The sequence below is a fragment of the Cupressus sempervirens genome, chromosome 1, assembly GCF_028749045.1.
Source record: "Cupressus sempervirens isolate cs-2001-9-10 chromosome 1, ASM2874904v1, whole genome shotgun sequence".
Lineage (NCBI taxonomy): Eukaryota > Viridiplantae > Streptophyta > Pinopsida > Cupressales > Cupressaceae > Cupressus > Cupressus sempervirens.
In genome coordinates, this window is record NC_143118.1 from 292831403 (window position 1) to 292975581 (window position 144179).

At 33.3% G+C, this 144179-nt stretch overlaps 1 protein-coding gene and 4 pseudogenes across 1 annotated transcript; all 5 read right to left on the reverse strand.

The window, feature by feature from the left end:
- Window positions 1-11651: 11651 nt before the first annotated feature.
- LOC149577256 (uncharacterized) lies at window positions 11652-15069 on the reverse strand. Its single transcript, XM_089822909.1, has 5 exons — window positions 14773-15069; window positions 13826-14008; window positions 12204-12273; window positions 12029-12100; window positions 11652-11882 (listed from the first exon to the last, which is right to left on the reverse strand). The coding sequence occupies exons 1-5, from the start codon at window positions 15034-15036 to the stop codon at window positions 11830-11832; spliced, it is 642 nt and encodes a 213-aa protein (XP_089679035.1). The 5' UTR covers window positions 15037-15069; the 3' UTR covers window positions 11652-11829.
- Window positions 15070-51494: 36425 nt separating this feature from the next.
- LOC149577257 (syntaxin-124 pseudogene) lies at window positions 51495-52694 on the reverse strand (annotated as a pseudogene).
- A 3263-nt stretch (window positions 52695-55957) lies between these two features.
- LOC149577258 (ARM REPEAT PROTEIN INTERACTING WITH ABF2 pseudogene) lies at window positions 55958-63338 on the reverse strand (annotated as a pseudogene).
- A 2-nt stretch (window positions 63339-63340) lies between these two features.
- LOC149577259 (ultraviolet-B receptor UVR8-like) lies at window positions 63341-102221 on the reverse strand (annotated as a pseudogene).
- Window positions 102222-112045: 9824 nt separating this feature from the next.
- On the reverse strand, window positions 112046-112484 carry LOC149577260 (enoyl-CoA delta isomerase 1, peroxisomal-like; annotated as a pseudogene).
- Between the last annotated feature and the right edge of the window lie 31695 nt (window positions 112485-144179).

Below are 144179 nucleotides of genomic sequence, written 5' to 3' on the forward strand. Positions count from 1 at the left end.
ACATGATCCACAATAAATTGAACAATACTATACTAAATTAATATGTATATCATTGTACACATAAATGATAAAAATATATATCAAAATAAATGTATCCATAGAAAAATTACACAAATATATATCAAAGTTCATGTATCCATAGACAAATTACACAAATATACATCCAAATACATAGATCCATATACAAAATGTGACTGATCATGCCATCTAAATGTGTATAATATCAATGTTTCTATATAAAATGTGGCATATTCCATCTCAAAATGTCTCATGATGCATCCTATGACAACTATACTATCCTATGCTATTGGTGGATGATCAAAATACAACTTCTTCACTACACTAGGTGGATTGGATGCCTCCTACATAAACAAAAAAGGAATACCCAAAGTTAGACTACTAAATTTATATGATTCTATTTATCTAACATTAAATTACTCAAATGCATAATGATCCTTTTTTTAATGAATATTTATAGTATTAAAATTTCATCATAACTATCTCTCTCATCAACCTCTTGCACCAGTCAGGAGTCCTCTCATATGTCCTCGACAATGCGTGAACCTCAATGACTGTGGCCTATATATGTTCAAGTATGTTTGTCAAATGAATCTACAACTTAAAATATAACATTATAATTCATATCATACTAAATTTATAACATATAATTAATAATTCAAACTACAACTTACCTCTTTTGACTCCTCCTCTAGATATAATTGTTGCATGAGAAAAGTTACAAAACTCTGACATCCAACCTCCTGTGCACTAGGTGTTTTGTATGAGATACAAAAGACTAATTGTTAATATCATGGAAATAAGTTTTATATTTTTTTATGAAAATAAGGAAAATAAAAAATAAATGATACTTATACATATGATGGAGCTCTTGCTACGAATGGAAATGCCAGAGGGTTTGTGACACTGAATCTACCTGGACTCATCACCAATAGCCATGCCCTGTACAATAAAGAATGTAATTAAATTTCATTACCACAAAAATTTTACAAGAATGCATAAATATTTAATCACTTTAAAAGAACCTAATTACCTTTCCCTTGTCAATGGGCTATGCCTCACCCCCTACACTTTTCTCCCCACCGATTGGTGATACTTGCAAGAGAAAAGAAAGATTAGAAACCACATATGCTCCAATACCAAATAGAAAAAAAATGAGAATACAACGTAATGTAGCATAGATGTCTCAAAGCCAAATGAAATAGCTGAGAACATGACATTATCAACCCTTCTAAGCTCCTCCTCAGTCATCAACTAAACATGAATGAAGGTCACATACATGTATAAGTCATTATCGGTTAAAATTACTCTATTATAAAGATTAACTTATAATTACATATATGCCTTAACAAAATAATGTACACACATACCAACATAGAATTAATTCCATGCCTCTGCATGCCCCTCATCTCTCACATCAAGTGTGTAGCCTTTGTACATGCATCTAGTGTATCCTCCTCCTCAAATATAAACTGATACTTAGAAAGATCACCTTTGGGACCTCAACAAATATTCTTGCACATTATGCAAGTATCGGGCACACAAACATGTGATGAGCTCACCAATGATGAACTCATGCCAGCATCATCAACATGGGGAGGCAACACTAGCATATCTTAGGATATAAATAGGCTGTTCAATATATGGATGACTCTAATAGTCTAAGAGCTAGCCTCTACAATGATATTAGGATGTTACACTAGAGGAGGGGGGAGACATCAATAGGGAGGAAAAAAGTGCTAGCTTTCTTCTACTAAGAAAAGTGTCTATTCTAAGGAGCTCCTCCTCCTACACCCATGTTAAGCCTCATGCTCTAATAGTTCATCTTGAGGTGCAACAAAAATTTGACATACAATTTTTTAATGAAATAGAATGGCAACTCTAAATTGTTGTGTGGAGGGTTATCAAAAACCATCGACTAATGATCCCAAAAGTTTGCACGCATAGGCTCATTTGTGCAACATTTAATTGATAATTTGGTCTTTTTATGTTCTACTAGTTTACCAATTTTTGGGTCTACAAAAAGGCTAACTATATCATCTTTTGTTATAGTTAGGGTCGCAACCTCATCATAGTCCAACACATCATCAAACATGGCATGTATTTACTCATGTCAGTGAAGAGTAGCATTTTTTTCATTGGTAAGTGTTTCAGTATTATCCACTATGGTGTTTAACATGGATAACATGGGAGCCAATGCAGTATATTATTATATGTGGTTTGCAAAATCCTCAATTTGGTGAGATTTTCAAATATCAAATCTTCATTCAAGGAGGGTTTTGAGGGGGTAGGGCATCATTTGGTGGACAATTTTGAGGGGCATAGGATCATTTGGTGGAGGGTTATGAGGAACATTGTTTCTTGGCTTAGTATCATCATTTGGGTTAGCCATACCTATTAATTTACAAAACATTTAATTTATATTAAAAAAACCTAAATTTCAACAATTTCTACTAAAAAACTTTTTTTTTTAAAATTCTATTTAAAATAACTAATTTATATTAATATTCATTGAAATCATAAACAAATATTTTTTTAAAAAATTACTTGCATTTGATACCTATTCTGAAATTTGATACTTGAAATGGAGCACAACCAAACAAACCAAAAAATGCAATGCAAAAATAGCTCTCTCTTTTTTAAATCTATGTTGTAGGTTTTGGGTATCCAATTTCATATTAGATACCTGATATGATATCAGTTACGTGATTTACCTAATAACCGATCGAATACCCGAAAAGGCTAGGCCCAAAAATTTTAGCCTTGGTATTAGGATGGGTGGAAAAAAGTCAAAGTGAATTTTGAAATGATTTTAGACATTTTGAAACTCCACTTTTTTCACATCACCACTTTTTGGCACACCAGGGGGGGAGAGAAAGAGAGAGAGAGAGAGAGAGAGAGAGAGAGAGAGAGAGAGAGAGAGAGAGAGAGAGAGAGAGAGAGAGAGAGAGAGAGAGAGAGAGAGAGAGGAGCACCTATTCCTCCACTCTCCAGAGCATCCAATACAACAAGCTCTTCATGAGTTTCACTCAAGGGCATTCATGCCTAAGAATCTTTGTTATTTTATAAACCATGGGTTTTTTACTATGGTCATTAGGCACACCCTAGTCCTAGGATAGGGTAAGTTTGTTCTTAGGCTTCTAACCCTATGCAATACTCGGTTAACATAGAGGATCCCTTTGTTAACCAACCCAACTCAGTTAGTATAGAGTTTATGTTGGTGTTCCTTCATTAACTAATCTAACTCGGTCAATACTATCTCTAAACTCGATTACCACTGAATGCTCAACACATATGGGAAATTGTCTTTGATTCTTGAGTGATCTTAGTTATCATTGACTACTCGGTAAAGGCTTGACAGTTTCCAATACATTTAACAACTTTCACTTAATCACTCCCCAATGGTCATAACCTTTGAAAATTCACTACATTAGTTGGGAAAAGTCCTCAAATAGCCCTTTCATGTGGGTGGAAGATAGAGAGAACATGTACTTTTGCAATTTGAAATCAATAAAATCTCCCATTTCTCCATATAATTTTCTATAACATGTGAGTGTATAGTGTTGGAGTTCTTTCTAGTAAGGAACATATCAGGTGGGTTTAAACCTGATACCAGGAACAAAAGACAAGGAAAAGCCTAAGGATGAGCTAAATCCTATATTCAGTAGGGCTAAATCTTTAGTCTTGGGCCAACATTAATAGATTCATTAGGACTCACTTCACTTTAGAATCTGCAAGGCCAAGGTGGACAAACCTAAGGAATTAATCCAGTTAACTTGATACTTTCTCTTTCAAGATTCTTCCCTAAAGCATAAATGGTCAATAGTCTTCTATAATTTGCTAATAAACTCTCTAAGCATAGTAGCTAACTACAACCAAAAAGAAGATGCAAATAAGTAATGACCAACACTTAATTTATTGATACATTAAATGGTAAATTGATTATGTTGTTGTGAATGTTCTATAATTAAGTGAATCATCAATGTATTCTTGAACTCTTAAAGGGATCAGTGTCTTATCCAATGGGATATAGAGTCAAAGATTAGTAGATTTGGACCTTTTTAATCAACTTGTGATTAGAATTGTCAACATTAAACTCTAAGTTTCATTCTAATTCTCATTATTTTCACAAATCTTAAACCTTTTCCATTACAAAAAGCAATTACCTAATTCTTTAAATTAGCAGCAATCAATAAGAGATATACAACCATGTAAATTGCATTAAACTGAATGAAACTTGTTCATTCAATCCCAAGATCATGGATATATGAAAAAGGAGATAAAACTCAAAGATAATGATAATTAAGGGAAAATCCTTCTTATTTAGATCTTAATACTACTAATAGAAACTCATGATATAACATAGAGACAAACCATAGGTACCAAATATTCACCTTTTTGTATTCAAGTATGCAAATAACTGAATCATTCATATAACTACTAAACAAATGGATAGACTGCAAAACTGTACATAACACATGAGAAAATTATACAAACAACTGACCTCTACTCTTCATCTTGGAAATCGATATATAGGATTGCAACAAGCTATAGATGAGAGGACACATGTCAAAATGTTAATGGATACAAAAACTTTAGAAAATGGGAACAAAAAGGTATATAGAACATTCTTCCAAAATATCAATAAGAAACAGATAAGTAGTTGAGGCAGTAAGAGAACATTTATATCGAGCCTTTGATTTTTCTCCTCTTTGTCCTTCATTGACTTGTATGCAAAATATCTCAACTACTTCTTGCTAGCAAAGCTTTAATCTCTCCTACTACCTCCCAGACATACATTTACCTTTTTGTGGGCCACTCTATAGTTTTTGCCTCTTGCAAATCCTGACTAGCCTTGGTCCACCTAGCATCCATGACTACTTTTGATTCAAGAATAAAATTATTTAAATCTATTTTTTCCTTAAACAGGGAATCAATTAATTTATTATATGGAATATTAGAAGTGTCTTCAAATATGGATATTGTAGCCTCTTGAGTCAAAATATTATCAAAAGAAGTAGACCACTCTTGCCAGTCTATTGTTGTGCTAGCAGTATCCAAAATTGATGGTATGCAGGGTTGTATTCCCGGAGATAAAACCTTCAACTTCCCTTGTATATTTTGTAATTTCACAATGAAGAAACCCATCAATTCTTTTACTATTTCCAGGTCTTCGTTCACTATGATTATTTTAACAAGAAAATTTGGCTTTTTAACCATGAGCACAATTAGCCTCTCTAGAAATTGAATATATGGCCCCCAGAGATTAAAGGTAGGTGATAGCCATGAAAGTTCCTCATTGAAAAATTGCTCAACACTTTTTAAAGCAACATCAAAACTATGAGCCTGTTGTGACATGTTTTTCAACACTTCAATTCTATGGCTCATCATATTCCTAAGGACAATTGTCCTTATATCACCTCCTTGCTGAGTAGACTGAGCATCAATGCTCATCCTTCTAGGTTCTGATGCCTCCTCTTCTCCCAAATCCTCTGTTTGTATCATGGCCTCAACTATATCCCTAGCTGGTTGTTGTTGATCTTCATGCTCTTCCCTCTGTTTTGTATTAACTACCTACTCTACCTATGTAAGTTGCTCCTTGAGAGATACAACTTCATTTTCTAATGCTTGGATCTTGGCCTCAAGCTCCACAATCTTTTCTTTATACACATGGCTGCTTCTAAGCTCATCTTCATAGAGCTTCCTCACATCTATGTAATCATGTATGGATTTTGACAATCTAGTCTTAATCTCCTCTACCTTGCTTCAATCATAAATGAAAAGTGTTTCAATGCCTTGGAAATCTTTGTGCTAGAGGTGAACTATAGAGTCCATACAATCATGTTACCTTGTTTAGTGCTCTCTACATCCATTAATTTTTGCTTATTAGAGGAAGGAGCCATTCTCTAGACTACTAGAGATTTGTTGTCAATGTTGAAACCAGTTCCTCTCTACAATCCATCTACACCAAATGCCTCATATGAAATGGCATTTTCCTACCTCCTTATTTGATCAAGCATAAATGCTTGTTCCAAGTCCCATCCAGGCACCAAAAGCATGCCACTCCTCTATACAAGATCCCTGGCCTCCTCTAGAGTCAATACTTCACTCTCAAGATTATAGGCCTGTAGCTTCTCCACCAATTCCAGCTTTTGCTCATCAGATTCTCTTGGTTTCATCTTCAATACTAGCTCACTCTATTTTATTTTGTACAAGAAGCTCTTGAATTCAATGCATTTTATGAATTTATCATCGTCAAGGAACAGTTGGGTTTGGATGGTCCTATCATTTAGCCTTGTTGCTACTAATTCCAAGTCTATGAGCATACTCTCAGCTGCATTTACTCTCTTTTGGAGGTAATTTTGTCTTAAGTTAGAAAAATACTGACTATTCCCAAGTAAAATCTATAGTGTCCTCTATTTCACCTCAGTAGGGATGTGGACAACCTTTTGTCTCTTATTTCCTTTTTTCACCTGTGATGCTTTACGGACATCATCTTCTTCTACCTCAAGGGTTACATTAGGTTCAAGGCTATCAAGGCATACCCTATGTTCTTCTCCTAATGGTCCCTCAGGCATCCTAGCCATGATCTTAGCATGGTCAATGACCATCTTCCTAATCCTCTAAGGATAGGGAATATCCATGTAGAATCCCAAAAATTGGGGATCTATTCTTTTCAACTCTCTCTCCGCCCTCAAAAAATCATCTAGCTTAGCTAGCTTGTCAGCTACCTCACCCTCTGCAACAATGTTTGGAATGACATCCTTATGGGGCAATTCCTTGGTGTTGGGTTGTACATAATTTCTCGTTTCTTTAAGGGTAACCCTCATCCAATTGTCAAGGTCATACATTTTGTAGGAGCTAGTAGACAAATTATAGTGGTGGAGATAAGAATGGATCTAAACCAAGGCCTCTTTCCCAATTATAAAATCCCCAACCATAAAAAATCTACATAAAAATGTTCCCCTATGCACTTTGGGTCCTAGTTATTCCCTATTGACCATAAATAATTTCCATATAAATTCAATTATACCTAACCTAGGAGGGATAAACTTTGGTAGTAAATGGGGTGGTTGAGGACAACCATAGATCTCATTAAAGAAAAGTTGGAAATAAGAAAATGTCCCCCCAGTTGTGGTCAAGTCTTTTTCCTTCAGGAAGCAAGGCTGGTCTCAAAAGGCCTTTTAAGATATCGAGTGCCCTAAAGTATCCTGGATCTAACATCTTCATAATTACAAAACTAAAATTATTTATAAATGAGACAGAATTTTAAAAAAAAGATAATTGCTATCCCATATCCATGTCCACAACTGCATTGGTAGGTCTCCATTTGCATTAGAAGTGTGATCAATAAAGTTAGAGCTTATATATCCTACATCCTTGTAGAGGATCAGATGCACTAGCAGTGAATAATGATGGAAAGTGAAATCTTTTAGTTCTCCACTTTGAGCTCTAGCAATGTTTTCTTTCATCACCTCTAGAGTATAATTGACATAATCACACTCCCCACCATGGTAGGAGTCATATACATCTCTAGAAATTATAAATTATGCTCCATAGACCATATCAGTTCCATCCTTGCCAACCACCTTATGGACACCATATAATGTCTTTACAAAATAATTCTTAAATTTTTCCACTAGCATCAGTTTTTCCACCTTCTTAGGGTAATCACCCACTTCCTTCAAATCCATGGGAATATGCTATAGCCTAGATTTCCCAGTATAGGCCTTGATATTCAATTCAAATTTCGTCTATAAATTCTTTAAATCTACAAGTTGACCCATAGCTCCATCCAATCCAAAGGCCTCAATGAATGATTCTTGGTCTAGAGTGTAGAGGATGGTTACATCTTTCCTATGGAAGGATTCAGTGGCCAAATTATAGCATCAAAAAAGGGCCTTCATCAAGTTTACATCTATAAAGACTTCTAGAAATATCAACTTGGCAAGATTCTTCTTCCACGGGTTACACACAAGAATTTTTTTCTCCCTATTATAATAGAAATACTTAAAAATCTTTGAACCAGTACTACCAGGACACACAACATCTCTACAAATGGCATACAGATTGAGGAAGGCTTGATCATCTTCAACATTGGCATTTGAAGAACTAGGGAAAAGTTTCATCCATTCTTCAGCAAACCTATTTGGTTTCTTCTGCCTAGTTTTCCCTCCCTTAGAGATTGAAGGCTTTGTAGCTCCCATGTATGATGCTTGAATTTCTTCCACTTCTTTGTCAGACATCTTGACACTTATGCTAGTAAACACAAGATGTGGAAACTATTATTTTCTTAAAGCTCTAAAAGTGACAATCTATATCAAGCTGAAAATTCTAAAACTACTCAAATTCTCCCTCTCTACAAATGGCGAATTGTAATTGTAAAGTAGAAAAATCTTTACAAATTAATATATGCAAATCAACGTTCACTTTGCATTGATTTTTAACATGCTTGAAACACAATATCAACTTAGGAGAGCATCGCCATTATTATCCAATAGTGCACTTTTTGTACTATACTTAAATCTTATTGGTCAAGAAGTTCATTGTCATTTCTAGCTCAGAAAAGTGACTTAACATTTTAATGTCAAAATAGGGCCTATGATGTTATGACCATGACTAATGAAAAGACTTTTCATATTATCTTATAGCTAAATAAATAGTCTCCTGATGTTACAAAAACCCTTGTTGACTAGTTGGAAACCATAGAAAAACCCTTCTACGATCTTACAATTCCTTCCTTATCGTGGCATTGGCACTAACCTCTTCTTTCTTTATGATCTCTTAGCAAACAAATTTGTAGCATCTTAGCTTGACCTTTCTTGCCATATGATCTTATGATTGTGGTTACTTTTATTACTTAGTAATACCTCTGATTATATTTCAAGCTTCTATGATACTCCGATAAACAACTAACTCTTTGCACCATAGCATCGTGGACTTTGCAATTTTCATTTGCGATCTTACAACCATGACTTTCTCATAACATTGAAACACATCCTTTATTATCTTGAGATCTTACGGTGAATCATTTATTGTAAGGTCGGAGACACCACATGCCACACAAAAACAATATAAACTTCCTTCTCGGTCACATTGATCCTAACTAAGCATAGATTTGGTATTTGTACCTCAACTTTGACCAATCAAAAACTAGACACTTGTCTAATAGCACACCTTCACCTTTGCTTGTCATTAATATCTTTATGATCTTACGACTGTAGGTACCTCGTAGCATCGCAGCATCCCAATATTTCCTTCACAATCCTACAATGTCCGCTACTTCATAATATCGTAGCACCTTAATTCATTATTTTCAATGCCACGATGACCTCCCTTGTCATAATATCAAAGATAGCCAAAAAAAAAATATTCAAATTGCCACATGATCATACAGTATAAAGGAAATCATATGATCGGAAAGACAAACTTTATAATTCATGATACCATGACAACACCTTTGTCTTAACATTGTAACATCAAAAACACTTCCTCCCGATACTCCACTAACCCACTTATCCTAACATTATAGAAGACAAAATGCAAACCTTCTTAGTTTTAAAACCTACTATTAGGGCTTAGACTAATTTCATGAAGATTTTGCAATGTGGGATAAAATTAAAACCCTAGGGCACTAAACCTCACACTTGAGACAACAATTAAAAATGATTAGATCAAGGTAAAACATGATAGGGTTTCCTCTGCAGATGAAAACAAGAAATATACAACCCTTAACAATTACAACCTCAATTCAATATTTTCACCTTAAAATTTTTAAAATTAAGCTTAGTGAAAATAGAAGCTATCGTACAGACTAGTATGGATTGGAAAAATAAAATAATTTTAATTTTAATCTTGAATGTCTTAAGAGAAGAATGCAAGTGGTTTGAAGGATTGAAGTGGTAAGCATCTAAAGATACTTAACATTCTTCTTGGGGTGCACCAAAACCCTCGTCTCATTGACAAGTTTTTGCAAGAATGGCCTAACTTGTATTTCCACCATGGAAATCTCATGCCACTTAGGAAAATGCAAGTTAGGAGAGTGTACTATAAGACCCCATAAGCATGGGAGATGGAGAGAAAGTTATCTAATTTTGGAGCCTAGCCCTAGACCAAAAATCTATGTGTTTGGTTCAAGACAACATGTATTGAAGTGCCAAAATCACTTAGGCGATGGCTAAAACATTTCTAATAGTATAATGTTATCTCTAATATATCCCTCTTAGTTTCTTAGTTGGTGGCTAAGTCTGATCAATAGCCCAATTTGTATTTCCTTCAAAAACCCAATCAATTAGGCCTAACAAGGCTAATTGTTGCATTTTTGGTTTGGTGGTCATTTGATTAGTTGGAAGTCTGAAATATTGTCCAAGTCATAAGCATCTTCCAAAAGGGTGTTTGGATATCAAACTTTTTTGCTAGGTCTTTTGGCGTAATTTCAAACTAAGTTCTAGTTTTCTCTTTGATAGGGCTAATTGGGACTCCTAGGCCTAAAAGCCAGTTTTACTATTTGAGGCCTTTGGGTATAAGTTAGGTTGTTCTAACCCATCAAGATGAGTTTTTTGAATGTTCAGGAACCTTTCCATTCCCCTCTGAATATATAGGTTCCCATTTCAAGCATATCCCTAGTATTTATTGGTTTTGTGCTTAGAGTCCTAGTTGTGCTCTTTCGAGTACTTAGTTCATGTTTGTGAGTAAAGTTTATACAAAGGTGTAGAGCCCTCTCTTGACTCCATATTGGGGTAATTGAAGAAACCATAAGGCCACACCTCAACCTAGTTTCCTATATAAGGGAGAGCTTTGCATCAGAGAGAGAGAGAGAGAGAGGGAGAGAGGAAGTAGGGGATGGGGGTTCAAAGAGCACATTGGATTGGATCCATAGAAAGAGAGAGAAGGACACAAACTAGGGGATGTGTGTGTGTGTGTGTGTGTGTGTGTGTGTGAGAGAGAGAGAGAGAGAAGGGAATATATGTCGAGAGAGGGAGAGATTGATAGGGAGTAGGCAATGGGGATTCAAAGAGTACATGGGATGAGATGCATAGAAAGAGAGAAAGGGACACAAAGGAGGGGAGGGAGAGAGAGAGAGAGAGAGTAGGGGATGGCAGTTCAAAGAGTACATTGGATGGGATACATGTTTTTTAATGTGATTTCCCATAGTGTGTACATGCTATAGCACGCACACTATATGGCCTAGGCTCCACATGCCTAAGCCCAGGCCATAGTGCATTCACGCTATTGGATATTTTGAAAAATGAAGAAAGGTGTCATCTTTTTGGCACCACAACTTGGTGCAATCACCATGTTGGCACTTAGCTTTGGTTATCAAACATATTTGCTAGTTCTAAAACTTCTTGGAATGTGTTCCTTATACACACATTTCTAAGCAATGGAATGGTGTTGCAAATTGTTTGGCCAAATAAGCAAGATTGAAATATAATGGATAAGAATGGATAAAGGACAATCACCTCATAATATACCTATCTAATATGTTAGATCAATTCATAGATAACAACAAAGTTAAGTTGTGCTTTCTCTATTAAACACTCTACTTGTTTAGTATCTCTTTTGTGTTTAAATAAATCTCATCCCTTTATTAATTGAGAATAAGTAATTAAATTGATTATAACTAGTCATAATTTCAAAAACTCTTTGTTACCATTTCAACTTCATATGTGGCTTTTTTGTGGGGCCATATGTTACCATATACACAACTTTGAACATTAGGAATCAAATGGATTCCTTGGAAACAAAGAAATAAAAAACCAGCAGGGCACAACTTTGCTGGATATTGCAGAATGCAACAATTATTACGCTTTAGACATAGACCCCCTCCAAGGCATTGAAAATGTCAGTCCTTGTCACAATTCCTGCACATAATTTTAAACAATCAGTTTTTTTTTTAAAGCCAAATATGTTATGTATTTAAAAGTAAATAGGCAAATTCCCCCTTTCAAATGAACAAATTCACAGTACTCTAATGCTAAACATAATCTTGATGAGTCTACACACTCACCAACAACATGTTCATCTTCATTTACAATAGGGATTCGATTAATCTTGTTCTTGAGCATAAGTATAGCAGCATCTGTAGAACATAAGCCATAATATATCAAACTCAATTCTGAATAATTTTATCTGATAAAATCGAAAATTGTTTTATCAAGTAAGTTTAAGGATTCGATGTGCACCTAGGACAGTCTTGTCGACAGATAGGGTGATAACTGGTGAGCTCATAACCTCACCAACTCTTGATTTCAGCTGGAGTAGAAAAACCAACTTGCCAAGTTAAGTATTCGAAGCATAGAATTCCAAAATGACAAGCTAATTATTTCAGTTTTGCTTCGGAACCAATAATTGAAATCACTTTTCTCACAAGCTATAACTTTTTAAATATGTATAACTCTGAAGTTTGAATGTGAAAATAACAGAATTCAAATGGAGATGGTGATTTAAGCTTAAGGTTTGATTTTTAAGTAAAAGTATTAAATAATCAAAATTGATTGACATATGATATTTATAAATGACCTTCATGTTCTTCATCTTAAGTTTCGTCATAAATAATACCAGATAATAAAGTACTCTAAGCCCAACTCATCACACAAACTACAGACAATTAACAGAGATAAAGAAAGCAAATGCATATAGCAGTTCAAATATTGGATAGTGGTCAGAGAGTGGGTAAGATTTATATTTTTATTAATATTAAAAGGTAATAAAATTAAAATCAAGATTTTATAGAGAAGATAATCTGCCTTAATCATAATATTGAAAATTCCAATCACAAAGAGAGGTCATAATTCAATAGTGGAACTATAGATCACTCATTTAGATATTTTAAAGTTTCTAAATTTTAATTCTTGTCGATCTATAGAAAATAGAATATTGGTAGAATTTCTAAATTTCAATTCTAATGTATGACTAAAAGAAAGGTCACAAGTTCAAATCTCACTGAGACTAGGATTTGTATGTCTTGTTTATAACACAGTTAGATATCTCCTGCAAAGAATAGCAATCTTATACCAAGCTTCAGAAATCCAGCACATTAGAAAGGAAAATTTACAGGTATGGAGTTTAACAAAGGGTTGCTATATAAATATAGAATTAAGAAAAAGGAACCAAGAGACTGCTAAGGATGAAACTATGAAGAGGAAAATGGTTTGGCCACGGCTAGAGAAGAGATATTGATGTTGTTAATATGCTATGCAGATAGAAAACAAAGAAAAGCTGGTTTCTCATACTACTCAGTTTTTTTCTTTCTTTTCTTTTTTTCCTTTTTGTCAAAGAGGGTACTTATATCTCTTCCTTTTTGGGTGGCTCTATCAATAGCATGCTTTATTATAGGCTATTATGATCTGCTGGAATAGGGCTAGATCTTTCATTAAAATAAAATAAAATGATTGATAAATTTTTTTTTGATTCAACAATAATTACATCATAAATGTATTGTATTGGAATTATTTGTCCTTGTATCAAAAGTTCCAACTATCAATATTTTATACAAATGTCAGATTTTATCCTACCCATAAAAGATGGTTAAGTCATATCACTAAACTCCAAAGAAGTGCTGACCACCAAGTCAACATTCTGATCTCTGCATAAACAATTTCATATTATCTTTTATAATTATGACCTTTTGTACTTATAATATTGTTAACTTGAATTTATAAATTTCCAGATTCTCATCTACTTAGAATTCTAAATTTGTAAGAGACAAATACTTCCATTTTAGCTTTAGGGTTACTCAGTCCACCAATAATAATCATATAGATTTTTGAGGCTATAAAAACATATCAAAGATAAATCTACTAACCCCATTGGAGGCTTTTCTTTTATCTTTTTTGGACAGCACTCCAATGCATTTCATCTCTTTGTTAATAATGGGAAGCCCTGATATTTTGGCAAAGTGATGATCAATTTCGTCGAGTGACTGTTCTGGCGTGGCAGTGTACACATGTTCTGACATTACTTCTGCCAAGAGGGTTGAAGGTTGTGCCTGGATTAATCAAAATTGAATGAGCATTAGTAACAAAGATAATGATTTCACAACATATCAAATATTTCATAAATAAACCAGATGATAAAAATATTAATGCAGAGGCTTGAACTACAGACTCTTTTGACATATAAATATGCTGCACTTTGCTCTTTGTCCCAGGATGAGAAAGTATGACATTTAACTGAAAACTAACAATCCTGTTATATTTTATTGTGAGATAGAAATGTTGAAATTTATGTTCTCTAGCCGTCCTATTCAATCTCCCAATATCATTTTTTTAAGATTTTATAAAATTTCAGTTAAGGAGACATTACAGAGCACTATTCTGATTGTAATTAAAAATAAAAAATCAGATATAATAGTCATAAACTTATACAAAATGTCAAAAACCTGTGACTGTCAAATACAGGGCCTTTGATCATTTCTGCCGTAAAAATTCAATAGAAAAATCTCTCCATTAGTTTTGGCTTCCTTACACTTACAGACACCTCAATTCTGATTTATATATCTGTATTGATAAAGATTCATGAAAATTAATTATAGTTCATAAATTTTTTCTACTTTCTGATATCTATATAATTCTCTGATGATGTGTGTGATTTCAAAAATTCATAAAAGCAATTTGAGACAATTAAATTCAGAAAAACAACCAAAAGACAATAGTCTACAATACAACATTAAATTGTAAATTTTTCGTCTTGGAAATCTTAAATTTGAATCAATTGAAACTTAATAACAAAAACATTTATAACAAAATCTACCTGAGCTTTGAAGACAAGTGGTTCATAGTAAACTGACAAATCCTCAAAATTGAGTATGGAAAGACTTTCAGGCCACTCTCCAGACAGAAACTCTTCCACAATCTCAATCTTCTCCTCTCTTTCCACTTCCGCACTTTTACTTGAACTCACATTGAATGCATACCTCACCTGACCCTTTGATTGCCTTCTCTTTCCTTGAGACTGAGATACTGGTAGTGCAGCAAATGCTACACACTTCAATTTCACTGCATTTACCAAAGACATTGGTTGTTCCTCTCTACTTTATTATACTCAATTCAATATCTCTTGCATTTTGACATTTATATAGCAAATTAAATGAAAGCTCAATGGTTTCAGAATTCAGCATCATTTCATGCAGATATACATTGAATCTTATCTTATATGTGGGTCCATTTTAAGACACATGTCTATACATTGTCAAAGATTTGGAGTGCCTTGGCACATTCCTCTCAATTATTGCGCAGTGGATAAGATGGACTAAACTGTTGAAAGAGATTGATGGTAAATTCTGTGGACAACTGCGTATTAGAAGTGGCTTCTACAATGGAGGGCAAACTGTTTTTGACTCTTATAAAACAACTGGCTTCTACCATGGAGGACAAACTATTTTTTAACCCTTCAGATATTTTCTAATTGACCTTAGAGATTTCTTTGAATGCGTGTCTCAGCTCTATCATGTTTCGTAGTTTTAATTTCGGATAGGAATTTAAGTAAATATATAAAGCTGTTTTTTTTACTGTAGAGATTATACTTTTTAATATTATTAGTTGAAATGTTTGAAAATATTATACATTTATAAAATTAGTTGAAATGTATAATATTGGTTTTAAAAAATTCAAAATGGATGTATATGTACGTATGTATAACAGGGGAATTAATTATAGCTTTGGAAGCATCATTTCTAAAATAAGAAAAAATTGTATAACGTATTATTGTATACAAAAAATAACTTTCAATACACTATTTCAACAAAATAAAAAAGAGATCTTATAAGCTACAAGAAAAATTCTTGTATTGGAGGTGAATTGGGAGGTTGAGGAGAGATCTTGTCCATTAGCTTTTTTCCCTCACCCTCAACCTAACAAATCCTTCCCTTCTTTCGTAGTTTCTAAATGAGCAAAAACAAAATCTCCTTTGTCATTTGATCCTCCTCTAGCTACCTATGTACAATCCTAAGTGAAAATATAACAAGTGATCATCAAAGAAATTTCCTTCATTTGGAAGGGTCTACTTATGCCACTGAGAAGACAAGTGAGAGTGTCCACCATGGTAATTAGTTAGTGAAGGTGAGAAAAGGGTACAACCAAAGTGTTATCTAGTTGATGATGGAAATAGAGTGTAAGTTCTTTGATAATAATGAGTGCAATGTCAAGAGAATTCATAATGGCTACTTGTAGGTTCCACTGAGGAAATATATTTGTTGGTGTTGTCATTGATGTCAGTACACTACCTTCTTCGAGTTGAGTGCTTGTTGACATGTTGTGTGCTGCTCATCTTTGTGTCAACCCCCCACATGCTTGATGTTTTTTTTTTAAGATAATTATATGTGTTGGTGGAAATTGGTCTTGTCATTCTATTGGCATCCCTCTACTTATATAGTTAAAGAGATGGAGAATTTGTTAAAGGATTGACATACCTTATGTGTTGTTACTCCAGTATTGCTATGGTGCAAAAGAAAAAAGTTTGTTAAGGTGTTAGATTGTTCATGTGACTAATGGCTGAGTATTCTTTCTTGCAATGACCACCTTCTTGGTGTTGATATCTAAAACATTGTGCTAAATATGTTGTTGTGTTGATGATCATAGTTGGAATTGAAAAATGGTGACTATAACACAATTCATGTAGTTGCATTTTCCTAGTTTTTCAGATATGAATAATTATATGTAAGAATGCTTGTGGAACTTTGATTCTTAAGGAATATGATGCTAGACCATCCTAGGTTATCATGTTATCCTTCTCTTTGTTTATTTTTCCTGTTAGTTTCAAGTTCCATTGGTTGTCAAGTTGTAGTTGTTGTTGAGTTATTCATCGTTGACCAAGTTGTGCAGTATTAGCTAAGTCATTCTGCTTCAATCGAGTTGTTTAGTGTTGGCCAAGTGCTTTGGTGGCTGAGTTTTCTTTCATGTGCCGAGTGAACTTGATGTTTACTAATGCTCAATTTCTTCTTTGATCCAGTTTATCTATGATTGGTTCCTAGTATGAGCCAACTTGTGTATTTAATTTAGGTTATGAATTTAATGTAAGGATCTTTTCTTGGGACGTTTCTAGACCATTTTAAGGTTGGCCTTCTATTATGTAAAGCTCTAGAATCTTTTGTAAGTTATTTTGGAAAGTATAAGAAGAGGTGTGTTGGCTTAGGTTAGGTAGGAGGCAAGAGTCAAAAAGAAGTGTGAAGTTAAGAAGCCAAAAGGAAGGATGTGTGAAAATTCTAATTCTGGAGTTTTGTAAATCTTGTTGGTCATAACCCAAAAGGCCTCACAGTCGGTCATGTATGTGGACAAGTTGATGAATTAATAAATTATTTGTTGTTCCTTCTCTCCTTGATGTGGTTCTCTATGTTGTTTCCTTCCATTGTGTTTACTCAGCAAGGTGATTGGCTAGTTAGGCATGCCTCTAGCCCTAGCAATTTAATTACTCCTCGCATCATGTGGTATTAGAGCTTGAGGTTCATCCTTGAGGAGATTGGATCATTTAGAACCCTGAGATGAATTTTGTTGAAGGGTGACATATTTGAAGATTTATGTTGACACTACTATTATAGACATGTTGAGACAAATTACAGCCAAATTAGATACTGTGGAGACAACCCAAAGGAGAGGAGCGCATCTTGATGATGTGAGTGATGATGAAGCAATGACACCAAACCCTAATCTAGAACCTAAGGAAGATCAAGATGAGGAAAGGTTGTTGAGAGTGTTATATAGGGCACCAAACCCTCTCCAGAACCTAGTTAAAAATGGTGAACAAAGTGAAGAAGAATTTCCTTCCATCTAATTACCAAGTTAGTTTGTTGAGGAAAATACAAAATTTGAGACAAAAGGACATGAATATAAAGGAGTATATTGAGGAATTCTATAGATTGGAAATCAAATCTTGACATGTGGATGATGAGGTTGATAAAGTTGCATGGTACTTGAACATATTGAAATCTAGAATTCAAGATGAGATGGGTTTTGTGAAATTGGAAAGTGTGGAAGAAGCATACCAATATGCCTTGAATGTTGAGGAAATATTGACTAAGAAGCATGAGAAAAGGTAGAGAGGTAGAGGTGGTAGATTCTAGAGAGGCAAAGGAATGTCCTATGGGGAAGATGGCACTCCTGATAACTCTATGCAAGATAAGGGCAAATCTAAGTGGAAAAGTGATGATAAAGGAAAGATCGAGTGGAAAGGTGGTAATTCCTACTAAGGAGGTACTAGTTCTTACCAAGGAATAGGTAATTCTTATTCTAGAGGCATTTTTTGTGGTAGTTGTTTCAGATGTGGCAAACAAGGGCATAGATCCTTTGAATGTAGATATTCTAGTGAGAATGAAAATGGTAGCAAGAATGTTGTGATACAAGTTGAATCTGTGTACCCTTACAGTGATCCTAAGGTTGGAGAAAACTTGACAGTGAGAAGAACTCTATGTAGTGATAAAATTGAGGATAAAGAACATATCCATAGGATAAAACTTTTCAAACCAGATGTAATATAGCTAGGAAATTATACAAAGTGATCATGGATGATGGAAGTTCAGAAAATTTGGCATCAGAGGAGCTAGTAAAAAAGTTGTAGTTACAAAGGCTTAAGAATCCTAAACCCTATCATGTTTCATGGATTAGGGATGAGCATAAGATATTGGTAAGTGAGAAATGTGTTGTGAAATTCAAGATTGGATATTATTTTGATGAAGTTCTATGTGATATTATGCCTATGGATTGTCATCACATTTTTTTGGGTAGACCTTGGCAATATGATAGACATGATGTGTATGATGGAATATTGAATCAATATACTATTTATATGATTGGCACCTAAGAAGAATGGGGAATGGATAATGTATATTGATTCCAGAGCAATTAACAAGAAATTAGTAAAGTATAGGTTTCATATGTCAAGGATGGATGATATAATGGATTTTTTGAGTGGAGAAAAGTATTTTACCAAGATTTATTTGAAGAGTGGTTATCATCATATCATAATCAAATAAGGTGATGAGTGGAAGACTACTTTCAAGAAAAAATATGGTTTGTATGAGTGGTTGGTTATGCCTTTTGGTTTGACTAATGCACCTAGTACTTTCATGAGATTGATGAATGAAGTTCTCAAGATATTTTTTAGTAAGTTTGTGACTGTTTACTTGGATAATGTTTTGATATTCAGTAAGACTAAGGGAGAACATTTTGAGCATATTAGACAAGTATTGTAGAGATTGAAAGAGGAGAAATTGTTGATTAATTTGAAAAAGTATTCCTTTATGCAAGATGAGATTGTGTATTTGAAATTTTTTATTTCAGATGATGGTTTGAGAATGAATCCTAAGAAGTTTAAAGCATTTTGGAGTGGCCTAGACCTAAGAATGTGGGTGAGGTAAGTTCATTTCATGGTTTAGCTAGTTTCTACAGAAATTTTAAAAATAATTTTAGTCATGTTTGTAATGCTATCAATAAGACTATGAGAGGAGCTAAAAAGGATTTCAAGTAGACACATGGAGCTGACAAGAGTTTTGAGAATTTGAAACAAAGGGTTGAAGAGTTACTTGTAATGGCCTCACCTAATTTCAATATGGTATTTCAAGCTGAGTGTGATGCAATTGGTAATGCAATACGAGTTTTGTTGAGTCAAGAAGGTAAACTCATTACTTTCTTTAGTGAAAAGTTAAATGATGCTAAAAGTAAATATTATGGGTATGATCAAGTGTTTTATGCTATTGTTCAAGCCTTGAAGAAGTGGAGACATTATTTGATTCCTAAGGAGTTTGTGTTGTATACTAATCATAAAGTTTTACAGTATTTGGGAAGTCAGCATTAGTTGAATCAGAGATATATGAATTGGGTTGAATATTTGCAGAGTTTCACATTTTTCATCAAGCATGAGTGGAATTACTATCCAAGTTGTAGATGCATTGAGTAGAAGATGTTCTTTGTTGATCAAGATGAAGGTTGAAGTACTTGATTTTGATGAGATGAAGGAGTTGTATGATACTAACCATGTTTTTTTTTAGGCATGGAGAGAGTGCAGAGCACAAAATCTATTAGATCAACTAAGTAAGTATGATGATTATTTTATTCAAGAAGGTATATTGTTTAAAGGAATTCAGTTGTATATACCAAGAACTTCTATGAGATTTTATTTGATTAAGGACAAGCATTGTGGTGGTTTGCATTGGCTGAAAATTTTGGTATTGATAAGACATTGAGTTTTCTTAAGGATGAGTATTATTGGCCATAGATGTATAAGTATGTTTAGAAGTTTGTAAGGAGTTGTGGAATTTATCAAGTTGCAAAAGGAGTAAGTCAGAATACTAAATTGCATGCACCAATTTTTGTTCCTAAGAAGTCTTGGAGTGACATCGGTGTGGATTTTGATCTTTGATTATCTAAGATAACAAGAGGGTGTGATTCTATATTTGTTGTTGTGGATAGATTTTCTAAACTGGCACATTTCATACCACGTAAGAAGACATCAGATGTTGTGCATGTTGTTGAGATTATCTTAAAAGAGATTGTTAGATTACATGGATTGTTGAGAATTGTTATTTTTTAAAAAGACAACAAATTTATTGGTTATTTCTGGAGGACTTTGTGGAAGAAGATGGATATTGAGTTGAAGTTTAGTTCTACATTCCATCCATGGGTAAAAGCACAAACTTATGTCACCCTTTTATAAAGGAAAAGGCTAACAAAAGTATAACTATTCACCTTCAATGACATACAATTGGTATTATTATTTTGAATTTGAAAATGAAGTAAACTAATGAAATGTGTAGAAATGAATGAATTTTATGATTATAATTTTTAACAATTATTTGAAATAAGAATTGATATATTTTTAAATTTTCATAGGTAATTTTTTAGCTGCTAAAAAATGTTGAAAATTAGGGGTCTAGTTCCCACCACAAATCTATATGGAAATAAACTTATTTCCCTTTGATCTTAGACTATGTTATAGATAACATATATAGCTAGAGAAATCAAAAATAAAAATTGTCTTTAGACCTATATTTTCTCTTTTATAATGATTCAAATTTCAACTCACCTTAAATCGATAGTTTTCATTTCCCACTATATTTTTCAAAATAAATCTATTCTATCCAATAGAAAATTATAAATTCTAGAAGAGGATTCTCTCCTCTAGAACATTATATAAATTTTAAATTTTTTTGATATGATTTAATATTTTTTTCTTTCTCAAAACCGACATCTTTTTGAGTGTTAAAATACATGCTTGTAGAATTTTTTAAATACAATATACTATATCTAATTAAAACACTATAAACTCTATATATGAGTATTCTTGACTCTCAACTCTATAAAATGGTGTTTATATGTTATTAAAAAAATCTCATAAAAATTAATAAGAGTTATTGAAATGCCACTTTTTTGAAATAATTATATTTCTTTAGTAATTGGACACAAACTAGTATAAAAAATGCATTTAATAAACATTTTCAATTGGAAAAGTGTGAGACCATATATAACTTAGCTTGAATAAATTTATCTAGATCATATGTTTGAAAAAAATTGATTTTTAGATAGAAATACTCAAATTCAATCATTCTGATAAGTCAACCTAAAAGGTGACATAGCTTTGTACTTTTACCCCCATAGATAGATGGAAAAATAGAGGCTTTGAATAGAAGCTTGGATAATTTGTTAAGATGTATAGTTGGAGATAAGTCGAGTAATTGGATATGGTATTGGCACAAGTTGAGTTTGCATATAATAATTTTGTGAATAGGAATACTAGAAAAATACCTTTTGAGATTGTTACTAGAATGCAGCCTAGATGTATATCAGATTTGAGGGATGTTGTTGGTGAAGAGAAGAGAAGTGTCAAAGGGGAAATATTTTTTGATTTTATGAAGTCTTTGCATGAGGAAGTGAAGTTGAAGTTGGAAAAAGGTAATCATAAACATAAGGAGAATGTTGATAAGTCTAGATGACGTCATATTTTTGAAGTTGGTGATGAGGTGATGGTTTATCTGAAGAAAGGTAAATTTCCTATTGGAACATATAGTAAGTTCAAAATGAAAAAGTTTGTGCTACAGGAGCAGTGATGCTAAGCAACAGATGTTTTTAGTTTACACCTAGAACATTGTTTAATATATGTTTTGGTGGTATTAAATTATATAATGTCTTCAAAACAAATTTTATGTAAATGAATAATGTTTACATGAACATTAGTAAAGGCTCTAATCCTTTATGGTTTTGATGGTTGTAGAACAGTTGATAACTGTTTGTACTTCTATTTTATGCCCTCCATGTCAAAGGGACAAGGTGTGATTGAGGAAAAGAGAATTGAGTGATATTGTTCATGTTTTGCTGAATAATTAAATAAGAAATAAAATAGTGGTTTTCCTTCAATTATTCTTTTTTTGTTGATCTATATCCTAGCCATGGTGTCCAAATGTTTTAAACTTTATACTTCTATTATGTGGATTATATTGCTTTACTAGTTGGTTGAATGAAATAAAACTTTGAGAACTTCCTTGTGTGTGCAACAAGATCTTTGCAGCCAAGACATGGGTTGTTGAACTACCACCTAGAAAACATTTTGAGACATCATGTTTCCTGCTCGTGCAATCTTCATGTGAATAGACTAGCACATGTTGAAGAATGGGTAGGAGGAATGTACCATACCATGCTTCTAGTTGGGATTAGGAATAGGCCGCAAATAGAAGTGGCACACATGTGGTGAAAGGGTAGCATCTCTTGGTGCTTTCCAAGTGTTGAATATTATTAAGGAATAGATGAGTGGGGATGAAGCTCTGAAGTAGAGAATGAAGGTTGAAGGTTTGTAGTGACTAGTGAAATCGCTGGAGAAAAGAAACATTTTCTAACATAATTTGAACAGATAGTTCATGTCATCGTGTGGACAAAAGGACTTATTTCTATACGGGGCAAGTTGGATGCCTAAACCTGCTTGGATTTTTTACCCCTTGATCATGCCTAAATTTGACTTAGGCATGTGACTGGTGTGTTTTGGATGGGTTGAACTATTGGGAAATTAGTTGCATTTGAAAATTTTTGTCAATTTTTGGACAGTTGCTTGGTACTCCTCATCAATTTGGTCCTTGTAGATATTTGAGGAAGTTTGATAGTAGAAATGCTTATGAAGTTGAGTTTCCTAATGATATGGGTATATCTCCTATATTCAATGTGGTTGATTTGCATAAGTATCAAGAGTCAGATGATGAAGTTTTTGTACAACATGATTATCTAAAGAAGCAGATTGAGGAGGTTGAAAAGATATTGGATCAAAGAATTGGTAAAAGAGAAAGTGCAAAATATTACTATGAATATTTGGTGAAGTGGAAGAACAAACCAGATGAAGATGTTATATGGATTTCTCAATCTAAGTTGGATTTTCTAGCAGAGATGTGTGCCACAAGTATTTTTGTGGTGATATGATTCATGATCATGTTTTCCTAGTTTTCTAGTTATGAATAATTATATGTAAGAATGCTTGTCAAACTTTGATTCTTAAGGAATGTGTTGTAGGAGCATCTTGGGTTGGCTTGCTATCCTACTCATCTTTGTTCATTTTTCCTATTAGGGCCAAGTTCTAGTGGTTTTCAAGTTGAAGTTGTTGCAGAGTTGGTCAGTGTTAACCGGGTTGTTCAATATTGGTCAAGTCATTATGTGTTGGTCAAGTTTTCCAGTGTTGGGAGAATGTTGTGGTGGTTGATTTTTTCTTCATGTTTCAAGTGAACTGATGTTAACTAATGCTCAATTTATTCTTTGACTGAGTTTGTCATTGATTAGTTCCTAGTATGAGTTGACTTGTGTATTTAATTTAGGTTGTGAGTTTAATGTAAGGATCTTGTCTTGGGATGTGTGCAAACTATTTTAAGGTTAGCCTTATATTATCTAAATATTTAGGATATTCTATAAGTTGTTTTGGAAAGTATAAGTAGAGTTGTTTAGGCTTAGGTTAGGTAGGAGGCAAGAGTTGAAAAGAAGTGCAAAGTTGACGAGCTAAAAAGAAGGATCTATGAAAATTATAAGTCTAGAGTTTTGTAAATCTTCTTTTTCATAACCCAAAAGGCCTCAAAGTTGGGTATGTATGTGGATAAGTTGATGAATTAATAAAGTATTTGTTTTTCTTTCTCTTCTTGGTGCAGTTCTTTATGTTGTTATCTTTTGTTTTATTTACTCAGTAAGGTGATTGGATACTTAGGCCCACCTCTGGCCCTAGCAATTCAATTCCTCTTTGCATCAGAATATGACATTGGGAATATTATAATTTGTTAAGGAACATTTCCCTATGATCTTTATAGTAGTAATTAAGCTCTTTAGTTTTATATTGTGTTTGGATTTGGTTTCCATGGTTGGTTGTGGCTCCCTAGCCATCATGGTACTCCCATGCTTATGCCATATTTTATATCAAGTATTATATAATATGTTGAGATTATTTTGGGTCTCACCTTAACATGCACAGATCCACATTGATTGGTTTCATGTTGAGGATATGTTTTGGGATAATAATTGTTGTTACATGTTATCTTTTTCTTATCTTCAAAGGATATGCACCAAGTGTGTTGGTGTTTGGGATCACATTGGATATATATTTGTACAATATTTTGTGTCCTCTCTATCTCAAAGATAGGATTGTTTTTGTTGCAATTATGTTTTGGTGGATAATTGTTTGGAATTACCCCTTATCTCTTGTTTGGATAACCTAATTATTATTGGCATTGATTAGGATAGTATAAATAGAAGATCAAGATGGTTGCAATGTGTGAAGTATGAGTAATAATGTGAGAGATGTGATTTTGAGAGAGAAGAGATGTGTGGTAGAAGTTATGGAAATGTCAAAAGAGCTTACGTCCTAAACAAAATGTTAGAAGTAGGTTAGTAAAGCCCTATTTTAATATTCTTCACTTCATATATTTTTTTTTGAGACAACAAGACTCTCATTATTTCCTTTTGTATCTTTCCTTGAAGAAGTGACCTTGAGTTTGCAAGTCATTTGCATCTTGTAATAAGGCAATTGTCTTGGTAGAAAGTTTAGCAGTGAACCTCTCGTAATAATTTATAAATATTGTGAGTTGATGCTCATAGTGATTTTTCCCTCCGTTGGATTTCCATGTAAATTTTGTATTCTCTTTTGCATTGGTGTTGATTATTTTATCTTTCAGTTTTTTTATTTAAAGAGCTATGTATATGGATCTAAAGTAATGCTTTAACATTTTGAAGTGATGGATTTTCCCCACCCCCCATCCCCTAATTATTTGAATTTGTTCCACACTAGCATTAATGGTAGGACTCTATCCATAACTCAAGAGGTATTCACCTATTGATAAACTAAAGTTTTAAAATGTTGGACATTCAAGTATGTGTTGTTGGGTTTAAATTTAATACATGCATGAACATATTATATAAATCATCATTTAGTTGGAGTGAATAAAAAAGTTAGTATCCATAATAGAATGAGAGAAAGTAGTAGAATTTTTCCTTCTAGATAGAAAAACTATATTTAAATCCAAAATCATATCATGCCTAGGGGAAATCTATAGAAAACTTGGCCTTGTCATTATCGTTGACAGAAAATTATACCAAGTGTAGTTTTTAAGCCTAAAAATAGAGAGAAAATAGAACTCTATTATCAAAACATTTGCACATGGACATACAACAAAAAATATTTAAAAGAATTATTCATTTTCTATTTAGATTAGATAATTTTGGTTAGACAAGACCTATCAAAAAGGTACCAATAGGAATTCTCTTGTAAAGAAAATACCAAACCCAATGAGACACTTTGGGCTTTATAATATATTTCCACTTTTTTTTTGAGAATGCATATCATAGATTAACATAGGAGATTTAAGAGAGCACTCATTATGTATTTTGAACCATGAGCAAATGATTTGAAGGCCACTTATATTCTTTCTTAGAAACACGTTAATGAAAATGAGTATCAACATGTCATTTATTATCTTTCTACCAAGGTTTAATCGAATTTATAAATATTTTATCTAGATATTGTGAAGCATCAAATTTTATAATCATTTGGAATTTTTCTTGGTTAGCATGGCCAAAACTAAACTTAAGGCCAATAAATCAAATTTAAACTAGAGTTGAAATTAAAAAAATCTTAAGTGATTCATGTTGGAATTTACAAATGGGAAGATTTATTTCTGAGCAGGGGAGGGGTTGAATTAGAAGTAACTAACTTTAACCTTTTAAAAAATTTAGTTGAGATCATTCACATGCATCTAACATATCTAATTGACATGAAAGATAAAGACATGCATGAAAATAGATAACACAAGATTTTGGTCACCCAAAAACCCTCCAAAATGAGAAAGGTAAAACTAGGGTGGGGATGGAACCCTCAAATTATCACTGCACCAATATGTAATTGTTTAAGGTTACAAAGTTTTACCACTTCCAATGGTCTACCCTATGAAATGCCTACCCTATTAAATCCTTTACACTCTGTTAAAATCAACTTGGTTAAAGGATTTACAAACACTCACTTGGAATGTTACCCTGTTAAAGGATTTAGCACCTTGTTGAAAGGTTTACAACATGGCTGTTAAACCAAGCTATCATCATAGGATTTTCATTCCTAATACAATGGCTAGAGAGTATTAGAATGTATTACCTGATACTTACAATCTTTCATTACTAATTATAGATCCTTGTTCTACTCAATCTATTCTAATCCTTCTTGATCTGATATGTCTCTGCTCAAAGTGTTGATACTCTATTGTAACCAACTAAATTTTGCAATGATTTTCTTTCTCTCTAAGTCTTTACACCCTTCTAAACTTTGCTAGCATTCTCCCATATAACTCTCTTAAAGTCATGAATTATGGGGTATCGACCTCCTTTTAAAGGTTTCGAAGCCTTAGGGTTAGGTATGAATCTATGATCAATATTCATCCTTCTTTTCCTACACAAATCTTTAAACTTTTCCTATTAGTTGCATGCTTTCTCCATTTTTCTTATTGGCTACATGTTGATTACATAGGGAATGCAAAAGATTCGATCTTATCTTTAAGATCGTTTGAGATTCATCCTGAGTCGGCTAAAAAAAAAATGGTTTACATTTGAGTTTGTGAAGACGCAAACTCATATGTTGATTCTATGTTACTCAGCACTTACTAATTGCCGATGCTCGACACATAAAGGATATCTATCTTGCTTAGCTCCTATATTTTTCTCGGCACCTATAGTAACTTGACATCACTTATCACTCGGCACTTGAATCTTGCTCGGCACCTGAAGTTCACTCGACACCTATTGAATCTCTGGCTTGGAACATACTATAGCTCAGCATCTATATTATACTCATCATCATCTTAGAAATTGGTTAAGTGTGTTGACACTCAATTGTCAAAACCAATCTAAGACTAACAATCCATATCATTTTATTAACTTAAGGGAATGCATCAAGAAATGACACCTAATACTAATATTAAATAGTTATATTGAATAAATAATCATTAGGATTTACAAGGACATATGACACCTAATTCCAACATTTTCCCACTATTGTATTTTGTGAGAGAAAAATAGAGTCAAAAATAAGCCATTAACTAGATACTAAGTGTTTTAAAGACTATATATGTGTTACACCCTCTAAATGTTTCTATCTTTATTGGATTTTTCAAATGACCTTCAACATTCACCAAACTATCAACCATTTTAATCATTAACTTCCATCTTCCATTAACATGAATAAGCAATATAGATAATGTAATATCTTGAAGAAACTAATCAATGAAGGATGGAGGGTCAATTTTATTAACCAAGAATTCAAGAGTTTCTATATATGATATTTTGGATCTAACCAATATGTATTGAGTGTAATCAATGAATGCATTTGGTTAGTACATAGTAACAACAAATAGACACTAGGCTTTTCTTTCTGAATGTGTACCTTAAGATTGTTAGAATTCGCAACAACTTGAAGAAGATGTGAAAAAGGAGAAAGAGGGTTGAACTAGCTAGTTGTAAGGACTAGAAAAAAAATGAGGAGATTTGGGATATTTTGAAATAGGGGAAGTTTACAGGTTTTATGGAGAAGCTTAAATGAAGTAACCCTTCTATTACTTGCCAATTCATTAAAACCTAGAAATCTAGGAGCATTCTGGTGGGTAATCAGAGAATGGAGGTTACTAAGGATATCATTGCAGAATCTATAGGTCTTAACATAGAGAGAATCAACTTTTATAGAGACAACAAGCTTTCAGATCAAGCTATGAAGGAATTTGTGGAAATGACAAAGGAACAAAACAGATTGGTTAAAATTGGTAATTCTTATTCTAGCCCTAGTTTTATATCTTGCCCTTTGATGTTTGTCATGTTTTTTGTTATTGAATACTTAACTTTGGATGGCCACTTTATTAAGATATTTGGGTACCATTTATGTTGGTAAACCATTTTAGGCATAGGGTTAGGCTTAATTTTCCCTTCTACCTCAAGAAATCATTGGGTACTACAATTTTAGCTATTCATAATTATCCTGAGGGTGACCATGCTTATCAAAAAGGATTAATGGTGCTAGTTATGAACCTCCTTAAATCAAAAAAAAGTGGATAGACCCTATTTCAATAAGAAAACTATGAAATGTGAGACGGAGGGAAGTGAAAAAGATGAGGGCTTTGATGAAGACATGGAGGATGAGATTACAAAGCTTGAGGTTAAGAAGAGGAAAAAGCTTGAGCTTGGTAGCTCATCTAGGAAGAAAAGGAAGATAAAGGAGATTGATTCTGAATTGGATACGGATTCTAAAGTGGAGCTGGAAGAGGGGAATGGGAAAAGTGGTATTGCTGATAAGGTCTTTAAAAACAAGGGGAAGAATATGGATAGGGTTTCAAGCATATCTTTTGATGATGAACCTCTAATTAAGAGGATGGAGTGAAAAGAAAAAAATGCACTTTGTCAAGGGAAGGTGGATGCAAATGGGCTTGAGGAGATTGATTATGAAAGAGATAATATTGGTGAGGATGAGGATGACCTTATTAATAACAAGGTCAATGAAGACTAGGGATTTTTGAAAGGGATCTTTGACAATCTGGGGCTTATAAAGAAGGACATTATTAATTTGTAGTAGTAGATGCAAGACATTGTAAGAGAATTTGACTAGCTTAGATAAACTACTAGAGGGGACAAACCGCTGGGATAGTATATTGATAAACTTTCTAATGTGATTGGAAATGTTGAAGAGGTAAAGAATCTAATGAAATGTGTTCCACCCCTTGAAACCAAAAATAGAGCTTTGGATCAGCTAATTAAAGATTTCCAAAAAAAATTGGATGGTTTGGATAACATAGTGGTTAATATGGAGAAAATGGTTAATAAACTGGTTAATTTAAAATTGTTCTATTTTGAAGACTATGGCTAACAACATTAACACTCCCCTAAATAAATTTGAACAAGGGAAAGTTCAAGGCTCCAAGGAAGTGAAAGATGACCAAGGACCTAGTAGGTGAACCAAGGCCAACTCAAAAAATATAGAGGGTGTTGAAGCCAAAGAAATGGTGATCTGAAGGCCTTTGTAGAAAACATGAATATCCTTATAGACCAATTAGTGGATCTACTAAAGATCTATAGCTGGTTTTGTGTTGTCTTTTTGTTTTCTTTTTTCTATCTTTTCCATCTCATTGTTTTAGCTACTTGTTTTAGCTTGTTCTGCTCTTGGTGCTAATGCATAGTTCTTCTGGGTTTCTTAGTTTTTTTTTCTACTTCGTAAAAGGTTTTGGGTCCTTTAAAACCTATTTTTTCTTTAATAAAAATAGAAAATAAACACATAACTCACTCAAATCAAAATCAAAGAGCCATTAGCAAAATTTTGACAAGGGAGAGAGTTGACACAACCAATATAATTGTCTCATAGTGTAATGCATGAAGGAGAAGGAATAATGTCAATAGGATGTACAAAATGGATTTATACAACTAAAAATGTATGTAAAATAAAGTATGCATGCATTGATTTAGACAAGGTTTCTATTGAAAATATCAAAACATGCATAAAGCTCCCATGGAAAATTATCAGCAATGTGACTGCAAAATAGTGACAATGTGGTGTTCAAAATCCCCAAAAAAAATTGTACATTGATACCATTTTATGCCAATTTATCTACCCAAAAATAGTGTATTCAATAGATTCTTATATCTCTTATAAAGTGGAAAATATTTATATTGTTTGTAAAGTGTCAAATTGTAGAAATACATATAGTGCAACTGTAATTAAGTCTTCTCATGCAAAACTAATTTTTCATGGTGTTGAAATGTTCAAGTAATTCAATAGAATGTGAAATAAAGACAAACTAAACAAAGGATACCTAGTAGATACTCTAGAAAATAACTATGTTTAAGTGTGAATAGCTCTAAAATATCTATCCAAAATTGCAAGAACAATGGAAATAAGAGATCCGAGAAAAAAATTATGAGCTTAAGAGCCAAATTTATGAATACTTAACTTTTACAAGAAATAAAATATACTAGCAAAAAGTAAAATAAAAATATCAACACTCCTAGATGTTGGAAATTTGTCTAGGTTAATAGGATATGAGGTTGTAGTTTATGGAAACTTATAATTAGGTTTAAGTCAGTAGATCTTGAAGATAAAATTTTGAGATGTAAACTTAGAAAATTGTCTAAATGTCACAGAATACATTTGTCAACATAGGAACCTTTTTGGTCACCATAGTTCATAGAGGCATTTATGGTATGTATGCACCTACTTAGAGGAAGGACAAAATGTTACAATGAAATGTGCAAGAGGGTGGGATAGTACTAACAAAGATATTTTGGTTTTTCAGTGATAGTGATGAGCTAACTAAACAAAGTAAAGATAAAAAGTTACATATTTTGGGTTAAGGAATTTTTTTTTACCAAAATTATTACTTAAATAATTAGGGACAACATCCTAGATGTTAACCCTAAGTTAGCAAGAGTAAATTTTGTATTTTTAAAAGTGTGTGAAGAGATGAAGGCTGACAACTAAAGAAATAAAGTATAAAGGAAAGTTGTGAATGTGAAGTTTGGTGTGTACTTTTTGTGATATGTATATGATATTTTATGTGATGAAAATTCTGATTTAAGATCATAGAAGTTTGATGATAAAGTTTTGTGAAGTGAAGCAAAGGTAAATATTAGATATTGAAGATATCAATAGAGGATTTTGTGTCTTTCTTTTATATACAAAATTTCATTGTATATTGCATGTTTGGGTAGTGTGCTCATCTTGCATACGTTTTTATATTTGTTAGTTATTGCTTCTGGATTAGATTGTGTCAACTTTTTTACCATCAACATTTTGAATCACACTACGCAATTCATCATCAGGATGAGAGAGCAAGAGCTGCAAAAAAGTGTGATTCAAAATGTTGATGGTAAAATTTTTGACAAAATCTAATCCAGAAGCAATAACTAACAAATCTAATGGATTGTGGAAATCTGATCTCTCTACATTTCTATATTTTAATAAAAAATCGTAATAGGGCTAAGGCTTTAAAAATGATCGAGACACTATATAGATGTAACAAACTCCTAACAAGGTCAATATCTTTAACCATATACTTTTGATTAGTGGATCATTTAGTGGGTACCATCCCCATCAAGGTTTCCCCTTGGCCAAAGTTTCCATAGTTAAAAAAATATTATGTTATGAGTTACTTTATTTTATGCTTGTGTTTACTATTCAGCATAGTTAGTTTACTTTCTCATGCAAGTTATAGAGTTATTAAAGATATCCAATTTTGGGAAAAAGTTTGTGAAATATTGATTCATGCTCCCCCACCTCTTAGTATTTCCTATTTATAACACTAGAAAGTGATCAAGAGAAAATTTTAAATATGTTTTTACCAAATATTAACACTATATGCTCAACAAAACCTTAAAAAGTTCTTTTTTAGGGAAATTTAGGATTAAGGTGGTCTTAATTAGAGTTTTGTAACCATTCCAATATGAAGGACAAAATATTTAGTATTCCTTAATGAAAAAACAAATGTCAAATATTCTCTTGAACAAAGACCCCACATATGCTAAAGATTGAGAAAAAAGATCATATGGTAGACTCCAAGGTTTGTATTCTTGTTGGAAATAGCTTAGTATATGATGTGATTTGCAATTAACAATGTGGGGAGTTACACTATTTGTTCATTGAATAATCTATAAACTTCTTTATATTTAGCAATTTGATATCTTCAACTACTTCTAACAAAAAAAATGTAAAGAGACATGAGTTTAGAGATCTGACATAACTATATCAATTCAAAGACAATATTGACAGTGATGTGAGACTAAACCAATTCTTTCTTTTCCAAATTAAATACACAATGGAATAATTGATCTTCTAAAAACTTATGGATGACTTTTATATCATTAATACTCATTCAAATATGAAAATATAGTGAAATCCAAATGACCATATCCAATTGAAACTAAGTTCTTGCAATTAGTTTAGATCAACCTTACATTTGTATGTGCAATCAACAAGTGTCAAAAGGTGTAGACATAAGTTTCAACATAATTCACCAACAAAAATATATCTCATTCATCATACTTATATTCAATATAAATAAAATCCTAATCTAAGTGAGGAAATGTAGAAAGCATCCAACACTTCAAAATAATACAAGTAATTCATCATGATAATAAAAATGAATTTCTAGTAATATTATAGAACCAATCTATCCAAGTCTCTTCTACTCTATTCTAACCAATATAATTAACTCATTTATAAATGATGAGGTGTAACTTTTTATAGTTTCCTCAAGTAAAATGAATATCCCATATTGATTTAGAATCAATGACCAATACTGATACTGGACATAGATCCAATTCAACTACCAAATACAATTATTGAATATTTATCCAATTACATAAAAGCACTACCATTTGGGCCAATGAGATAATTATATATCTTTTATATAGACCAATGAAAAAAACATGTTATGTAGAGTAATTGGATGTATTCCACATGTACACTTGGAATCATTTTATTGGATGAACTTGGACATGTGGAACAAGAATTTTTTGATTCGTTGAAGATGAATGGGTATCACATCAAGATACTTCTATTATGAAATTTATTAATTGAACCCCCCATCATCATAAATAAGTCTACATGTCTCTAGTGATATCTCCTGATACTCAATATTATCAAGTCTTAGATTGATTTTGATGGTCCATATTCCTAAATTACTTCATCCTCATGTTATTTTTCATCTTATTATAAATCTTCTCATTCACTTTATTTATTTTCCATGATCCTTAGAAGTGATGTTTATTCTTCATGACATTGGATCTTTCTAATTGAACTTAGATTTTTGAAAGAAATTCAATATTTTGACAATCTTCTTCACTAGCAAGCTTGTTCATTTTACTTGCATAACTCATTCTTTTCTTTTAGTATTTGATGATTTGAACTTGAACTCATACTTATATTTTTATTGTGATCTTCAACTTACAACCATCATCTTTCCCACTGTATAGGGATATTGGATCTTCCCTATTTTGATCCTAGAATTTCTTTTTTGTGTAGCCTAGATCCTTCTTGTTTCAATTCTCCTTTAGTTTAATCTTTCTTGAACTATCAACATCTTTCATCCCTTGTTACCAAACAAAACAAGAGAAATCTTGTGTTAACTTTGTAAAATGGAAAATATTTATTGAAATATTTTCATTAACAAATGATCGGCATTAGACTTAAATATGAATGAACATGTGCTATTCATTTTTTTATAATTAAAAATCACTAACTTTATATCCTAATTTCTCATTCTATTCGTCTTTTACAATTTCTAGCAATTTTCTTAATATTATAATCCTAACCTTTGATATCAATTCCAAAATCACATTTGGTCTAAGAACTTCTAAAATGGTGAGTCTTCAAAGGTTTATGTGTTATTATTTTTTAGTGGTGAAATTGAGGTGCTTTAATGGGATGTAGGCATCCACTTCACTTGTTACAATATTAAAAAATATGTCTATAGAAAGGGAGAATCTCCAAGTATGATTCCTTCTTGAATTCAGATTATATTAGCATGACCCAATTAAAGGGATGCCAATACTAAATTTGAATTGAGAAAATGAATAAAATAAAAAGAAATAGTCTCTTTAGCCTATGTGTGATAATTTTTACGAAAAATTGAACTAATTGACTAAGTAATGTAAATATAGATTTCAAGTGTATACAAGATACAAAATTATACAAAAAATATGACTTGAGATGAAAGATAGATGACTTGCCTTGAAATATGTAAAGGGATGTGTTTTTTCTCTTGGAAAAGTGTGGATATGGACCTGCAACTAAAAAATTGATTATAGATCTCTTAATAGAATGAAAAAAACTCAAAAAACCCAAAAACCATTTTCCAATCATGGTTACAAGAATAGGTTAACTTGGTGGAAAGCCTTTTAGAAGATTTTCATGGAGTCGACTTCTTCCTAGGGTACTATAACAAGGTCAACCTATATTCTTTAGAAATATTTTAGGGAGTTATTTCCATTTCTATAAACACAAATTCACTAGCATACTCCTGCACACAAAAAATTGGGGCTTTAATTGTTGGGTCGATGAAGGCTTACCTTGGTCAAGCCCTAGATTAATAAATAAACCTTGAAATTTAAATTTAAATTTATGTAAATGAAACAAGATGAATATAAATATTTTTCTTTCTCGTAAAAAGCCCTTGTCAATAAGGATTTTTCCTTCTTGTATGTTATAGATGTTGAATTTGGTAAGTAGAATGTAGGATATCTCCACAAGTTGCAATGGGATCTACCTTAACTACATCATAGAGCCATGGATTTAAATGTACATGAATGAATAAGATGATGAATGCCTCAATGTACAACTCATCCCTTGATTGCCAACAATATGCTAGATGTTCAAGAGGGAATTCTCATAAAGAATCCTTTAATGCTTGATGAAAACTCCTTTACTTTAATCCTTGAAATTCTTGACTTCTTGAATTCCTTCATTGCACAAAGTAGGCATCTTAAAAAAATTTAGGATTAAAAATGAAGCCGCCAAGTCCCCTTATATACTAGTTTTTAGGTGGGAAAATAATACAAGTTGATCGAAGAGAGGGAATTTAATATTAGAAACCCAAAGATATTTTGGGCCTTGTACCTCACAATCATTGGGGAAGAGGTCATCTTGATTGACCTCTTTATGAATATTTCAACCTATTATAGAATAGGTTTACCTAGGTAAACCTCTTCCACAATAGGTTAACTTCAGTCGACCTACTACTAAAGAAGAGAAGAGGGCATGCCTCCAAAAGGATCAGAGAAAGTGCAAAATAGATTTGGGAAAGCTGGAAGAAAATAGGTGAAAGAGCACATTGAGCATAAATCCATCCATGGTCCAAGAAATCACTATAGGACAAGTGATAAAGCTCTTAAAAGATGGGTGCTTCCATTTTAAAATGGTACATTTAACACCCACTTTAGTATGAGTATGAGTTGCCTGAAACTCATGGTAAAGTATATCAAAAGAAAAAAGTTATTTGTATCATGACTTAGGAGACAAAGAAACCATCAAACCCCTAATATACTTGAGACTTCATGATGAAGGGTGCTCCCCTTAATACCACAAATACATAACAAAAATAGAGAAACAACAGCAATCTACAAGGACAAATATGGGCTTCTTATTATTGTCACAAATCTGGAATTACATAATTTAGAAATAAAATATGTTAAGCCACATGGGAACCTTCATTACAGTAATCTGTAAGACAAAGCTACAAATTATAACCCAAAGTTTTCCTAGACAATGTATGAGCATTTCGTAAATAGGCAATTTTATACTACTCGAGAAGGTTCTACACACTCAAACTAAATACCTAGTGCTAAAAAACCCTAAAAATACATATCGAGTTGGCCAAATACATTTTTGACATTCATTTTAGAATTTTTCATTGGCCTAACTTTAGAAGGCTATAGCTCTTGAACTATTTCTCTAATTGGATATTATAATCACTTTTTAGAATCCTCAATTGTTGATCTATAGATGCAAATAAGAACAAGTGCCCATCCATCAAGTTGTTGGGCCTCATTCGGGCACATTTAGGCCTTCAACGGTGAGCTTGAGGTTTTTATACCAAAATTAAAAACTAAAAATTGATGAATACTCATGATATGGTACTAAGCCTCAATTATAGGCTGATATATCTAAGATGAACATCCACCTTTGAAATTAGGACATTCTGAGCTCGTATGATTGACTTACTATAGAAAGCCTCCATAGATAGCAACTCTACACTAAGACAACCCTTATTCAAGAAATAAAAAGGAAATTTTTTGGGTGATGCAAGATTTCCTTTAGACCCAAGATGCTCCTCCATCACTTTATCATATCCAAAATCACAATAAGAGACATAATACTACAAAATGGGTGTATTTGTTAGATTAATTAGAAAAGGGAGGATTTTGAGAGTAGGGGTGAACCAACATCCTCTTAAAAATTTATGCCTTTCAAATCTAATTATCCCTTTGTAGTTTTATCCACTCAGTAAATATGCACATACATTATTTCAATATTGAAATGAAAGTAAATGTAGCTAATATATCTTAACATATAAACATAAATCAATTACACACACATAACATAGTGATTTTTTCATGCATGAACCCTTAATTAGAGTAAAATTTTTGGTAGGGATGGTACCCACAAATCAATCATTAATATAGTAAGAGCTTTCCTTGTTAGGGTACAATGAGGTGTCACTTCTGGTGACTCACTAAGCTAGGAGTACTACAAAAGATATGTTAGGATCTACCTTTTGCAAGGATTTTAAAACACTATACTAAGGGTGTACTAATTTGAGAGATTTACTATAAGACTATGAGGTCTACCTTGAGAAAGGATTTTAATTGCCACAATGATTAGAAAATAGAAGTAAAACTTAGATGTATAATTACAACTTACTTTTCTTGATCAGAACCCTCTTCTTCTAAATTATTTATCACCTCCTATGACTAATATATCATATCCTTCCTTATTTTGCTTTAATTTGTGATCTACTATAGTACTTCCTCCTTTAACTTCTAGTACAACCCTCTAAAAAAAAACTTCAACAACAATATTTTTAGTAGCAACAACTCTATCATCAATCTTTGAATTATTCCTTGTAGATCCTTAAATGGGTATCTTTTACCTCTTATGATCCTTGACCTAATGAGGGTGTAGGAATTTTCTAGAAATTCCACTTTATTTAAATCAACAATCTAAAGTAGTCATTATCTCTTCCTTTTCCTTTCTCTATTTTCATTGGTCTATTTTCTGACTTGGAATCATAAACAATCAAATCACATTAACCAATAAATTTTACCAAATCATTTTATTGATGTGTACAAATCTCTTTTCTCTCTCAATAATGGTGTTACACATAATATTTTGTGTCATTTCAAACTTTTATGTATCCTTCATGTTGCTCGATGAATGCCATATTTTGGCTTGGCAACTTTTTTGTCACTCAATGACCTTCCTACTTGGATAGTCTTGATCTTCTTGGTGATGTATATGCTTGTGATTATTGGATTTCTTGGTGTATACCAAGATCATTTATTATTAACATACCTATATTTATTTCTTCTCTTTTTCTTAGGTACTATAACATGGCTTATTTGACTATATCTACCAACCAGTATCCTTTGTTAACTCTTATCTATCTTTTTGAAACTAATTACAATGTGAATATGAAATGAGAGTAACATTCTCCCCCTTTGGAATTAGTAGAAAAACTTTATGCATACTATATAGAATTATTATAAATTCTCAATCATACTCACAATACATACATATTCATAATATCTCCCCCTATCACTATACATAGTGATCTACCTTTTTAATCAAACATATAATATCTCCTCCTTTTTTGAGACTTATGTCAAAAAACTTCAAAAATGTAATATTTACCTTAATCTGATTCCCAATTAATATAGTGAAACTTGGTGACTCTTCATCATAATTGTCATAGCATTATGCCAATTGCAATCCAATATCTTTAACTTTTGTATTTCCACCTTCAGTTTGGTTGTCATATAAACCATGTGATTTGCAATAGATAGGATAGGTGTAGCAATAAGATCTTTACCAATTCCTTCATTTTAGTCACTTATGCTCTTGTCTTAGCTTCTTCATGTAATAGACCATGTTGAACTCTAGTATGGAATCTTACCTTTGCATAATGATTCAAATACAAAATCTAGATCAACAATAAGTGTATATGCACTTGTCTTCATGTCTTCCCCAAAAAAAATTAGTTTTTCCTTGATGTATTGTGTAATTTGGGGAATACCATTCAACTTCTTAAACAAAGTAATAAAATTTGAATGATTGTTTCCAACTCGGTAACAAATGTGGATAATTCTAGTTGTTGTACTATAATGTCTTGTGAAACCTAGTTTCAAGAACCTTGTTTTTAAATTTCCTTTCAGATCTTTCCATTAGCTTAGCTTGATCTTCTCATCAAGTTCATTCAACTTCTCCAATATTTGTACTAATTTCTATAAAATGGAGTCTTTTCATAAAGTGTAGTATCAAAAACAACATCTAACAATGTCTTTAATATCAAATAATACATGTTTCTACTTCAACTCTTTCTTTATCTTATCTTTATCAAGCTTCCTATAGCATATTTATCCAAATATAGTAGGAGTGTTAGAATCAAGTATCTTAGGTTTCCAATATGGTATGATAATCTCTTCATCCAATATAGTTAACTATATTGGACCTAGTTGTAGTCGTGGTTTTCTTCTTCTTTATCTTCTTTCCTATAGGACTAACAATTCTTGTACTTGGGGATTTTTTTGGTGGAAAAGGAGCCTTTTTCTTTAGATTTGTTTGTTGTGTAGCATAATCTCTCTCTTTCTCCTCCTCCTTTTCTCCTTGTCCTATAGTATCTAGTAAAACTTGTTAGAAAGTAAAGTCCACCAAGATATTCAAAGGGGAGGGGTAGTGAATCAAATATGAAATCAAAACAACTTTTGTTATCCTTATTAAATTTGAAACACATGATTAGAAACTGTGATAACCACAAGAAGATAATCATACACAATAACACTAGATTTTTTAAATAGGGAAAACCTCATTGAAGATGGTACCCAAAAAATGATGTACTAATATATAAATTTCTTATAAGAGTATGGAATTTTTTAGGAGATAATAAAATACATTCAATATGTACCAATCCCTATTAGGAGACTTTGAATCCTTGTGAGGAGATTCCAACCCTGTTAGGAGTTCTGCCAAACTTGTTAGAAGTTGTGGAAGGAAGACTAACTCACTATCCAAAAAAATTCAAGGGAAAGACCACCAAAATTATTATCCAACTAGCCTCTATATTTATTCTCTTTAGAGAAATACCAAAAGACCAATTGTCCTCTAGCATTTTTTGCTAAATATAATCTCTTTTCTCAATCATTGTGCCTTTGTTGCACCAAATACTTCTTAGATCTCAATACCAGATCCAAAAACTTACATCACATGAATCCCTTAGATAATTTACTTACGTATAATCTGCACTTACAATTTTCATACTAATTTCAATACATTTCATTATAAACACTTAATTGCAAGGGAAAAACCTTCCTTAATACCAGTTCCTCAAATTAATTTATTGAGTCACCCTTGACACTTTCCCAATTTACAATTACAATAGGACCTCATTAAGATAAAAATATATATGCTACATTACATATTTTTATAATTACACAAAACTTTCAAGTCATAGTCTCTACAAATGTTACATATGTAACTTTGGACTTTGAACACTCACTGACATCATCATGATTTCTTCTACCATTGTACAATTACGCATAGCCAGATTCTATCCTTGTTAGGAGCTATAATTCAATTACCAAAAACCACTTCTCAAGAACTCTTTTTGTAAACTATATTTTATAAATCTTGAATGAGTTTTATCAATCTTTAAATATATGGATGTGTTCTCGTGCACAAAATCAAGACACTCTATAGAACCTATCCTCAACTGTGCTTGACCCAATCTTCTATTAGAATATATAATCTATTAATATAACTAAGAGGGGGGTGAATCAATTATCAAACTAATATCACAATTATCAACCTTATTAAACTTTAACCATGTGAGCAATATAATCAAAACCACAACAAGATACTCATACACAATTAACACCAAATATGTTAACTAGGGAAACCCTTGATCAGAGGGAAAATCTCGATGGAGATGGTACCCACAAGATGATGTACTAATATAAATAGTCCTTGTTAGAGGATGGACCTTGTTAGGAGTCTATAACAACATTCAGTACATATTAGTCCTTGTTAGGAGACTTTGAATCCATGTTAGGAGATTCCAACCCTATTAGGAGTTGTGGAACACAAGTGGACCCACTGCCCAAATAGCTTCAAGGTTAAGATCAATGAACCCACTATCCAAATGATCTCCATATTATTCCTTGTAGAATAATAGAAATGAAGTTTCCTTCCTTCCTCTATCTCTGTCATGTCAACTAGACTTTTGCTCCTTTAGATATTGTAACCAAATCACACAATTCACATCCAATAATCCCTTGGATCACTTACTCACATTCACCAAACACTCTGCTCCTTTTTACACTTGATTCACATACAACTTACATTACAAACAAGGAAAACATATTTCCTTTATACCATATCTTCAAAATAATTCCTTAAGTCAACCTTGAGGCTTTCCCAATTAATTATAATAAGATAATTTAAAAATTACAATTACAATAGCATTCTCATCTCATAGTCTATACAACTTCTCAAATATGCAATAATAGGGTTTGTGCACTTGCTAACATCACCATACAACTATCTTCTATCACTGGCTGATTGTGCATCTTCTCATTACATCTTAGATGAAAGAAATCAAACAAACATCAAAACATTGTTCTTAAGCACTCTGTTTCTATATTTCTCTCAATAAATTAGGTAAAAATTTTGTACATATTTGACTTATACTCTGTACATTTAACCGCATCATCAAGACACAATGTAGAAGATGTCCTTAGTTGCACATCACTAGATAATCAAACCATTTTTTGTATCACTAAGATATTTGTCTACTATTCTAGCAATCTTCATAGACTTAATACTATGTTGACATTAATGACAAATATAGTCATGAATGCAACATGTCAATACTCTCCAATACTTAGGATACTCCCCTAATGTATTATTATCAGAATTCATGCTAACAATCTCCCCCTTTGGCATTGATGAAAACATAGATGAAAAACATCTAAGTTCTAAGATTACCAAACCAGTACTCTATTGCTGATTTTGTCATCTTCTCAAATCCTCTTCATCAATCAATTCTTTGGAACACTGTTCTATTATGCATCTTCTTAGGATCAGCAACAATTGTTCATAATAAATAACTAATCATACATATCTCCCTCATAAATATTCCTTCTTTCTTCTCACATGAATCTTTCTAAATCTCCCTAATAAATGCTTCAGAGTTATTTTTCATGCATATTATCCCCCATTAACATCAATGAAAAAAACCTCATCATATCAATATACCAATTGTTAAACCTACCAATTGATAATATACTTGTTACACCTCTTTAACCAACTCAAGTGTTCAAAGACATTGTTCAATACCAAATACCAAATACCAAGAGTCCTCCATCACTTGGCTCTCAACAAATACTCCCCCATATAGGAACCATTAGTATTTAATCCAATCTAATAATAGTGATCTATACCACTGGACTGATGCACTTACTACATCATCTACTCAAAAGTAGGTAGGGGAATAAGTACAAGCATACCTCTCAAGTACTCAAATGTATCTTTAGTTAAGGTCTTCATAAAGATATCTCCAATCTTATCTTTAGTTCTCACATACTCCAATCTAATCTCCTTTTTTTTTGTCTTCTATCTTAAGACATGATACTTAATGGATATGTTCTTAGTCTTAGAATGCAATACATGATTCTTAGACATACTTGTACTTGTGTTATCATAGTAAATGATAATGGGTTTTGTAAACTCAATCCCAGTATCCTTCAACATTTACTTCATCTACATAACTTAATTATAGTTATTTATTGTTGCTACATACTATTCCTCTATTGTACTCTATGAAATTTTATCTTGTTTCTTACTTAGCCAAGAAACCAATCTTCCTCCAAGGAAAAATGCTCCACCATTGGTGCTTTTTGTGTCATCCATACTGCCTAATCAATCTACATCAGTATATGCATATAAAGTGAAATCACTTGATCTATCATACCATATTCCATAATCAAATGTTCCCTTCAAATATCTAAATATCCTCTTTACTACTGCATAGTGATACTCTTTAGGATCATCTTGAAATCTAGCTACAATCCCAACTAGATTTTCTATATCTAGTCTTGTGTGAGTCAGATATTGCAATCCTCCAATCATGGATCTATATTTCTTCTGCTCAATTGTAGGTGTCTTATCTTTGCTAGATAACGTGTGACCAATTATCATAGGTGTACCAACAGGCTTACAACTTTCCAATCCAAATATCTTCAAAAATTATTTCAAGTATATAGATTGTGAAATGAAAATACCATCATTATTATGCATAGTCTACAATCCTAGGAAAAACTTCATTTCTCCCATCATACTCATTTCAAATTCATTCTACATCTCTTTGGCAAACTTATCAATTTCTTCATTATTATCTCTAAATATTATGTCATCAGAAAATATTACTATGATAAATAAACCATTATCAACTTCTCCCAAAAAAAAATTACCATGTTTCATACCTTTAACAAATCCAAGCTTTGTCAAATACTTATCCAACCTTGCATACCAAGTTCTAGGTGTTTTCTTTAGACCATGTAGAAATTTCTTTAGTCTAAATACCATCTCTTTATCTTCTATTAGAGGGAATCCTTTAGGTTGCTCAATTTATACCTCTTCTTCAAGTTCCCCATTCAAGAAATTTGATTTAACATCCATCTGATATACTTTGCACTAGTACATTTTGGCAAATATGTGACTAAGTGACTAAAAATTTTAGTCATACCACTAAAATAGTTAGTCACATGACCAAAATTGATCACATTATTTTATTTCTTTGTAATTTACAACAATAGGTGATTAAATAAGTGACTAAATTAGTCATTATATACAATCACAAGATCATCCAAATGAAAGTGACTAAATAAACTATCAAATTAATGACTAAATAGATGACTGAAAAACTAGTCACCTAAACAAAAATTACTAAATAAACAACTAAATAGTTAGTCACAAATAATCAATTACTTAAATAAAATTGAATGAATAAAATATTATTACTCATTTTTAATGACATTTGATAAAATAATCATAAAAAAATATATAAATTAGAAGTTTTATTTCACTAGAAATGACTGCTTGATAATAGGATTATTGCATAAGAAATCCATCTACACCTCACTCACACCAAAAATTTGGGTTTCATGTGGTTTAAAAATCTAATATTGATAAACACGATTTAGATATAATAAGAACAAAAATGAATTAAAAATATTATTGTTATATATATATATATATATATATATATATATATGAGAACGAGTTCTCAATATTTTTTTCACTTTTTCTATTGCTATTACGATTCAACTGTGTAGTTTTTTAAGTCTATCTTGTCATTGACCAATGTTTCATGGCTATTGGTGTACATAAACTCATCTCTCATGAGAATTAATAGTATATATGTATGTGTGTGTGTAGTTGGCAATAAATAAAATTTAATTAGGATATTCTAATTATTTAATTTACAATTAGGGATTGTGGAGGAATGTGGAGAAGCATTGGTTGTCGGCTGTGCTAGGGTTTATCTCCTAGCCTATTGTTGGTGTTTGATCTTTACTATTTTTCTGTTCTGTTTGGATTGCTAGCTACTAGACATAATTTGCGTCGGTGTTTTTGGAAATCTTCTGCAGTCAATTTTGGATTGTGGTTTTATTGTTTGCATGGAAGGGCCTGGGATTTCTTCTCCATTGGTGAGAATAGATGGTTCTTCTCCAACTATGCATGCAATGCGATCTGAATCATTTTATTCAGGGGAGAGATCCAAGCTGAAAAAAGTTAATGGTTGTTTTTCGCATAGCCATGATCGCCCTGTTCTGGTTATTCCTCCAATGGCTGTAATGGAGGACATTGTTTATTGGACCAAGCATGCTTTGATATGCAAATATCTTGGAATCCGGATTTCCCTATCCACTCTTGAGGCATGGATCCACCGCTCATGGCAGGTGGAAGGCAATATGGAGATTATGTTGGCAGGGAATAGTTTTTTTTTTTTTTGTATTCTCTTGCATGTCTGATCGTGATCGTGTTTTTGAAGGAGGCACTTATTTCTACAACCATGTGGGGTTATTTTTCAAACCTTGGCATTCAAGTTTTAATTCTGCTGAGGATCTCCCTTCAACAGTGCCAGTTTGGGTTCGCTTGCCTCATCTTCCCTTGGAATTTTGGCATGAAGACATCCTTCGACAAATTGCTGCTTTTTTGGGGAAGCCGGCTGTGATCGCACATCAATCCCTTGATAAAAAGGTTATTTCTTATGCTAGAATTTGTGTTGAAATTAATTTGAATAACCCATTACCAGATTCTTTGGAAATTTTTCTGGGGGATTCTTCTTGGGTGCAGCAGTTAGATTATGAATCCCTCCCTTTCTGTTGCCAAATTTTTCATGAGTATGGTCATTTACAGCGTCAGTACCCTTGTAACTCGAGTTTCAAAGGAGTGGATGTTTCTACAGCTGGCAATGCTGGTGGTTTGGCAGATACTACAGGGAAAGGACAATCTCAAATGGTTAATACTACCAAGGGGATGAATCCGCAAGATGCTATAAGTAAGGGTAAGGCTCAAATGCAGGATAAGGATGGATTTACCCATGTTCACCCTCGAGCTAAGGGACGTGGTCAAAAGAGGCCTTTGAAAGAAAGATTATCTGATTCAGGTTTTAATCACTTTGAGGTGTTGGATAGTATGGTTCTAGAGGAGGGTATTCCTCCTCCTATCTCTTCTGATCCAGTTTGCCCAGATGAGAGATTTTTTCCTAATGATGCTTGTGGGGCATCCCAAGTTGTAGTATATCAAAACTGTGAGGTCCCTGTAGCTCCTGTGACAGAGGCTCTGGTGACTCCTATAGTGTTGGAGGATAATGATGTTGTTTTGGCTGACTTGGTTAAGGATGTGCTACCATCAAGTAAGGGCAAGAGATCTCCTCTCCCCTTGGGGTTGATGCCTCGACCCTTTAAGCGGGCTTCTTCTACTCCCCCTCTAAGGAGTGAGTGCAAAACAGACCAAGAGAAGATTAAACTCATAGGAGATATATTGATTGAGTCTGGTTCAGTGAAACCTTTGGATTCTCATTTTCCCAATTCTACCCAATGATGATTATTCTCTCATGGAATGTAAGGGGGTTGAATAGTATCCCTAGACAAAAGGCTATTCATAACTTGGTGGTTGATCATAGTCCTGATGTTTTTTGTATCCAAGAGACTAAGCTCTCTGTGGAGTCTATGGTCCAACATGCCTCTAGTATTTGGTCTCGTGGCCAATGCCAGTGTGCTGGGGCAACAGGTAGTGCTGGTGGTTTAGCTATATTTTGGGATCCTCAAAAAATTTCTCCTCTTGGCTGGATGTCTTGTCGCTCAGCTCTCTCTATGGTAGCTTCTGCTCTAGACTCAGGAGAGGTAATCATGGTTACTAATGTGTATGCACCTATTGATCTTGTGGGAAAGGAGGAACTTTGGGAACATATTCAATATGTTAGAAATTGTCATCCTTATCATCCTTGGGTGTTAGCAGGGGACTTCAATTCATTTTTAAGTCTGGAGGAGAAGCATGGTGGTTTGGCTAGATTGGGGCCTTCTTTTGCTCTTCTTCGGCAACACATATCTCTTTTACATCTCTCTGATGTTAAGCCTTCTAACGGTCTCTATACCTGGAATAATCGCAGGACTGGTGTTGCTGCTACCTCAGAACGTCTGGATAGATTTCTTGTTTCTTGCTTCTGGGTTAGTGGCACCCTTACTATCTCTTCATAAATCCTTGATTGGAGGGGTTTAGATCATTGGCCAATCAAATTTTTTGCTATAGGGGCTTATGTTCTGAAGCATCCTCCTTTTAAGTTCCAGTTGATGTGGCTTCGTGACTCCTCTCTTCATGATTTTTTTTTTGTTGGTGGAAAGATGGTGCTCCTGCATATGGTACTGCAATGTTCTCATTTTCTAAAAGGCTTCAATATGTTAAAAGGCAGCTCAAGATATGGAATAGGGAATGCTTTGGGAACCTTCACTTTATGAAGAGGCTTGCTCAAGAAGATCTTGATGTCATCACAAGGGAGATTAGAGATTGAGGTTTCTCAGAGGATCTTGGCAAGGCTGAATCCCTTGCTTCTAGAGCTCTAGAAGAATGGGAACTTCGAGAGGAAATTTTTTGGAAGCAAAAGGCTAAAGTTGATTGGCTCCAGGAAGGTGATTGAAACACTGGCTTTTCCATAAAACAGTGCAATCTCACCAGAATCAGAGCACTATCTCTTCGTTGGTTAATTCTCAAGGTATCCAACTAAATTCCTTGCCAGCTTTGTTCTAGGAGGCTATTTGGTACTTCTCTACCCTCTTCTCCGAGGACTCTCCTCCTGCTAATAATGAAGAAAATATTATTTTTTCATGTATTCCTTCCCTTATCACTCAGGAAATGAATGATTATCTCATGCGTCCTATCTCTTTGGAAGAGCTGGAGGAGGTGGTCTTTGGCATGCCTAAGGGGAAGGCTCCTGGTCTTGATGGCTTTCCAGTTGAATTCTTTCAAGAATTTTGGGACATCATTAATCATGATTTCTTGGAGGTGGTTAAAGAATCCTATGCTAGCAAGTAGATGCTTCGAGCTTTGAACTCTACATTCTTGACTCTTATTCCTAAGAGAGAGGGTGCTAATCAATTGGAGTTTTTTAGACCAATTGCCTTATGTAATGTGGTTTACAAAGTTATTACTAAGTTGATTGCTGAGAGACTGAAAAGGTGGCTTCCCATTATTATCTCAGAAGAACAAGGTGGTTTTGTTGCTGGCAGACAAATTTTGGATGGGGTGGTTATTGCTACTGAGGCTATTCACTCTATGGCTACTTCAAGGGAGAGAGCCATGTTTGTTAAGTTGGATATGGCTAAGGCCTACGATAGAGTTAAATGGAGCTTCCTAAGGAGTATTCTTCTTTCTTTTGGATTTAGCTTTGATTGGGTAAGTTGGATTATGAGTTGTGTTACTTCTGCCTCTTTTTTTGTTCTTATTAATGGTCAACCTTCTCAACTATTTGGTGCTTCTAGAGGCCTCTACCAGGGTGACCCTCTCTCCCCATATCTATTCATCATCATGGCTGAAGGCTTGGGCAGATTCATTAAGCATCAGGTGTCCCAAAATTCTATTCAAGGCTGGCGGTGGGGTAATGGCTTACCTTCTCTTTCCCATCTTCAATTTTTTGATGATTCTGTTCTTTCCGATCTTGCTAGGATCAAGGAAGCTGAAGCCTTTCGACATGCTTTGGACATTTATTTGGCAGCTTCAGGCTAGAAAGTTAATGAGCACAAATCTTTCATTTACTTTTTTAACACTCCTGATTCTATTCAGCACAGGATTGTTGGTATCCTACGGTTTCAGATAGGATCACTTCCTTTGACTTATCTTGGCATTCCTATTTCTGTTTCCAGGCAGCCACGTCTCTTCTGGAAAAAATTTATTACTAAGCTTCAGGATAAGGTAAATCATTGGACTCATAGATGGCTTTCTACTGCTGCCTGGGTTACTCTTCTTCAAGTTGTTATCCAAGCTCTTCCTACTTATAGAAGCATGGTTCACGCTGCACCTATTTACTTTCTCAAGGAGTTTGATGCTCTTTCTAAACAACTCCTTTGGAGTGGTAATTTGCATAGTACTAAATGGAGCTTGGTTAATTGGGAAACTATTTGTAGGCCTAAAAAGGAGGGTGGTCTTGGTCTTCGATCTGCTCTATTGAGTAGTCAAGCTTTGGCTGCTAAACTTTATTGGCGATGGTGCTCTAGACAACATCAACTTTGGGCTCATATTATCACTCATAAATATTTTCATGGTGCTGATCCTTGCTCTATTTTTGCACTTCCTCTTGAAGGTCGTGGCTCAATGGTTTGGCATACTTTGAAGACAGGTGTGATGTTGGTGAAGAGGGGTCTATTCTGGATATGTAAAGGAGGTTCTCAGGCTTTGTTTTGGTCTGATGCTTGGGATGGATTCCCTTCCATTTTATCCATATACCCTCATCTTCGGCCTCTTTGTGACTCTTTTCTTGCCACTGGATGGGATAAAGTGGCTCATTACAAGACTCCTTATCAATTGGGACCTGTTGTTGGTTACAGATGGAAGCATTCTTCTAATTGGCCTCCTGGAGGTACAGACATGGATCGTCAAGAGCTTTCTCAAATTTTTGCCTCTAGAGAGTGTTCTCCTTTGCTTGGTCCAAATGTTTTGGCTTGGGGCAGTACCTTGTCTAGTAAATATCATGTCTCTGCTGGGTATCAGGAGATAACTAGACAATTAATTGTGGATGCTGAGGTCCCTTGTTGGAAGCAAGTTTGGAATAAAGTTTCTTGGTCCAAGTGCAATTTTTTCATGTGGCTAGTGGCTCACAACCATTGTCTTACCTGGGATAATCTTTGTAAACATGGATTTCAGGGCCCCTCTTATTGTGTTTTGTGTGGTAATGGAGAGGAGTCTGTCTCCCATCTATTCTTCCATTGCTCCTATTCTACTTAGATATGGCACCTTTGGTGGAGCACTTGGGGTTGCTCTTGTCGGCATGCTTCCTCTTTGCCTGAGTTCTAGGCCCGCTTGGGTAGTGCTCCCTCCAAGTCTTCTTTTCTCCATGCTGCTTGGATTGTTGGTCCATCTTTCATGCTTTGGCATATCTGGTTGGAGAGGAATCATCGCATATTCCAAGATGTTCGGCTTGGTGTTTTACATCTTTGGTGGAAAATATCACATTCTCTTCAAGAAACTATTCTTGTGAAGTGTGAGCTTGATGGGGCTATGGATCTGGTTGATCTTGCTCTCTGTAATCACCTCAATTTTCATTTGCAAGATGGGGCTGCAGCTCATAGGTTTCATTCTATGTCCAGGAAGCTTCACCATCAGAGGAAGGGTCGGGTTAATCGGGATGGGCAATGGACTCCTCCTCCCTGTGGACTTCTAAAAATTAACACTGATGGTTCTTCTCGTGGGAATCCTGGTCTAGTTGGTATTGGCGGAGTGGCTCATTGTAGTTCTAGGGATGTTAAATTTTTCTTCTCAATTCATAAGGGTGATTATACTAACAATCTCACGGAAGCTCAGGCTATTTTATATGTTGTGGAACAGTGTTTCTTGTGGGGATGGAGTAAGATTATCTGTGAGTTTGATTCCCAAGTGGTGGTGAACATGCTTTCTTCGCAAGAGCTTGAGGATGTTAGTTGGTAGCTGGCCACTGTTGTTAAGCAGATTCTTTTCTTCTCTTCCTCTTTTTAGTTCATTAGGTTCACGTATATTCCTCGTGAATGGAATAGAACTGCTGATTGTTTAGCCAAATGGGCTTCTAGTCATGATCTGGGTTGGAATATTAGGGATAGGAGGCAACTGTCCTTTGAGATGGTGTAAGAATTTGATGATCTTGTTGCTCCGGATCGAGCTCCTTGTTGAGCTCTCCTTGTTGTATTCCTTTCTGTCTTAATAAATTTTTACCCCTCTTTTTGCAATAGATTGAAACTCAAAATTAAAATTTGAAGTATTAATTTAAAGTTTATCCTAATTGATTAAATTGTATAAAATATTTTATTTCATTAATTAAATAATTAATAATTATAATGAAGGTAGATGGAATGGTAATACATCCAACAAGATTCCCATTTATATTCTCATTTTGATTAAATTTAAATTATAAATCAATAACAAAAATTACAAATCAATTACCATGGAATTTTTAATTTAATTAATAAATTATAAATAGTTCTTTTATTAGCATTTAGTCTGCTTGATAAGCATTAAAAAAATAAAAACATTGAGTGCAATTAAATTTTTTTTTTTTTTTAAAAACTCTCCTACATAAAACCAAAAATGCCTAAAACCTATAGTTTTCAACACCACCAAGTAGTAAAAAATGCATAAAACCTATAGTTTTTAGTTCTCGCTAAGAAATTACCATAACATCAAAAAAAATCATCTCGCCAAGCATCAACATAGGGCAAGAGCACTCATCATTTTGCACTTCATTCATGTTGGTTTGATCAACATTTTTGGAATGATCAAATGCCAAACTAGGTACATTCAATCTTAGTAAATAGCTATTAGTTATAACCCTAACTGATATAATGTTGAATAAAAATTGATGAACTTGTCCAAACATATGTAGAGGGGAAATCCACTATTGAGTACCCTTGAGTTGAACTCCAGTGTTGGTTGACTCTTCTCTACATTAGATGTATTTCATGATAATTAGATGAATTGTGTGATAGTTATTTTATGCAGATCACATTCAAATTATTACTATTTTTTAAAAGTAAATCATGTTACCAGGAAGTGATTCATTATCACATATTTAAGGTAATCTTTTTATATTATTACATCCACATATTATCCCCATATCCTGTTTGTATATCATTACCAAGAAGTGATTTCCAACATTATATTCATTACATGTTGTAAACCACAACATTAAGAATATGCAAAAGTAATTGCATCAATAAATTTTGAAAAAAAAAGGATATTGGTTGAAATGTGACGTAATTCACAATGAACAACCACAAGATTAAGAAATTTGTAAAAATCAACTAGAAGTGTTTTGTTGAGCATCTAGAAAAAGAATTGTATGCTCTTTTAAGTGTTCATGCTATAGAGAGCATTACATAAGAAGGGGGGAAAATCCTATTTAATGTTCGTACATTGCTACACCAAAGAATCATATGCCAAAATTTAATACCCATAATTACTAATTCTTGTGATAGATCCATAAAAAGATTTTTTTTCCATTTTCAATGTCTTCGTTCTCTAGGAAGCTATACATAAGTAGGGGAAAAAATGCCAATTTAATGTTTCTACATGACTATACCAAAGACTTGTATGCCCATAATAAATGCATATATTGTCATAAATCTTAAAAAAAGAATTGTTTTCCCTTTTCAATGTCTTTGTGCTCTAGAGAGATTTAATACACTAAAAAAACCAAGCAATATTACAGTCGATGAATTGCAATACTAAAGAGCTCAAGTGAAACTCTATACTCTTTTCTCACTTCCAACAATGATAGAAAATCCTATATTCTTAGCATCTTATTCAAGGCCAAATCACCATGTTGTTGTGTGTTCACTACAAAATTAAAAGTTGGCAATGTATTTTGAAGGCCCAAAACACATATATCATTATCACATCAATATCAGTACTCGAAAAAATTCAGCATCACTAAATTTTTGCCTTGCACTAATTTCAAAATGCCCCTTTGTCTTCAAAAAATCTACATCTATGTCATAATTTTATGATTTATGGAAGTTGTTTGCAATGGGAACAACTATGATTAGAATCAAAGTCAAGAGCAGAATCACACCTATGCACATACATTACTTGGAACTTCTTTGGTATTTCTTTACTTCTCTGAGTTGCTTGGTACCATGACCAACATACTAAGTAGCATAAAAGATACTATGCTCAATGTCATTAAGATGCTCTTCTTGTGCCTCAACAAGCACAACCATATCAAGAAAGACCTAGTGTATCTCAATCAAACTTTTTTCAATCACTTTGGCAGCATCATGTCTTTCTTATATTTCATTAATGGTATCTAGAATCTAGCCTCTGCCCTACTCCATAATGGCCTTTTATAGGAAATTTTCACTTTCTCATATGGAAATTATTTTTTCTATTACCTCCTCATTTTCTTTTTCACCTATGATGGTGAAGTATCTTCTCTCTATGATCTCCTGATACTCCCCAACAACATGCTCCCTTAGGCTCTAGAATTCTTTGATCAAGTCTTTAAGCTTTTTTGGCAAACCATTAGTAAAAGATATTTTGGTTCTATCAATAGGTGTTCCTTCTTTGAACCTTGATAGTTTTCTATTAGTGGCATTTCCTTTTTCAAGCCCTTCAAGCTTGACCTTAATAGCTTTAGTTTGTTTTATGACTATGACAATATCACCATCCATATGATCCCTCAAAGATTTCATTTGTTAGGATTTTTGAATTTATTTTATCTCATTTTTGGCCTTTTGAAGTTTCTTAAGAAGTTCCTTAATAGTTTCCATGCTATCTTTTATATCAACAACTTCATCAAAAAAGTGGCCAAGGTTCTGTTCACTTCTAAATTAGTCATCTCTAGGTCTAGATCAACCTTAAGGTCCTTCAAGGCCTCCCATTTTAGGTCAAGCTAGTTGGTTAAGTGACCTTGTGAGATCGCTCATATTTTTGAGTTTTTATGGAAGAATTTAGTCAAAAATAAATAGAGTTTGAATGCATAAGAAAATGCAAAAAATAACAAGTTGTTCACTAATGTACATTGAAACTCCTCCTTGATTGTAGTGGTTGTTTGTAAGATATTCACTGATCATGTATCCAAATTTTTTGCTTCTTCCCCCCCTTCTACCCCCCAACAACAATGATATCTATGCAAGGTCCTTCAAGGCCTCCCATTTAAGGTCGATATAGTTGGTAAATGAACTTGTGAGAAAATCATTCATCACATACAATCACTAAGTTTGAAAAAAATTTACATAGGGAACCTTTTCTCGTTCCATACACTTTTAGGGAATATAAAATCATGCAATACTAGTTCATTTAAAATTCACAACATATTTAATGACTTAAAACAATTTAATGTTACCACTATTATTGCTACCTTCTCTTGATAGTCTACAACATACTTAGGACAATCATCTTTTTCACTCTTTCCTTTGATCATATGGATTAATTAGAAATTTATGATGGTATCCTCATGTTCCCCACACACTTCCATGCCCATGGAACACTTATTAATTATTTTATATGGCCTATATATGCTCACTTCTCAAATCTATTGCTTCTTCCTTGACTAAGACAACAAACTTCCAATTTCTCTTGTTACATCAACATGAGAATCTCATCATGGATCCCTGAAACCATTGGAAACATTGAAAATAAAATTTCTAGTAACATTTACATCCATTGGATGGTTTATTCCATGTCAAAGAAATAAGCTCTACATTACTTTACATTTGTTGTTTACCCTAGATGATTGTAGACTAGTTTTATTAAAATTTGAATAACTTCCAAAATATTGATTTAAATTTGATGATTCCAATGCCAAAAGAAAGTAGGCTCAAATATATTTATAAAAAATATAAACTTGGAGGCATTAAAATAATTTTTAAATGAGTAAAATTCTCACTAACAGCAAAATAACAGTTAGATATGTGAGTTAGTAATGTGAATCTAATGATTTACATTCAAAGCCTTCAAAATTGGTTTATTATTGTTCTTCTCCATGCATTCCCTCATTAAAGGAATCAAATACATTATATTTAAAGACTATCCAACCCCAAATACTCATAACTAACTTGAAACTAACCCTTATCACTTATTATTCTAATGAAATGTTGTTGGGATGACAAGTAAGTTGTCAACTTCAACAACTTATTGCTTACTAACTCTAAGAGGCTATCCCATTACATCCCATAGGCCTTATTAATGGCCTCACAACATATATTATTACCTTAAACCAAACATGACCTTCAAATCCATTAAACCCTTACATAATGACCCTTCTAGGGCCTATTGTCTTACATTGGCAATATTGAACATATTAACTTATTTTGACTCAAAGTACATCAAGTTGGCTCTAATGGCCACAAATACATGGGTTTAGGACCTTATAGGTCATTTTAGTCTTCAAATTATTAATTTCATTGAAGTGACCCCCTTGGTGTTCCTCCAAGCTATAGTGCCCCTACACCACAAATGGTTTACTGAATTTTACGATCTTAAGGTATGATGGTAGATAGGATTAAGAGCATAACTACAATGCTACAACCAAACAATTAGTACATCTAGAGGATTATTTTACCATTAAGAGATCTTTTAATGCTTTTTATTCTTACATTAATGCTTTTCTATTATAAATTACACATTCTTTTCTTCTAAATTTTTTGTCTTTTTATATTAATGCTTTGCTATTGTAAATTACACATTATTTGTGATGTAATAGATCTTCTCTTCCTAGCTTGGTTGCAAAGTAAAAACTAACAAATGGCTTATCCTAAGCCTATAGGGTTTCTTCCTAACCCTATTTCCAAGAGTATTCTTCCAATTTATCCCCTTCTCCAAGATCCATCCACACCAAGTCACCTTTCAACTCCTATCAGCTACAAACCTTGTCATAGGGAATTTTTCCTTCACCTAGAAACATATGGTACAAATCTCAATGCAGCACCTAGGGCTATTGTCAAACCCCCATCAAGATTTTTCTAAGCTACATTCATCATCCCAAGACTCCATACACAAACCCACATCCTAGAACTCCATTATTGCCCAAATGGCCTAGTAGTTCAAGAGCCCCAATTAGGCCTCCTACTAGGGATTTTGGTATACCATTTGAAAACTTGTCAAACACACTGGCAAAAATTTCTAGGATTCAACTACCCTTTTTATCCTGCCAACATATTCATGTACTTTTAGGACCCCAAATTGTCTGTACAACACCTTTTCCCTTTTAAGGCTATAAAAGATGGTTTCCAAATTGTGTAGCAACTAGCTGAAGGGTTAGAGTTTTCATGGTAATAAACTTCTCCTTCTTAGCCTTTTCTTCCACATATCACACCACCTTCTATGGATCTTTCCACCCATGTGAAAAATAATGGCTCACCAATATGAAAATGCTTCAAACCAAGCACTTCCTAGTCCTGTTGTTCCCTAGCTGGGAACTTTTTGCTCACTTAGGGCATCATTGCAACTCCATCAAACCTGCATCTAAAAATCCTAAAATGAAATATTTAAAATTTCCTATGAACCTACTAACCATATTTACAAGGAAATCATAGGTTCCACTATTTGGAACAAAATATATGTACAAATCTCTACATGCTACTCTATTTAGAATAGAAGCCTAGCAGATTCAAGAAGATTTTCCAAAACAAAGTAAAACTCAAAACTAGGACTTCAAATTGAAAAAAAATTGGAAAATACATGAGTACATGACTAAAAATTTGACTACAAAGGAGTCATTGAGGGTTTGACTATATCTTAAACAATATAAATCCAAAAGCCCTATAACTATAGGATTTGGGAGAGACTTGGAGTACTTTGAATAGCATTTGGTTCAAAGTTAAAAGGGTTTATCACTAGTGACTAAATTGAAGCCCTAGTAGGAAAAATTAGGGATAACAATCATTTTATTTTATTTTATTTTAAAATATTATTGTTAACATTCTGATTTCTTTGTGTATAAAAGTGGAACATAGCATAAAAACATGTTGGAAGACTTCAGATCCCTAATAGAAAGAAAAAAAAAATTTAGTAACATATAGTGCACTAAACTAAAATTATGGTACCATCATTGAGAGAAACTCATAAAACTTGGTTTTATAAGTTCTTCAAATACATATGCTATAGGTCCCGATATAATGACAAATATTATCATCATCTAAAAGCATAATTAGCATCCCTAACTCTAGGATGTAGTGAATTTAGTGCACTAAATGATAGTTCACCATAAGGAAGAAGTTCAAATTGTAGTACACGTAGAAAATCCATGTTATTTCAAAGATGGTACTCAAAAAGGTAGTATTATTTTCTTTGGTTAGGTGGACAAAAAATAAAGTTTCATCAAAGACTAACTAAAAGTTCCTCCCTCGATTAAATTTCATGAAGCTACTGCAATCTTAGTCATGTCAAAGAAGTCTTTTGAATCTTTTCATTTGATGAGATGTCCAAGCCCTTAATTACTGAAATTAATCAGGATGTAAATCTACTATGGAACTTGAGGTTGTGGTTGTAATGTTTGAATTAAGTACTCATGTATACCTAGAAGTATGCATTCTACAAGAGAGGGATAGCCAAGCATCATACAAATATTTTCATGTTGCTCAAGAAAAACATAAATGCAAGTATGTCTTAGTGAAGTTGCATGATAGGCCTCAACAAGATCATAAAAATTTGTAAAATTTTCCACATTGAGGTCTTGTGCAATTGCACATTCACATAAAAGTTTAAGTGCTTCTAAGAGATACTGATCAATAGTCTAAAGAAGATCTGATGATATATTCTTCATGATATCAATTTTGCCTATGTAAATAGATCACATCATTATTCAAAAAAAACCCTATCTTATATTTGGTATTTCAATGTCCTTCCCACTTTCTTCATGTAGCCTCCATCAAACATGGTACAAAACATGTTTGATTATGCTAGTAGTACAATCCTATGAGCATAAAACTACCTACCCTTCACTAAAACACTAACATTTAGCAATGTGTTACTATTTATACATTTCTCCTCCAAGTAGACCTGAGGTATTGGAGGTTGAAGAGCAACATCTATTGCAGATTGTGCAATAGTTCTCTTTTCTAGAGTATGTAATGCAATAGCACCATCTTGTTTCTTTTTTGAGATTGTACATGGTGATAGAAGACCTAGAAGTACTTCCAAATCATTGTTGTTGACAAAATTCATCATGATCATTAGGAGAACACAAATGATAAAGGGCCAAGGCAATGTGTCTTTGAACATTTTTTTAGATACATGGAGCAGATAGAGAAAGTGCTTCAATATTCTTCCATGAAGTTTCTCGTCTAGCATTTTTAAGGTCTTTTCCATACAATCCTTTGAAGCCTTAACTATCAATTCTAATTCTAGAAAAAAAATTACTCCTCTCTCCTTTACAAGATAAAAATATTGTCCTCACTATCTGCCAACCCATATAGAGAAAAAGACATATTGTGTTGAAGAGATTCATTTCTAGAATCAAGCAGCATCATCAATGGAGTTAATCAACCATCATGAACAATGCCACCTTGGTTATGTGAATTCTATGCTAATCTACCCAAAGAAAAAGTTGTAGTGAACCACAACCTCAAATTATCAAGAAGATTACTATTTATAAGTGAACATAAAGTATCATATATATATTCCTATATTCTTGAAAAAGACAAGGTGCATTGTTTTATCCCTTCTAAGTATCCAATCCCCAAGGAATCCTTTTCTAATAAAGCTTTATTCTGATAAGTCTTCTCTGACACACACATAATCCATTAACAAATCTTTATTTTTTAAATATCTTTTGCTTTTCCTCATAGTACATACTATAGTTCTCCATAAATAAGTTCACATCACACTACATTCATGTTTCTTAAAAGTCACTACCATGTTCATGATAAAAATGGTATTAAAAACCCCTTATTTATCATTAATTTAGTTCACTTAAAATTTAAAGTAATTTTTCTCTTGCTATATAGTTGATTAACTGTAGTGAACTAGAAGAACTATGGATTAGAGGTAAATCGCCAAAATAAAATTTTTGATGTTCCTCTATGAAGCCAAATTTGAGTTGACTTGCACTCCCATTCTCACTAAAATTTCCATGAGCCGAGTATATATGCATTATTATAGATACAATCTTTTGTTGTTATACTAATCAAAAATTTGTTAAAAGTGAAGTGCTCTAGGACTAATTGATAATTTGATAAAATAGTAGTCTTGAGTTTAGATCTTTATGCTATAGCTTCATACTGATAGCTACTTCTATCCCTATTTGTAAAATTTGGAGATCATGAATACAAGCATTGGAACTTGATGATTCACTTTTCTACCCCATGATAATAGATAATGGTGTTTTTCATGTGACCTTGTCAATTCATAACTCTGGTCAAAAGCATTAACACCTAATTATAATCACTATTTTTATAAAATTTTAGAAATTGTTAATGTTTTTCAGCTATATCTATTCTTTTCTAACATTTCAAGATGTTTTTCTCCTTGCAATGATAGAATAAGTTCAATATTTAGTAGAACAATATTAAGTATCATTGTCTTTTCTTTGAGTTGTGCTCAAATACTTATTTATTAGTCTAATATAATCTTTGCAAATAAATGGGTTTTCTTTTGGTATTCTAAAATATTTTTCTTGTTAATACTCATTGGCTATTAATGGAATGTGCAATCTACTTGTTCCAAATAGACTTTGAGTTGTAAAGATATTGACCCTATAAGAAAAATAGTTATTAGTCTAAAATAATTAATAGATGAAATAGAATATTTGGATTTGATAGGTTATAAAAGGAAAATTTGAGTTGAAGATATCTCCTATCATAATGTCATTAGTAATTTCAATCAACATCCTTTATACCCTCAAAGTTGGATAGGCATCTAGGTGAAATTTAGAAAGCACACTTATTGCAGAGACCATCATACCCATTCAATGAGCATCATGAAGCATCTTTTGTATGATATCCTGCAAAGATTTCAAAACAAATTCCACTTCAAATTAGATTAAAATTTAACTGTAACAAAAAATAAATATTGATATAAATATTACCATAGTTTACTTGGAAAAATTCAAATACAAAAATCATGATGACTAGAAGTTAGAAAAATTGTTTAATTAGAGCATTATAGAAAATATTAAGCAATATGCAAGTAGGACAAATGAATTTGACTACTAATTTTTTTTCACTTAAATGGATTGAAAAGCATATCTAGATACAAAGGAATGAAAATGGATTTAGTAGAAATATAGACTGGAGAGAGAATGGGTGTTACCAAAGTCCATCAGGTAGCACTAATTGTTGAGAAATAGCAATTTCCCAATCAATTAGTTGAGTAATAGATGGTATATTTTCATACACTTCAAACCAAAAATAAATGACAAGGTCTTATAAAACCTCAAGCAAAGAGCACAAACTATTCAATGCAGCAATGTAGAGAGAGAGAGGGGGGGTTGGGGAGGAGGGGTGGGGGTTGGGGGTTGGGGAAGGTGAGGTGTGTAAGCCACATTTTTTATGCTCTTGTCAGCTAACTCTTTAATTGGATAACCTCTTTATCACAATATACCTTCATCTCCATTTGTGTATAGATGAAAAAACAAGAGTAGTATTAAAATATCTTGGATCATATAGCTTTAGTCCCTTATCATCTTCACCTATAGTTAACTACATAGCAAACATCCTGCTCCTCAATAGTTGATTTTTTAAATATAAAAATATATTAATTCCAATAAAAATTACTTTGGGACTATTTTTTAACCTTTAAAAAAGGACATGCTAATGCAAGACATTATAATCTTTGAGATAAAATTGAGTGCACATGTTGATCTAGAGACAAACTTCAAAAGTTCAACCAACACAAGTCAACCATCACAAACTTCACTAGTTGTGTTCATTCTATCCTTAAGGATTAGAAATGCAAGATCTAACCAAAGTTAAACAAGAAAAAGCCTTGTGAAGATCTAAAATTAATATGGATAACATCACTAATATACGCTTATGTTTCTCAAGGGTTGGAGCACTTTATTTACTGCCATTGTGAAACTATTAATCCAAGAGTCATTTGCTTGAACAATTTGAAATGGATTAAGACACACCCTACAAGGAAAAGGAAATCATATTAAGATTTCTTATATGTGACCTTGTCAGTTCATAACTTTGGTCAAAAGAATTAACACCTAATTATAATCATTATTTTTCATAGTAACATAGAGACGTGTTCCCCCCTCTTTTCCCCATGTCCTAGAGACTTGGATGCACTAGGGACTTGGGGACTTTGTCCCCTCATCCCTAGCAGTGCCACTAGATTCTGTCACCTCCACCAAGGATGGGGGATGTCTTGGTGTTGACTATTTTCTAATTTGAATATTTATGCTCAATGTTTGATGTTCCAATTTTATCCAATGTTCAAGTATTTCCTCTTTTACATCTTTATATCTTATAATACAATACATTTTTTCATAACTAGCATTTAAAGTACCATGTGTATATATATATATATATACACCCCCTCCTATCCCCTGCCACCATCCTCCCATCATCCCCAAATTAAGGCCCCTCTATCCCACTATCTCAAAAACTTTTCCCCCCATTTTGTCATTCCCCCCATCCCCCAAGGTGGTGTAACTATGCTATTTTAAACCAATTTTAGAAGTTGTCAATGCTTTTAGCTATATCTATTCTTTGCTGACATTTCAAAATGTTTTTCTCTTTGCAATGATAGAATAAGTTCAATTTTTAGTAGAACAATATTAAGTATCATTTTTTCCTTTAAGTTGTGCTCAAATAACTATTCATTCTTCTGATATAATCTTTGCAAATAATGGGTTTTATTTTGGTATTCTAAAATATCTTTCTTGTTACTATTCATTGGATATTAATGGGATGTGCTTTTATATTTTTTTAGAATAGTCCCACAAGACATCTTTTAGCCAATGAAATATATCCATCAACATATGTATTTTCATTAATCTATCATTTGGAGGTGAACTTTTGTAGAAATTAGAAGTGAAACTCAATTGATCATAGCTCAAAGACAAGAGGTTATTTTTGGCATGTCTTTTCATTGATGTTGTGCTTCCAACATTAATGTGGATGATTTTTTTATGGTAAGATAATTTTTGTTCAAATTTTCTTGTAGATTTTAACTTCAAGATAAACTAAAATTTCACTAAAATACAAATAGATCAAGGTCTTAATTTGAGTGTGTTGGTCAAGAGATACTAAGTTGAACCATGCAACTAGAAACCAACACTATCTAGAAGAGATGTGTAGTAGGTGTATGGTGGTTGGGGTTTTTAAATTTACAAGTTCACTCGAGAGCATTTACATTGAAATGGTAGAATTAACTCCACACAAGGAAGTATCATGCCTCTACATTCCTGAGCCCATACTGATGCATGCCAACTACTGTGTAAAACATCAATAAGGCTAAGTAGATATCATCTGTGACAAGTCTAGTTAGTTTTTGTCAAATACATTTGTTTTTGTCAGTAAATCTAAACTGTGAAAGCTTATGGAACATTTGAATTTGCAACTTAACAAAGATAGCTTTCTTGCACTATTCAACATTAATAGTTTAGATTATGCAGTAACTATATAATTTTACATGGATGTGTGAATGAGTTTTGTGATAAATCTAAATAAAAACATATTTCAGATTAGTCATTTTAACTAGTACAGTAAACTCTTGTAGAGATGAACTTTCAATGACTTGTTAAGGATTTTTATTTTCCATTCTTTGATGGAAATCCACTTGTTAGGGATGAACTTGCAATAATCTTATTAGTTATCACTCTATTGTTAGGAACAACAAGTAGCTAAAACTAATTTTTGTTGCATATTTAAAACCACCTTGAAAATCCATGTGTATGCTCTTCTCTACTATTTTTTTCTTGTCTTCTTCCTCTAAAAAACATTCCTCTCCCTCTTGAAGAATTCATTTTGTCTCCTAGATAGATTCCCTTCTACTTTAAAACAAATTGATAGGTGTCTTCCACTGACCTCAATCTCATCACACCAAATTCATCTTGAATAGAAATTGTGATTGGTTAGAGATGTTGATGGCTCTAAAAATCTCCATCAATGTTTACAACTAATTAGAGGGTTGTTGGAATTATTTTAACTTTACCTAAAATCATTGTTCCATTAGAAGCTTAAACATTATGCTCCAAAATCTCAAAAATATATAGTCTTCATAAGTCTACAATTATAGAAATAAAGAAATTGGACAAAATTCTAGAACTCATAGAACTAGATTATCTTCTAATATATTTTTCAATTCTCAAACTAGTTTATACACCAACTTCAAATAATTCCTTGATAATGGTGTCTGAGAGATTATTCTTTCCCTTTTACATTTTTATGGTTTTATTGAAAAATGTCATTCCACACTTTAAATTGTTAAAAAAATATGTAACACACATGATATGCCCTAAAATATCTCCAAATAACTCCTTAATCATATTTTCCTAGAGATGAAAATTCTTTCTATCCTATTTTGTTTCCTTGATTTTATTAAAAATTGTTCCATGCTTTAAATTGTGCAAAAAATTTAAACACGCATAATGGCCACATTTGGTTCATTGTTCTCTTCTTAGTGAATTACACTAAAAGGATGGATGATGACTTGAAACTGCTACAAAAATTGTTATTTTCCTTATAGGTGCTTAGGTTTTAAAAAAAAAACCTTCAATTTTCCTATCAAATATGGTCCATCGATCAATATAACAAATATAATTTATCATTTTATTTCTAAAATTAGGAACACAATTTTCCAAAATTAGAATTGCATATTTTATGTAAAAATATTATAGAGACATTGAGTTGGATTGACCACTTGGTAAATTCTAATACATCAGAGTTTTCAATTTTCAAATTCTAGCTATCTTTGAAAATTCTAAAGAAATAACAAAAAGGGAGTTTCAATAGAAACTCTCATAGCTATTGAGTACACCTTATAAAACTACTAGAAGTGCACAAAAAGGTACCAGTCTGATTGGTAATTTGGTTCTTCACATGCAAGACCAAAGCCCACCTTACCTTAGTTCTACAAAGGCAAACCAAAGCCTCTAATGCCTAGCTTCTCCATAGAAAGAAAAGGCTTAGTGAGAAAGAAGCATCCATTCATCTTGGGATAAGAAACACATAGCCTCCATTTATATTATGGAGTTGTTGTAAGTCCACATATTAAATATTAATAAATGTGTGTAGGTGCAATAAAAATAATCACTCTTTACATCTATGTTTCAATAGATATGCTTGAGGAGCATCCTGGGGAATGCAAATAGTAGCATACATCATATTAATTATGAATATTCATATCCACAATAATGTTGTTTAACATTATATACAACCCATCATGTTTGGATCACACTCCCATCTTCCATGCTGCAACTATCAACAACAATCTATATAATTTTTTGTCAGACTAGGAACTAGCCAAAAACTATAAACTTGTGAATTCAAGGATATTCATGGATTTCACATAATGTGTTCCATTTGACTTCAAGTACACAACCTTTATGTGAATATTTGGTGAACTTTTAAACTTATCACTCTTGCCTAAAAGGTTGCAAATACATGAACCTCACTATCAAGCTTCCTCCCAATATTCTTCGGGGGCTTCCCTAACTATTTATCCAATTAAAAAAACATTTTGATGGAATGATCTAGGAATCTTAAGAAGTGAAGTTCTTTCTATAATATATTCCATAATGGATAACATTCTTGCATTGATAAATACAAATTTATCTTCTAGTTGTAGCTATAAACTCCACGGTTGGAAAAAATTCTTGACATTGATAAATTTAAGTTATCTTCTAGTTGTAGTTGTAAACACCAAAGAAGTTTCTATCACCTCTTCCCTCTCATTTTTATAGGCTTTTCATAACTACCTCACACTCCTCTAGTACATCATAGATCTTGATCTCCCTTGGTTCCAGACACTACCACAAAGACTCTTGCCAGTTGTGCCCTCTCATTGTCTCCAAAACTAAAAATCAATCCCTTATTCGTAACTATGACTATGGGATAAAGCCTTGTGCCTATTTGAGAAATATGATAAACCTTTATGGTTTGAAGAACTAGTACGCTCACAACTTTATCAGATATGCCTCTATCCATAAATCACAAGCTTCAAAAACCTATTCATCTGAAGGAAAATACCAATCCATTATCTGAAAGAACAAAAGTCTTCTTCTTTCTTGCACAAATCTAAAATAATAAAATCATGGCATAATTTTTTGCAATCTAGGTATTCTAATTTAAAGTGTTGACATGCCTAACATATAAAAGGCATGCATACAAAAGAGATGTTTTCAAGCAAGGAACAAATCAACACATTCACCTGCACTGCTCTATGATCCTTGATACCAGTCAATAATTCTGAAATTGTATTGTCAATTTCATCATCATGCCCCAAAGCTCCACAATAACCTTTTCCCCATGTATACACCTGTGGAGATTAGAAATAAATTTCAAAATCATATTAAATGATATTAGAAAATCATTACAACTATAAACCAAAACATCTTCATACCATGAGACTATGCAAGAAGCAATGTGGAAGAATAATGATTACAAGAATCTCATTGAAGAATTTTCAAGCTTGAGAGATTCATATTTTTGGTACATTTAAAAAAATTAATTAGATTTCAAGCATAAATGTCATGTAAGTTTTGAAAAACATAATTAGCTAAAAATTAATTTTGTTACAGATGGCAATAAAGAGTAGAAAAAACTCGCACATCCATTGGAATCAAGTGCAACAGAGTGTTCATCTCCTACTAATTCATGAATCACATGAATGTTTTTCCTTTTGAAAGCTTGCACAACTCATGGTTAGAGCTCATCTTGTGGATCACCATGGCCAAGGCAAAAATGTGAGCTAGACCCAAAAGAATATAGTGTTCCATCCTCATTAACTACCATTGTATGGCTGACTCCTACAACAATTTGCAAAACTACACCAATACTACCAAATCTTTCAACTTTCTTTAGAGTGGTTCTCTCTAGAGTGCCCCCATGACCTAGCTGACCATGTGAGTTGCTGCCACAAGTGTATACTTGCCCATATTTTGTAAAGATCACTATGTAATTAAGACCTATAGCAACCTATATTAATAATTAAGTTCCCTTATTTACAATAAAAAAAATAACAATTTCACTATTATTGCTCCTCTATTTTTTTTTTTTTTCAGATCAATAAGTCAATGAATCATTTTTTTTCAATTTTCTCAAGAATAAGTATGTGAAGCATTTTTTTCTGATTTTTTGATTCATGGATCACAAATCACATGAATTTTTTCTACATGTTTCAAACCATGTCTCTAAGAAACATGATGTGGTTATGTAACAGCAAAAGATGAACACTCTATTGCACTTGATAGTCTTTTAGTATAACGAAGAAACCCGATAGCCTTGTAGTGAAATCTAAGTTAAGAATTTGATTGCTGATGATATTTTGGAAGGGAAGTTTCAAGATGATATATTTTAGATGGTAGATGTGCTCGTTATCTACAAAGATCTTGTGTATATCATAACTAAGTCCAAGTTGAAAGAGAGTATTTTGAGGGCGTGTCAAAGGCACACCACTTGCCAATAATCTAGGCTTTCTATAAGCAACACAAGAAAGCTAATGCTTTTCATGGAAAGGTCATAAAAGTGATAGGTTGCAGCAAGTTAAAGAATCTAGGGAATCTCAAATAAAGCATGTTTTTCTAGCTAGTGAATGGTATACCCTACCTATTTCTAATTAGAAATGAGAGAGCTATCCATGGATGTGTTGAAGGTACAAGGTGAAGATTTTTTTATGGGGTGATTGATAGTTTTACTAAATATGCTCACTTTCAGTGCCTCAAAAATGTCATATGTATTTTCTAGAGGAATTTTCAAACTTTAGTGTTTGCCAAAGAACATTATAAGTAAATAGAGACAACATGTTTTTTAACTTGTTTTGGCAAGAGCACTTTTGATTGGTGAAAACCAAATTACCTCCAAGTAGTAGCTATTATCCACAAACTGATGGGAAAATAGAAATTGTGAACAAATGGATGGAGCGCCACTTAGGGAACTATGTTACAAGTAAGAAAAGGATATGGATAAGATGGCTTCATTTAGGGGGTTATTGGTATAATAGTTATGTGAAGGCTAGTAGTTATGTATTCATAACTCTCATTGGATCAACAAATGATAGGAGTAGCAAAGGATCATCTTCTTCTACCATCAAATCCTTTTCAACCATCATTAACAAATAGTCTTCTTTTCAACATATAATATCCTCTTTTTAGGATTGTCAACTCTTTGGGATTCTTATCCACCAAGGTACCTAAATATTATATTGGTACCATATCCAAGAAAAGATAGAGAAGATTTTTTTGGAAAGGGGATCTTTAATAGAAGGATCTTTACTAGAAAAGGGAATCATATTCAAAAAAAGATGTTGTCCCATACCCAATCTAATAACTCTTTCATTATACAAATGGGGAATCATAGTACTGAGAAAAACTTACAAGAATCCAAGTAACATAGAAGAAATCACATCTAAAAGAAGACAATAGCTAATTATGAGAGGGGTCAAAGAAGACTTAGGTGGCTACTATGCTTGCCACCTAAACTCCAAGACAATATTTTTCTACTGAGCAAAGATACCAGAATTCTATCTCGATGTTTAACTATACCTGAACTTCTTAATATTATTTCCAATTTTTATTTTGGTCTCTAAGGTGCTATTAGATGAATTTTAACTTTGTGAGTTCTTATAAGTCACAACTTTATCTTGGACATCAAAATTGAAACCCACACACACACATACACAAAGTCACACGATTAATTAAAGATCATCCATGAAATTTGAATTTTGGTGAACTATTACCTTTGCCAAACAATATCCAAATATTATGATGTTTTATATTATATTTTTTTATTTCAAAGTAATATTGAGTCACTTAAACTATTTAGTAATGTTAAACTTTTCCAACAATATTGTGGATATTGTACTTATTTTAAAAATTATATAAATTTATATAAGGAAAATTTTATGATTGTTGAATTCAAATTTGAACCTCTATCTATCTATCTATATGCATGAGTAAGGACTCGATAATTATGAATTAGACCACTATAGTTGAGGTTTACTTGGTGGAATAAAACTTTAGTATGTAATAGAATTACCTAATGAGTGTATCTTCTAAAGAGCACCTCAAGGTCCCACCCTATCTTCTTCCCCCAAAGAGGGGATAGTTAAAACTAATTACATATGTCATTTCATGGCTGTCATTCACTAGCAAACCCAATAGAAAGAAAAGTAGTTAACAATTTAAATATAAGAATGAGATGATAAAACAAAAAGAAAATCAAGAATTCTTAATTTGTAGATCTTAAAGTTATTTTTTCAAGGTTATAGCCCAAGTTTTTAAAATCCACAAAACTTGAAAAATATTTTTTATTTTCTAATTTAGACAGTCTAGGCATACACTCAATAGTTTTTATAGCAAGCTTTTGCTAATTCTATGATATGGATATAAATACATTACAATTGTCATGTCATTCCTAAGAGTTTTAAATTGCACAAACATGGTTTAATGTCTTTATTTTTGTTGGTAATGGCTGATCTAAAAGTTGAGGAATGGTTTACATCATTACTCATCTTTGTTATTAATTTATATTTGTGATTTTTGATTTTTTCCTTTCACATTGATTGTAATGACATTGAGGTTGCTTTGTGCTTTTATACCTTCAAGCTTCTATAATTCTAGCCACCTAGAGTTTGGCATACTAATGATGTATTAAAATTAATTTGTAGGTTATTGTCAAAAGTAGGGATGACTATAGGAAGGAGCATTTTGTTGTGCAACTTATTTTACATTTCTATGGCAAGTAAAATGATTGGATTTCCATATTATTGATCCATAAACCCAAATAGTTATACCACATCAAAATTGCCAACTCAAATTAATCTTTTTTTAAGGGTGTGCAAAATGACTAAGCGTTAATGAAATAAAATTTCAAATAAGAGAGAACAACAACGCATGAAATTAGGAGACAAACTATACATTGGGGAAACCCACTATGGGTGAAAACTCCTATTGATGTGAGTAAAACTCACTTTGGATGAAAATCCAGTTGAAATGTGTGTGAACTCTCATTAGTGGACTCCAATATTACAAATACAATAGTCATAAGTTGTGTGGGCTTGTAAACAAAGCATCTATACCATTGTGTGTATCTCTTTCAACCACAAATAGTCTTTTCGATGATTAAATAAACCTATACCAACACCACTATTGTGAAAACTTAGAGAAACTTCCAAACTAAACTCCATTTACAACATTAAGATGCATCACAAGCTACCAAGACAATCACAATACGTCAAAAATATTATAATGATTCAGGGACCTAAAGAGGCCAAGCTAGCATATGAATAGAAGAAAATGAGAAACTAGATTATCATAGGACAGTACAGATGTGTGTAGTGGATTCAACATTTCTGACATAAATGCAATTTTTTTTTTCCCTAGTGATTTCCTTTTTGTTGCCTATTGCAATTGGCTATTTTGCAAGTGTGCAAAATATTTCGTAGATTCTCTATGGCACAACCTACATTTTGACACTTCATACCATCCAATCCATGTTCTAGCATGCAAGAGATAGTCTATGTTTTCAAAACATTATGTTGAGTGTAAAGTACATATCATTTTATTGATCAATTATGTGTTCATTTTAAATTTAGTTGACGGTATCCCTTTCAAAGAGTTAGCAAGATGTAGTGAACTTATTTTGTTGGGGAGATCTGGTATGTTACTTATGTCATATTTCTTTACCCTATATTGTGTAGGAGGTTTGGTGTACAATTGAGTTTTCTAATGGAAGATAACTTGTACTCTTGCAAGAGAGCTCACAAGTTCAATTCCTATAGGGGGTAAGGTATGTACAACTTTTTTCTAATACTATTAGGTTCCTTTTGCATGGAGTATGGGGTAGGGCAATTAATTAGTGATTTCTAAATATGTACACTAACAAAAATAGGGCCATCCACTCTTAGAAACATCCTAGGGATGGGTTGGAAACATCCCTTGCCATCCCCCAAAACCAATTATTTATAGAAGCACCCTAAAGACATTTAAATATTTGTTGTAAATATTTTAGGACAATTAGTTGTTCCTAGGATGGCTAGGGGATGCCTAAACATCCCTCAGTCATCATGGGGACCGCTCCCCATTCCATAATGACCAAGTTGAAAATCAGTTCATGTAAAAAAAAATATAGAAATAATGAACATAAAATGTTGATTTCTATAGAGCTAGATGTTGCCAAGTGATTACTTTTCCATTTTGTATCTTCTAAGACAAGTCAACCTTTTGAGTAGATTCAAACTTGTAAACATAGTTAAAAGAGATTTTTATTGGAGTCACTAGCAATAGCACTAATCAGCTAATGAAGTAGTTTGGTTTAGAAAAAACTTTTAAAATGTAGACCATGGTAAGAATTTTAAAATTATACTTGCATATTTAAATTTAATTTATATAGATCTAGTAAGCAAGATAAAACATGATTAACATAATGATTTTGATAGAGCTAAAAGGTAACTAAGGTAACATGATTAGCATAATAATTTAAGTAATCATTCAAATGTTACAAGGTTCTATGATGTATATAATTATTGCCTCACTAATGCTATTATATGGATCTTTGAAATTTTATCTCTTCAAAAGATTCCTTCTTTTTAATAATCATCCAGTTTTCTATATTTTAAAGTTTTTGTTCTCTATTTTTCAAAAGTTGTCTCCTTGTTGTCCCCCAAAAGTGGTGCCCTTCCTTCTCCAAAAATGCACTCCCCATCCTTTAGCTTTGGCTTTCAAGAAATTGAGGTAATAGACCAATTAATATTGTGGACTAAAAAGGAATCTATTTCCATTTCTATTTCCTTATATGCTAAATCAAATCTTGCTAATTCATTGGTAAACTAGTGTTGTAGAAAATGAAAAAATGGAAGAGTTACCAAAATTTATAATTGTATGCTATTAACATAGTATGATGCCATAATCTATGACAATTTTCTATCCCTATGATTACCGAGTGCTTTCTGAAATACTAAATGGAGGCAAATGAGTATGATGCTTCAGCCATGACTTTTTCTCTAGCTTGGCATCCACAACTTTTCTAAATTATTTTCTGAGATATATTTTGAGAATTGGCTAGCACTTGTATTCTTTGTCTTCTTTGTTGTTGCAACAATCTACAAGGCTATTAGCTTAGTTGGTTCACCTCTTGACCAAGTTTCCTTTATCAATCACTTTAAATTGGGCTCAATGTCATTAATTCATTTACATTCTACTATAGAATATTTTATCGCTCAACTTTATAGTAGAGTTTAGCATATAGATCTTGCAAGATATTGTAGTAACTTATCATAAATAAATAAATTGGTTGGAACTTTCACTTCACTTAACTTGAACCTAACCTGACTTTGCGAATGGAACTTCACTCGTTTATTCTGCTAAGGTCTCATCCCCTAAATTTTGACTCTGATTTGTACCTATACTGGAAACATGTCCCCATCCCCTAAAATGTCCCTACCCCATAAGCTCCATGGAGGATAGGTTCTACGTTGGTTGTAGAAAAATAAAATATTGGTTGAGACTATGGGACATGGCTTTACACTTCTCGATTGCACTTTCTTAAAAAAAAAATTAAAGTGTTTTGAACCAATTTCTTTTGTGTAGATTCTAAAATCATTTTATTTCATTTCTTGTGATAATTATGAGGCATTTATACAAACATTTTTCATGAGATTACATGTAGCTAAGTCACCACTCTCTATGCTTCCATTTTGATGCTAACATTTGTGAAATATTCTCTATTTATGCTCACATTGCAAATAGAACTTGTAATCATTATACTTTTTGAAATAAATTTTCTTTGTTAAAAGAGATCGAATGTTTTGTCTGCGCATTCACATATTTTATGTTTTCAATGAAATGAACATGTGAGCTTCCATAAACTATTTTGGGCTCAATCTGAAATTATTTTGACATAAATGGTGCCTCTTTGAGGTAGCATGTCAAACAATATAGGTCACAAGAAGAGAATTAAAGCTTGAAACACAAAATAGAAGATTGAACATTTGAAAATCTCCCTAATGCTACATATATGCTTGACCATTTTGAAAGATCCCTTGACTATAGCTAGATATAGAAACTTTGTATTCTAGCATGAAACTTCTACCATCCTGTCATACCATCTTTGACAGGAACTTGGCTGCCCTACAACTCTTGTTTGATAGTGGAAAGTGTAGGAGGGTTGATGAAATCCAATGCTTGCTGGAACCAAATGATACTCCAAACCTGCATCCTATTCAAATCTAGTGTACAATAGTCCTAGCATTATTGTACCTTCATGAGTTTGATTTACTTATAATTTGATGTAAGATTCAAAATATTCAAATTTTGGGAACCATTCTACCCTAAGGTCATTGTAGCAAACAATTATATTCAATTTTTGATGAATCAATAAATTTATGAAAATAAATTATACACTTTCTATGTTTCCAAGTAACTAAATTTCAATGATTTTGTGCATCTAATTTCTATGACATCCAAGCTTTGTAGCTTTGTACTAGTTGTGAGTCATGATTAGATGTTTAAACAATTTTTGACAATAGTGATGTTTAATTATTATGTTGATTGATATTTCTAATTGTAAAATGTAGAACTTAAGTAGAAATATATATCATATAGATAGAGTAAATTTAACTATTTCTAAGTACAATAATAAATTGTATTTCCATCTAAGGAAAAATCAAGATAAAGGTACACTAGTTATATATAGAAATTACATATAAAACACTAAAGAAATGATTGGGATTAACTCAAAAGATATGAAGCAAGACAATGTAGAAAGTTTACACATTGTATGATCATTCTTTAAAGGGTGCAAGCTCAATGGAAGAGCGCCTGCTTTATAAGAAAATGGATGGTGGTTTGATTCCATCATGCCCTATTATGACTAAATACACTATTAAATGTGCTACTAAATATTTGATCAAATATAATATTAGATATGCTACTAAACATACCACTAAACATGTGACTATATATACTAAATATGTGATCAAAAATATGATTAAATATGCTACTAAATATATTGCTAAATATGTGAGTAAATCAACTATCAAGTATAAAACTAAATATGTGATTAAATATACTACTAAACATGTGACTAGCCACATGATTAAATATAATACTCAATCAACTACTAAATTAATTAATAAATATACTACTAAATATACCACTATATATACTACTAAATACGTGACTAGCCACATGGTTAAATATACTACTCAATCAACTACTAAATCAATTACTAAATATACTATGAAATATACCACTATATATACTACTAAATATACCACTAAGTCAATGATCAAAATTAGTGACCAAATAAATGATTAAAATTGCTTAGTAGTAAATTTAGTAGGGTTATAAATGACTGGATATTAACTACTATTAGTCACATGACTAAGTTTAGTCACATAGATACAAATTTTAGTGATTTTTTTAGTCACATATTATTGTTTTTGTTCTAGTGTTGAACATCTTATTCACTGCATAAGCCAAAAACATTCTTATTGCTTCCATTCTAGCTATAGGAGCATATGTCTCCTCATAATCTATTCCTACTTGTTGTGAGTAACTTTCGTACACAAGTCTAGCCTTGTTTCTCACAACTTCTCCTTGTTCATTCATCTTATTTCTGAATACCCATTTGGTTCCCATCAAATTCTTATCTTCAGTTCTAGGAACTATCTCCCATTTGTTGACATCTGATTGAAAAAATCACTATTGAAGAAGGGAGATTGTTACAAGGAGGGAGATTGTTGATAAAGAATGTTTTCAATCATTGTTTCTTCACTAATGTCAAACTTGCTATTTGTTGGAATGACAATTGCTTATAATATCCAAGTACTATCACTTAGTTGATTGATGAAGAGGATTTAACCAATAAGATGTAACAAAAGCACCCAAGGGAAAGGTTAAGTTATGGTTTTGTAATGAAGTATAAGGATCAGTTAAGACAATGGTAAAATGATGTATTGATAATATACTTGAAGATATAGAGGTTGGCTACACTTAGAAGAATAAGTTGTAACAAAGTTGTCTACAAAGCTTGACTAAGTTCATTAGTGGGTTTTGAGAAAGCTAGTTCATGCCGAGCAAATTATCAGTAAGTGTTGAGCAAATGCAAAATCTAGTGTGTGCCAAGTGAAATAGAAGGAGCTAAGTAAGTTTAGGTGTTGAGCACGTAATAGGTTTCAAGCATTAGTAAATTTAGTTGATGCCAAGTGAATCCATAGTAGGTGTCGAGCATCAGTAAAATATAGTAGGTGCCAAGTAACATGGTATGTGTCAAGCATCAGAAATTCAATAGTGTCAAGCTGCTACATTATTTGAAAAGTCAAAGATTCACCAGATCTAAGTAAACAAGTTTGTTACCTTGAATTTTGTGAACCAGATGGAGGATAAGGATGATGAGCTGGTGGTACAGAATTTTAGGTAAACTATTTTTGGGCGAATACAAGTGGAGTCTTCATGATGTTTCTAGAAGAAACAAGATAATGGGTAGATTCATTGAATCTTACCTAATCCATTTGAACTAAAATTAAAAGCAAGAAGATTAAAGTGGGAAATGTATTCTAGACTTCTATTTAAGGAGTTATAGGTCAAAAAGAAAGATTTTCCAAGTTGAAGTGGTTGGTAAGATTTCAAGGTGAAGGTATCAAGAGGGAAGAATAGAGTACAGATGCTCCACTTTGATAGGTGACCACAGAGGTGATTGCACTAGTACATCGAGCATGGAGACTCAAGGAGACAAAGCTTGAAAGGAGGACAAGCTATTAGAGCTACAGTGACTAAAAGCCAAGAAAATTTGAGAGTTGAACTAAGATTTGAAATTTGCAAGTTATGTTGTGAGTTGTATCAGATCAAAATTCCTTATTGTTACTCTCTAGAAATTGTATCAATTAGGGTAAAATCCTATGAACTTAGGTTGGTTTAATATCCATTAGTAAATTCTTTAACAATGTGACATTCCAACTGAATGTTCTAAAGTCCTTTAACTAGGCCCACTTTTAATAGGGTGGTTGAAGTCACATTTAACAATGTGTTGTAGGATTTAATAGGGAAGGCCTATCATAGGGAATCACTTCAAAAGAATGAGAATTGAGTAGCATATTACTGGTGGTTTTTCCCAAATTGGGTTTCCACATAAATTACTATGTTATGTGTTGATCTTTCATGTCTTATTCATGCATGTTGATTTTTACTAACTTGCTAAGTAGAAATGTCTAGTTTGGATGCATGGTTAGTTTAAATGGGATCATTATACTTGGTGAAAAAAAATTATCAAGATATTTGGACCTTGAATAATTGATTCACCTCCCCCCCCAACCTCTAAGTTATTCTAAATAATTTCTAACACCATGTCTCATTCTTCACAATCTAATCTAATTCTTCCTTCATTTCTTGAATTCAATAATCATCCTTACATGCTTCATCTGCGCTCTTAGGTACAACTTGAGAAATTAGACATAATTCCTCATTAGCTTTATTCCTTGTCATCACACCTTTGTCTTTAGTTCCAATTATTTGCATTGGAGGGTGATTCTTTGTCATGTTCCTATTAGAGGTAGGAGTTGGCATCTCAACTCTTATCTCATCTCTTTGTTTAGATCTTTGTTCTCCTCTTTTCTCAACACATAGCACATCATTCCATAGATTATTGGTAGTCTCAAAGAAAATTTCAACATCTTTCCTAACAATTCCAAAATTTTCTTCTTTTTCATCAAAATTATAATCTACCATCTTTTCCTTAGTACCAAACTTTTCATCAATCTTTACATTTGTGCATTCAAATATAGTCTTGGTTTTATGATTAAAAAATTTGTATTCCTTTCTTTTCAATGAATAGCCAATAAATATACCTTCATCAATTCTTAGATCAAACTTGCCAACATCAACATCTCTCTTGATGTAACATTTGCTTCCAAATATTTTGAAATACTTCATTGATGGTGAATGACCAAACCATAATTCATAAGGATTCTTGCTTGTACCTTTTTTGATCTGTACTTTGTTCATAGTGTACACTGTTGTATTTGTTACTTCTCTCCAAAATGTCTTGGATACAGCATTCTTGAACAACATTTCTCTTGCTAACTTTGAAACTGATATGTTTCTACTTTCTACAATCCCATTTTTATTAGGAGTCTTGGGTGAAGATAATTGTCTTTTGATTCCATTCTCTTCACAAAACATGTTAAAATCTCTAGAGGTGAATTCCCCTCCTCTATCTAATCTTGAACAATTAATCTCAACACCAAATTCATTTTCAACTCTATTCTTAAATATCTTAAACTTCTCAAAAGCTTCAGACTTCTCTTTAATAAATTCTACCCACATCATCCTAGTGAAATCATCAACAAAAATCATGAAATACCTTTCACCATAGAATCCTCTGGTTCTTTTAGGACAACTCAAATCTATGTGAACAATTTTTAGTTTCTTTGTCATAGTGAACTTCTTGTTGGGAAAAGATACTTTCTTCTGCTTAGTCAAAATGCACTCTTTGCAAACAACATTAGTAGTCTTTTTTATCTTAGGAAATTCTCTAACTGCAAATGTGCTACTAACTTTCATGATATTATCAAAGTTTATATGATAAAATTTCCTATGTCATAACCAACTATTAATAACTTTGGCAACCACACAGGTCATTTTAGTAGGATTCAACTATAATACATTACATCTAGACCTAGTTCCAGTTCCAATCATCTTACCATCCTTATCCTTGATAATGCAAGTCTTTTCTGTGAATTGTAATTGATATCCCTTTTCCACTAATTTTCCAAGACTCAACAAATTATACTTCAATCCATAAACAAAATAAACATTATTAGTGTCAATTATTCCATCTAAAGTAATGGATCTGATCCATGTAATATGATAGGTTGCATTGTTACCAACTCTAACAATACCTCCATCATAGTTCATGAACTTAAAAAACTTATTCATATCACCAGTCATGTGATATGAACAACCACTATCAATTATCCAATCAAACTTCTTTTCAACTTGGGAAATTGGAGCTTTTTCTTCTCTAATTTCTCTATCAAGATCATCTTCCTTAATAGCTACAAATCCTAATTCATCATCATCTTCACTTTGGGATATTTCATTAGATTCTTCATCATCATTAGTGTACAAACAAATTATATCTCTCCTAGGCTTGAACTTTCCCTTATACATTTTCTCTCTTTTAGGAAATTTAGATGCATAATAACCAAACTCATTACATGTCCAACATTTAAAGATATTATTACCATAATTTTGTCTTCTCACAAGAAGTGTTATACTTTCTATAGTCTTCTTGTCTTCATTAGATCTAGTTCTATTGCTACAAGAAAAATCTCCATGTGTACTAGTACTTCTAGACAAACTCGGTCACATGTTAAGAGCACTAAAGGTTGTCTCCACTTTTTTAATTCTTTAGTTTGTCTCAAATCCACTTTTTTTTCTTCCAATCATCCAAGCAACATTTCTTTGGTAAATTCCTTAGTGCAAGGTATTAGTAGCTAAATCATCTAAGCTACTTGCTTTGAATGGTGGTGTTAGAGTCTTCAATATCCTCCATACAACCTCATCTTCTTCCTTGGTTCCACCATGTGACTTGATTCTTGCAACAATCTTTGATATCATACCAATATAGACTCTTATAGATTCATCTTCCATCATTTTATCATCTTGAAATGTGCATATCCAATTATGCAATCTTACTTTCTTTGTATGTGTATCACCTTCAAAATAGATTCTAATGCTTTCTAAATTTCATGAGATGTTTGAAGTGACTTTACCTGACTATATTCATTCTCTGGAAGAGATGATAGTAGAGCTTTTCTTTCTCTCATGTTGTACATGAACAAATCTCTCTTTACTTCACTACATTCTTCAAGCTTATCTTTTGCCACAATCATCTTCTCACTCATTGTCAAGAGCCAATAACTCAAACCCATGCATAACAAATGAGTCTTCATATTCTCCTTCCAACTATCATAGTTGGCCCCATTAAATCTAGGAATATCCTTTTTGAAAAGATTTTCCATCAATCTTCCAAAGCTATCAACTTTATCCTTCAAGGACTTGATGCTCTTATACTAATTGTTAGAATATATAATCCAACAATATAACTGAGAGGGGGGCTGAATTAGTTATCCAACTAATATAATAGTTATAAAACTTACTAAACTTTAACCATATGAAAAAATATAATCATAAACCACAAGAAGATAATCATACATAATTAACACTAGATATGTTAACTAGGGAGACCCTCAATCAGAGGAAAACCCCAGTGGGGATGGTACACACAAGATGATGTACTAATATAAATATTCCTTGTTAGAGGATAGACCCTATTAGGAGTCTACAAAAACATTCAGTACATATCAGTCCCTATTAGGAGACTTTGAATCCTTATTAGGAGATTACAATCCTAGTACGAGTTGTGGAAGACAGCTGGACCTACTACCCAAATAGCTTAAAGGTTAAGTTCAATGAACCCACTATCCAAATGATCTTTGTATTATTCCTTGAAAAATAATAGAAATGAAATGTCCTTCCTTCCTCTATATTTTTCCTATTAATCAAACTTTTGCTCCTTTAGATTTTGTAACTAGATCACACAATTCGCATGCAATAATCCCTTGGATCACTTACTTGCATTCATCAGACACTCTACTCCTTTTTGCACTTGATTAAATAAAACTTACATTAAAAATAAGGAAAACACTTTTTTGTTATACCGTATCTTTAAAATAATTCCTTGAGTTGGCCTTGAGGCTTTTCCAATTAATTATAATAAAATAAAGTAATTAAATTACAATTGCAATAGAACTGTCAACTCACAGTCTATACAACTTCTCATACGTGTGATACTAGGTCTTGCACACTTGTTGAAATCACCATATGACTACCTTCTATCATTGGCTAAGTGTACATCTTCTCATTACATTTCAAATGAAAGATATCAAACAAAAATATCAGAACTTTGTTCTCAAGAACTCTATTTCTATATTGCTCTCAATATATTTGGTACAACTTTTGTATGTCTTTGAATTAGACTCTATGCACTTAACCATGTCATCAAGACATAGTGTAGAACATGTCCTTATCCACACATCATAAGAACATCAAACCATTATCCATACAACTAAGATCTGCATTTGCTATTTTGGCAATCTTTATAGACTTACTGCTATGTTGACATCAATGAAAAATACAATCATGAATGTAACATGCAAATGCTATCCAATTATTATGATACTCCCCCAATGTAGTATTATCATTATTCATGCTAACATCTTCAATCCTTGAGCCATACTGATACAGGAACATCTAGTGGTGTAAGGGCAATCATGTATCACCAAAAAATATGCTTAGTTTTAGTTTAATTTTTTTTCATTTTTGGATACCCATTTGGGTCAAATAAAGATTCCAACTCTCATAGCTCCACTATTTGTTTTCTATGTTAGAGTTTTTGAGCACCTTGGGATACATGCCAATGTAGAAAATAGGTTATTTTGTAATTGAGAAATAATTATAATGAGTTAGAGGGTGTAAGTTGGAGGGATGATTATTATTGTAGTTTAAAGCACTCTATAAAAATAATCAGGTCAAAAAGCTTTATGGTTTGAAAGTTATTATAGTTTTAAGTTGCTAGAGACCTCCTAAGAGCACTTCAAATTCAAATTTGAGGCACTAAACAACCTTGTACAGGACCAAAAAATGGGGGACAAGCTAATTTGGTCCATAGGGATATATATCACTTGGAGAGATTTTTAGAAATATAAATATTTCATCAATCATAGTCTTGAACCAAAAGTTATGCCTCCTAGAAGTTGGACTACCATTTCTAGATTCTTCTAATTTTACACCAACTTCTGACATGTTTTCTAGAACCTTCTATTTTGGTGGTGGATGCCAAATTGCATATTCTAAAATTTATTCCTAATCTTAAACCTAGTTTGGTTTACTTAAGGACATTTTTGGTATTGTAAAGGTAGTGTTTAGTGGAGTTTAGGAGAAGGTACTAGAAGAGGGTTTTTCCCCAGGATCATACAACATTATAAGCCCATAGGGAACATCTTTGGGTCTATTTTCATTTTATTGAATGTAATAGTAGATCATTTCTAATAATAATATTCCCCTTTTCTTATTGCATTCATTTTTTTCTTGGTTGTGTCCTCATCAAGTGGTATCATAGCAGGTTATCCTGAGTGTGTAGACAGAGTGCCAACTGTGAAGTAGTTTGCACAAGGACTATGTGGTTGTGGGTTTTGATACAAGAATATGCCTCCATGAAGGTGTTAGGATTAAACCATGAATAGAAATAATAATTACATGTAAATATAACCAATATCAAAAGATAATAGATTACACAGAAAAGAACACAAGACACCAAGATTTAACGTGGTTCACCCAATCCTTGGGCTACGTCCACCAAATAGCAAGTCTAATATTATTACAATCCAATGATTACAACCTAATTACAATTCATAATCCCTTATAGCTCAATATCACCACAAGACCCAATTTTCACATCACAACAACAAATTAGTCCCTAACCCTAAGACCTTTTATACAAGTATTTTTACCACTTTAGGGTTACAACATGTCAGCCATATATCGGCCACAATGTCGGCCACAAGGAATTTATGAATTTATTAAGTATGTATAGTAATTCCCCAATTAGCCAACATAAACTAAGAATCTCCAATTTGGGGACTAATTAGGTTCTACACTAAACAAAAATCTCCCACTTGGAGACTAATCCTATAGCTATGTCACTACTCCATGAGGCTCCCACTAGATCAAACCACCCTAGACTCTATTGTTCTTTTATTCATGTTTAGTATAGAAGACCAACCAAAGCTAAAGAGGAATTTAGCTTATCCCTTGTTACTACCTTTTTAAACATATTTTTAGGATTATTATCTATATGTATCTTGTTCATTTTTAACTATCCATCCTTCAAAATTGACTAAATGAAATGGTACCACAACTGTATGTGTTTTGTCTTTGAATGTAGAGCTGAATTCTTTACAAGATGAATGGCACTCTAACTATCTATAAACAAATAGTTATCCCTCTGAGGGTGTCCCAATTCTTCCAAGAAGAACTGAAGCCATATCATCTCCTTCACTTCCTTTGTAGTAGCAACATACTTTGCCTGTATAGTGGATAAAGTATTAACCTTATGTAACCTAGAAACCTAGCTCATAGCTACCCCACCAATAGTAAAGACATAACCTATAGAACTATGCCTGATATCAATATCCACTACTAAATCTGAGTCAACATAGCTTTTTAAATTAGTAGTAGAACCCCCAAATTGTAAACACTTATTGGATGTTCCTCTCAAATATTTGAGAATCCATTTGACTATATTCCAATGCTCAATTCTGGGATGACTCATAGACCTACTATTGACTCCCACTACATGTGCAATATCTAGCCTTGTACATACCATAGCATACATCAAGCTTCCTATAGTAGAATCATAGGGTATCTTGGACATCATATCCTCTTCTTCTTGTGTCTTGGGACACATCTCCTTAGTCAGCTTCAAATGACCAAGTAAAGGTGTGCTGATAGCTTTAGCATTCTCCATAGAGAAACATTGCAACACCTTCTCAACACAATCAACTTGAGATAGCATCAATTTTTTGTTCTTCCTATATTTTCAAATCTTCATACCAAGGATTTTTTTTTTTGCCCTCAAATCCTTCATAGCAAATGCATGTGCTAATTGGCATTTTAGCCCCTTAATATGATCCATGGTAGACCCAATTACAAGCATGTTATCAACATATAAATATAAAATAATGTAGATGTCATCATCCAACCTCTTAAAATAAACACAATGATCTAAATGACACCTACTATATCCATGCTCATGCATAAAATTTTCAAATTTTAGATACCATTGCCGAGGTGCTTACTTCAAGCCATATAAACTTTTCTTCAAGTTGCACACTAAGCTTTCCTTACCTTTGACCTCAAATCCCCATGGCTAAGCCATATATATCTCTTCATCTAAATCACCATAAAGAAAGGTTGTTTTAACATCAAGCTACTCAAAATGCAAATCTTTAGTAGCCATAATACTTAAAATAGTATGGATAGAAGTCATTTTAACAACAAGAGAAAATATCTCATCAAAATCAATGCCCTTTTTTTGTGCAAATATTTTTACAACTAACCTAGCTTTAGATCTTTTCTTACCTCCATCCTCTTCTTTTAACTTTTAAACCCACTTATTTTTAAAGCTCTTTTTCCTACAGGAAACTTGGATAAATCCCATGTCTTATTCTTTAGCAAAGAGTCCATTTCATCTTTCATTGTAGACTCCCACTTGTAAGAATATTTCTTAGGGTAGAATTCACTCAAGACCTAGGAACTCAACCACAAGCACAATACTAGACCAAAGAGAGTATGATTAGAATGACAATATATTCATTTAATGTGGATTTAAGTACACTAGGAGTACCTATATATAAAGGCCACTAGAATACTTCTAGAATACATAGAAGTTAGCAACATGATAAGTCATACAACCAGCCACATGTCCACTAGATATGGGTTATCCTCCATTAAGCACGAGAGTAAGTGTGATGATGAGAGGATAAGCAATGCGATGATGAGAGGATAAGCCTACAATGGTGTAGCATGTAAAATTATGTTGTAGACACTATGTGGTAAATTAGGAGTGTGAATAACTATGTTGTCTACATGACAACTCAATTAATAATGCAAACTCCAATGTTGTAAACACCATGTGTTGAATTAGAGTTTCTTACTCCAATGTTCTCAACATGACAACTCATGAGAGTATGAAAACTCCTAAGTGTCTCACCTAAATAAATAATTAACTAATGAAATATAATAAAATAATGCATTAACCTAAGTAAACTTAAGTGTAATACTAAATACTTATTTACACCAACACACACCCCCCCCCCTTAAGTGCAACTTAGGGTAATTCACTTAAGCTTATGAAAGCTAGGATGAAATGCATGATGGGTCCTAGCTACTAAGCCATGTTAGGTACCCATGTACATAATGAAATGTAATCTCTCATAAAGTGGAGAAAGAGGTAAAACCTCATGGGAAAACTTCTCTCCCAAAAAGAGAGATAAAAAAACTAGATGCATGGATGGATGGAGTAATCAAGGCCCCCCATTACAACATACATCAATTATATACAATAGAGAAATGTGAGAAGAACACTATCTCAAAAGAGGAAAAGGTCCCCCCAACAAGATAGAAGAAGAAGAGATACAAGGTAGTCTCCCCTACTAAATGACGAGTGTCAATCAATGATAGCTACTCTGATGTAGAAGTTAATCTAGGACTATTGAATAGTGTTCCTCTCCTTTGGAAGAAATAATACCCTAGGTACAAATGAGATGCTTCAACTATGTATGGAAAGAATCTTGATGATTGATGATATATCTGAAACCTACTCAACTATCACTATCAAGGATGAATGTGGAACCTATCCCAAAGAATGTACTATCTCCTCAAATGATAAAGAAACCTCTTGCAACTGTTGTACATAAGAATACACAATCATATCAACCTGTGAAGATCAATCATGTAGAGAATGGACATGAGGGTCAAAGTGAGCCCTCACAACAACTGTGGAAGGATGATCTTCATCAAAGAGAAGATGTACATCATCAATGATGTACCCCAAGTCTGCTATGTATGACTCCACAAATAAACTTGAAATATCTGCTATGTAGTCATCAATTGTCACCAGAGTTGGAAGACAAGGTGTACCTTGCTATTTTGTACCTATCACTATGGCAATATATGCATGTGGAGTATTTTGATGTCATGACCTCTCACTACAACTATCAATAGAACCCCACATATCTAAATCTTTTGAAGCATTATCATTGGTGTCACTACTAGTTTCCATAATGTATGATGTGTAGAGAGGACTAGAGGATAAGCTGGGTGAACTTTCCTCAAAGTGTACATCCTTCTCCACAAAGATCTCATGTGTCTCAGGATCCATAAGTCTATATGCCTTCACATTTTCTTCACATCTAATGAAAGTGCAAGGCCTAGGTGGTGCCTTGCATCCCCTCAAAAATATGTTTTCCCATGTTGGACAACTAAAGAATCTGAAGTGTGTCACAACTAGTTTTCTACCACACCATACCTCAAAAGGAGTCTTTCTATCTAAAGGCAAGATGAGGAGACCTGTTAAGTATGTGATTGGCACTATTGATTGCTTTGACTTCAAGTGATGGATCTAGAGACTTGGCTTGTATCATGCAACTTTCCATCGACTTAAGAGTTTGAATCCTCAGTGCTACAACATATATCTTATGCAGACTGAATGCTAGTAGATTCTAAAGATAAATACCCTTAAGTTTGTAAAAGTCTTTAAGTATTTTGTTCACATTTCTTCTTTCATTTTCCATCCTTAGAACCTTGATTTCTTTCCTCAATTTATGTTCAACATGAGTCTTGAAGCCTAGAAACTTATCCAACACTTCATTCTTTTGATGAAGAAATTAGACCCAAGTATACCATGAAAATGCATCAATGAAAGTAAGTATGTAGTGACCCTGGCTAACTGATGTCATTGCAAAAGGACTTGCTAATACCATGTGAACCAACTAAAGAGCAATTGATGCTCTTGAAGACTTCCCTTTATGTAACTTCTCCTCTAGATGCATATCCATTGAGTCTATTGAACATTCATCATGGGAAAAGTTTATTGTAGGTAGACCATTGACCATGTTGTTTGAGCAAGGTTGCTGAAGATAGCAGGAGGCAAGATGTCCATACCACTCATTCCATAATTGGATTTGTGAATCTGATTGAGTCAACAAGGCTTGTGAAGGAGACTTGGACATAAAGTGGGAGAAAGAATACAACCTTTTGTCATGATTAACTTTCCCCATTACAACCAATGAGTCATCTTTAAATTGTGCACCTTTACTAAGTTAGGAAGGAACTCAATTTTATGACCATCTCCAAGGTGAGTGATTTGGTAAATTGAAAGGAGATTAGAACTTAGGTTTAGAACATAGAGAACATCAATGAACTCTCCATTTTCCATCTCCACATTTCCTTTTCCTTCAACTTCCACTTTTTATCATCTCCCACAAAGATGTGTAGTACCTTTGACTGCTTCAATTAAGAAAAATCTCCTTTTGAAGAACCCATATGATATGAGGCACCTGAGTCAAGAATCCATTCCATTGAAGAACTTGAATTTGTTATGAGTGCTTGCCCTTTGCCCTTTAAATATGAAGAAGATCCTTTCTCCTTATAAGAATTAGGTAGTGGAACATTGTGTTTCTTTACCAGGTTCATCAACTCATAAATATTTTTATGATAACACTCATTTTCTTCATGACCCAATTTCTTACAATAAGCATACTTTTTCTTTTCCTTATTATTGTCTCCCTTCTTATTTGAATTGGAGGAAGACTTGCCTTGTTGATTTGATTGTGGTGTTTTCTTTTCTACATACTCTGATTTGTTAGTTTTCCATTTCTTATTCTTACCCTTTCCTTTATTTGAAGATTGACCAGCTAAATTTTGAGAACCCTCATTATTGGCAACCAATGCCTTAGACTTAGGTAAATTGAGAATCACCATTGATTTCAACTTCTTTTCTTCTTTATCAACAGTTTAGCATAATGATCAAAAGAGACTTTTTGATAGCTAGACCCTAATGTAGTCTTTGAGGTGTTATAAGTAGAAAAAAATGTGGAGTACTCAGATGGTAGCTTATTATGAATGAGATAGATTAACCTATCATCTTTAATAGGATTCCCACAATCATCAAGCTTTGTTCTTAATTCATTCACCTGTATGATAAAATCTTATGTGGAATCAAATGGCTTAGGATCTAAGGAGACAAGCTCATCTTCAATTTTGAAAACATCTTCCTCAAACACTTCACCATATAGGTTTTAGAGGGTATCCCAAGCTTCCTTAGATGTATGAGACTTTTGAATTTGATATATGATCTTGTCTTCAACCCCCAAACAAATATCACCTAGGGCTTTTGTATCCATTGTTTTCCAATTAGTGATTTCATTGGCATATACTTGATCACCTATTAGTTTAGGAAGGGTACCATCTACATCTTGAGAAACTCCTTTATGCATTAAATGACACCACATTTTAATGGACCATGTAGCATAATTATGTGGAGTTAATTTTGGAAACTTAAAATTTCCCATGATGTAGAAAATGAAAAAAAAATAGTAAAAAAAGAGGAACACAACACCAAGAACACCCCCCTTTTCACTCAATTAAGACCCCCCCCCCCCCACCCCCCGCCCCCCACCCCCCCAACTAAAAAAAATGCTTTTGGCACTTTATATGTAGTGCATTTACAATGGCTACTTGCCAATTTTGGCCTTAGTGGACTTTTGATTTTTCCTTTTTACAACCTCCTTATGGAGTTCAAAATTGAAACATTACAATGTATTTTAGATCTACAACAATTCTAAAGATATATCAAAGTATTACAATGCAGAAAAGGACCTAATTCTAAAAGTGATACTTTTGTTCACACAACCCTATAATGTGATTGTAGATCTAGAAAGTAGATGAAAAATAATGCACTTTCAAAAAAAGCAACCTATTTTCATGTCCAAATGAGCCTGTACAAAGCATTTGAAGTTGCAAAATATAGGATTAGATAGGTACAGTCACCAAAATACACAATTTTTAACAAATCCATGCATCAAAACTAGAAAAGAGCTACACCACTAAAAAGTTAGGAAATTCTACCCAAAATCAAAAAAATCACACCTAATTTGGAGTCTAGATGACTAAGATATGGCCTCCCAAAGTCAAACTACAAAATCAAAAATCAATCTAGAGAGGGGTTGTATCATCAAATGAAGAGTTAAATTTGATGATCATACGACCATTGCACTAGTTCAAATTTTCCTCTGGATGATAGTTAGAAGGCTATCAAATTTAGGCTGGTGAACTTAATGATGTCAATGAAAATGGCCCCTCTAATGATGTTAGCATGATATAATGATGATGTCACCTTGTATGGCCACCTAGGTGTATTGTATAGAATTGTATAGACTTGCCACATGTCTTTCTAATAGTACACTATCATTCAAGGACTTTGTAGGTCCACCTAATAGGGTCTGATTGGGTGTCATACAGTAAGTTGGTGGGTTGTGGATTGGTCCATGTGGTAGAGGAAGGAACACTAAAATAGTGCCACATGGCATGGATTTAGCATGCCTTAGTTGTTCTATTAATGCTAGCAAGAGACAATTCCACAAATGGTAGCTAGAATCCCTTTAAACAACAACGGACATGCGACCAAAGGTAACTTTTTGTGTCAATAGAATTTGGTTTCACATGACTGAGAAACTCTTGGAATTATCCCACATTGGTGGGAAAATAGTGCAATGCATTGTTTAAAACTAACAGCCTACAAGTCTTAAACAAAAAAGGTCACCACGAGTTGGAATGTTGTCAAGTTATGATGGATGCCAGTTGTGACGTAAGCTTTAGCTAAAATATGACTAAAATATTTGTTGTTAGTCAGAATTTGATGAGGGGGTCCACCAAATTTAGTAAACTACCTACTAAATGACATAGAATATTCTCTACATAGGGTTGGGGTGTCACTACTCGGTACTTGTGCAAAAAAAATCTCTACAGGGGCTTGTAGGGCCGAAATTTTTTGAAAAATACCCATTTTGAAAAAAATTGCAGAGAATAATTAAAATTTAGATCTGAATAATAAATTAGAAGATTGAATAAATGACCATACCCAATTTGCAAATTAGGCCTTCAAGTGTCAGTTTGTAAAAACAATTTGCCTCAAAATTGACTTTGGTCTAGCATAGGCAAATTTATAGCCAATTTTCATAAAATCGACGTTTTGCACACAATGGTGAAGTCTATTTTGGCTCTAGATGCTCCTAATTTTTGTGGATTCTCTAGATCTGGGTTGAGGTGTTGAAACAAAAATGTTCTTGAACAGTTTTGTGAAGAGAATTTCCCCAAGCTCTGATACTATGTAAGAATTTACCTTAGGGCAGAATTCACCCAAGACCTAGGAACTCAAGCACAAGCACAATAGTAGACCAAAGAGAGTATGATCATAATGACAAAATATTCATTGAATGTGGATTTAAGTACACTAGGAGTTCCTTATATAAAGGCCTCTAGAATACTTCTAGAATGCATAGAAGTTAGCAACATGATAAGTCATACAACCAAGCGCATACCCACCAGATATGGATTATCCTCCATTGAGCATAGGAGTAAGTATGATGATGAGAGGATAAGCCTACAATGGTGTAGCAGACAAAATTATGTTGTAGACACCATGTGCTAAATTAGGAGTGCGAATAACTATGTTTTCTACAAAACAACTCAGTTAATAATGCAAACTCCAGTGTTGTAGACGACATGTGCTGAATTAGAGTTGCTTACTCTAGTGTTGTCAACATGAAAACTCATGAAAGTACACAAAATCCTAAGTGTCTCACCTAAATAAATAATAAAATAATGCAATATAATAAAATAATACATTAACCTAAGTAAACTTAAGTAAAGTGTAAATAGCAAATACTTATTTACACCAATACCACTAAATCTTAGTATCCACCTGCACAGCTTCATCATAACATTCAAGTTCACCAGCATCAGTAAGTAAAATAGAATACAAAGAGGGAGAAAATATTTATGGAGGTCTAATTTTCCTTGTTGACCATCTAAAATTCACTAGTGTGTTTGGTATTTTTTATTGTGGTTGTTGCACATCATGAGGAATGGTTAGAACATCATCTTTTTTAGTATCATTCAACACTACATAATCATCTTCTTTCTTCTCATGTTGTTGCAATAGATCTTTGTACAACACTTTCTCATTGAATATGACATCCCTTCTTACAATTTTATGATTTTTAAATTCCCAAAGCATATAACCAAATTCGTTAATGTCATATCCAACAAATACACATTTCTTTAACTTGGCTTTCAACTTGGTTCTATTTTTAGAATCTATGTGAACAAATGCTTCACAACCAAAAGTTTTGAGAAAAGAATAAATCACCTTCTTACTTGTCCATGCTTCCTCTAGAATAACACAATACATAGGAGTAGAGGGACCTCTATTAATCAAACATATAATAGTATTGGCAACCTCCACCCACATGTGTAAGGGCAACCCAACATGCGACCTGATACTCCTTGCACTCTCCATTATAGTCATGTTCATGCGTTCAGCCACTCCATTTTCCTATGGAGACCCTAGAACAATTTTCTATCTATGAATACCATTAGTGGAGCAATAATTTTAAAATTCATGACTACAATACTCACCACCATTATCAGATCTGAGACATTTTAATTTCTTACCAGTCTCATTTTCAACCAAGCATTTTCATTTCTTAAAAGTTTAAAATACATCAGATTTTTGTCTGAAGAAATAAACCCATACTCTTCTAGTTACATCATTAATGAATGTAACATAATAATTATAGTCACCAAGGGAAGATACTTGAGCTAGTCCCCATACATCGGCATGCACAAGCTCTAATTTTTCCTTTTTGTTTTCCTTTGTAGTCTTCATAAAACTCACTCTCTTTTGTTTTCCATACACACAACTTTCACAGAAATCCATATTAACACATTTCAAACTTGGTAAAACATTCTTTGAATGAAGTACTTTCATACCTTTCTCACTCATATGCCCAATTTTTTTGTGCCATAGCATTGTATTAGAATTTATAGCAACTATTTTTTCTCCTTGCTCAATTGCAACAACTATTCCTAAACATTCATTTTTCTCTAAAACAATTAAAGTAGAAGGAACAAAATGACCTATACAAAGATATAAGGTACCTACTTTCACACCTTTTGCTACTACAAGGGATCCTTTTGAAACCTTTCAATTTTTATCATTAAAAGTAACTACACAACCCTCATTACCAAGTTTTCCTACTGAAATTAAATTTCTACTAAACCTTAGAACATGTCATACCTCATGTAGTGGCCAATGATTTCCATTCTACAACTTAATCTTAACTTTTCCCTTTCCAAAAATCTAACAAGGTTCATTATCCCCCAAATAAACAAGTCCAAAATCCCCTTGGACATAATCAATGAAATACCCTCTATGAGGTGTAGCATGAAATGAAACAATAGAATCTAAAACCCATGAATCATCAACACTTTCTAAAGATAGAAGCAAGGCATCCTCTTTGGATTTGTTACTTAACACATTTGCCTCCTTGTCTCCATCTAGTTTATCTTCTTCATTTTTCTTTCAATTCCAGCAATCTTTCTTTTTATGCCCCAATTTCCCAAAGTACTAGCATTCATTCAGTCTTCTCAATTGAGACCTCCTCTCCTTTGACTTTCCTCTTTATTTCCCACAATTTCTAGAATTACTTCCCCTCTCAGTCATTCTACCTCAACTTTGTGCATTCAAAGCACTTCCTGATGTAGATCCACCTAAGGATTTCCTATGAGTTTTCTCACTCAAAATAACACCAATCACATCATCATATTTTAGGGTACTAGATCCAAGAATAGAATTACTCACAACCATTACCAAGCCATTCTAGCTTTCAGGAAGAACACAAAATCAAAAGAGCCCTAATTTCTTCATCAAAATTGATACCCATAGAAGAAAACTAACTATTAATAATATTAAACTCATTTAAATAATCTGCAATAGATCCACCTTCTTCCATTTTCATATTAAATAAATGCTTCATGAGAAATACCTTGTTTGAAGTGGAGGGCTTTTCAGACAATTTTCCTAGGGTTTGCATCAACTCTTCTATTGTCTTTGCTTTTATAATATTAAATGCCATTAATGGTGTCAAGCATAATCAAATGCTTCCAAGTTCTTTTTTATCCAAAAAATCCCAATCATCATTTGACATAGATCCTTGATTCTTGGTTTTGCCTTCTAATGGCTTCCATAAATCCTTCTGATAAAGATAGTCTTCCATTTGCATCTTCCATAACTAAAAGTTTTGCCCATTAAACTTGTCAACTCTCAGCTTGCCCTTGTCTACCATTTCTCCCACTAAACCATTAGAATCCCACTCAATCATGAGACTTTCCTATAGAGAATAACTGGAAAAAAAAAAAAAAGACAAAAAAAAAACCTTGCTCTAATACCACTTGTTAGGATTAAACCACGGACAAAAATAACAATTACATGCAAATATAACCAATATCAAAAAATAATAGATCACACAAAAAAGAATACAAGACACCAATATTTAACATGGTTCACCCAATCCCTAGGCTACATTCACCAAATAGCAAGTATGATATTATTATGATCTAGTGATTACAACCTAATTACAATTCGTAATTACTTATAGATCAATACCACTGCAAGAACCAATTTTTGCATCACAAAAACAAATCAATTCCTAACCCTAACCCCTTTTATACAAGTATTTTTACCACTTTAGGGTTACAACATGTCAGCCATATGACAGCCACAACATTAGTCATAAAGGATTTATGAAGCATGTATGATACTTCCCTTATCAGTCAACACAAATTAATAGAAGGGAGTGTGGTGGAAGGGTTAGAGTTGTTACTCCTGAGGTTAGAGCCCTCCAAAGACAAGTCTAGGCATTGTACGAGGAGATCTATAGAGGGATGAATGTTGTCATAGGTGATGAAAGTGAGGAACAAAATGAAGAAGTAAATATTGGGCAGGAAGGGGAAGGAGATAAAGAAGTCCTAAACTAGGTAGAGGAGAATCTTTTTAGTTTCATTGCCAAGCTTGGAAAAAGATCTAAATTTGATATCATCATGTTTTCGGGAAATCTAAACCCAGATGGGTTGATCGACTGGATCAATATGCTAGAGGAATATTTTGGGTATGAGGATATCGAGGAACCTAATATGGTTAAGTTTGCAAAGGCTAAAATGAAAGGTCATGCCAAAATCTAATGGTAAGAGATTCAGTTGGAAAGAAATAAAAGAGGAAAGGAGAAAATCACAAGATGGGATCGCATGGTGGACAAACTAAAGAAGCAGTTCATTCCTATTGATTATAAGCTTGATTTGTTCAAAAAGATGCAAGGGCTAAAGCAATCAAGAAAATTTGTCTAGGAATACACAGAGGAATTTTACTGAGTCCTTATTAGGGCAAGGCATGTAGAAGCAAATAAGGAGAAGGTTTTTTGTTACCTTAGTGTGTTAAGACCTAGCATTCACAAGGAGTTAAGTCTGGTTAGAATGATTAGCATTGAAGAAGCATACCAATTTGCCTTGCAAGTTGAGCAGAAGCTAAACAAAAAGTTTGATGGAAGGGAAAGAGGCCCCAGTCAAGGAGGAAGAGGTGGTGGCAGGTTATTTGGAGGCCAAATGAGAACCAAAAGAAAAATGAAGATCTGGATACTATCCAAAATCAAAGGAACGAGGGTTTCAACTACTCTTATGATCAAAAATTTGGAGATTAGAGAGGAAGAGGTAGAGGACATGGATGAGGTTGAGGAACATGAGGCTTCCATGGTACCTATTTTTATTACAATGAAGAAGGTCATTGTGCCTTCAAATTCCCTCAATGCCAAGGATAGACAAATAAGAGAGTTAATGGTCAAGTAAGGGTTTATCATGTGGATGAAAATGCATAGTCATCATATTCAGAGGATGTAGAAAGAGGAGAGGTTTTAGTTAATGAAAGGGTCTTACTAAATGATCAGATTGAACTTGGACAAAGGAGGAGTTTTTTTTGTACCAGGTACAAGTGTGAGGGTAAATGTTGTGATGTGATTGTTGATGGTGGAAGCACTAACAACTTGGTATCAAAGGAGATGATCTCAAAGCTAAAGCTCAAGATGGAGAAACACACCCAACCCTATCAGATTTCTTGGGTGCAAGATGATCATAAGGTCCTAGTTAGTGAGCAATGTTTGGTAAAGTTCAAGATTGGGAGTTACCATGATGAGGGTCTCTATGACATCATTCCAATGGATGTCTACCATTTATTGTTGGGTAGGCCATGGAAATTTGATAGGTATGTTATACATGATGGTCATGCAAATACATACTCTCTAACAAAGGATGGAGTTTTCCATAAATTGAAACCCATGATAAAGGAGGGTGAAAAGGTATGTAGTAGTGCTAGGGTATATCTTGTTTATGGAAGAAAATTTTTGGATGGCATGAAACATCAGCATATGTGCCATGCTTTAATTCCTAGAAAAGATAAGGAAGGTAGTAGTGAAATTCCACTTAAATTTTTAGGTCTATTAAATGAGTATGGAGATGTCATATTTGATAATATTCTAGAAGGGTTGTAGCCAATAAGGAAAATCATTCATCAAATATATTCAATCCCTGGATCTAGTTTTCCTAAAAATGGCTCTTATAGGATGACTCCTAATGAGATTGAGGAGCTAAATAGACAAGTTGAGGAGTTCTTGAGGAAAGGTTTGATTCGAGAGAGCCTGAGTCCATGTAAAGTACCTGCAATACTAGCACCAAACAAAGATGGAGAGTGGAGAATTTGTATAGACTCTTAGGCCATAAATATAATAACCATCAAGTATCAGTTTCCTTTGCCAAGAATGGATGATCTTATGGACTGTTTGAGTGGAGCTCAGTACTTCACAAAGATGGATCTCAAGAGTGGTTATCACCAAATACAGATATGAGAGGTAGATGAGTGGAAGACTACATTCAAGACCAAGGATGGTCTATATGAGTGGCTAGTCATGCCCTTTGGATTGACCAATGCACCAAGCACCTTCATGCGACTTATAAATGAGGTACTGAGAAAATTTTTGGGAAATTTTGTAACTGTCTATCTGGATGATATTTTAATTTTTAGTAAGTATTTAGATGAATATTTATTGCACATTTTTAGTGTCCTTGAAAGGTTGAGGGAAGAGAATTTGTTGATTAATTTAAAGAAGTAGAGCTTTGTCAAAAGGGTGTTAATCTATTTGGGGTTTGTTGCATCAGCAAAGGGTCTCAAAATGGACCCAGAGAAGGTGAAGGTCATCTTGGAATGGCCTAATCCAAGGTCTACCATTGAGGTGAGGTTATTCCATGGTCTAGCTAGTTTTTATAGGAAGTTCATTAAAAAAATCAGTAGTATATGTGCACCCCTAATTAAAACAATGAGGGGGGATAAAACAAAGTTCAGGTAGACTACAGGAGCTACAAGGAGTTTTGAATTGTTGAAGAAGAAGGTGACAGAGCAACCTATGTTGGCACTTCTTGATTGCAATGAAGTATTCTAGGTGGATTATGATGTGTTGGTAGTGTTATTGGGGTTGTGTTGAGCCAAGAAGGTAAACCTATTGCCTAGATTTTAGTACAAAGAAGAAGTATTCTATTTATGAGCAGGAGTTCTATGCAATAGTTCAGGCCTTAAAGAAATGGAGGCATTTTTTGTTTCCAAAATAATTTGTCTTGTATACTGATCACCAGGTATTACAATACCTAAATAGCCAAGGTAAATTGAATTAGAGACATTTGAAGTGGGTATAGTTCATTCAAAGCTATACATTTGTATTGAAACATAGAAGTGAAAGGTCTAATAGGGTTGTAGATGCATTAAGTAGGAGATAGTTATTACTGGCAGTAATGCAAGTTGAAGTGGTTAAGTTTGATGAACTTGGGAATTTTTACCCTAAGGATCCTGACTTTGTAGAGGCTTGGAAGGCTTGTAAAGAACCTATTACTTTAGATAGGACTAGGTGGCTAGATTACATGATTCAAGATGGTATGTTGTTCAAGGGAAGTCAATTGTGTATCCCAAGAAGTTCCATGAGGGAAAACTTGATCAAGGAAAGCATACTGCAGGGATGGCAAGACACTTTGATAGAGATAAGAACATTTCCATTATTAGAGAACATTACTTTTGGCCTTAATTATCACAATATGTATGGATTTTTTTCTTGGATTTCCAAGGACACAAAGGGGTAATGACTCAATATTTTTTTTGGTTGAAAGGTTTTCCAAGATGGCACATTTCATTCCATGCCACAAGACTCATGATGCAGTGCATATTATAGATTTATTTTTTAGAGAGGTGGTGAGGCTAAATGGTCTCCCAAAAAGTATTGTTTCTGATAGAGATGCTAAATTTTTGGGGTATTTTTGGAGGACTTTGTGGAAGAAGTTGAATATAGAATTGAAGTTTAGTTCTACATATCATCCACAAATTGATGTACAAATAGAAGTAGTAAATAGGAGTATGGGCAATTTGCTAAGGTGTTTAGTAGGAGATAAACCCAAGCGATGGGATTTGATTCTACCACAAGAAGAATTTTCTTTAATAATTATATAAATAGCAATACTAGTAGATCACCATTCCAAATTGTGTATGGGAGTAATCCAAAAACTACACCAGAGCTAAGGAAGATGGAGCAAAGGGAGAGGAAAGGTATTAAGGTAGAAGACTTTGCTCAATATTTTAAGAACCTACATGATCAGGTGTGAGCACATATTACCAAAATTAAAATATAGTATAAGGATAGGGTAGGTCAAAAGAGGAGACATAAGGAGTTCCAAGTTGGAGATCAAGTTATGGTATATTTGAGAAAGGAATGATTTTTAGTGGGTACCTACAACAAGCTACAAATGAAGAAATTTGGCCCTTGCAAAATTTTGAAGAAATATGATTTAGGGAATGCATATGAGGTGGAGTTTCTAGATGGGATTCACATTTCTCCTATTTAATATTGTAGACTTAATATAATATCATGATGATGGTGCAGGTGAGGATTCGATGTTGGAGCCATGTGCAATTCCTACTTCTGCGAAGGAAGAGATTGAAGAAATTCTAGACAGTCATGTGTGTTAGGAATAAGGTGTCTCAACCTTGGATAATTCCTATTCTTATTATTTGTTTTGTAATATGTATTTCTTGCAAATAATGTTGATATTTCGGCATCTTGAATTGTGTATAAGGAGATCATAGCTAAAACGATTATGACGGATTCCTATGACATGTAAGAGCTATGTTGGGAAGATTCAATGACAGGTGAAGACATGTGGCAACTAAAAAATTTGAGTATTGTAAAGTCTACCCCATTAGTGGGGTTCGGGGCATCACCCCAAAAAAAATTTAGGGTTCTTATTTTCTCGGAGAATGGTAAAACCCTAATATGGTTACCTTTGGGAGTAGCCCTAAAAGTGAAGCACATGATATAAGCATTTTTAGGTTTGCGAAGAGGGGTATGCAAAAAAGTGTATTATTGGTACTATGAGTTGCTACTAGAGTCTTTTGTTGTCACTGTTGAACTTGCATTGCAAGTGTATTGTAACCTTGTGTTGAAGATAATACATTGTGAAAGTTCTAGAGGGGTGGGGTTATTTTACTGAAAGGTTTTTCCCCACTGGCAAATCTTTGTGTTATGTGTTTCTTTCTCTGTCTATTTTTTTTATGCTTGCTTGGCTGAAATATTGTTGTTTACATGATATTGAATATGTAAGTGTAAAATATTTTAATAGAATTGGCACCATACTTCTATTAAGAGATTAGTGTAGGAAGTTGTTTCTGCACCTGAGTTTCCTTACAGTGTGGGCTAGAGTACTAGAAATAGGTAGTATGAAGAATACCTAGTGAAGTGGAAAGTATGGCCACTAGAAGACACAACTTGGATATTTGTAATGGAGTTTTCCCATTTGGGTTTTCCTTTACCAACTATAAAGTGACAAGCTCACTTTTCAATCTTCCTTGGGTATCTGATGCAAGAGCATCCAATGGTTTAAGGGAAATCTTGTATCACCCAAAAATATTTTTAGTGCTAGTTTTATATTAGATAAACAAGTTTTACAGGGACCCTGAAACCCAAGAGTTAAAACATAAATAAGGCTGATAATAAGCGTTAAAAGCCCAGCCAAAAAAGAACAAGTCTAAAGGCTAAAAAAAAGCACTAGGCCCAGCCGAACAACAAAGGCCATAGGAAAGGCCACACTATTTTTTGAAAGGAAAAAAAAAAAAAAAGCCAAACAAAAAAGGAACATCTAGAAACAAAAGGACAGAAAAGAGCTAATCCTTGTTCTTTCTTTCTAGCTCTTGCATGACCTAGGCAGCCTTGTAGACCATTTTGTTCTCCTCAGCCTCCTACTTATGAGTCCTATGTAAATCCTAGTCTAGACAAGTGTAAGTGATACTCATGGTATTTTCATCATTAGATCTGGCTTTTCCCCTATCTTTTCCTTCCTCATCCCCCAGCATTCCTCTATCTTTAAGCAAACCAATTAAAGACAAGATATTTTCATTTATTGATTTGAGCAATGAGGTCATCTAGTTCAACAAATTGTAGTTTTAATTTTTTAGGTTGAGAATCCTCCTTTCTACTAGGCTAATTCTATCATCCTAGTCTATCCCTTTCTCAAGACATGTTAGATTCTTGGCTTCTTCCATTTGATCCACCTTCTCCTTGACCTCCTCCAGCTCATGAAAAAGCCACTTGATTGAAATAAAAATTTTAATCATGTTGTTGTAGGTGTTGTTCAAAAGGTTCATCCTAGTTTCCCTAGCATTATCAAAGATTTCCACAATCGCAGAGTTAATTAGCTCTTCAAGTCATGACTCCTCCTGGTTCTCCACTAGAATCTGGGGATTCATCGCTTCTCTAAAAATACCCATTTTTTTGTCCTCACATTAAAATTCCTCTAGGCTTTCCTCTCATCTTTGACGAGAACTTCCCCCCCCGCCCCCCCAATCTCCAATACTGTCCTTTTTCTACTCATCTGGTTGGGCTTGATGATGGACAAGGGAGAGAGGTAGCGAAGACATATCTAGTTCTTACTACATCCTATCATCCTCTAATCCCACTCGCTTGCATTTCTTCCCACCCTGGTCTTCCTTTATATCCTCTTGCTTCTCCTTATTCTCATCTTCAGTCTCCATGTCCTCCTCTTCATCATTATAGTCCTTCTCCTCATTCCCAAGCATCTTTTGACCATGACCCCTAGGGCTTTTTCTACTAGGGGTAATGGGAGAGGGCAACTTCTTATCATGAGGTGTACCTTTTTTACCAGAGATAGTTAACCCCCCTTCCTTAGAGCTAATGCTCTGAATATCATCTGAGTCAAAGGGGTAGCTTGAGCTACCATTTTCCTCTTTCCCATCCTGTGAGGGGATCTTATTTATCGTCTGAGCATTAAAGTGCTCATAGATGAGCAATAACAGCCCCTTATGCAAAGTGGGGTTAATAGTGGGCTTCTTTTTGAAGCCAAACACTACCTTGCTCATGGAAGTCAACAAATAGAAAGGAAATGAAACTTTACTATCATGCCAAAAATGATTCAAAAGAACAAAATGGTGGGTGTGAACATGATCAAACCTAGGGTCAAGAGTAATGTACTCAATGATGGTGCGCAGAACATACCTCCATAGTTTCATTATGGAATCCAGATCATAGAATCTATCACTCTATTTTAGGAAATTCAACTCCTTAGTGTTCTAAAAAAATTCCTTCACTGCATTGGTTGAGAGCTTTTTGTCCCTAAAGAACTTAAAACCCTCAATTAGAATCTTAGTTACAGTCGAAATCACCTCCTCCATTATCACAAATGAAACCCCATTCACCCTGACTCTACCATCCTTCCATGAGCTGACCATGTTGTTGGTCACATCTTGATCAAAACCATGCAACTTCATGATATTTCTTGCAATCTCACCCTATTCCAACTTCTCCCACACTTTGTCCCTATTTCTCCATTTTTTCATCTTTCCCACTGGTTCTTTTCTGCACCTTTCACCCACCATTTCAACACTTTGCACTCCCACAATTCTCATAAGCACAGCACACTATAACTTCAGCACTTGATGGGGACCTCTATGTTTAAGAAAAAATCCAAATAAATTAACCTTATAGTAGCACAGGTTGCATATGCAAAAAATGACCCATAAAGTGTTTTTCAAATAAACTGTAATAAATTTCACCTCTTACACTTTCCAATACAACCTGTATGAATCCTATCCTTTTCCCAAAAACCATTCTAGTCATAATTGCAATTAGATCTCCTTTGTACTCCCTTTGATCTTATCTAGCTTGATTAGGCTCTTAAAATCCACCAAAAAACTCTTTCTCGGTTGCCAATTCATCTTTTGGTCAAATTTGACACCTTTATTTGAGAACCAATCTGCCACTGGGTTTGCTTCCCAAAAAGTGTGAGTGATGTGGACTCTATTAAATTTAGCAAGAGTCTCATGTGTCTCTTCAATTAGATTTTCAATCGACCACAAATAATGAGAATTTCCATTAATACATTTAATAATGTTATTTGAATACCCTTCAAGCTAGAGATTAGTAACTCCAACTTCAAAAGCTAGTTTCACCACATGGCAAGTAACACTTGCTTCTACAAAGTGATTAGTTTGGAAACCTAGTGGGAGAGAGAAGGCCACTACTACCTCACCAAATTCATTTCTTATTATGCCTCCACTTCCCAAGGAGATAGGATTTCCCTTAGAGGCCCCATCAAAGTTGGCTTTATGCCATTCTTTTGGGGGGAGAAGCCACTTGGCTTCCTATCTTTTTAACATTCTGTCTTTTTCCTCCTTAATTTTTCTACCACCCACTTCAATATCTCCCCCCTTCTTTACTAGGTAGTTTTCCTTTATATTTTAATAAATATTCTTCCCAAGCACTATGGCCAAATCCTCTGTATCTCTAAAGATTCTATTGTTCCTCTCCTTCCATTTGCTTCAACAATAGTGAGGTAAGATCTAGGTACTTAATTCCTACAAAACAGACAGATTGAACAAACTTTTCCATTGGCTAAAAAAATCCAAGAGATTATCTGGCATGCACTAGCTAATCCCTAAGTCTTGAATAAGGAAATCCCAAACCTCCCTTGAGTAGGAACAGTGAATGAACAAGTGATTGCCTGTTTCTAGTTGGTTCTTACATAAAATACATCTGCTTGGCATAATCTATCCCCTTTTTATAAGGTTATCCTGAGTGAGGATTTTATTCTATAGGGCCAGCCAATAAAATATATTATTTTTTGGTATGAGGCCAAGGAGCCATGCTCTCGACCATGGAGGCTTCTCTTTTAAGCTCCAAAGAGCCATATAACCTGAAGTAATAGAGTAGTTTCCATTGGAATTGTCCCCCTAGATCATTTCATCCCTCTTGTTGCTAAGAGCCATAGAATTTAACATTATCATGATTGGATTTAGATCTTTAGAGATAATAGATAGATCTTTCCAACCCTGGTCATTCCTATAGTTACTGACTTTTAGCCCAAAATGTTGAATACAGTAATTCACCCAAACTTCATAGATACGATTGTTCATAAGGTGACCTTGAATTAGCCAACTATCAGACCAAAACTAGATATTCTCCCCATTCCCAAATTTCCAAGAAACTTTTGCCTTAGCCAGGTCCCTGACTTTCAAAAAACCATTCCAGATAGCAGATCCTCTAGGAATATCCTCACTAAAAAGGGTGAACTAAATTGAAGGCCTCTTAATATACTTGTTAACCAAAATGTCTCTCCATTCCGTAGTGTTGTTGAAGATATGCCATTATTGCTTTGCCAAAAGAGCCTTATTTAGATGAGTAAGCTTCCTTATACCAAGACCTCCATATTTCTTAGGGAGACAAACTTTGCCCCAAACAACTAGAGGATATTTGTTTTTACCTTCTACTCCAGTCCATAAGAAATCCCTCTCTATTTTCTCCATCCTCTCAAAAAAATTCACTGGAATCACAAAAAGACTCAAAGTGTACATAAGAAAGTTCTAAAGGGTGGATTTAACTAGTTGGCATTTTCCAGCTTGGCTAAGAGTGGCACCTTTCCAGCCTACTAACTTTTTGTTGAACCTATCCATAATACCATTCTAGAAAGAGTCAAGAGGAATCATTCCCAAAGGAAGCCCAAGGTAAGTAGACAAAAACTTTCCCACTCCACAACCCAGAATCCTAGAAATTTTTCTTTGTCTATCCTCTGGGGTATTAATAAAGTATAAAGAGCTCTTATCCCAATTAATAAGATGACCCAACCCTCTAGAGTAGATATACAAGACTTCCTTCATAGCTTTTGCCTCCTTAACTGAAGTGACCCCCCCCACCCCCATGATAGTATCATCAATAAATTGCTGATGTAAGAAAGGATCACTTTTAGAGGAAGGTTTTATCCTTTTGATTCCACCTTCCTTCTTTTTTCTCTCAATAAGCCTTCCTATACATTTAGCTTGGATAATGAAGAGAATAAATGAGAGAGGATCCCCCTAACAAAGACCTCTAGAGGGTTTGAAAAGATCTAAAGGAGCTCCATTAAGCAACATAGCAAGAGAGGAAGTAGAAACAAGCTAAGATATTATCTTACAAACTTTTAAATCAAACCCAAAAGCCTTGAGCACCATATCAAGAAAAGACTAGTCAACTCGATCATTGGATTTAGAGAGGTCCAATTTAAGAAACATCCCTTCCCATTTGCTAGCTTCCATAGATTGAATCATTTCATGCACCATCATGATCGAGTCTAAAATCTATCTGCCCAGGACAAAACCCATTTGTTGTTACGATATGATCAAAGGAAGGAGCTTGAGCAACCTAGAAGTAAGCACCTTTGAAATAATCTTGTAAAAGGAATTGCATAAACTAATAGGTCTAAACTTGTCCAAAGAGTTAGCCCTAGGCACTTTGGGAATGAGAACCAAGAAAATGGAATTAATCTCCTTAAGAATGCTCCTAGCTCCAAAGAATTCTTGAACTACCCTCACCACATCTTCCATCACCACCTACCAATACATTTGAAAAAAGAAGGTTGGAAATTCATCTAGACCTAGAAATTTATCAGTAGGCAAAGAAAAGAGAGCTTCACAAACTTCAAAAGCAATTGGAATAGCTCAAAGCATTATATTATGATGTAGTTGGATGATCTGAGGAATGCAAGCAACAATGTCTTCCTGGTCCACCTTAGACAGCAAAGGGTCCCAAGACAAGAGAGAGGAGAAGAAGGATATAGCTACAGCTGAGATATCATTCTCCTTAGTCAACAAATCCTACCCTTTCTTGATACCAACAATTATATTATTAGCTCTATTCTTGAGAGTGGGTAAATGAAAGAACTTCAAATTCTGATCTCCATCTTTAAGCCAGTTAATCCTAGATCTTTGTCTCCAAAACTTCTCCTCTTTGCTGATAATATTATGTAATTCTGAAAGAATAGACAACTTAGCCTCCCTATTAAGCTCATCATACCCATCCTACTAAATAGAGGCTTGAATAGAAAAAAATTTATCAGACAAGTCATCTTTCTCAAGAAAGATATTGACAAAATCAAATTTGTTCCAAACTTTAACCATCCTCTTTACATTACTTAGTTTCCTAGAAACTCTAAACATAGCAGTGCCTTCCACATCTATTACCCACCAAAGATTAACTTTATCCAAAAGATCAAGATGAGTGGTCCACATTTTTTCAAATCTAAAAGGGGGGTTCCATCTAGGTTCTATAGGAACAACTGAGAGGGAGATAGGAGAATGGTCAAACCCCAGTCTAGGAAAAAGAGTTAACTTACAAGAGGAAGACTGCAGCCAATCAAGAGAGATTAAAGCTCTATCCAATCTAACCTGGATACAATCCTACCCAATACATTTGTTTGACCAAGTAAAGGCACCTCCCATTAGATCCAAATCCAAAAAAGCCAAACCATTGATGAAGCTAGAGAGGTCTTGTTTACTTTCCCAGTCTAGAGATAAACCACCCATCTTCTCCACATCCACAAGAGGGGTATTGAAATCTCCCATAATGATACCTTTCTTTAAATTACTACTCTGCACCAGCTCTCCTACTTTAGTCCAGTAATTCTTTCCTTCTCTTTTATTGTTAGGAGCATATAAATTTAGCAAAAACCAGTTTTCATTGGATTGAATATGATAAACTTTATAGAAAATAATATTACCTTCATTAAAAATTGATTCAACTCTAAAATACTTATTATTAAATAGAGTCAGAAGCACCTTCTGAATCCAAATCCTCCCCAATCATCATGTTACTAAACATAATTTTCCCCAGAAAATCCTTTTTCATCTTAGTTTCTTGGATCATCATAATATCAGGTCTCTAATATCTGATCAAATTCCTAATAATTTCTTGTTTGTGGGATCCATTTAGGCCCCTAATATTCCATGAAATAATATTCATTTTCCATTCTTGGAACACTCCTAAAGAGTTCTCTAGCACCCATTTGCCAAACATCTTCTGGTCTCCTCCTCTCTAGTTTGCTTCTATGTTCTTCTACCTCTTCTAGCCACTATTCCCACATCTAATTTATAGCTACTTCTCATCTCCACCAGAGAGGCCAAAGATGGTTCCCTAACATATTTCTTCCTAGGCTTAGGGGAAAGAAAAACTTCTCTTTCCAATTCAATGTCCAACGACCTAGGTACAATAAGAGCATTCTTTGGAGTACTTGGAAGATCCTCCCAATCATCAAGAACCTTCTCCAAAATATCATTCTCCACTACTCTTTCATCTCCTACTCTAGAAGAAACAATATTATCTTCTAGACCTTGAAAGATAATTATATCCTTCTTTACTCTATCCTTTTCTTCTTCATTGGAGGCCATAACACACCCCCATTCAAACTCTTCAGGGGTCCCTTCCAAAATAGCCTCCAGTATAATCTGCTGTGAAGATTCCTTGCATTCAATTACCATAGGATTAACCTATTACAATTTTTTTATCTCTTCCATGACCTGAGATTCCACTATCTCTTGAATGACATCTTGAATTTCATTTGGGTCATTTGCCTCAGGCAATTCCTTTAGATTGACAGATCCATCAACATTTAAAGATTTCTAGGCTAGCTCCAAAATCTCAGTTTGGGTAACATCCTTCTTTTCTTTGGTCTGAGTCATTGTAATAGAAGATGATATTTTTTTATTTCCATCCTTCTTAACTTCTATAGCCTTCTGGGTAGCCATTTTAGAACCATCCTTCTGGCCTAAGATGGTGGTCTTCTTCCAAACTTTCTTGTCCCTATTGAGATAAGAAGAAAGAATCTTCTTCTTATCCATCTTTGCTTTTGGACATTGAAAAGCCTTATGACCAGTCTTTAAACAATGAAAGCATCTAAAAGGTACACTCTCATTGTCCAACTGCTGACTATGAGTACCAAGTTTAGACTCGAAACACACTACTTCTAGCATATCATCCCCTTTCCTAACTCCTATACAGATCCTTGCATAGGTTAGTCTACTCTTAGAAGTAGTGATAGGATCAATAGATAAAAGTTCTCCAAAAGAACTGGCCACACCCAAAAAAAATCCTCATTCCAAAATTCCAAGGGCAACTCAAGGAGTCTAACCCATACTAGAGCTTGTTGAAAAAAGGATTCATTTAAGTCCAATTTTGAAGACCATTTCTACAACACCAGTGTTTCCCATCCTATGCTCCAGGGCCCTTCACACAGAATATTAGCCATGTCCTCATTACAGGTGAAGTCAAAAGAGAGAAACCCCTTTCCATCGTAGTAACATTGACCTAACCTTTTAGATGCCATTTCTTCATGGTGAAGGACCACACCACATCAATGTTTGGCCTTTGACCAATAAACTTCCCAACCAACATGGAGGCCATCAAAGTAATACTATGATCAACTAATTCATCTAGAATAGCAATCATACACGATCCCTTTTCTAGACTTGAAATAATCTTAACCAGAGGGAAAGATGACTTACCAAAGGGTTTGACACCGAAGAGCAAGGCCCATTTCACTAGAAGATTCCCTAGCCTATCCACCTTGGGTTGCATTTTTGGCTTGTCTTGGACTCTGCCAATAGCACGTGGGTCCCCATCCCCATTTTTTGCCTCTCCACACTCCACCTAAAACCCCTCCTTCGTACCTAGTTTATGATTTCCTCCTCCCTGAGGATTCCCACCTGAGACCAGATTTGAAATTTGAATAGGTGCTTCCCGTTACTATTTAAAGTGTTTTCATTTTTAGATACCCATTTGTGTCAAATAAAGATTGCAACTCTCATAGCTCCACTATTAGTTTTCTAGGTTAGAGTTTTTGAGCACTTTGGGATATGTGCCAATGTAGAAAATGGATTAATTTGTAATTGAGCCATAATTATAATGAGTTAGAGGGTGTGTGTTGAATGGATCATTATAATTATAATTCAAAGCACTCCAGAAAAAGAATTAGGTCAAAAGGCTTTACAGTTTGAAAGTTGTTGCAATTTTAAGTTGTCTGGAGACCTCCTAAGAGCACTTCAAAGTCAAATTTGAGGCACTAAATGGCCTTATATGGGCCCAAAAAATGGGGGGCAAGCATATATGGTCCATAAGGCTATAGATAAATTGGAGATCTTTTCAAAAATGTAAATGATTTGTCAATCAAAGTCCCAAATCAAAAGTTATGCCTTCTGAAAGTTGGACTACCATTTCTAGATTCTTCTAATTTTATACCAACTTTTGACGTGTTTTCTAGAACCTTCTATTTTTTTACTAGATGCCAAATCACATATTCTAAAATTTATTCCTAACCCTAAACCTAATTTGGTTTACTTAAGGACATTTCTAGCATTGTAAAGGCAGTTTTTGGTGGAGTTCGAGAGAAGGTCCTAGAGGAGGGTTTTTCTCTAGGATCATGCAACATTTTAAGCCCATAAGGCATGTCTTTGGGTCTATTTTTATTGTATTAAATGTAATAGAAGATCACTGATGATAATAATATTCCCCTTTTCCTATTGCAATCATTTTTTTCTTGGTTGTGTCCTCATCATATACAGCCTCAAACATTGTATGTTGTTATGTCACTGTTCAGTATGTTGACATCAATGAAAACACTATTATGAATGCAATTTATGATCACACTAACAGTATTCCACATGCTTTAGCAATTTAGGATACTCCCCCATAATAATATCATCAATAATCATGCTAACAATACTAGTGCATATTGAAACACAATATGTGGTGTAACTCCTAATTATGTCAAATCTTATTTCTTTTGTTCACTCAGGGAACTAGTCTATATAGGCCCTTTCATTCCTTCATAAAGAGGTCCCTAGGCTTGTGTCCTTGTTCATGTAGTATAATTATCTAGGTTATTGTTGGTTTCATCTTCTCCTATTTGTGTATTACCATCATATGTTATCCCCAATTAATAATGTAATAGGTGATTGTATGAATATATGTGAATGAGTCATATCAGTTGTTATATTGTCATTGATGTCATATTCTTAGTTGGCTAGACATTATGATAACTCAGTAGAGTGGTATATCATTTGATTGATGAAGAAGATTTGATTGATGAAGTAGATTTTATTGATGAAGAGTATTTAAAGAAAGTGTGTTGAAGATAGTATTGATAAGTAATGTATTCAATGGGTACTTGAATGAGTTGAACATAAAAAATGTAATATCATTTTGATTGTCTTAAAATCATATATTGTTGAAATGTATTAAATAATACAAGCTTAATTGAGTGACAAGGCTAATGAAGGGAGACTATAATCATCGAGTGAACATAGTATTGTGTGAGCGATTAGCAAAGCAAAAGAAAAACATTATATTGCCAATCATGTCTAGTTATTGTACAGTCCCTTGAAACCATTTTAGTACCAACAAAAACTCATAAAATTGAATAAAAATCACTTGGTATAACCATTTAACTTATCATTTAATTGTCTTAATCACTTTATTTCAAATTGTTAACTCATTGTTCTTTGCATTATTGAGTATTAGTAAAATTACTTAGTGATTACTAACCATAAACTTAGTTATTACTGAGTTGCAATAAAATATAAAACATGTACAATAACTTGCAACACAAACAGTATTCACACATTTGATGCCATGATTATAACAAGGAAACCCTATGAAGGTAAAACCACCTGGGACTGACAACCCAAAAAAATTCATTATCATAAAGTGAGCTCTGCTAGGAGCCAACCTTGTTAAAGGTTACATGCACATTGTTAAAGTGACCTTGTAAGAGGATTTCACCTAAACATCCTCTAGACCTTTTCACTCCTTGATCATGCCTAAAGAGTGTCCTACTTTAAAGGAATTACAAACATCACTAATTGATTTTACCATATAGAATTTCATAGACTTGTTAGGTTTACATAGTTAAGTTATTTTTCTTCTACAATAGTAAGAAAGTAATAGTTAAAATGATTTGCAAGATTTAGCACTCCCTTGCTTGTTTAAATTTGTGTTCTTCTCTTCTTCTTCTTCTCTGATCTTTGTTTGGTTGATTCACTTCTTCACACTTCCACTTTTCTCTAACTCTTCTTGATCTTCCTTCTTTTCTTCTTGGTTCACCTTTCTCCTTTTCTTCTCTTTGATTTTCATCCATGTAGCATTCAACCATCAACTAACCAGCAACCAAATAACATCTCCTTAAATAGTTAACTCTTTGGTTCCAAATTCTTCCAACTTTTGTTGCTTAACCATTGGTGTAGATCTCAGGTTCATTGTACTTAGTCACTTATAAAATAGAACTTTTGTTGAACTTTGTGTCCATCTTTATCTTGTTTCAATCTTCATCATCATATCATCATTGTATTTTTCCAATCGTACTTTAAACTTCTCGAGCATTCTTTATTTTCACCATAAGTCAAGCTCAGATTCTATCTTTCTTAACTTTCTCTTCCACCTCATACTTGATGAATATTACATTCCACTCGAGTAATACATCTCTCAATTAACATATGATTTACTTGGTTAACACTATAGTGGCTCAGGCAATATTTTACTCCTCCTTTTACCTTGTTACTCGATTTATCTTGTATAGCTTGGTGAATGCAAAGACTTCATCATTACATCATAGAATTATGATTGTAAAACAATCAAACCTACATTAAATTATCACTATCCAACTCATTAAATTTCCCATTGAATATTATACTTACCAACTATGTCATCATCATACTCTCTTTAAATCCTCTTTATCATTCAAATGATATGATGCTTTACTAAATTAGCATAATGTCTAGCCAACTAAGAGTTTAACATCAATGACAACATAATAATTGATATGACTCTTTCACATACATTCATAGAATTAATAATTACATCATTAGTTGGGGCTAACAATCTCCCCCTTTGGCATTGATGGAAATACATAAAAAAATGATTTTGCATTACAAAAAATTACATGAGATAATCAAATATATGCATTGACAACAATACAAATTTTCAGCTTTGAGTTCTCATTTAGATTTTTTGCAAAAAATTTCATCATCAAGTGTACTTGGTATGTATCTTCATCAACATCTTCAACATTTCTCCCCCTTAGGATATGATCTATTTATGTTCATTGTTTAGCAATATCTTCATCCTTTAATTTTGGTTCTATTCATTTGATTATTCTCTCCACCTTTACTTAGTTTCTCCCTTTTTGACTAATATCTCCATATTTTACTTATTCTCTCCTTATTGGTTCTTAATCTTCCTTACTAATTCTATCCCCTTTTGACAACAATGTCAAAGTTAACTATAACTTCCAATATGAAACTTATAAAATCATGTAGTTATACCTTATACCTTTCATGTACTATTTACATCAATTCCATTCCAATCATTTTGATAACTTCATAACTTCTCCTAAAGTGTGAATTTTTTTTGTCAACTTTACAAAGATATTTATGTTCATCCATGAATTCATTCAACATGCATCTTCACTTAGTGAATTTTGGATAGGGGAAGGAACCCTAGTTTACCTCTTTGATACTAAAAAACATCCTTAGGAAATGATTTAGTAAATATGTCTACAATTTTATCTTTAGACTTCACATATTCAATCCTAACTTGTTTATCTTGTACTTGCTCCCTCAAGTAGTGATACTTGATTAATAAATGTTTTTTTTGTACATGCATCACTAGATTCTTTGATATATTTATTGTACTGGTGTTACCACAATAAATAGTAACAAGCTTAGTTATATCTTATTGCATTCCTTCCAACAATTTCTTAATCCAAACAATATTAGAAAATTTGACTATAGCAACAAAATACTCAACTTCAATAGTAGATTGTGAAATGCGGCTATGTTTCTTTCTCAACCATGTTATTAGTCTTTCTCCTAAAAATATAGCTCCACCATTTGTACTTTTTCTATCATCAAAATTACCAGGCTAGTCAGCATCAATATTAATTTAAGATTAAATTCACCATATTTCTTATATGTAATCCATAATCTTTAGTCCCTTTAATATATATGAATATCCTCTTAATACTTATCATGTGTGGTTCATTAGGACTAGGTAAAAATCTAGCAAAAATTCCAATAGTATGTGCAATATCTGGTATATTATGCACAACATATTGAAGTTTACCAATCACTAATTTGTATCAAATTTCACATACATCATTAGTAGTATCTTCTTTTAATATTTTTACTCTAGTCACCATAGCTGTATCGACTAGTGTTCACTCACCCATTCCAAAAAAGATCAAGATTTCCTTTACATATTTATATTGTGTCACATATATACCATTCTTTATTTAATAAACTTGTAAGAAAATGAAAATCTTAATCTTCCCAAACATTGATATTCCAAACTCTTTACTCATTTAATCAGAAAGTGATTTACATAATAAGTTATTTCCACCAAATATAATGTCATCCACAAAAAAAAGAGCAATCATCACCATATTTTCATATTCACTCTTCAACTATATATTATTGTTCTCACTTGTTCTAGAAATTCATTTTTAACCAAATAAGAATTTTGGCTAACCAAATAATAATGTTACCTTTTATACCATGCTCTTGGTGCTTATTTTAGACCATATAATGACTTGTTCATCTTGCAAACTAGGTTCTTCTGACCAAGTTCAATAAGTCCTTCTAGTTGTTCCATGTAGACTTCTTCTTCTAGTATTCCATTTAGAAATTCATATATGACATCCATCTAATATACTTTGAACTTCTTGTATAGAGCATAGGCCAACAATGTCTTTACACCTTCCAATATTTCCACAGGTACAAAAGTCTCTTCATAGTCCATTCCTTCTTCTTGGGCATAACCTTTGCAAACTAGTCTTGCTTTTTTTCTCACCACTTCTCCATTTTCATTTAGCCTATTTATGAAAATCTATTTTATTCCTATCAAATTCTTATCTTCAGGTCTTGGCACTAATTTCCATGTATTTTTCTTCTCTATCTGATCAATTTCTTTATTCATAGCATTTATCCTGTTAGAAGTTGTAATCTTTCCTTGGTGTATTTATAAACCAAGGTTAGAACTCCTATCTTTATTGTTGTAATATATTAGGATATAAGCCAAGGTATCCTAATATATTTCTTTTTTTTCCTTTTTCCACTACATCTTATTTTGTCATCTAGTGGAATATGTGAGGACAAATATATATTGTAATTTCTAATCTTAGATTATTCCTCCTTAAGAGGAATCTCACACTTGGCCTCACACACTTATGAATGGTGGCATTCATATACATGGGAGTTACATTCCAACTCCTCTCTCTCATCTCTATTTAAGAGATGACCCTCTTCTCTCATTTAACAATGAGGTTTCTTCCTCTTCTCAATTATTGTATGAGCAATTGCTCTCTTGCTCTTTCTCTTTTCCTTCTTAGGCTTTTCATGCCTCATTCATAATGTCACAAGGGGTTTTCTTTGCTTTCCCCTTTCCAAATATCTTGTCTCATGGTGTTGGAGCTTGAAGCTTTCTCTCTCCTATTTTATGGTAATATCTTTTCATGCATTTACTCACTTAGATTCTTTCCTAGTTTTGCTTATTTACAGATTTCTTTTTCCATTTCTAACATGGTATCAGAGCAATTTAATCTTTTTTTTGAGTGTTTGCATGAAGGTACGATTCGAAGGAGACTCTTGAGAGAGATTTCACTAATTTCTTCTTTAATCTTCTTAAGATAGAAGAAATTGAATTTTTTTTAGATTTGGCTGGTTTACTGCCAAACCCGATTAACTTTTGTGTGCTCTAATTTGTGCAGGTTATTTCTTATTTTATATTAGTTTTTCATCTAACCCCCTTTGGCAGGCTTTCCGCCAAAAGGTTTTCCTATCTAGATATCAATTTTTTTTACTCTTGTTAATAGCAGATCAAAACATTTCTTTATGCTTCTATAAAACAAAGGAATTGTTCATTTTTTTTTTCAGTTTGAGTCATTTGGAGCTCTCTTTAAGAAATTGCTCTTTTTCTAAATCATTCTGAAATTTTGTAAAATGGAAGTCTTTGGATGGACTTATGCTATTGCTGAATTTCTACATGTACGTAACTGTTACTGGAATTGCTGGACGGGCACTCAACAAGGCCATTGATCATCATTATGTTTTTGGACCCAGAAGCAGCATTCCAGTGGGGTTTTTTTTCTCACCATTATTTTTTCCCCCATGGGAAATAAGGTCACTGATTTTATGGTCATCTTCTCTCTATTGCTAGAGCTGTGGGAGCAGCTTCATGTCTGTCAGGGCTTTACCATCTTTGAATGTGGACAGCAGAGAGCTTGGCTTCAAGTGCTTCTTCTTCCATGTAAATGGATCTCCTTGCATGTCGATCCCATGAAAAGAAGTGTAAGAGCCCAAGAATATGCATGCCTAAAACAATATTCAGACATCACATTAGTTGGTTCACCCTTTCCTTCCTTATATATCCAGATATTCGTTGTTCGCTTCCGCTCAAATTATCCAATGCTTGGACTTTTAGACTTTCGGATAGGAGACCTTGAAGGGCTCCTACTCTTATTTCTCTTGTGTCGCCTTTCAGATGGTGAACAACTTTTATGCCTTCTGTGAGAAGGTGAAGGACTTCTGCGCCTCCACTTTGATGTTATGCTAACCCTTGTGTGCTCCATCTTTTTCACGTCATGGCTGGCTTACCACAAAATTTTCATAGAGTGATGATTGTGTTAGCTGTTCACGTAACTGGTAGAATTTTTTTTTGGAGTTTTTCTTCATAGAAAATCAAATAGTAAAGCTTAATCTGCTTTTGCAAGCTTTCTAGCGTTTGTTGTGATTTCACTAAAAATATTGCAATGCTGCGTACACCCAAGCATCAAGTACATAGGCTCTGAATTGACTTTCAAGCTCATCTGATTGAGCTGCCTATAAATAATATTTACACCATGCATCTTTATTATTTAGTTGACAAAACCAAATGGTGACTGATTCCTGCTACCTCCTTCACCATATTGTTCATTCCATTTTCTAAGTTCATTCATGCTCTCAGCATCATAAGCAACCGATGCACCAACCTTTCTTTTTGCCTCAATAAAATCATCTAAAGTAAGCATCTGTAGAGAACTTGATGGGTTTGTTTGTCCTCCAGCCTTTTTCTCTTCTTCCAAAAGTTCTTGGATAGGCTTGTATGCTGCTGCTATGCATAGGTTCTTTAAATGTGCACCAGCTTCGGTTGCAAGTGCTTTCAACCCAAGCCGCACATGGGGCTGGGTGCTAGAGCTCTCGTAGATGATGGTGGAGTGCTCCTTATCATGTAGGCCGATCACACGGACAGACCCATCGGCTCTCACTGAGGCAAAGACGCTCGCACCGCCCCAAGCAATGTCGTAGACTTCCTTGTCGTGTGCAATGAGCTGTGTGTCCACCATGCCCTTGTCGATGTCCCAGATGGTGCAGGTCGTGTCGATGCTGGATGTCCCGATGCGCTTGGGTTCTACCTCGTTCCATTCAAAAGAGGTGAGCGGTTCAATCTCTGGTCCTCTAAGACATGGAGACCACCGATATCAAGCATCATCTACCACAGCACAAAACACCCAGTCTCTGTGCCTTTCACTAAGCTTTTCATCATCTTGCTCTCACTTTCGCACTCTGTCACCACCATTTTCACCCTCCCCATTGTGTACGAGCTCTTGATCGCATTCTGAAGCTTCGCACACCTAGTTGCCGCAATGTACTGGTGTACAATGTACTGCGCAGAGGACGCTTCCTGTCCAAATCAAAACAATAATGCACATGTATTTGGTGGAGAGTTTGGGAAGAGGGGTAATAAAGAGGGCAACAGGACTGAGAGGGCAGGCAAGAAGCTAGTTATAATCGATCCTTCCTATGTCTGCATTGAGTGGATTAGCATGCTTTCCTGACAAGTAAAACTTGAAGCTGGAAAAGCTCCCCAATTTTATAGAAATGTATTCATCACTGTCATCGGAGAAGTGATGCAGAAACTCTTGCCCCTCCAGAGCCTTCATATCCTTAAATAGAGCCAACTCTTCTTCTTCCTCCTCTTCTTCCCTGTCTTCTCTAGATGAACTCGTACTTCTCTCCTCACTGCACTCATCGTCTTCTTCCATCATATTTGACTCCATTGATCTCTAATCACTCCATGAACGACCTTGGATGTTGTACTTGGTTCATGTGAAAATCGATCAAACTTGTGTGTCATTTTTTTTTTGGTTGAATCAATTGAAGTTCACGTTCGTCCCTAACTTGAAAGCTGAGGAAGCTAAATAGATCAGAAATATGTAAAGCCAGGCTGCAACTTGCAAAAGGTTGGTAAATAGCCATGCTCTACTAGCTTTAAATATTTAACTTCTAATGACAGACATGATCGACGGAGGAATAATCATCCCGACATCGACCTCGCTCATGTACAGAAACCCTCGATCATTTCTCATGAATCTGTAGTCGTGAGCCAGGGCGAAAATGAATCCAACTACGCAAGCGTGGCCATAGACGGCTACAATCGACGGCAATTTTATGCTCATGATGAATGTTTAAAAGAGCTCCACAAATTTGTTCCCCACGACCCGGATCGAGTCTCCTTGAGATCCATTCGAGATCGAGGCCATTGGAAAAGTATTTTTCGTCGTTTGTTATAATGACCGCAGAGGCTTTGTGAGCATTCTGATTGACATAGGTGATTGCAGAAATAATGGAGCCCATGAATTTAGGGTTGAATCGATGCTCTCCATCGCCTGTCATCCTCAGGATGAATACATTCTTTTGCAAATCCTCACTCCACATATCTTTATCTTGATTATTGTCACTCAAATTTTTGTTACCAAACCCCTGCAAATGCTTTCATATTTGCCTAAATCTGATACCTCTGCCACAAATTCTGAACCCATCATTACTTTAGCTAGGAATCTTCTGCCATGGCTGCACATCTTCTGGGTAGCGGAACTTTCATTCCAGCTGTGACTGTCTCTTACTATTCTTGGAGTTCTTTAAAAAAAAAAATTATATTAAAGCTGCCATTACTAATCTTTGGTGTAGGTCCTTTTCTAAATTATGAATAGTCAATGGCTGCTTGTTTTTATTCTAACAGTATTTATATTTTTGATCAAGCATCAAGGTAAGTACCTCAAGTCTATTTCTTTTAGAATAAGTATTTATGTTTCATCAATAATTTGGCTTCTTGTGAGCTATATATGACCTTGTTTCATTGAAGGATTTCATATTTTATGTATGTTTATTCAAGCATATATGGGGGCCCACATATATGCCCAGATAAATATATAATTTATGACTATAATGATTCAGAAATTAATATATACCTTTGCAAAATGAATTTAATACTCATGTTTACCCTCAATGGAGTTTTATACCTGATATCTATATTTAGTTGATCTTCCTTAAATCATTTTACTTAATTGGATTATGAGTAATCTTACACATTTGCCTTCATTTTGATATTTTGATATGCCCATAGTTGCACTTTTATGCCTTTATAGCATTGTTCTATGCCCATGTTGGCACTTTATGGTTTTATACCATTGATCTATATTAGAAATTAAACATGTAATGTCTTTGAACTTACTTCTTGTCATTACTCTAGCACTCCAATCTCCAATGATTTGTTTAGGTGAATGACTTTTTCTCACATATTTTACTAACACAGGTTCAGATCATTGATTCTCAACATTTTTCTCACTTAGTTAGGGTTTAACTTCCTACTCAGGTTGTACTATTAGCTACTTAGGTAAAGTATGTCATGTAGTAGATCTCTATTGTAGCTTGGGTAGTGTATCAGATGCATCTTCATACACATATACAAATATTTTTTAATCTTCAAGTTTCTTCTTACTTTCCACATCATTCTTATTTTAAAGCTCATCAACCCTTACATTTTTACTTTCAATCATTGTGTTGGTACCTTTGTTCAAATATTTATATGATTTTCTTTTAGATGAATAGATAAGGAATATACCATCATCTCCTTTTGAATAAAATTTACCATTGCTTGCATCCTTATGAATGTAACACTTACTTTTAAATATATTAAAATAACATACATTAGGTGTATGACCATATTAGATTTCATAGGATGTCATGTTTTTTCCTTTCTTCAACTAAAATTGGTTGTGAGTATAGATTTTAGTATTTATAGCTTCTCTCTAGAACATCTAAGAAACATATTTTTCAATTAGAAATTTTCTTTTGCAATCCATAATAGATATATTCCTTCTCTCAATAATCCCATTTTTTTGAGGTGTTCTTGGTGTAGATAACTATCTTTTGATACTATTCTCAACAAAAAAATTAGTGAATTCAGTAGACATAAATTCATCACCTCTATCATATCTTAAACACTTCAATTGTTACTAGTTTCTTTCTCAATTGTATCCTTATACCATTTGAACATATTAAAATCATGTGATTGTACCTTTGTGAACATGACACTCATCTTCTTAGTTAAATAATCAGCAAATAATATGTAGTTGTAACCATAGTAACTTTCTACTCTCATTGGTCCACATAGAACAGTATGCACAAGTTCTAAAATATCATAAGTGTGTGAATTTCTTGAAAAACTTGACTCTGTAATTTTATTGATATTGTTGGAAATCTGATTGAAAAGCTCAGTGTTGAAGATCAAAGAGGGAGATAGTTGCAAATAAGGAAGTTAGTTGATAAAGAATTTTTTTAATCATTTTTTTGTCATTGATGTCAAACCTGCTATGTGTAGGAATGACAATTGCTTATAAGATCCAAGTACTATCACTTAGTTGATTGATGAAGAGGATTTTATCAACAAGATGTAACAAGAGCACCTAAGGAAAAGGTTGATTTATGATGTTGTAATAAAGTACAAGGATCAGTTAAGACAATGGTGAGATGATGTATTGATAACATATTCAAAGATGTAGAGGTTGGCCACACTTAGAAACATTGGAGGAATAAGTTGTAACAAGGTTGACTGCAAATCTTAAACTAAGTTAATTAGTGGGTGCCAAGCAAGCTAGTTGAAGCCAAGAAAATTCTCAGTTGAAGCCAAGCAAAAGGAAAATCTAGTGTGTACCGAGTGAACTTCAGGTGCCAAGTGAAGTTCAAGTGCCAAGTGAAGTATCAAGTGCCAAGCATTAGAAAATTTTAGTAGGTGCCAAGCATTAGTAAAAATGTAGTTGATGTTGAGTAACACTATATGTTTCGAGCATCAAAATTTCAATAGTGTCGAGCTGCTCCATTATTGGAAAAGTCAAAGATTCACCAAATCTGAGCTGACAAAGTTGTTACCTTAAATTTTGTGAACTATTTGTGTGGGCCCTACAATTGCTTGCCGTTGCACCAAAAGCCATGACTGTTAGTGAACATGGAACACCACATAATTAACCACCTGTGGGCAAGGGAGCGCATCACATCACCCAACAATTTGGAGGATAAGGATAATGAGCTGGTGGGACAAAATTCTATGTAAACCATTTTTGGGAAAATTCAAGAGGATTCTTCATGATGTTTCTAGAAGAAACATAATATGGGTTAGATACAATGAATCCTACCTAATCCATATGAATTGAAATCAAAAGAAGGAAGAATCAAGTGGGAAAAGGAACTCTAAGACTTCTATTTAAGGAGTCATAGACCAAGAAGCAAGTGCTACTATTGAAGTGCCAAATTGTGAAGTGATTAGAAGGATGTCAAGGAGAAGGCATCTAGTAGAAGGAAGAATAGAGCACATAGACTCTACTTCTACAAGTGGTCAAGAAGAGATGATTTCACTAGTACACTAAGCATGGAGACTCAAGGAGAAAAATCTTGAAAGGAGTGCAAGCTATCAAGAGTTGTAGAGACTAAAAGCCAAGCAAAGATATGAGCTGAAGAGTGATTTCAGATTTGCAAGTTGAGTTGTATGTTGTAATTAGGTCAAAACCCCTAATTATTATTGTTAGGATAGAAAGAAAATCCTATGGACTTAGGTTGGCCTAATAGCCATTTGTAAATCCTTTAGTAGGGTGGCATTCCAAGTGAATGTTCTAAAGTCATCTAACTAGGCCCACTTCTAACAGGGTGGTTAAATCCTATAACCAAGTCACATATTACAATGTGTCATAAGCCTTTAACAGGGTAGGCCTTTCATAGGGAATCACTTTAGAAGAGTGAGAATTGAGTAGCATGTTATTGGTGGTTTTTCCTAAATTGGGTTTCCATGTAAATCACTATGTTATGTGTTGATCTTTTTATGTGTTATGCTTGCATGTTGATTTAAAGTAAATGTATGGTTGAATTGGCTCACTAAGCTTAGTAAAAAAGATTGAATTGGACATGTTGGACCTTCAATAACTGATTCACCCCCCCTCTCAATTATTCTAAAGCATTTCTAATAGATATGACATTCTTTGCACATAGCATTCTCAAGTTTATTCAGATTTGATAAGCCTCTAACTCTTTTCTTTCTACTAACCTTGACCATATTCTCAAAATTTACATGACACAACCTTTTATGCCACAACCATACATCCTCAACTTTAGAAAATAAATATGTATCAACTATTGGAAATATAGTATAGGATAGGTGACTAAGAGGGGGGTAAATTAGGAACCAATAAAACTTATACTTTAATTCACCAATTAAGCTTTCACAATATAATCTGATACAATTGCATGCATAAAAGATTGAAAGCAATAAAAGATTCATAACACTTGACACAATATTTGGTATCCTAGAAACTTTCCAAATAGAAAGTAAAACTGGGGTGGGGATGATACCCACAAGCTTTAGTACCACAGTACAAAGTTAGCCTGTTAAAGCTTACAATTGATTACTTCTGGTGATTTTCCCTATTAGGAGCAATAAGGACTACTAGATCCACCTTGTGTAAGGATTTATACAATATAATTAAGTATATATGCACTCAGTTTGGAGATTCTACATAGGACTATTAAGTCTACCTTGTTAAAATATTTGACTAATGAACTTGTTAGGATGAATCAATGGTTGATCTCTAATTTGCAACTAGGTTTGCTGAATGAGATTACTTTGATGTAAAATGATCACCTTGTTGTGATGGATAAGACTTTGCTTCTCCTTATAATGCGTGTATCCTTCTTCTAATTCACATTCATGATTCTTCTTACTTGTTACTTATTATTCATTTGGATATTACAAGATTTAATACATATATACTAATCCAAATCATTACCTTCTAGAGTCTGCTACAATACCAAATTCATCATAATTCACTAAGTTGGCTCATTGTTGAAACTCAGGTTCTGAAGATCACTAGGGTAATGTTTTGATACTCAAAAACACTGTCAACTCAAAAAAATTTGGCACTCAATTGACACTAGTACACAGTCCACATTGATCACTCAAAGAGTACCATGAACTTGGTTAACACTAATGACTCAGTGAACACTAGAGAACTCAGTAGATACTGAAAGAGCTTGATTGATGTTGTACCTTGGTCAACACTACCTTCATTCTACTTTGTTAACACTACCAGCTTGCTAGACACTGATAAGCTTGGTTAACACTAAAAATTTTGATTAACACTACTTCATGCATGCTTTACATTGATGAGCTTAGTAGACTCTATGAAGCTTGGAAAACTTTGTTATCTATATGTGAGGCTTGATAGCAATTGTAAATCTTGGTAGCAATGTAATCAATCAATATGATTAAGTGTTTAGTCACTAACTAACAAATGATTTGACCAGAAGGTCAAAAATGTCCACCTTTGGAATTAGTGACAAAAATAATTATCATAGAAAAATATTGAATACTCAAAAATATAAGTCAAAAACTCCCCCTATCAATATACCTGGGTTTGCAACTCAGTTTTGATTGCTATGTTGATAACTCGATAAACATTGACTTATTTTTTATTTTTAAAAATTGTTTTTGTAGCTTTGTTGTACATAATTTATTCTTCCTCCTTATAGATATATTTTCTTATTTTATACATTTCCCGCTTGTATATGTATATGTATATATATATATATATATATATATATATATATATATATATATATATCTTTTTTATATGATATAACCTATTTCCCCCTTTTTTTTCCACAAATGCCAAAAAAAAAGTATATTTACAAGGTAATACCAAAGTGTGAAAGGAAATCATTATGTACCTTCAAAATTATGGACATGGTTTTGTCCATATTTTCCTACAAAACTTTGGAAGCATGCATAGTTATCTGCACTTCAACCAATAATTTCATCACGTGATCATCAATTGAAAAGTTATTGTCATGGATTAATGTTTTGGCATGCACAATACATTTTTGTGTTACATCCATGTTGGGAATTATCATACTCTATATCTCTACTAGTGTAGCCCAAATTCTAGCTTCTTCCTTCAATAAGTCTACCTACAAGTCTATCAAATATCTGATCTTCACAAAATGTGCAAAACTGGTTATAGGGTCAAGTGACAACTGGTGTGCACTTGCCTTCAAATTAGTATTTATCTGTGACAACTTATCCTTTATTTCCTTGGTGAAACTAGGAGTATCACTTAACTTAACAAATAAAGAAACAACATTATTTATAGAATTCTCAAAATTTACAAAAACAATGGACAACTCCACTTGATCAATGGCAATTTTCTATGCCACATTCACTAAAACCTTATTGTCAAATTTCCTTTCTACCCTCTATAGTAGTTTTTCTTATCCACTTAACTTCTTCATTAAACTTGTGAACTAGGTTGACAAGTTTATCCAAAATAGGTTTCTTTTCATCAACCTCTATACTAAGTGCATCAACAAATATACATATAATGTCTTCAAGCACTTAATTTTTCTTCTTTTCTTCTTTGAGCTTTTTTTGTTTTTCCCTTTTCTTCCATTCTCCTAGGCTATCCATTTGATCTAGAGTAAGATTCCAGAGATCCCAAACTAGTATAACTATGTCCTCCTCTAGATCAATTTCTTCATTAGAGGATTCTACCTCTTTACCATTTTCCTTTTGTATAGCAATAGGAATAATTTCCTTTCCTTTACTCAAATCTTCAATTCTTGGTTGAGACTTAACCTCAACTATCATTGCACTTGTTGTTGAAACACTTGGTGTAGAAACAACATTTCTCAATGGATAAATAATAGTAATAGTAGGAGAGCTTACTATTCCTTGTTGAGACTTTGTCTAGCCTATTGTTGAGAAGAGTGAAGCATGTTGCTCGGTAGACAAAGTGGTGGAAATAGTACTCATCATTGCACTTGGTAGAATTGATCCAACAATCAATTGGGTGCTTAATGGATAATATCCTTCTCTAAGCTATATGGCACTAAGGCTTTGCTCAGAGAGAGTGGGAGGGAGGCCATTACCTCTGGTGCTATCTTCTTAGGATCTAAGTCTTGAATGCTCTATATTTTAGGAAGATCACCACTTTTTGCTTGATCCTCTTCATCTACATTATCTATTTCATCTACTTCATTATCAACTTTATCATCATCTTTCTCCTCATCATCATTTTTTTCATCATCTATTTGTACAACCTTCTCAATAGGCTTATACAATTCATGTATATTTTTCCATTGCAATTGTGTTTGATTTGACAACTGATTCAATATCTTTTGATAGAATTGGGAATGCATTGCACTTAGGGGTTAGCTTTTGTTCATTCTTCTTTAATGATTCTTTCACTTTCTTGTCGGATAGATTTGGCATAAGTTTTCTCAAGGTTTGTTCTATGATATCCTTGGCACCATTGAGTGCATTTTTTCATTAATGTGCAATAGCCTTTAGTAATATATTAGGAACTTGTTTTGCTAGTTCCTCTAGAGAGTACTTCCACTTAGCCATTTTAGACACTAGGGATTCTTCAATTTACTTCTATTCTTCCTTATTTCTAGTTTCATACTTGAAAAACTTAAAATTATACATACCTCCACCATCTTGTAGTCTTTTTATTATTTTTTCAAAGGTGGAGGTAGACATTTTCAAAGATACTTTTTTCTCCTCTTCATTGGGTTTATTTGTAGCATAGCTAGCCTAACTAGCTATTTGTCTTAATTGACTATTCACTTGAAAAGTGAATAAGTATTGAAAAAGGGATTTTATTATTCACTTCTCACTTTTTGAAATGTAAATTTGAGAGCTTTTCTAAAATTCTCTTCCTAAAGGATTGGATTTCTATTTGTTTTAGGAGCTATGAGCATGGGATCTTTGCGAGGTTGGTCTTGTTAGGCCTTCCCAAATTATTGTTTTAGTTCTATTTTAGGTTCTATTTTTGGTAGTCATTTGTCTGGAGGTTGAGAACTAGTGTTCCCCTCCATTTCTATTTGTTGGTTCTTCCTGATTGGTTGGGTATGAACATTTTCCCTATTTTTGGGATGGGGGTTTGGGGTTTTGCACCGCTATGTTGGTCATTTTTTCATATAGTGTTAGAACCCAAATATTATTGGATTTTTGGCATTTTTGTACTCAAAGGTCAAATGGGTTTTAATTTAAAAGTTTTCCAAAATTTGGGGTGTTTACCTTATTTTGCATGTCACTGTATTTTCTTAGGTTTTCTTGGCATGAGTTGGGTTGTGGACCTGGATTATCCATTTGGATGTCATTCAAACCTTTATTGCACTTTTGTGTTGCATTAGGATGCGTGCCACATCTATCCTCCTGAGTCTATTTTCAATTGAGTGACTTTTTGATTTTTTTTCTCTTCTAATCCTTGTGTTATGATCTTTGTAATGGTGGTGCACCACACATGAGTACATGCACATATGTTTTCTGAGTGACTTGCAAGTCCTAATCTTCTATGGTACTTTCAAAAGTTATGATCATTGGGATTGGGTTGGGAATTTGCATGCCTATGGGCACTTATTATTTGATGAGCATGGGTAGGGTAGGGTAATATATGTAGGGGGCTTGTATCTCACAACCTAGTGATTATTGTGCCTAGAGGGTTGGCGAAGGAATTTTTAATTAAGGGATAAATAAATAAAACACTTTGGGTATAAGACTTTAGATAATAAAAGATATGGTGTGCTGGAGCCTTCCATTGAGGAGTCAAATCTAAACAGTTTCAGGTTGGGCTTTTGGATGCCAATTGACTCTCCATGATGTTAGCCCCTACTTAGTAGCCTATTGAGTGTCTAACCAGGACCTATAGTTTATGCATTGTTTATGTCTTGGTTTAAGTCATTATACTATCTAGCATGTATGTTAGCCATGGATGTTTTCTTGCATGTGGTTGTGGTTGGATCATTATCTCCATCAGCATGGTGGAAGTGAGCCTAGGGTTCCACGTCATTGGGAGGCATAGCTACCTATACCACTACTAAGGACCGGTGTACGAAGATGGTCTATTTTTATAGCACGACCATTGCTAGATTTCTTCACTTTGTACTTCATGTTCTAGATTATGTTTTCTTGTGATTTATGCTTTCACTAAGATGCTTGTATATCATGTTTAGATGATGTTAGTTATTGCCACATTTCCTTATTGTGACAATTATCATAGAATAGATGATGTTAACTAGTTTTGTAGGATATTTTATTCTTTATTATTAGCATGTTAGATTTCCTTATGCTTATGTTGTAGCATGTTTTAGTAGTGACATCCCACTTATGATAGTACTAGCGATCTATTTAGTTGCTTGGGATGTTACATGTAGGGGATGGTTAGGGCCCATGATGGTCTTATTATGCTATTATGATTGGGAGGAACCACATACTTAGTTTGGTTGTACTATTCATTGCGATGTTATTTTCATTTATTCCAATGTTGTTTTAAGTACATTGTGATGTCACCTTCTATACTTTCCCTTTGCTACTTGATTAGATGGTTAGATGTTGTATCCATCTTTTAGTATTGTGTTTGAATGTTTATGCCTCAAATTATGGATTCGGTACTCCCTAGTATGGAGGTTTTGTTCTCTATTTAACCCTTTTTGTTGTCCTTAAGTATTTTCTTGTATTTCTTGCATGACCATGTGTTATCATGGGGTGATACAATAAGGTATCATACACCCATTTGAGTTCTGTTGTGCAATCCTTGATTGTATCCCATGCCTCTTGGAGAAATATCATGCGATACTTTCCAGTATCACACTCCCATTGAAGAAGTATCATACGATACTTGTAAGTATCACACACCCTTAAGAGAAATGTCATCCAAACCTTGAAAGTTTCATACCCCTTCTTAAGAACTATCGCACAATACTAGATAGTATCACTCAGTGTTGATTTAAAGTATTGCCTAGGTTTTGTAAAGACCTATCCAAGTGAACAATGAGCACTTTTTAGGAAGTGTTTGGCTACCTTCTTAGGTGATCTTCAATCCCTTGGTATCACATTTTGAATTTGGATTGTTTTGATTTGAATTCAGTTTTGTGTCTTTCATTGTTAGTCATTTTGGTCAGTAGTGGAATTTGGAGATCCGTTGGTGTTAAGATGTTTGGTTAGTGTTTTGTTGTAATATATGTGATCTGTGTATGATGTTGTCATGTGCACTCATACTTGTATATATGTATATATATATAGATATATTTATATATATATATGTATATATATATATATGTACATATATATATGTATATATATATATATGTACATATATATATACATGTACATATATATATACATGTACATATATATACATATATATATATATATATATATACGTATATGTATATATATATGTACATATACATATATGTACATATATGTACATATACATATATGTACATATATGTACATATATATGTACATATATGTATATATGTACATATATATATATGTACATATATATATATATATACATATACATATATATATACATATACATATATATATACATATACATATACATATATATATATACATATATATATGTATATATATATGTGTGTGTGTGTATATATATATATACATATATATATGTATATATATATGTGTGTGTGTGTATATATATATATATATACATATATATATATGTATATATATATGTATATGTATATGTATATATATATGTATATGTATATGTATATATATATGTATATATATATATATATATATATGTATATATATATATATATATCTTAGCTTGTATTTCATCCTTGTTCCAACGATCTTCAAGCAGGGCATTACATTGTCACTCATTTGTACTGTTAGTTCTTTTCTTATGTGTAAGGATTGAGAGTTTCTCCTTCATTTTCTTGAATTGATCCATGGCCAATTACATATCTGACTTTTCATTTTCAATAGATTTCTCCAGTCTATACACTTCCATTACCTCTAATATTTTCTCAAGCTACTAAACTCCTAATGTGAGAACCAATGCTCTGATACCAATTTTTTGAAATTTAGGATAGACTAGGTAATTGAGAGTGGGGGTGAATCAGGAACCAATAAAACTTATACTTTAGTTCACCAATTAAGCCTTCACAATATAATATAATCTAATTGCATGCATGGAAGATTGAAAGAAATAAAACATTCATAATACTTGACACACTATTTGGTAACCCAAAAACCTTCCAAATAGAAAGTAAAATTGGGGTGGGGATGATACCCACAAGCTTTAGTACTATAGTATAAAGTTAGCTTGTTAACTATTATAATTGATCACTTCTAGTGATTTTTCCATTTAGGAGCAATAAGGATTGTTAGGTCCACCTTATTAAAGGATTTATACAATTCAATTAAGTATGATCTCAATTAGGAGATTTTTCATAGGACTATTAAGACCACGTTGTTAAAGGATTTTACTAATGTACCTATTAGGATGAATCAATGGGTCATCTCTGATCTACAACTAGGTTTGCTAAATGAGATTCCTTTGATGTAAAATTATCACCTTGTTGTGATGGATAAGACTTTGATTTTCCTTATACTTCTTGTAGCCTTCTTCTAATTTGCATTCATGCTTCTTCTTCTTCTTACTTGTTACTTATTACTCATTTTGATATGACAAGATGTATTACATATATACCAATCCAAATCATTACCTTTTGGAGTTAGCTACAATACCAAATTCATCATAATTCACTAAGTCATCTCACTTTTGAAACTTAGGTTCTAAAGACCACTTGGGTGATTTTTGGACACTTGGCAACATTATCAACTCAAAAAACTCTAGCACTCAGTTGACACTAGTGCATAGTCCACATTGATCATTTGGGAGTAGCATGAACTTGGTTATCACTGATGACTTAGTAAACACTAAAGAACTTGGTAGATACTAAAAGGGCTTGGTTAACACTACAACTTGGTAGACACTATTAATCTTAGTTAACTCTAAAAATCTTAATTAATACCACTTCCTACATGGTTTACATTGATGAGCTTGGTAGACTCGACGAAGCTCGGTAGACTCTGCTATCTATATGTGAGGCTTGGCAGCAATTGTAAAGCTTGGTAGAAATGTAATCAATCAATCTGATTAAATGTTTAGCCACTCACTGACAAATTATTTGACCATAAGGTCAAAATTAATAGCATGATCAAGATAAAATAGATTACCTTTCTTTTGAATTCTAGTTCTAATCAAATTTCATCCATCATCAAAGATTTTGACTTTTCTTTTCTAAAATTCTAGCTTGTGACTTGAGTTGTTCAACTATGCAACACTCAAAAGATTTAATTTTAGTACTTGTACCCAATAAACATCATAAAATTTGATTTTATTATTCAATATTAATGATCCTCTACCTTTCACCAAACATGGAACATCATTACCTATCTTAACAGTTTCACCATCATCAATTTCTTCAAGTCTGTCAAACTTACTTATGTCATCAGTCATGTGATGTGAGAATTCACTATCTATGATACAAGTATCTTTCTTGTTAATATGTGAAATAAGGTATTTTTCACTTTTATACCTTTCTCCATTGGGATCTTTCTTAATAGCAACATAAAGCATCTCAACTACTTCCTTCTCATCATCAAAATAGGACTCATTGTGCTCTTCTTCACCAATATAGCATGATTTATTTCCTTTATCATTGTACTCATGTTAGTATACCTAGCTACAAAATGACCAAATTTATTGCACTTAAAATGGAATCCTCTTCATATTCAAATTTGGTTTCATCTTTACTACTCTTCTCTTTCTTTGAATTGGAAATGGTTAGTGAAGACTTAAAAAAAAAATTAAGTGTAAACAAATGATTATCATAATTTCTCAACTCAAATGCAATCAACTGACAAACTAAACTATCAGGTGTTAAATCATTACCAAATATAGATCTAACTTATTGAATTGTTGAAACTTTTATAGCATAGATTGGTGAAAGAGTTATGAGAACTTTAATTACAATATAATAATCACTAATGACTCCTCTAGCAGATCTGATTGTACTAACAACTTCTTTTATTTGGTTCACATAGTGCATAACATTCTCACTTTCTTTCATTCTCATATCATACTTTCCTCTTAAAATTTATGTTTTAGCTCTCAGTGCATTTTGATCTCCACTATGTAAAAGTGCTAGTTTGTCCCATATTTGTTTAGCATTAGCACAATTCTTAAAATTTTCAAACTCAAGATCATCAGGGGTGGATGCAATTTTAATCATCAAATTATTATGATCTTTCTTCTCATCTATTTTCTCCAAGGTCATAAGTAGTGGAGGTTCAATGTATTCATTATCCAACCAGTATGTAGCATTTTCACCAATTCCATCATTCTAATTTTTGTAAGGATAAATTTTCCTTGTTTAGCTTTGATACCTCTCTCTTATGCATCCTTAAATATTTAGCTCAAGTTTCATCAAACTTCTTCCTCCAAGCAATGTAGCTTTGATACCATTGTTAGATAACTAGGGGGAGGGGGAAGAAATAAGTATCAATTCAACATCATACACATCAATAGAAATAACTCGGTGATCTCATTCAACTTCATAATTCAAACTTGAAATTAATTTACTTCAAAATATTATCTCACTATTTCTATTATTACTGAGTATGAGAAATATAACTTATCTTTTACCTAGTGGTTACCAAGTTTTAGTATGAAGTTAATACCAAAAAAAAAAACTTGCAACATAAAAACATTCTTACATTTGACATAATGATTTGGAAGGATTTGAGCAATACAAATCCACAAAACTCAAAGAACACATGTATGCAAGAACCTATCACAGAGAAGCAAAAGCAAAGAAGAGGCAAGGAGTTTGCTTTGAAAAATGAGAACTATATTATCAAACTAGAAAGATAAGAGATAATTACAAAAGATCAATCCTTATAGAAGGAGATTGAAACCCTAAAAGGGAAACACTAAGAGGTAAATGGCATTTACTAATTACTAATTAATTATTAAATGGAAATTCAAGGTACATAAATTGAAATATTAAGAAGGGGGTAAAGGTAATTTAATAAATTAAATTAAATTAATGTTTTACTCTAACACTCCCCGTGCCCCCCCTCTCTAAAGATGAGAAACAATGAAGAAAAATAAAGGAAACTACAATGCAATGCTGAAAAAAAATTTGGGTCCCAGCAACAAGGCCTAATGAGGTACCCAATCACAATCAAATCTCTATGAAATAGAGAAATAGAGAAAACCTAGTAGGAAAAACCCTACTCCTTTAACAGATAGAAAAGGACATAGAAATGAAATATATCAAAAGACTCTCTGAATACCATAAGTACAATAAAACCACCTATGCCCCTAGAATGGCAGGACTCTTATGTCAATGTAAATACCAATGTGGCTTCAATTTGAAAGAAATAAAGGCAATGGACAAAGCTAGAAGTCCTAGCTAATTCTTAAAGGAGAATGCATGAGAATCCTAAAATGGAATCTCCAGTGGAGATAGGACAATAGGTTTTTTTAATCTATCATCTAAGAGGAGATGTATGTCCTTTGATATATCCTCAACAACTACAATAGGTGGCTCGATGACTGGAGCTACAATGATAGGCAATGTTGAAGAGTAATCTTGTGTCATAGATGTAATATGAATAGGAGGTGGAGGTGTAGAAGTCACAACACTAGTATCGGGAACAACACATAAGCTCAAGCAACTTGACTTTACCTCAATAGTCTCTATTGAAGAAGGAGAGTGAGTCTTTGATAGTAGAGATGGTAGACCAAAATGAGAGAAAGATTATACATGGGAAGAGTGATCAAAAATACCTATAGAAAAAATATTGTTTTTATCACTATCTCTTATGTGTACCAAATCTTGTGCAAACGCAACTATCTTCCCTATCTCATTATGTGTAATCTGATAAATAGAGAGAAGGTTAGAGGACAAAGATGGAACATAAAGTACATCATGAAATGTACCATCATCAATTCCAATAGAACCTTTCCCACATACATTCATAATAGTGTTGTTCCCTATCAAAATGTGTGGAGTAGGAGAAGCCTCAAAAGAAGAGAACAAATCTTGAGAAGTTGTCATATGGTGTGAAGCACCTAAATCTAGTAACCATCTAGAAGAATGTGGATTAGTAGTTGCACATAGTGCATGACCCTTTCCTATATCTTTACCATCTTACTAAAATGAAAATTATGAAGATGATCTATAAGAAATAGAAGGAATATCAATGTTTCTCTTCTAAAGGAGAGCAGTCAAATTTGAAACCTGTTTGGCATAGCCATCTAACTTCTTCTCATAGAAATGTGACTCATCATGATTAGGCTTATTACAATAAGCACATTTTGGTCTTTCTAGCTTTGGTTTACCCCCTTTAGGAGGAGGTGGCCCTAATGAATTGTGAGGGCTAGAATCAATCTGAGACTCTACAGAATGTGATTTCTATGTCTTTTCCTTCATCCCAAAAGATGGTCAAGGTACCAATGCATAAGTCTGTGAGCCTATGAGAAAATCTAGCTAAGAGATCTTATCTTGCTCTTGAGTCAAATGATCACAAAAAACCTCAAATGATGGCATGGTAGATCTATTACCCAAAGCATATTTTGTGGAATAGAAGGTAGAAGCAAAAATTTGAAAGTTACCATGAACCTTAGAAAGAATTAGGTAAATGCACTTAATGTTAGTCTTGATTTTCCCACAACCCTACAATAAAGTTCTCTATTGTTTGAAATTCATCAAGAAGTCCTCAATGGAACAAAAATATTCTAGTACAAGAAAGGTAATCTCAGCATCAATCTAAAGTGCACTAAACTCATTCATTGTATCAAATAACCCATCAAGTTTGGTCAACATATCTAGAGGGTTATTGCACCCATCAAGATGAAATTGTAGACTGTTAAATACCTATAAATAAATCAACCCCATCACCTCATCCATCTTTTTAATGTGTTACATGACGTCTATAAAACTTGTTGCACTGCATCTAAACAAGCCCACAACCCTTTTGACCAGAGAAGTCGTATCATCAAGGTCTTCCATATGTGATAGTTATGAGGGGTCAAAAGTTCTAGAGAAGAAGAGGTCTCTACCATTTTTTTAGAAGGTGTTGAATTTTTTTTTTTAAAAATTGGTTTACTAATGTAAATAACAAAAAAAAAAAATACAAAACACCCCCCACAATGCAAAAAATTGAACCCTAGCTGCTAGTAGGAATGTGTAAACAAGAGGAGAGAAAAAAGGCTTCAACTTGAGAAACACATGTACCTTTGAGAAATACTTATGAAAATAATAAGAATCTAGATAGGTCTCAAGAAGATCTTTCTGGTACTTCTTTCAAATTGAAAAATAGAGCTAAAATGAGCAAGTTACACCCCCGAGAATATTAACAAGGATCATTTGACTTCAACCAAAAAATAGGTACCAATTTCATTGATTTTCATGAAAAAGTACCTCAATTTATGTACCAAAAAATCATTATTTGTGTGCCAAAAAATCTCAGTTTGTGAGACAAAAAACATCAATTTGTGTGCAAAAATATCAATTTTTGTAATAAAAATCTCAATTTGCATGGTAAAAGATCTCAATTTGTGTGCCAAAAATCTTGATTTTTGAGCTGAAAATTTTATTTTGCATGCCAAAAATCACAAAATCATTGCCTTAAGAAATGTGCCCAATCTAGAAGCAATATTATTTTTCTTTAGATTCCAACTGTTTTCAAATTTGACAAAATTTATACATGAAAATGGGGATTTTACGCTTTCTGAATCCAATTGTGAGTCTGTTTTGCCTCAAAGTGCTTCAAAAATTAGAGACCCTCTATTTTCACAAAAAATACACAAAAAATGTCAAATCTATTTTGTAAAAGCCTCATTCTTTTTTTTTCTGCAAATACTGAACAAGCTATAATGGGTCAAGCTCTGATACTGTGAAGGATTTGAGCAATACAAATCCACAAAACCTAAAGAACACCTGCATGAAATAACCTATCATAGAGGAGAAAAAATAAAAGAAGAGGCAAGGGTTTTTCTCTAAAAATATGAGAACTATATTATCAAATTGAAAAGATAAGTGATAATTACAAAAGATCAATCCTTATAGAAGGAGATCAAAAACCTAAAAGGGAAACCGTAAGAGGCAAATGACATTTAATAATTACTAATTAATTGTTAAATTGAAATGCAAGGTGCATAAAGTGAAATCTTAAGAAGAGAGTAAAGGTAGCTTGATAAATTAAATTAAATTAACCTTTTACTCTAATAGATTTAACATGGAAACCCTCTGAGGGGAATAACCACCTAGGAGTGGCAACCTAAATAATTTTCAATCTTCTAAAGTAAGCTCTGCTAGGAGCCAACCTTGTTAAAGGTTACATGCACATTTTCATGTGACCTTGTTGGAGGGTTTAAATATAAAGATCATCTAGACCTTATCACTCCTTGATCTTATCTAAAGAGTGCCCTACTCTAAAGGACTGATAAACATTACTAATCAATGTCACCATATAAAATTTCATAGACTTTTTAGGTTCACTCGGTTAAGAGATTTTTTTGCTACAATGATAAGAAAGTAATAGTTAAAATGGTCTGTAAGGTTTAGCACTACCTTACTTGTTCAAATATTTGTTCTTCTCTTATTTTTCTTCTTTGATCTCTTCTCAGACTTTGTTTGTCTGATTCACTTCTTCAAAGTTTCACTTTTCTCTAACTCTACTTGATCTTCCCTTTTCTCTGCTTGATTCACCTTTCTCCTTTCCTTCTTTTTACTTTGCATCCATTCAAAATTTAACCATCAACTAATCATCAACCAAAAACTTGTTCCAAATTCTCCTTAAATAGGGAAATCTCTGCTTTCATATTCTTCTAGGTTTTTCTTCTTAACCACAACCATAGATCTTAGATTCATTGTACTTAGTCAATTATAAATTATAACTTTCATTGATCTTTGTTCTCATTCTTATCTTGTTTCAATCTCCATTATCAGGTCATCATTGTATTTTTATAGTCATAGATATTATAACTAACTTTTACTTGCACCTTTGAACTTCTCAAACATTCTCTATTTCCACCATAAGTCAAGTAAAGATTCTATATTTCTTAACTTTCTCTTCCATTTCATACTCAATGAAAATTACATTTCACTTGAGTATACATCACTCAGTTAACATATGATTCACTCGGTTTGTAATGCCCCGCCAAGGGATCCAAAGAATTTTACTAAGTTTGCAAAACAATTTTTTTTTAAACATGAAAGATAAAACCATTCATAACATTTGTGGAAGCAATAGCAACAATTCAAATAAAAATAAACATAACATATATACATAACAGGCTACATTCTTTAAAGATCCCTTAACGTTGTATCACATCTAAATTAACTATTCATCTAACATCCCATCCTTATGAAATAACAATGATACATCCAATGTACTTAAACAATATACAAGTGTTCCTTTGTAATTATATTTTAGTTTAGCTCAATCATCCACTATACATAAAAAGCTTAAAAGAATAAACATCCAAGTAAATAAAGTACATCATCATCATCTAATATTAATCTATGATGCAATAACATAAATGAAACCACATATCATACATGATACATCATCACAAAAGATATAAACATCCATCACAAAAGATAACCATATATCACAAACATAAATAATTAAGTGCACGGTTCCTCCCAACCGTAAATAGCATCATTAGACCATCATGGATCCTAGTCATCCCTCTGTGCGTAACATTCCAAAGCACCAAAGAGATCATCGGTATTAACATAGTAGGAATGTCACTCCTAAAACATCCTACTAGCATGCAAAGTAAAGCATAATAAATCATCAACTAGCATATGCAAAGTAAAGAAAATCATCAATATAAGAAACATACCAGTAAATACATCCATCATAAGGTATATTATCTATCATAATGCTTCAAGAACATAATGAAGAATAAATACCAACCAAGGATACTCTAGCCACGGTGTCTCGAATGGATCTCAAATGATAAGAGTGAAAATACACTACCACCCGACCGCGTGGAACCTGAGTGGTCCACTCCCACCATGCTGAGGAGATAATCTCAAGTCCCAAACTAGATATCAATTCATGAAGCACAAATCTCTATAAGTCCAGGAATCCTAAAAGTATACTAACTCAAAGGTTCCATCACACAAAACTGACATCTAATTCCCAGAGGCACACAAAGACATGTAGGAAACCTACTCTGCAAGCAGGAAAGTGTCATCGCATTTATCATGTACAAGTTACCCTGGTAGTTAGCTAAACTCCACAGGTCCATACTGATCTCATGCGGCCACTAGTATCCTCTCATACTGACAAGGCATACTACGGAATGCACGATTGCAACCATGCGTTCTCACTACTCCCATCCTAGCCTGTACAAGCACTCAAGGCATGGGCGAGAACATCAAAACAATTATCTTTTTAGGTTCATTTAATCCCCATTTAGTGTGTAAATGTTATCACTTATTAACCAAACTTACAATGAGTTACCCTGGCAGCCATTTAGGGCCTCGGCCCCCATTGCAAGCCACTTCCCGACACTACAAGTAGATTACCTACCCTAAGCTCATGGAATCATAAATCTCAAAATCATAAAAGATAATCCATAATAAAATCATCAAATATGCATAAAAGCATCAAATATCCATAATAAGAATCATCAAATCTCCAAGATAAGAATCATCAAATCTCCATGAGCATCTGAAAAAAGCATCCATAGAAAATCATGACCACAACAGTTCTCTATTGGCAACTGAAGACATCACTGATAATCATAAGTAACAATTGGTTCTCAATAACCACAATATATCTCAAGATAAATGGTTCTCAATAAGCAACCAAGAATATCTCAAAATCATACTGATCGAAGACTCCAAAATGGTTGAGTCAAACATGTCACAACATGACATCATCAAAAAATAAATCCACATTTTAGTCTCTTCATGGTGACTAGAAAATAATCCAAGGATAACTGATCGATGACTAAAAAATGATTAGCTCAAGTGTCTCATACACATACATCTCAGCTTCACACATGAAGACTGATGAACAATAACAATCAGTAAATACAAACATTTCATAGAGCATACGATCACATTACCATGGTTGGGCTTATAAAAATTGAGACCAAATAAGATCAACATGCCATCACATCTCATAACCCCCGAGCCTCTAGTAACAACCTAGGACTGGTCAACACTAGTTAACCCAAAACCCAAAACAAGAAGCATATAGAATACACGATGCAAACACATGTTTTAGTTTACTAAATTCACATAGTTGAATAATGTCTAGGGCTTTCCAGTTTTTTGTTTGCAAGTATACTTCAAGTGTTTTAAGTTTCATCATTTGACCTACAAGTCAACCCATTTGTTCTCCGATAGCATTATCCTTCCATTATTAAGAATTACATTCTAAGAATAACTTAAGGATAAATATTTACTCATTAAATCATTTTCTTTATTCGCTAAGATCCATAGTACTAATTGATCATCTCTTTCTTAATGTTACTTCTACATTTCAACATAATCAAAGGATCATTATTCATTCATAAAAGAACCAATTATCAATCTTTGATTAAGAAGATTATAACTTAATTAAAATGATCAATTTAATTTACCAATTAACATAAGTACATGATTCCATGACTTTTGGCATTTAATAGTTTTCAATTCAATATTACTACGTCTCACCATTAAAACATCTAAGGTTATTATTCAAGTCATGAGAATAAGGCCCATCAACTTTGATATCAATATTTTACAACCTCGTTAAAAGAATCATATCAATTAAATCTTTATTACATAACATAATTATTGATTAAATCCAATTAACTTTAGTTAATTGATTTAATTAATAATTTCACAACCAAACCATCAACCCAATGAATATTAGTTGACTAATAACTAAAAGTCAACCATACACAAATGTTCATATTCATAGTTCAATAATAATAATTTGCTAATATTTAATGACAAACTATATTGGAAATCTTATTAATAAATCTATAATGACCACATTCGGCATGTTTCCATTTTTATTTTAATAATAACAAGTTATAATAAATCCTCAATACCAAGTATTATTATCTCAAATAAGTTTCCCCTATGTACGATAATTCAATTAATTAATACTCCAAATTATTAACCAATTCAAATTGATTAATATCTTTAACAGTACTTCAATCATTAACTAATCTCCTCTAGATTAACTCTAATCGTATTAATTGATAACTATTTAAACTATTTACACTATTATTTATTAATAGTTTGTTAGCCCCAACAAACATTAATAAATAATAAACTCATCAAAACTATTATTAATCGATCTAGAGAACTTTACATAAGCTTCATTAGTTAACTCTTAATATCATTAAGGTATATCAATAATTTAGTTAATAATATATAACGTATTAATAATACCATAGTAATTCAAATTATAACAATGTTATAATAGTGACTTCATGTCAATTAAATCTTAATCCATTATCATTAAAGTCTCTAAATTTAAATCAACATAATATAAATTATCATCTTACAATTATTTAATCAATATTAAAATCAACCATTCGACTCCATTTTCTAATTGTTCCAATAATATTTTGTCTATATAAACGTTGTTTGAAAGAGATCCCTATAACAAACCAATAAGACTCATTGTAGATTTTAACATGAATAATCTCCAAATTCTTAACATTATCATCTTCATTAAACAACTCTAAAATTGTTTAATATATATTAAATAGTACTCAATATACATTATAAAAATTCCACTATATAAACTATATTAAAATCTCTTTTCTTTTAATTTTCTCTCATTTAAAAATTCATTTACTTAGATTGACTAATAATTAATTACACTTCTTCTACTATTAACTAATTTTAATTAAATTTGATTTAATTAGATTAGATAATAAACCATATAAAACTAATGCATTTTAATAAGATTCTAATAAAGAAAGATTTCAATAATATCTTTAATTCATTTCATGCTTTGATATATTATTTTGTGAAGTTTAAGCATAAAGAATTCTTGGTTATGAAAAATGGAAAAATATATGTTCTTGAATAAAACAGTCCCAGTACGACAGTCATATCTCCCTAATGAACCGTTGGATCGGGCTGAAATTGAAATATGTTGGAGAGGGCCAAGTTGCGCCACTTCTGACTGGAGCGATCGAATAAATTCAATCTCGATAAAAAGTTATGAATGACTGAGTTCGGATCTATCCAAGGGGCAGCGACATGACAATTTGTGATGAATTAAGAATTTCCTCTTAAAATAATTTTTCTCTAAATTTAACCATAAAAGAGTTTGTTCATATGCATCTAAAAATATAATTGATAGAAAAATTACATCTAATCATTCGAATTTTCACCATAAAATTTCTATTTTAATTCCAAATCTTGTCTTTCTAATTTAATATAAATTCGAACCCAAACTCGATTAAAAATCTAATTTCTTTCTCATTTGGAACTAGAGTTTTTCTATTATTTTCTTCTCAACCAAATAAAATATCTAGATTCCAATTTTAAATAGTAGATTCAATCACAGAGAGTATTCAGACACATAAAACAGATATGATGAAGACAGGAAGAGAAAGAGTGCAAAGGGAATATGCGAATATCACAAGTGCACCTGGACATTGATGCTAATTTGCCATGACTCAGAAGTCCATAGAAAATCTCTTCTTTCTCCATCATTCGCAATTCTTCCAAGAATCCAAGCCGATCGAATCCTCCAAGTGATTAGAAATGCTAAAAGGAGTATAGAAGCAAGTAGAAAATATATGAGCATATGAATCTTCTCCCATGCATCTAAGTTTTGAAGTTTCTATTTTAGCTTGTAGCTCGTGGCTTCCATTAAGCTTGTAGCTTCCATTAAGCTTTTTCATTTAAGCTTCTATGAATGCCTGAATATCAAGAGCTCTCAAGAAACCTTTGGAATGCTTCTTGAATCCACTGAAAGGTGTCACCAACTAAGCATGGGTCTTTTTCAATCATTTTTGATGAGTCATAGAATTGTAGACACCTTGTGCTTAATTGATGCACTAACCCCCGTGTTGTTGACACATGTTAATTCTCATGCAAGCTTGTAACTCCAATTTACTTTACTCTTTCCAAATTTAATTTATTTATTTATTAAATCTCATGCACCAACTTTAATATCTCCACTTTTCAATCTTAATATATTTATATTTTAATCATATGAGATTTAGAATCTTTTAATAATTTAAAATATATTTTCCATTTTTAAATTTTATTTTCCAAAATTTTATTGCTAAAATATTTATTAGCTTTAATAATATTATTATTTAGTCATTTATTTAAAAATGAGCTCCAAATATATTATTATTAAAATAAATATTGTCACATTCCAAATTTAATATTATAACTTTTATCTTCCAATTTAATTATTTTATTTTCAAATTTAATTATTTTATTTAATTAATTTTCCAATTAATTAAATAAAATAAATATTAAAATATCATATTAATTTTTTTATTTAATTAAACCATTAATTAAATCTTTTGATTAGGCTTAATTAATAGAAAATACTCCAAAGACTCACAAAGGTAAAAATATGAAAAACCCATCATAGCCAAAATACATACAAAATCAAACCAAGAGTTTAAATCACGAATTACATCATCTGACGCATTCAGAGGGTACTCAACTTAGATACTTGTCCTAATTTTCAATTAGAACAAATGGCTTAAAGGGTTGGGATTTGGACTTGAGAATTTATCTCCCCTCTCTTATTATTGAGATAATGTGATAGGGTGCACTCATCCTGGCAATTCAGGGAAGTTGATACTCGGTACCTGCAACTTGCATAAAAACCATGCATGTACAAGCACAATATATATACTAAACTAACTAGGTAATGGCAGAAAGTGGTGCATCGTGTAGATCTCGACTAGCAGGTGACTACAACTCCCTTCCTTAACCACATCACACATGCCATTCAAAAGCAAACACGCAAAGCAAACACGCACACCATACACATGCAAGTATGGGGTAAGTATCCATAAGAAAACAAATGAAAGAATTGGGCCTTTCCTTTCCTTCAACCTTAGTGGTTAATATAGTAGTGGCAAAGTGGGGCACAAAATCAATGTAGAATGGGTGATCATAGTAAGGACTACCCAAGACTAGACCTTCTATTATAGCCTATTTTATGTGGACAAAGGAATCCTTTTCCTCTATACTTCATTTGATTTTTCTATGCTTTTTCATAATTTCATTTAGTGGTTTCTACACCTCTGCAAATCACATAATGAAGCATTAAAGTTTTTTTTTTTTAATAAAGATCTTATTTCCTTCTTATTGCTAGGCATTTTTAAGATTAATAGAGCCTCTACTCTCTTAAGCTTTATAGTAATACCCTTCTCAAAGATGATATGAACAAATAGTTTTCCTTTGGTGACCAAGAATATGCATTTCTTGGGGTTCAAGGAGATACCAAATTGGCCACATCTCTCACAAATCTTGGCAAGATGGGCAAGGTGATCATGCTTGCCCCTGGAAAAGATCATCAAATAATCCATGTGGATGATTATGCATTTGTTAAATAATACCTCAAAGGTCATTTCCATTTTTTTTTGGAAGGTATCACTATTTTTTATCAATCCAAAGCACATTCTTATGTAGGAAAATGTCCCCCACTTAGTCATTATCATTGTCTTGTGATGATCCTCATACTCGACCATGATTTAATTGTAACTTGAATAGTCATCCAGGAAGGACATCATCTCTATATCATTTACAATTTGTAGGATTTTTTCAAGTGAAGGAAAAGGATAGTTATCTTCCATTGATGTCTTATTCATCTTCTAGAAGTCTACACATAATATAATTTATCCACTCTTCTTCTAGACTAAAACTAGATTAGCTACCCACGTGGTGTGTTGGATAGGGAAAATAATATTTTCTTATAGTATATTTTTGACCTCTTGTTAAATCAAGAGCTCGACCAGGAGATTCACTAGTCTTTGTTTCTGCCAAAATGGTTTAACACTTGGTTTGAGGGGTATAGTATGTGTCATCACCGATGTATCATATATTTTCAAATTATCATAGGTCCATGTGATACATCAATATATTCTTGGAGGACCATGAGGATTTTTCCCATTTCCCTCAAGAGAGGAGGAGGTTCCTATGAACACATTTAATTGTCAGTGTCTATCCCAAGGTTGACTTTTTCATATTTCCCTCCCAAGTGCCCAAGTCAAAAATACATTCAAGGGTGATCACCCCCTTTGGGAAGGTGTTCGTAGGGAGATCAAGGATATCTCTTGAATCGTTCTCTTGTTATGTATTGTCATGGTCTTCCTCTTCTAAGATAGTATCTTTAAATATTCCATTGTTGACCAAGAAGGAAAGAATATATCAGTTGTCCTCAAAGACCTAGAAGTGTTTAATGTTATCTAGGATGGATGGAGTCACTATCATCTCTATCAAAAAAAATTAGAGGAAAAAACTTTCCATTAGTTCAATATTGTCAGCCAACAAGACAGGGGCATTTAAGACATGATTGTATTTCCACAAGATTACTTCGATGTCAAAGGAGTCAAAGTCCTCAATTAAGTCCCAAAATTGATTGTGATAGGTTTCTATCCATTTATCATGGCATGAATATTGACTCTAAACTTGTTTAATGATGAATTATGAATCCCCTAGTGTTCAAAGGTGGGTACTTCCTTTTCATAGAGAAAATAGGAGGCCTAAGACAAAAGCTTCATAATCAACTATGTTATTTGTGAATTTAAATTGCAATGGAAATGAAATGAGGAAGGACCTTCCTCTTGGGTGAATTATTTCTATCCTCATTCCAAAACTATCTTTGGTGTAGCCTCCATCAAATTTTAGGGTTCATAGACCAGCATCTATAGGTAAATTCTTTAGGAGTGGGGTAGAGGGTAGGACCTTGTGGAGTGGAGGATATTCCAGTCTATCCTCAAAGGTGGGGAAAATAGGGGTTAGAATTAATAGAAGAGGTGATAACATGATGAGTCCCTCAATGGTCATCCCTTCAGATATGATTATTAGAGGGCTACCAAATATGGGAATTTCTTCTTGTCACTCTCCCTTGATATGATCAAAGAAGTAGATAGAGGCTATGTTTACACAGGGATCCCATTCCAACTCAAAATGCCCCTCACAATGGATTCTGCACCATGAATTGGATAGGAGGTTGCATAGGGAGGTACAATCAACCTAAAGATGGATATCATGTTTCAAGTGGATAATGAGGTCTTCAATCCTCTATGTGATGTTTAGGTCCTCGTCAAGAAATGCCCCTCCTAGAATTAAATCCAAGGACAAAGCCTCCATGGACTAATAAAGTCTAGGTTCAAATTGAGCATAGATGACTTCACTCACCTAATCATAATCAGTGATATCCTTTTTCATTCAGGGTTCGCTATCAACCTTAATTTAGTTTTCTTCCCCTTTCTAAGCAAGCTATAAGTGGTAAGATTATTTAGAGATGTAACCATGGAGGCTTTTGACTAATTTTTATTAATATCATCCCATAGGTTTTGTGAATGTCTACCACTTAGATGTCAATGACACTAAACACCTAAGAATCTTGGATGAGCCAGATTTGAACTTTATTTAGCTCACCTACCATTTTGACAGTTATTTTATCAAGATGCACTATCACACCTTTTGAGGGTGTGGGGATCAATATTATATGCTTACATATAAATAAGGGAATGATATTATCAAAAGCTCTAGAGTCAATTAGAGAGTTATAGAAATTATTACCATATATTTCTTGGCTAAGAAAGATGGGAGGATCCTCACTATTTTCCTTAAAGATAGTTGCTTTGGTATTGTTGAAAGTCACACTCTTCATGCCACTAGATCACATTTCTAGGAGGTCAAGTTGTTGTATGAGGGCCTTCCACTAATTTTTTTTTTTCAATAAATAATCCATCAAGGACATGGTGGTTTTGGTACTTTCCATTACCCTCCTTATATCAAACTTCACTCTGGAGGGCCCAGAGCCTTTCATCACAAAATTGTGAGGTTGTGGTGTCAGTCCCTTAGGAGGAGGAGGATTAATGTTAGGATAAGGGTTTAGAGGGATAGATATATTCTTGGATTTAATTAATGTACTAAAGGGTTTAAAGGTATAGATATCTACTTTGAATTGGTGAATGGGATTCCTTGAATTGCAATGATCATCTTATTGTGATAGATAAGTCTCTATTATACCATATACTGCATGTAGCCTTCTTCAACTTGTTCTCGTATACTTCTTGCTTCTTCACATACCCATGCCTAATTTTCTATTTGGATATGATACAATACATTACATATATATCAATATAATTAATTACCTTCTGGAGTCGACTACAATACCAAATTCATCATAATTTAAAAAGTCAACCAATTGTTGTAACTCAGGTTCTAAAGACAAATTTAGTGATGTTCTCATAGTCAGCAAACACTATCAACACTCAAAAAACTTTGGCACTTGGTTCAAGTTGAAGCTTGGTCCACATTGATCATTTCAAGTAGCTGGAACTCAATCAGCACTATATGATTTAGTGAACACTAAGAAACTTTGTAGATACTAAATCACTTGGTTGATACTGCATGACTCGGTTGACACTGAATTCTATTTGTTAACATTGTGAGCTTAGTAGATACTGATATACTTGGTTAACACTAAGATCTTCATTACTTCTACTGAAAATCTTGGTAGACTCTGCTATGCTTGGGTGATACTGTGCTTAACCTCTAAAGCTCAGTAGATGTTGTAGAACTTGGCAAGCACTACAATCTAATTGTTTAGCTTGTTAGCAATTGAAACACTTGGTTATCATTGCTAAATGAATGATAAGCTTGGTAGAAATTGTAGAGGTTGGTAACAGTGAAACCAACTAGGTGTTAAGTCACTAATAGAAAAATTGACCTTAATGTCAACAATATCCCCCTTTGGCATTAGTGAAAAAAATACTTATCATACCAAAAATCTGATTTCTCAAAACTTTCCTTATCAACAATTTGGATCTTCAACTTGGTTTTGACTGCTATCTACAGTTGTAGCTCGGTTAGCTCTTACTTTATTTTACTCTATTGTTTTGATTTTTCAAAATTACTTTTGTAAACATATTTTTTGCTATCTATACATATATCTCCAGATTACTACTCCCCCATACATATATCTTTCCCTCATATATATATCTAGAGTATGATAATCTTCTCCGCCTTTATCAATAAAATTCTCCCCCTTTTTGACATAAATGCCAAAGGTGCTAAATATTTACAAGTTAATACCAAAATGTGATAAGAAATCACTATGTACCTTCAAAATAATTTTAATAGTCTTGTCCCAGTTTTCTTTCAATGCCTTACTTGCATACAAGGCTATCTGCACTTATGTTGAAAGTTCCATCATGTGATGAGCTATGGAGAATTTATTATCATGGATGAGTGTCTTTAAATGTACAATGTTCTTTTGTAGTGCATAAATTATTAGAAGAATCATGACCTAAATTTCTATAAGTGTTTCCCTTACTTTGGCTTCTTCCCTCAACAATTCTTCCTAGAGATCTATCATGTACCTGATCTTTGTATGTGTAGAACTACAACTAGGATCAAGTGACAATTGTTATCCACTTGCCTTCAAGTCCTCATCTATCTTGGATAATTTATCCTAGATTTCCTTAGTAAGATAGATTTTTCATTCAACTTGACAAATTAAGAAACAACATTATTTACATGTGTTTCCAATGTAGCAAGAATAGTAGACAATTCTACTTGATTAATAGTTATCTTCTATGCTACTTGCTCCAACACTTTGTTCTCAAATTTTATTTTTGTCCTCTATAGAAGTTTTTCTTGTCCATTTAGCTCTTCATTTTATTTGTGGAAAATTTCAACCAATTTATCCAAAATAGGTTGTTTCTCATCAACCTCAATGTTTAGAGCGTCAACAAATATGCTCTTTATATGTTCAAGGAATTGATTTTTCTTCTTCCTTTCCTCTCTAAGATTTTCTTGCCTTGCTTTCTTCTTCCAAAGTTCTCCATGTAGACACCTAAAAACCTTTAGAAAATAAAGTATTTTTATTTTTTGAAAAATTTCTGATGACATCATCATTTATTAATTAATTAATTATTTAATTTATTTATTTATTTTTATGCCATTAAATCCCTTTATCTTAATTAAAAATATTTAATTAAGGAATCCCTCCCAAAAATGTTTAAATCTTATTTAAACATTATTTCCTTATTTATTAATTATTTAATTAATAAATTGACCAAAAAACCCAAAATAAATAAATAAATTATTTTTTGCCCAAACTTGGCCAATTTCCTTAAGACCACTAACCTCTTCCAAAATCTTCTAATCCTTCTTTAATTTTGATTAAAGGCTAATCCCATCATTTCCTACCCCTAATCCCAACTCAAAATATTTAATTAAGATTAAATATTAATCCTCATGTTTATTAAAAAAGTTTTAATAAATATCTCCTCAACCCAAACCCTTGAAATAAATAAAACTTTATTTATTTCCTAAAAATCTAATTTATCCTCATCCTAAGAAGTTCTAGACTCTTCTAGAAAGTCTTCATCCTCATCCTAGGAAGTTCTAGACTATTCTAGAAAGTCTTTATCCTCATCCAAAGTCTAGACTCTTCTAGAAGATGTCTTTAAACCTAATCCTAATCCCCTCCTAACCTTGTCACATTTCTTAAAAATGGGTTAAGACTTACTAACCCAAGCCAAAGTTAACAAATATCTCCTCTTTCACCCATCCTCAATAAATGCCATCCACTTGCCTATCCCTAAGCTAATCCTAAACCATCTTAATCCATCCTCTAATCATTTGCACAATCCTAAGCAAGCTTAAAACCCTCCTAATCAAGCCCAATTTGAAATTTCTCTCATCTCCCTCAAAATATCTCAACCATAAAATTTTATGAAGCCCACTAGGCCATAAATGACTCTTCCAAGCTCTTTTATTGCTCTTACAAGCCATTATGAGGGTCTTTATGGAGATTTTATCCCTTGAGCCTCCTTTTTTGACTCATCCTTCCCCTTTCCTCCACCCTCTCACCCTGTGACATGTGTCACTCCCCGATTGGCTTTAAGGAAGCACAATCCATGTGCTCTCCTTTCATGCAATCTGAGCCCTCCATGAGCTTTTTCCCATCCTTGCATCTTAGCCCTCAATCCCTCAAGCTTCTTGCCTATAAATTGGATCCTTCCCCTTTGCAAAACAACACAATCCATGAAGTAAAGTCATAATGCCATTTTAAGAAGCCATTTTACATCAAAACCATACACTCACACCCAAATTCCAACTCCATTTGAAGCCCTTTTTGAAGCATAAGCTTGAGCATACATCCTATCTATTTAGACAAAGCCACTCAACAAGAGAGCTTCTTATTGAGAGAGTCCATTAATGGCTCATATTCTCAATTGAGAGCTCATCTTAGTCTATCTTGAAGTTTATGAATTTTGTTTAGTTTGTAGAAGCTTTATTTAAATTTGGTTTCTATTAGCATACTAACATTGCTCATATACATTTTGGCACGCCCGGTGGGACCCCACATGGGTCATCTTCATTAGCTTTTTTACTCAAGTTTTGTATGTCATTTGCTAATTTTGGCTAGTTTTGCTTGTTTTTGTGATTGGTAGGATTGTATAAATTGGTTTTGTAGGTCCACATGAGCATGAAGAAGACAAAGGAACTCATAGTCTATCTCATAGTATTTGCAGATTTTTTAAGCTTATAGGTGGACAAAGCACTTGGAATTCTTCTTCCTCTTCTTGTCTATATTCTTCTTATTCCATCTACTTCTTCTTCTTCTTGTTGTGGGAGATCTTGGCCATTTTTTTTTTAAGGAAGAAAAATCATACACACTTCTTTTTAGTGCTTAAAATGAACCCCCAAATCATACTTAAATCCATTAAAAAATTAAAAATTTGCAAAAAAGAAAAAATCTTTTAACAAGTGAGACTAAACCAATCCAATCATTTGCATCCTTACAACATCAAGGTTTTAGATGCATTCATGCAAAGTTAGGAACACTTCATTTTTGGGAATTTAAAAAGAACTTCAAGTTTCCATTTCAAAAAGTTCAAAATCAACACTAAGTGCACACTAAAATCTAAATCAAACTCAAAGCATCAATCAAGGATAAAATGAACCTCACTTGCAAATATTTTAAAGTCCTTTTAAAAATCTCATGAAAACTAAGAGTCCTAAATGGTTGCCAAAAATTGTCCTAAAAGCTTTGTTATTTGTTCCAAACAAATGTCTTGTTGCAAAATCTTCAATGTTTCTTAGGTTTTTCATGCATCAAAACAATCTAGGAATATCATTTTTGGGCTTAAAATATGCAAACTAGAACACAAAATCTTGAATGAAAACCAAAGTCCAAAGAGTCATTTTCACTTTTGAGTCCAAAACAATCTTGAATGATCTAAGGTTAAAACAAAGCACTTCAAAGTTCTTAAAACAACACACAAAATCTCAATCTTGAATGCTCAAAGGAAAAAACTTGAATGTTTAATCACTTGTCTTTGAATTCATGTTGCTAAAATCACTCTTGAGTGCCATGGACTAAAATCAAGTTTTTTTTTGAATGCATGACTAAAACAACAAATCCAATCTTGAATGCCATAGATCAAATAATCATATTTTGGGGCATAAAAAGAATCCACATTTTTGAAATCTTCTAAGTTATAAAAACTAATAAAGACGCTTTGAGTAAGTTTGTATTTGGACTCACCCTCTTTAATAACCCATCAATTTAATCATTGGTTGCAATCTTAGCACCATCTATGGGGATGGGTCTACCTAAGAGGGTGTTAAGTGCTCCACAAAGATCAAACTCCACTCACTTGGGTCTTTAGTAGTTTTTCTAAGTTAGAAAATTCCTTGAATGCGCATTAATCTCTCTCACACTTCATTTGGGCATAAAAATTGGACAAATCTTGACGTGGAGGGCCTCCGAGCACGTGCTTGGCAATCGAGTTTTACACATATTTGTTTTAGGCTTAAAACAAACTCACACTCAATCTTGAATGCCTAACAATCAATGAACATTGCATGGTTTGGACGCATTTTCAATGACGCTCGCATTTCTTATGTTGATGATCTCTCGAGTTTCATTATGCTGACGATGCTGTCAAATTGGAATGAACATTGTATGCCATAATCACAAGTGTCTTC

Excerpts from the sequence above, each read along its gene's own strand:
- LOC149577256 (XM_089822909.1), bottom strand. The coding sequence starts at position 15,036 with ATGTCTTTGGTAAATGCAGTGAAATTGAAGTGTGTAGCATTTGCTGCA. Across the intron at positions 12,274-13,825 it reads AAAGAAAAGCCTCCAATGGG|CTGAAATCAAGAGTTGGTGA; the intron begins GTTAGTAGATTT and ends TTTCTACTCCAG. Across the intron at positions 12,101-12,203 it reads TGTCGACAAGACTGTCCTAG|ATGCTGCTATACTTATGCTC; the intron begins GTGCACATCGAA and ends TATGTTCTACAG.